Raw genomic sequence first — 115,835 nt, 5'->3', positions numbered from 1 at the left:
TTTTCGGCAGCTGGACATGTTGAGCCGCAACATGCCAACGACTTGGTAGAGTGGATGACCAAGCCCTCTTCATCCTCCTCATCCTCTCTCACCCAGTCTCAGGGTACTAGCAAAGCAGCTGCCAACGCATCGTCTTCCCTCCTCTCAATGTCATCATCAGTGACTCCTTCCCTAGACCCACCACGTCCTCCTGAGGAGTCTCCTGAACTCTTTGAGCACAGTGTTGGGTACATGCTCCAGGAGGATGCCCAGGGTTTTGTGGGCTCTGATGATGACACTCAGCTAGAGGAAGGCAGTAGCGTGAGCACAGAGAGGGGATGCTCAAGAAGGACAGCAATCTGGCAGTCATGTTCCACAAGCTGCAGCATACTGCCAGGTTTGCTACAGCGATGAAGAGGGAAGGGGATGATGAGGGCACTGACTCCACGTGGGTGCCTGGAAGGAGAGAGGAGGAGGAGGAGGAGGAGGAGGCACATGTCCAACGAGGCAGGATGCCCTCCAGGGGCCAGCTTAGGGGCAGCACACCGACTGAATCACACCGCAGAGCTCCGCCTGTGCAGGGCGCTGCCTCTGCGCGTTATTCTAAAAGTTCTTTGGTGTGGGCCTTTTTTGAGACGAGTGCATCAGATTGCACCGCTGCTATTTGCAACATATGTCTCAAGGGTATCTCGCGTGGCCAAAACATCAGCTGCTTGGGCACCACATGCTTGACCAGACATATGTTGACCTGTCATGCAGCTCGTTGGCAAGCTTACCTCAAAGACCCACACCAAAGAACAAAGCGGACCTCTCCTTGCTCCTCATCAGCTGGCATCTCCAACCCCACTAGACCTTCAGTCCTCTCTGAAACCTGCTCTGAGAGGAATGAAGGTGTAGAATTAGGTGTGTCACAGCCAAGTGCTTCCGGGAACTCTGCTAGTGGTACACCCACGTCCGATTATAGCAGGCAAATGTCCCTGCCCCAGCTGCTGGACCAGCGAAAGAAGTTCACTCCCAGCCATCCACATGCCCAGCGGTTGAATGCTAGCTTGGCTAAATTGCTAGCACTTCAACTGCTGCCTTTTCAGTTGGTAGACTCGGCCCCCTTCCGTGAGTTTGTACAATGTGCGGTTCCTCAGTGGCAGGTCCCCAAACACCACTTTTTCTCACGGAAGGCGATTCCGGCTCTCTACCGGCATGTGGAAGGCAATGTCCTTGCCTCGCTGGACAGGGCGGTCAGCGGTAAGGTGCATATTACCGCTGACTCATGGTCCAGCAGGCATGGACAGGGACGTTACCTGTCTTTCACGGCCCATTGGGTCACTCTTCTGGCAGCTGGGAAGGATGCAGGACAAGGTGCAGTAGTGTTGGAGGTTGTTCCGCCACCACGCCTCCAAAATGCTACTATTGGTTGTGACACACCTCTCTCCTCCACCCCCTCCTCTTCTTCTTCCTCCATGGCCTCTTCCAGTGCTCTGTCCTCAGAACCAGCGGTGCTTCGTAGGCGTTCCAGGGGCTACGCAAGTACGCAGGCAAAACGATGCCATGCCGTGCTTGCGCTGGTTTGTTTGGGGGACAGGAGCCACACTGGGGCGAACCTGCCCAAGAACCGCCTTATATGTGACATGCCCACCAGATGAAACTCAACGTTGGCCATGCTGCAGCAGCTGCACACGCAGCAGAGGGCCATCAATGAGTACCTGTGCGACTACGGCACCAGGACAGGGTCAGGGGAGCTCGGTTTTTTCTCACCATGCCAGTGGGGCATGATCAGGGATGCATGCACTGTCCTGTCACCATTTGAGGAGGCCACAAGGATGGTGAGCAGTGACAGTGCATGCATCAGTGACACTGTACCTCTTGTCCACCTCTTGGAGCATACGCTGCGTGGAATAATGGACAGGGCACTTGAGGCAGAACAGAGGCAGGAAGAGGAGGACTTCCTTGCCTCTCAAGGCCCCCTTTATCCAGACAGTGTTCCTGCTGTGCCACCCTTCACACAGGAAGAGGATGAGAAGCAGGAAGAGGAGGAGGAGGATGATTGTGTCAGCATGGAGGTGGAGGCTGGCACTCAGCATCAGCAGCAGCAGCAGCAGTCTTGTAGGGATGATTTACAGTCCCAAGAAACACGTGGACTTGTACGTGGCTGGGAGGAGGTAGCTGCGGATCATGTTGTCCTTAGTGACCCAGAGGACTCTGGACCGAATGCCTCAGCTAACCTACGCTGCATGGCCTCCCTGATCCTGCAAAGCCTGCGGAAGGATCCTCGTATTCTTCAGATCAAGGAGAGGGACCATTACTGGCTGGCCACTCTCCTTGATCCACGGTACAAGGGTAAGGTTGCCGACCTTATCTTGCCATCGCAGAGGGAGCAGAGGATGAGACATCTCCGGGAGGCCTTGCAGAAAGGTCTGTGCAACGCGTTCCCAGAGACTGGGAGGTTACAAACTCCTGGTCCTGGACAACGTGTTGCTGAGGCATCGGTCAGAAGGAGCGGTGGAGAAGGTGGCCGTCTGACTGATGCTTTCAGACAATTTTTTAGTCCGCAGCCCCAAGGTATGATCGGTTCCAGCACCCATCGCCAGCGTCTGATTTACATGGTGCAGGAATACCTAGGGGCAAGGTCAGACTTGGACACCTTTCCCACCGAAAATCCTCTGGCTTACTGGGTCTTGAGGATGGATCACTGGCCAGAGCTTGCACAGTATGCAATTGAGCTACTGGCCTGTCCTGCATCCAGCGTTCTTTCGGAACGCACCTTCAGTGCTGCTGGTGGCTTTGTTACCGATCACAGGGTGCGCCTGTCCACCGAATCAGTTGATCGACTGACCTTCATCAAGATGAATCAGTCTTGGATCACCCACAGCTACCAAGCACCTGAAGCTGATGTAACAGAATAATTTGTTTTGAAATATCACATCCCTTCAAGACTGCCTATGCTGATGCTGAGTGACTGTCCGGTTATGTTGATTGTCTATCCTCTTCCTCCTCCGCTGATATGTTGGAAGAACATTTCTGGTTCTGGGTGATGCCATCAGCCCAATTTTTCTGCCCCTGTTTAACATGGGCGTTTAAGTACAATTTTTGATGCAATGCTTTGCAGCAGGGCTAATTCCTGCAATCAAACAAGAGTATATGGGAGAGGTTGCAGTGTCGTGGCACCAGCACCAGTGCCTAAGGCCCAATTTTTCTGCCCCTGTTTAACAGGGGCGTTTAAGTACAATTTTTGATGCAATTCTTTGCAACAGGGCTAATTCCTGCAATAAAACAAGAGTATATGGCAGAGGTTGCAGTGTGGTGGCACCAGCACCAGTGCCTAAGGCCCAATTTTTCTGCCCCTGTTTAACGGGGGCGTTTAATTACAATTTTTGATGCAATGCTTTGCAGCAGGGCTAATTCCTGCAATAAAACTAGAGTATATGGCAGAGGTTGCAGTGTGGTGGCACCAGCACCAGTGCCTAAGGCCCAATTTTTCTGCCCCTGTTTAACAGGGGCGTTTAAGTACAATTTTTGATGCAATGCTTTGCAGCAGGGCTAATTCCTGCAATAAAATTAGAGTATATGGGAGAGGTTGCAGTGTGGTGGCACCAGCACCAGTGCCTAAGGCCAAATTTTTCTGCCCCTGTTTAACAGGGACATGTAATTACAATTCTTGATATAATATTTCACAGGAGGGCCCCTTCCTGTGCCCACCCAGAGTAACGGTGAGGACTTATAGTGTTGTGCCACCAGCACCACAACCACCAAAGGTCAATTTTTCTACCACTGTTCAACAATGGCATGTAATTACAATTCTTGATGTAATCGTTCACAGCAGGGCGCTCCAGCGCCCACCAAGAGTCACTTTGAGGGCTTACAATGTTGTGGCAAAACCAACACCTTGTTCCACCATTTCTGCAGAGCATATAGGGCAGGCCCCTACTTTCAAACATCCAACTTACAAACATCTCCTACAGCAAGTGAGATGAAAAAAGATGGACGACAAAACAAATTATGCAGGGGTGATAACCCTTCCCTATGTTTTCCAAAAAGCTTAAAAATAGTTTTTTTGACTGGAGCTACACTTTAAAAATGTACCAGTTGAAAATTACAAACAGATTCAACTTAACACAACAAACCTACACAGTCCCTGTCTTGTTTGCACCGCCTGTATACTGCTGTTCTGAGTATATAGGGCCTGGGGGCCACACGCATTTCCTTTTTTAAATATGGGTACAGGGTTCCCCTTAATATGCGTACAAGACCCAAATAGGCTGGTAATGGGCAGGGAGGGCTACCCATGCCATTTTTCTCAATGATTTTCAACCATATTGCAGGAACCAGATATAAGATTAAAACCGCAAGCAGTTTTAAATGGTGTTATTTCCGTTTAATGTCATTTTGTGCAGGGACTGTTCTAAACACGGGAAACACGTGGCACTTCACAGGCATCCTACAGACACCCCCCAGGCACCATATTTAAAGGAATATTTCACTTTTTTTTTCACTTTAATCATCATTAAAATCAGTGCTCCCGCCAAAACGGCCATTTTTAAAAACATTTTAGGCATTGACCCATGTCCCCTGGGGCAGGAGCCAGGTCCCCAAACCCTTTTAGGACAGTATCTTGCATATTAGCCGTTAAAATTAGCACTTTTAATTTCAAACGTTTGAGTCCCATAGACTTCAATGGGGTTCTAACATTCGTACGAATTTGGGGTCCGTTCGAAAGTTCTGATGCGAACCGAACCGGGGGGGTGTTCGGCGCATCCCTAATCACAAGGAATGTAAACATCCCATGTAATAGGAATATGGCATGATCGGACATATTTACAGTGAGATATGGGGTCAATAAGACCTCATATCTCACCTCTAGGCTGGGAAGAATAAAAATAAAAATTAAATAAAACCGATCCTGGCTTCCTAGCCAGATCGGCGCCGTTAATTTGAATACAGAGGCCGGGCGTGACGTCATAACATCGCGCCCGGCCTCCGAACGATCATAGAGACTCCGGGGACGATATAGTCCGCCGGAAATTTCTATGATAACTTGCTGGGGCCGGCGGATCCTGTGACCGACTCACCGATGGAAACGATGAGTCGGTACAAGCACAGGAGCCCGTAAGAACGATCAAGCGGCGGAACAGTCGCTATCATCGTTCTTATGGTGCAGGGAATCGCCGGCTGAAAACTGCAATATCTGAATGATGTCTGTGGCCTCAGGCATCATTCAGATATAACCACTGAAAGCCCATGACATCAATAGACGTAGTGTGGGCGCCAAGTGGTTAAAAATGGCCCTGCACAGAGCTCCAGTTTACATCAGAGTCTGCAGTGCTCCCCCTTACAGGCACATCCTGGAACCTGCACCTACATGACCCAACCCATCAGCAGATTTGTGCTATTTTATAAGGTGGGCTCACATATGATAGCTGTGACATCTAAAATGTCAAGATGTCTACAGCTATCATCAGGGCTGGTGCTACCACTAGGCTAACTAGGCAGCCACCTAGAGCGCAGCCCCTTGGTTTCAGGCTATCCTTTGTACAGTGTCTGTGTTAAACATTTAAAGAGATACAACATTTTTTTTAGAGCCCCCCCCTACAGACGCACACACATACAAACATGCATGCGCTTTGTCACCTGCGATTGTCCATATGTTATGTATTACTGCACTAGCCGGAGTGAGAGCAATAATTCTAGCACCTGAAACAGAGCTGGTGCTACCAATGGGCAGGTAAGGCAGCTGCCTAGGGCGTCAGGGTGGGGGGCGGCAAAATCCGGATCCCCAGCCACTCGCTAGGGATTCGGATTTTTAAAAGACCTGTCTGTCCCTTCAGCTAGCAAACTAAAACTTACACCCTGCGCTCCAAAGCAAAGAGGGTGCAGCATAAACCATTTTTTTTGCCTGTGGGGATTAGGATGCAGAGCTGGGCAAGGGCTTGGCAAGCGCGGCTCTCCTGCAGGGGATGCTCCCGGTACTGTGGCTGGACAGAGCTCTCTGCTCTGTCTGCTCTGCTGTCTCGGTCCTGTCCTCGGTTAAGGGGGGGGGGGTGTGCATGGGGACCAGGGGCGGACTGATCATTCGATAGGGGGGCACATGGGAGGCTCCTCAGAGGACAGGGTAATGGATGGAGTAAGCAGGCCAGTCCTGTGTGGAGAGAGAGAGCCAGAGAAAGCCTGGGGAGGAGGAGGACAATTTCTGAACCAGTTTTTTTTTTTTTTCAGCCAGTGGCGTGCAAAACACACTCCAAAAAACTTCACCCGGTGCATAAAAAATGTGCACACACATAAAGAGTGACACAAAAAAGTGCAATGGGTACACAAGTCCTCTAAAATCAGAGGACCTTGTCCTGAATCCCCCGGGGCGTTAGGCTCCTGACAGGGACAAGGACACTTAAAACTTGGTCTTCCTGGCCGAAACCAGTCAGACCCCGTTCTTTGGAAGGTCTGCCGAAACAGACCCACCCAAATACTAGGTAGGGCTCCCCCGAAGGAAGACCCCAACCCTAAGGCAGAGGGTGAACTAAGCCAGAAGGCCATGTCCACCCCCACACCAGACTTTCAGGACAGGCCCTAGAACCTGTGACCCTACTCATCACAGCAAACGTGAAGAAGTGACAAAACAAGACGTGACAAAACACACACTAAAAATAAATAAAAAGTGGGGAAGGGATAGTGGAGAGAAGTGTGAAAAAGGTGGTCGTTGTGTAAAACAACGACCAGGCCCTCTGGCCGGGAATAAAAAATTCCTCTGGTCCCAGCCAAAAGGCCCGGCCCAAGAGGCAGGTGCTAAAAAAGCGTGTTATAGTGCAGTGACCTTGGTGCCCAAAATCAAAGTGACCCTCACTCACAGTGATTGTTAGGCACCCCTGGACTGCCACTCCAGGGGCACATACTCCATAGGCTTTCAAGACCGCCCCTGACCCCCGGTCCAGACCACAGCAGCCCCCACCCCGGACAGGAAGGCATGAAGAGCAGGAAGCTTGGTGAGAGCCCTTTGCCATCAGGCTCCACCATCGCTCCCTTCACTCCTTCCTAATTATATTCGGATGTACTAACCGTTCCTCCCCCCCACCAAGGGAGCAGCCGGTTTTCCTTTCCGAAAAACTGCCCGGGGCTAGAACTACCCCAATCCAGACCAGAGGCCAGGTACCCGACCCTCTGGATCCGACCAGGCAGCACCCATCCTCACCAGGAGCATCCTTCCAGATGGCTCAGACTCGACCATGCATCGGCCCCCAGTTTACTGTCGGGCGGCACGACGTGGCCCCTACCGAAACCATCCTTCGGGATGCAAATTACACCATCGGAGAGTGCCGCCCAAACCCTCTCAAATAGGGATGGACCAGCGCCTCCTTTGGCAACTGATAAGAACAGATTTTTTTTTTTTTTTTTACCACTCAGACTGAATCACTCATAAACTCAGCTTAAACAACGAGCACACCGAGACCTACACTGAGCCGTGTTCATTACATCATATGTGGCTTTAATGTATCAAAAAAACAACAAGATAAAATCATGTATAAAATTCATATATACATTATTTACAGCAATCCCTTACCCCTCACCCACACGCCACATTTCAAAATTCCAATACATATCAGCCTCCTCCTCACCCATTCTTTTCCTGTCAATAGCCAAAGTATAGAACATCTTCGCCAAAACCCAATCAGCGCAATCTTTCTCAGTTAATAACAACTTCTTTTTTACCAGAGCACACCGCGCCTCCCACAACACCTCCCTTACCACTGCAGACAACACAAACATCTTGTGCTCCTTTTTTTTATCACCTCCCACCAAACCAAACACCCCTGCTTCAAAAGACACACCTTCCACCCCCACCACCCTTTCCACATAGCCACACAGTAATCTCCAAAACTTTTTAGCAAACAGGCACTCCCAAAAGACATGTCTTACAGTCTCATTTCCTGCGCAGCTTTCTCTGGGGCACACCTCCCTCCTCACCAAATCACGAGCTCTTAAAAAGGACATTGTTGGCAAACACTCATGCAATGACATCCAAGCCACCTCTCTCTGCTTATTTGTCACACCCTTCAGAAGTAAGTTCTTCCAACAGACCTCAGCACTCTTCAGCCTTAACCCAAAGACATTTGACGGTAATTCACCCCTCCTCAACCATAACCATAAGGACTCTTTCTTCCAAGCATTCTCTCCCAGTTCCTGTAACTGATTTTTACGAAAGAATTCTAACATTTTTAAATAATAGGCTGGAGATAGCATAGACATTGGTCTCGTGAGATCCCTTCCGCACCACCCCCACTTTAACAACGGCCACCCAATCAGATAGCGCATTAAAGCAGCCGCCTTTCCTCCTACCCAAAAAAGCCTTAAGGTGCACTAACCACCACTGAACTTCTAAAAAAAGGCCAACATTTGGGAAGTTATACCCACCCAACTGTACTTTCTTGGTAACCACCTCCCTTGAGACCCTCTCCATTTTGGAGCCCCAAAAGAAGACAAAAAGTGTTCTCGTGATCTTCTGAACCCACCTCTTATTTGGAGGGAATATCATAGAAAAATACAATAACAAAGGAAGTATCACTGCCTTTACAATTAATGTTTTCCCTGTAAGGGATAATCTTCTGGTCTTCCGTAGATTCACTTTCCTCTCCACTTTCTCCAACCCTTTAGCAGCATTCACCTGATTAACCAAGTTCCTCTCAAAGTGTACCCCCAACACCTCCACCTCCTGCACCGTCCTTAATTTACTCCCCGTTACATCACATGTGCCGCTTAAGACACAAACGCTGCTTTTACCCCAATTCACACTCAATCCTGACATGGCCCCAAAAATCTCAAGTTGGAGCTCAGCTCTATTCACATCCCTTAAGGAGTTACATAGCAAGCTCACATCATCCATGTAACATAAGGATTTGACTGGCACATTCCCACCCCCTGGTAAAAACATCCCTCTAAAACATTTGTCCTTAATCAAATGCCTCAAAAGGGGCTCCATCACGCAAATAAAGGCGACGGGTGACAGAGGGCACCCCTGTCTTACCCCTGACCTCACCTGTACCTCCCTTGATAATTTACCATTCACCAGAACTTGGCTACTGATCCCTTCATAGAGGCACTTCACTAGCTTCACGAAATCTCCAGGAATCCCCATCTGCCTCAACACTACAAAAAGAAACCTATGAGTCACCCGGTCATAAGCCTTTTCTAAATCTATACTTGCCAATGCCAAAGGCATGTTGTTACATTGGGCATAGTATACAAGATCCCTCAGAAGGATTAGGTTGTCGGAGATCCTCCGTCCAGGCACAGCACAGGTCTGTCCTTCACCGATGATCTTATCTACAATCTTACTCATCCGGTCAGCCAGCAATTTCGCAAAGATCTTATAATCGCAATTTAACAATGAAATTGGACGCCAATTTTTAACCTCCCTCTGATCGCCTTTCTTGAATAATAGAGTGATTATTCCCTTTTTCATCGAAGCCGATGTTCTTTTCTCTTTCATGCAGGTCTTCATCACCAGGCAGAAGTCGTCCTTCAACACCGGCCAGTACTCAACATAGAAATCAGCAGGTAAGCCATCTCCGCCAGGGGTCTTATTTTTCTTCATTCGCTTCATCACTCTCTCAATCTCATCATCCTCCACTGGGTCCAACAGCGTCTCTGCATCCTCTGAACACAAATTTCCTCTCACCACTTCACAATATTCCTGCATCTCCTCTTCTGTAGCACCACCGTTGCCACTATACAAGTTCGCATAAAAGGAACGGATGACATCCACCATTCGGTCCCCGCTCACCTCCTCTTCCCCCTCCAAGACCGTCTGAAACATCTTCCTAGGCCCAAAGGACTTCTTAAAAAAATATGCCGAGCACTGCTCGTCCTCCTCCATCTCCTGGACCTTCGCTCTAAAAACAATACCCTTCCCTTTCTCCTTAATCAGCGTATTCCGAGCCTCACGTGCCTCCTTTAAATCCTCCTCCACATCCACCCCCATCCTTTTGCACTGAAATAGGAAATGCAATTTATCCACCACCCTCCTTTCGGCTTCACGCTTCCTCCTGGCTGCCTCCATTCCAACCTTCTTGAAAAAGCCTGCAATCATCCCTTTCGCCCAATCCCACCACTCAAGAATATCCTTAAAGTTACTCTTTTTAAGGGAAATAAGCTCAAAAAAGGCTTTAAACTTAGTAAAGACCCCTTCTTCCTTCAAAAAAGAGCAATTGAGCTTCCATACACCACCCCCAAACATGCTAGCGCTATCCAGCTGTACCAAGCCTGTGATCATAGTATGATCGGAAAACGCCACCGGATCACTCTGGTAACTTGTAATCTTAAAAGTGGGTGATACAAAAATAAAATCGAGCCTGGATCTAACAGACCCTTTATCAGAAAAAAAGTAAAAGACAAATTCTCTTTCTGTACTTCCATAGCCACATCCTGCAAATGAAAAGTATTAACCAAATCATTTAGTGCTTTGGAAGTTACGTCAACTCCACTATCCGTGCTCACCCCCTGCCTCTCCTCACTCCTCCTCACACAGTTGAAATCGCCCACAAGAATGGTGGGGACCCTCCCAGGTAACCATAACTTTAATAAATTCAAGAACACCACCCGTTCCTTTTTCTCCGCAGGTGCATAACAGTTGATAATTCTTACCCGACTCCCACCCACCTCCAAGATAAGAATCTGTAATCTTCCCGGCACCACTATTTCATGTGATACAAATTGAATACGTGAATTCTTAATCAAGACACCCACACCTTCATTCCGCGATTCACACATAGGAGACCAAAAGGATGCTCCACACCTCCACTCCTCACACACAGCTCTTTCCACCCCACATTCCTGAACACAGATAACATCAGAACGCACCCCCTCCAACCAATCAAACACAGCAGCTCTCCTCCACTTAGAGCATATGCTCCTAACATTAATAGAACTAATAGTCAGAGCCATCAAAAAATATAACAAAAAGGTTGTGTTAGCCATAACAAAAAAACTTATAAGAAGTGCGTAGCGTCTTCCAAACCCTTGCTAGCAACATTCGCATAGGTCAACCTCTTCCTCGTAAACGGGGAACTGGCAGACTCAGACCCTGAGCCTCCATCATCTTGAAGGGACACGCCTCCCCCCCTCCATCCGGCCCTTCCTCCCGAGCCCTTTTTGTGGAGGACTGTGCTGTCTCGTCCATTGAGATCACAAGTTGCTGTCCACATGGCAGACTATCATCGCTGTCCATCTCTTCCTCAATCCCTTCCTCCCCCTCCTCAGCACTTGATGACAATCCACTTATTAAGTCTGCAAGCACACCCGGGCTTGCAACAGCCACACTCCTCTGATCCAGATCCGCCCCTCCATCCTCTGGAGATTCTTCCTCCTCCTCTCGTTCCACCACACCACCTTCCGCCTGAGGATTTTCACCTACGGCATCTGTAGAGCTCCCAGGATCAGCACCAGCATCCACCACCACATCAGCAGTAGTAGGGTCAGTACTAGGAACCCTGTTCACAGCGTCCACCTGCCCTGTAAGCCCAGCGTCATTGGCCTTAGATCTAGCGGGCGCAGTAGGCCGATCCGCATCAGCGGGTTCAGCACTATCGCGATCTCCCCGAGACCCAGCTTGCCTCTGCTGCTTTCTTCTAGCTTGCGTCTTAGCGAGTACATCATGGAACTGCGCTTCCCTTTTGGTGTTGAAGTATTCCTCGCATTGCCTAGCAAAATGACCAGTCTTTTTACAGATGTCACAAAGTCTAGTCTGTTTACATTCCTTAGACGGATGATTTTCGCTTCCACAAAATCTGCACCTAACTTTACGATCGCAGTCCCCACTTGCATGCCCATAAACACAGCACTTCCTGCAATATACTGGTTGTCCAGGGTAAAAAAGAAACCCCCTCTCCCCGCCAATGTTAAACACCGCCGGGGGCCTCCTCACGCCACCAACACATCCTACATCGTTCCGAAATCTTCCATAAAATCTGTATTTACCATTCCAAATACCAAACTTGTTAAGGACTTTATCACCTCCCCGCAAGTTCTCGCAGTAATTGTTCAAAAATGCTTTAACCAAGTTCACATCTGCAAAAGGGTTGTACATATGAACAACTATGGCCTTTTATTCCTGCATGAACAAGGGAATAATCTCCATCTTCTGTAACAATTCAACATCCGCATTCCTCATCTTCTCGTATATTTCCCAACATATCTCAACAGAAAGAAACGTAATATCAAACAATCTTTGTTGCGGAAAATCCTGCAAACAAACAATATCCCTTACCCTCAGGCCAAGGAATCCCATCAAAACGTCCAACACGATGGTCCTCAAATCGATCTCCGCCTTGAACTCCGGCTTCACAACGAACCGTATAGAATCCCGCAGGCCTCGGACCGCCATCCTGGTACCTCCGAGTACCACGCCTCTCCAACGAACCAAGGGGTACCCCAAAAAGGGGCCCCTAACGCTGCCTCCGAAACCCTTTAAAAGGGGGTGATCGCTTCCCGTTGCCCGGGGACTAAGCCTAGAGCCAATAGCAACAAGGGGGGGCCCTCCGAAAAGGGACGCTCCCCCCAAGGCCGACTTTCGGGTACCCCGGGCACCTCTCGGCTAAGTCACTCACAGTCAGACTGCACTGGATCTTAGCCAAAAGGCCGAGAAGAATTTCTGAACCAGTGAGAGAACTCAGGGCAGGGGTCGGCATCAGTTCACAGCAGTGCCGGCAAATAGGCTGCATGTGTGACTTGTTTTATGCATCTCCCTCATGTCAGTGAGAACAGAGATGTTAAAGCCCCTCCCACACTGCTATCTGCATAGTTCCCACCAGGAGATCTGGCTGCTGTTTTACACAAATGCAGCTGGACGACGATTGGTGTGCTGCCCTGTCACTCAGCTCTGCACCTGCCTGCAGAGCTGAGTGACAGGGCAGCACACCAATGTTAAACATGAGTGCAGAGGGGGTGAAGCAAAGCAACATGTATGATGGAACATGGGGGGTAGCAGACCCTGTATGTATGTGTGTGGGTGTGTGTGGGGGCACTGTACCTCATATAATGGGGGTCCCCTGTTTGTCCTGAACAGGAACAGTGTACTAACAATGGGGGAACCCCTATCATGTGGATTAAGGGGACTGCACTCATATTGAGACCCCTGTGTGTACTGAGGATGGGGGCACTGTACTTATAATGGGGGACCCCCTGTGTGACCTCAGGATGGGGACCTCAGTACATATTATAATGGGGACCCCTGTATGACCTGAGGATGGAGGCTTTGTACACCTTGTTATGATGGGCACAATTTGTGACCTGACAATTAGGACTTATTGTACTTTATAATTGGGGATCCCTTTTCTGCTCTAAGTGGGGGCTCTGTGTGCCTTATAATGAGGGGTCTAATCTGTGGCCTGAGGATGAGCATAGACTCTGCACTCTATAATGGGGAAGCCCCTGCGTGCCCTGAGGAGGGGGACACTATTTTTCTTATAATGGGGTCTCCTCTGTGTAACCCTCTGTATGGGGGACTCTGTATGTCTTATAATGAGGGACCCAATGCATGACATGAAGATTGGGGCACTGTACATGTTATGATGGAAATTTCTTGTGTGACCTGAGTGTCACTCTCTCTCTCTCTCACCCCTCTCTTTTTATTGCTAACTCACCTCTCTTCTCTCTCTCATCCACATAATACCATAGCCTGTCCATATACGTGCAAGCTGGTGCCACCACTATTTGTCTTCAGGCCAAGTCCAGAGGCACACGTGTGGGCGGAGAGGTATCGCAAAAAACTCCAAACCCACACCACCTCCACCGTATACATGGTTAGGGCGGAGGGGGTGGAGTCAGGGGCGGAGCCATGTAGATGCGGAAAAATTTGGTTTCTCCTAGGGTGTCAAAAATCCTTGCACTAGCCCTGCTTGTTAATACAAGCTAGAAGTGCATAATAATATGTCCAGGATGCGCCTGCATTCCACTGACCTAAAAGCAAGCAAACTGGATGTGACATAGAAGGCTTCACCCAACACGTTTCATCGTCAATAACATCATCAGGAGTGGCCCCATCTTGCTTCCACTTATTGTATATATACACATTGGTTGCCAAGATACATGGATTAACTCTTCAAAGGAAGGGTTGTGACTCTACTTCTAGGTTAGCACATTTTCATTGTTTAAGTCACTTCAAGTATATATTGCCAGCAAGAAGGGTCAACAAATCAGCTTGTCTCCTCCCATTGACCATGTATTAATAAAAGGAACTTTCAGGAGGAGTTTTTTATGTTTTATTTTATAACTAGTGTAAGAATGACTGTAGCAGGAGTAGGAATGACACAAACTTCTTTTAATGACAGTCTATGAGACTAGTACACTAGTAATTATGAAGTCTGTGACTCAAAATAACCGTATGTCTTTTTTCTTTTTCCCATGACATCATTTTGAGGTTCACATGGTTTATTAGGCAATGTACGAGAGATTAAAATTTACTTCACTTCAAAATGTATTTTGGGTCATTGAAAGTACTTTACCAGTTCTGACAGAAATGCTAATAATACATTGAAGTGCTTCCCTCTTTGTGAGCTATACAAGTTTGTACACTGTCACATTTGGAACGTCATTATCATATTTTTTTTGTGACGGTGACTTCTTTTACATTATTGGTGAATAGCTCACAGATGCTTACTTTATTTTTCCTTAGTACTATTTAAGTAACCAGATGTGTACATTTACGTTTTTCTCACAGGAATAGTTTCAGACACAAAGTTACAAAGTTTATGTTGTCTAATATGGGAATGTGTACATGACTGACTCATAAGTTCCTTCAAAACTCTGGAAAAGTACTGTAATGTGTTGACAGCTGAACTTGTATAGGTCAAAGTTCCTTTGACTACTTGCCCCCTTCCTGCCCAGGCTATTTTTCAGCTTTCAGCCCTGTTGCACTTTGAATGACAATTGCGCGGTCGTGCTACACTGGACCCAATTTTTTTTGATCATTTTCTTCACACAAATAGAGCTTTCTTTTCATGGTATTTAATCACTGCTGAGTTTTTTATTTTTTACAAAATTTTTCTCCTTCACTGATGTGCACTGATGAGGCGGCACTGATGGGCACTGATGAGTCAAAACAAGGGTACTAGTGCGCACAACCCCTGATTAATCCCTAACGCTCAAAGATACTAAGGGAAGCTGCCAACATATATAGTGATCTCAACACCATCAAAAAAATGTGAAAAAAAGTAGTATGTGGTGCTACCTAACCCAAAATTAATTACAATAAACTAAAAAATAAAAAATAAAATATAATATACTACATAAATAAATACGTGCAAAATAAGCAATGTGCAAACAGTAAAATCAATGTGCAAAATGCTATTGTGCAAAGAACACATACAGTGCAATAATCAACACACTTATAGAATATAATGTGCAATATTCTCTTGGTGCAATCAACAAATAAAGTGCAAGGTATAAACAATATGTCCATACATCACAGCAATATAGTGATCTTAAAGAGGAGGGCCAGCTTTAAAAAAATTTTTTTAAAAGTCAGCAGCTGCAAACACTGTAGCTGCTGACTTTTAATAAGCACACTTACCTGTCCAGGGTGCCCGCGATGTCAGCCGCCCGAGGCTGACCCGTCCCTCGGCTCTCGGGTCCCGGCGCCGCTATTCTATCTAAGGGAAACAGGCAGTGGAGCCTTGCGGCTTCACTGCCCGTTTCCTACTGCGCATGTGCGAGTCGCGCAGCGCTTTGTGAATGGGGCGCGCTGTGTTCTGGGACACACAGTTCCCAGAACACAGCTCAACCCTTTACCCAGAAGACACCGCATGGAGGAGAGAAGACAGAACATCACCGCGGAGGAGGAAGAGGCAGATTAGGATGATATGCCTAACACTGCCCGTTTCCTACTGCGCATTTGCGAGTCACGCAGCGCTTTGTGAATGGGGCGCGCTGTGTTCTGGGACACACAGTTCCCAGAACACAGCGCAACCCTTTACCCAGAAGACACCGCATGGAGGAGAGAAGACAGAACATCACCGCGGAGGAGGAAGAGGCAGATTAGGATGATATGCCTAACAACAGGCATTTCTGGTAAGTTTAAGTAAAAAAATGTTTTCATTTTTTTTTCCAGATTTTTTGCTTATTTTTAATGTACTTTTGTTTTCCACTTTAATAAAAGAAGTGCTGTTCAGAATATAAAATCCCAAACAATGAGAATCCAAAGCGTCCATGCAGTGACAAAGGGTGTGACCATCCACCGACAATTGACACTTCAGTGCTCCACGTGTGCACCCCTCGTTTCCCCCAGCCTCTTACCTCTATAAAAGGCCACTATGGGCCATATGACACTGTATGGACACTGGTAGCAATCCCAATTCTCCTTTGCTCCTCGTATGTACGGCCCATCAGTAATATAAGTATCGTCAGTGATGAGAGATAAGAAAAAAGGGGGGCTCCTATGTGTAGTAAATTAAAATAAACTTTAATAAAGTATATCCACACTTACATTTAAGTTGTATAAATCGCGAGTGAACAAACAGAAAAACTTCCGATCTCGGCCGTGACCGGAAGTGACGACGGTAACACCTGTCTCACGCAACGCGTCAGGGAGGAGCCAGGTGTTACTGTCGTCACTTCCAGTTGCGGCCAGGACCGGAAGTTTTTCTGCTAGCAGAGTGCCCGCAAGCACTTGGCTGTGACACACCTAATTCTACACCTTCATTCCTCTCAGCGCAGGCTTCAGAGAGGACTGAAGGTCTAGTGGGGTTGGAGATGCCAGCTGATGAGGAGCAAGGAGAGGTCCGCTTTGTTCTTTGGTGTGGGTCTTTGAGGTAAGCTTGCCAACGAACTGCTTGGCAGGTCAACATATGTCTGGTCAAGCATATGGTGCCCAAGCGGCTGATGATTTGGCCACGCGAGATATGCTTGAGACATATGTTGCAAATAGCAGCGGCGCGATCTGATGCACTCGTCTCAAAAAAGGCCCACACCAAAGAACTTTTAGAATAATGCGCAGAGGCAGCTCCCTGCACAGGCGGAGCTCTGCGGTGTGATTCAGTCGGTGTGCTGCCCCTAAGCTGGTCCCCAGAGGGCATCCTGCCTCTTTGGAGATGTGCCTCCTACTCCTCCTCTCTCCTACCAGGTACCCACTAGGAGTCAGTGCCCTCATCATCCCCTACCTCTTCATCGCTGGAGCAAACCTGGCAGTATGCTGCAGCTTGTGGAACATGACTGCTAGATTGCTGTCTTTCTTGAGCATCCCCTCTCTCTGTGCTCACGCTACTGCCTTCCTCTAGCTGAGTATCATCATCAGAGCCTACAAAACACTGGGCATCCTCCTGGAGCATGTACCCAACACTGTGCTCAAAGAGTTCAGGGGACTCCTCAGGAGGACATGGTGGGTCTAGGGAAGGAGTCATGATGATGACATTGAGATGAGGGAAGAGGATGCGTTGGCAGCTGCTTTGCTAGTACCCTGAGCCTGGGTGAGAGAGGATGAGGAGGATGAAGAGGGCTTGGTCATCCACTATACCAAGTCTTTAGCATCATGCGGCCCAATACGTCCAGCTGCCAAAAATAAGGACAAGCGTGTCCCATGGCCACATGCTGATATCCACCGCATCCACGACCAGCACTGTTGTCTCTAGACACAGAGCCTGCTTGCCCTCTTTTATTGGCTCGTGCCTGTCTGCCTCTCCTTGTTGGCCTTCCAGACATGGTAATGGCCTGAAGGGAGATGGGAAAACCAGCAATTGGGTAGTGTATATTGTGCTGGAGGCACAAAACACCCACTAACTCCTGCAGATGCCTTTATTATAGAACACCAGCAATAAAGGGTAGATACAGGTGCATATTATGCTGTGCTGAAGGCACACAACACCCACTAACTCCTGCAGATGCCTTTATTATAGAACAACAGGTATTAAAGGGTAGATACCGGTGTATACTGTGCTGTGCTGGAGGCACACAACACCCACTAACTCCTGCAGATGCCTTTATTATAGAACAACAGAAATTAAAGGGTAGATACCGGTGTATACTGTGCTGTGCTGGAGGCACACAACACCCACTAACTCCTGCAGATGCCTTTATTATAGAACAACAGGTATTAAAGGGTAGATACCGGTGTATACTGTGCTGTGCTGGAGGCACACAACACCCACTAACTCCTGCAGATGCCTTTATTATAGAACAACAGGAATTAAAGGGTAGATACCGGTTTATACTGTGCTGTGCTGGAGGCACACAACACCAACTAACTCGTGCAGATGGCTCAATTAGAGAAGAGCAATATAGGTAGATACAGGTGTATACTGCGCTCAGGGCACACAGACAACCCCCAGAAACTCCTTCAGATGGCTAATAGCTAGATTACAGAAGAGCAATATAGCTATATAGGTAGATACAGGTGTATACTGCGCTCAGGGCACACAGACAACACCCAGAAACTCCTGCAGATGGCTGATAGCTCAATTACAGAAGAGCAATAAAGCAAAATAGGTAGATACAGGTGTATACTGCACTCAGGGCACACAGACAACACCCAGAAACTCCTGCAAATGGCTGATAGCTCAATTACAGAAGAGCAATATAGCTATATAGGTAAATACAGGTGTATACTGCGCTCAGGGCACACAGACAACACCCACAAACTCCTGCAGATGGCTGATAGCTCAATTACAGAAGAGCAATATAGCTATATAGGTAGATACAGGTGTATACTGCGCTCAGAGCACACCGACAACACCTAGAAACTCTTGCAGATGGCTGATAGCTCAATTACAGAAGAGCAATATAGCTATATAGGTAGATACAGATGTATACTGCGCTCAGGGCACACAGACAACACCCACAAACTCCAGCAGATGGCTGATAGCTCAATTACAGAAGGGCAATAACACTAAATAGGTAGATACAGGTGTATACTGCGCTGAAGGTACACAGACAACACCCACTAACTCCTGCAGGCGCCGGAACACTACACAAGGCCGTTGCGCTGGCGGCCTTATATAGTGTGGGGCATGTACTACACAGCCTGAGCTATGATTGGCCGCAGGCATCCTGCCTGCGGCCAATCATGGCTCTCCTCGCTGCCCGCACTGTGATTGGCCAAGCATGCGGGGTCACAGTGCATGCTTGGCCAATCATGAGCCAGCAATGCACTGCGATGGCGCAGTGCATTGTGGGCCGTGAGCGCCACACGAATGGCCCACAGAGTTCTGGCTTCACCGAATGGGTGAACAGCCGGTGTTCGAGGCCTTGAAACATGATCCAAACTGTATGAACTTTACAGGACCATATGTCAAGCAAAGCTAAGAATCAGCTGCTCTTTACGATGGCAGGGACAGGACAGATCCAAAAGGGCTCTCTTTGTCACTTCCCTTAGAAGCAGGAAGATCTGTTCACTGGCAGAATCATGATAACAGTATCACATTACAAAACAGAGACAAGAGAGGCACCACCAGATTAAAAACAGTTGCATTTATTTCACACAGGTGCATACATCCACATATAGTTTAGGGGATTTTCAGCACAAAGAGTCCTCAGTGGCGTCAACCAGCATTAGAGAGCCTGTAGATGCTATTCCTATCAGATGAATGGTCCCGATGTGCAGGTTCAAGGTACGGAAATGGGAACGAATTTCGCTCCGTCGTATGCAAACCTCGCAATGGGATTATGGGAACATAAATACATATGGAGCAATAATCCCTATTATAAACATCTAATTTATTATGGCAGATATATAGACGACATTGTCATCATTTGGGATGGCTCCCCTCAGGACACAGAAGATTTTGTTAACCATTGTAACAATAACGCATATGGTCTAAGTTTTACATATGTTTCAGGCGCTGAAAGATTGGCATTTTTAGACCTAGAGTTATATCACATTGAGGATGTTATACATGCCAAGAACTATTTAAAACCGACCACGGGTAACTCATACGGGTACATAATAGAAGTTGCCATTTCCACAACATCCCTAGAGGACAATTTTGTCATCTTAAATGCAACTGTACCAATCCAATTGATTTTGTGGAAGAAAGCAAGGTACTTAGTAAAAAACTCAGGGAAAAGGGGTATCAGGAATCTCTTATTCTTGAAGCCCAAATGCAGTACACACAAGACAGATTACCAACCAAAAAAACAGAACATTTGATAAATTCCATCCATTTTACCACTAGGTTTCATCATGAACACAAAAAAATTGAATCTATCCTAAAAAAAACATTGGCATATCCATTTAGAGGATCTAAATTTAAAGACCGTGTTACCAAAATGCCCCAAAGTTACGTACAGAAGAGCCCCTAATATAAAAAACAAAATCGCTCCTAGCAAGCTTAAGTCACGATCCATCAAGTCCCTACCACGGATTCGCTTAGTGCCACTATATGGCATGTTTCAGTGCAAAAAATCTCTGTGCAAAACATGTAGTTTTGTACAGCATGGACAAAAACAGTTTACAACCAAAGGCAAGACCTACGAGATTGATGAGTTCTATAATTGCTCATCAGACTTTGTAGTGTATTGCCTACATTGTTCATGGCATTTACTCTATGTGGGCCGCACTATTCGCACACTTAAGGAGAACACCGTAGGAAAATTGAGGCAAGTAAGGACAAGCACAGTGTCCCTCGCCATTTTGCACAGTGTCACAAAGGTTCTACGGATGGCCTAAAAGTTTGGGTATTGGAACAAATGCCCAAAAATATGTTAGACACAGAAAGATATTTTAAGCTTTGCAAACGCGAAACCTTTTGGATATATTCCCTTGATGCCTTGTCACCGGGTGGATTAAACGAAGCATTGGAATTGTCCACGATTTTATAAAATCATTTTTCATACTTGGTTTGTTTGTTTACCCTTATATATATATATTTTTTTTTATAATATTAGAAGAATAAACCACATAATTCACCATAGAAACCATCATATTATCTGTCAATAATTTTTGGGTTTATGGAAATTTATATAATATGATACTAATTGGTACTAAATATTAATTTTTCATCTTTATTTTTACTATATTTTATTCCATCAATGTATTTTTGTATTACATATACTCTTAGTTTGATAATTAGTTTAGATATTCAAATAACAAAATATTTATCTATAATGAATTTAAACCATGCACTGGTGACACCTATAGAATATAATATATATCATTTATTTTTAAATAAATTTGCTTAGTTCTTAACTTATCTGTAGTACACCTAAGGGTGTTGTAATATTGGATTCAATATTTTTAACTAATTCTAAATACATGACTGCATTTTTATGTATACATTAATGTGTGCAGTAAGAAAGCAACAAAATACATGGATATTTATTTATATTGAATAATTTTCCCCACTCTTCTGCCCTTCTCCTTATTTCCCCTATTCCTTCCTTCCAGTATTTTTTTTATTTTTAGTATTCTATCAATATATATAGGCCTAAACTAGTGAACCACCTCACCTTGCATTTGCAGTAATCAAAAGTTTGCAGCCGTGTTTTGACTTGATAGTAATTGTGTTTTTTTACTGCAGTCACTAGATGGCATCAAAGTGGCCAGCACATTTAAGGCTGAATACAGCTTGAGTTCCCCTAAGCTTGAGGAAGGAGCACGCCTGTCGTTCTACACACAAAGCGCATGCTCTGAAACGTCGTTGCTATTGGCAGTGACGTCTCCACGTTCGACGCCTGCGTTCCACTGTGGACCAGAGCCAAGCCTCAATCTCAGTGTGCACCGTTAGACAAGGAAGTTCTGTGGGTCGGGACCGTCCATCTGATAGGAATAACATCTACAGGCTCTCTAATGCTGGTTGACGCCACTGAGGACTCTTTGTGCTGAAAATCCCCTAAACTATATGTAAGTGGATGTATGCACCTGTGTGTTTGAAATAAATGCAACTGTTTTTAATCTGGTGGCGCCTCTCTAGTCTCTCTTTTTGCATGTAAATTGGAGTCTGCTCTCAACTCCCCTCTGAAGGCTTGCCCTGGAATGTGGACTTGTTGCTAATACCGCGTACACAAACTCAAGTCCGCCGGACAATCCCCACATGTGTAGCCTCTGGCGTACTTTTTTGACCCGAAAGTACGGCGGACTTAGAAAGTAGTTTTGCACTCCAATCTTCCTGCCGGACTTGCATTTCGGCGGACAATCCGGCCGTGCGTATGCCAGTCCGCCATACTTTTGAAATGAACAGACTTTTCCCGCCCGGAGAAAAGTCTGCTCATTTTGAGCGGGTCTCCAGGTAGGCAGGGCCCGCGAAGGAGACGTCGCTGACCCCGCCACCTGGTATGGACTTAAAGGGGAACCCCAACACCGAAAAAAATTGGCGTGGGGGTCCCCCCAGGTCCACATCAGACCCTTGTCCGAGCACGCTACCCGGCTGGCCAGGAAAGGGGGGGACGAGCGAGCGCCCCCCCCCCTCCTGAGCCGTACCAGGCCGCGTGCCCTCAACATGGGGGGTGCCTTGGGGAAGGGGCATGGCGCTGCCACCCCCACTTTAAAGCACCTTGTCCCCATGTTGATGAGTACAAGGGCCTCTTCCCGACAACCCTGGCCATTGGTTGTCGGGGTCTGCGGGCGGGGGGCTTATCGGAATCCGTGAGCCCCCTTTAATAAGGGGGCCCTCGGATACCGGCTCCCCACCCTATGTGAATGAGTATGGGGTACAATGTACCCCTACCCATTCACCTGTGAAAAAAAGTACAAAAAAAAAACCACAACACAGGGTAAAAATAGTTTATTGCACAGCTCCGGGGGTCTTCCGTCTTCGGGGGTCTTCTCGATGGACTCCTCCGCTATCTTCTTCTACCTCTTTTACTAGCGGAGGAGCTCGGCTTTCTTCCTCGCCGCCGGCCTCTTCTTCCGACTTCGGGGGTCTTGTCCCCCACTCCAGTTCTTCTGCCGGGCCACCGCGCCTTCTTATAGCTCTTTTACAGGCAGTGGCCCGGTCTTCTGTTGCCGCTGTTGTCGTCATCGCTGCCTTCTGTTCTTCTCTTCAGATGTTGACTCGTCACTCCCTCCGCTCACAATGATGGGGACCGGACACGCGGTGACTTATATAGGGACATCACCGGATGATGTCCCCGCCCATTATGGTGTCACAGTCCCAGAGGATGCTGGGACTGTGACATCTGCTGGGATGCTGGGAGCGACGAGTCAACATCTGAAGAGAAGAACAGAAGAACAGAAGGTGGCAATGACCGGGCCACCGCCTGTAAAAGAGCTATAAGAACTCGCGGTGGCCCGGCAGAAGAACCGAAGAGGGGGACAAGACCCCCGAAGTCGGAAGAAGAGGCCGGCGGTGAGGAAGAAAGCCGGGCTCCTCTGCTAGTAAAAGAGCTAGCAGAAGATAGCGGAGGAGTCCGGCGAGAAGACCCCCAAAGACGGAAGACCCCCGGAGCTGTGCAATAAACTATTTTTACCCTGTGTTGTGTTTTTTTTGCAATTTTTTTCACAGGTGAATGGGTAGGGATAGGGGTACATTCCTTTCTCCTTCAGGTTGGGGGCCTGTAACATAACTCCACTATTAATTTCCCACTTATTTCTTCTCTTTGAAGTTCCACCCACATGGATTCTACCTCCTCCCTTGCTTCATTTAGAATGTCTTTTCTCTCTTCTACCCTTAACTCATTCTTGATATATAGACACACCCCTCCCCCTCTTCTACCTTCCTTGTCCTTCTGATACAAGGAATAACCCTGGATATTTGCCAGCCAGCCGTGTGAGCTGTCAAACCAAGTTTCTGTTATTCCCACAAAGTCTAAAACCCTCCTTGTGTAATAACAAATTCAGTTTCTCCATTTTGTTAGCTAGGCTCCTGGCATTTGTGTATACGCCACTCAGTGTTGTATGAGTGCATATTATTATCTCCTTATGTTTTCTCAGGCTTTGTTTTTGATTTGTCAACTCATTCACCCCAGGATTAGATGTTATGGATATATTATCACTAGTGCCTACACTATTACCGTCTATCCTTTGCTCACTACCGGCTATCGCAACATGGTACGCCAGGCACTTTAAGAGATGTAGGGGGAGCACCTGCGCCGCCGGAGCCAATGCACGTTAGCCAGGGGGCACGATGTTCGCTGGCCACCCGTGATCGCTCCTGACAGTGACAGAATGGAGATACTGTATGTAAATGGACAGATATCCTTTCTGTCAGGGGAGGAAAGACAGATCTGCTGTTCCTACTGATTAGGAACAGCGATCGGGCCTTCTCCTTCAGGCAGTCCACACGCCCACAGTTAGGAACACTCCCTAGGTAACACATTTAACCGCTTGATTGCCCCCTAGTGTTAACCCCTTCCCTTCCAATGAAATTTACTGTGCCATGAAAAAGTATTCATACCCCTTGAAATTTTCCATATTTTGTCATGTTAAGACCAAAAACGTAAATGCATTTTATTGTGATTTTATCTGATAGACCAACACAAAGTGGCAGATAATTGTGAAGTGGAAGGAAAATGATAAATGGTTTTCAAATCTTTTTACAAATAAATATGTGAAAAATTTGGCATGCATTTTTTCAGACCCCCCCCCCCCCCAGTCAATACTTTGTAGAACCACCTTTTGCTGCAATTACAGCTGCAAGACTTTTTTCAGTCTCTACCAGCTTTGCACATCTAAAGAGTGACATTTTTGCCAATTCTCCTTTGCAAAATATCTCAAGCTCTGTCAGATTGGATAGAGAGCATCTGTGAACAGCAATTTCCAAGTCTTGCCACAGATTCTCAATTGGATTTAGGTCTGGACTTTGACTGGTCCATTCTAACATACACTTTGATATAAACCATTCCATTGTAGCTCTGGCTGTATGTTTAGGGTCGTTGTCCTGCTGGAAGGTGAACCTCTGCCCCAGCCTCAAGTCTTTTGCAGACTCTAACAGATTTTCTTCTAAGATTGCCCTGTATTTGGCTCTATCCATCTTTCTATCAACTCTGGCCAGTTTTCCCTGTCCCTGTTGAAGAAAAGCATCCCCACAACATGATGCTGCTACCACCATGTTTAACGATAGGCATAGTGTGTTCAGGGTGATGGGCAGTGTTAGTTTATCCACCACACATAGAGTTTTGCTTTTAGACCAAAACATTTAATTTTGGTCCCATCTGACCAGAGCACCTTCTTCCACATGTTTGCTGTGTCCCCCATATGGCTTTTTACAAACTGCAAATGGGATATCTTATGGCTTTCTCTTAACAATGGCTTTCTTCTTGTTACTCTTCCATAAAGGCCAGATTTGTGGAGTGCACGACTAATAGTTGTCTCGTGTACAGATTTTCACACCTGAGCTGTAGCTCTCTGCAGCTCCTCCAGAGTTTAACCTGGGCCTCTTGGTTGCTTCTCTGATTAATGCTCTCCTTGCCTGGCCTGTCAGGTTAGGTGGACAGCCATGTCTTGGTAGGTTTGCAGTTGTGCCATACTCTTTCCAGTTTTGGGTGATGGATTGAACAGTGCACCTCACATTTTTTTGGGTAGGGATGAAAAAAAAGGGGGGGGGGGATTTATGGAGACATTAACAGTAACACTATGTTTACTTACTATTGGGATGAACCTCCCACCAACCCAAGACAGAAAAGTATTTTATATGAAAACCATCATGATAAGGAAGAGATACCTAGGAGGAGGTAAAAAAAAGGCTAATTATTGTGGGAAAATGTTATAATATAGTAGACACCTCTAGTTCCTTGTTTAGTCCTCCTGGCAAATGAGTATCGAGAGAATAAATCCAATATGTTTTGCGTTCGCAGTGCCTATGGAATTGTCCAGCCTCTGAAGTTCTTAGGCATCTGTTCCAGGATCCATACGTTTCGGCCTTCAGTAGATCTCTTTGATATTGGGAGAAGTGTCGAGGAACGCTGTGTTTATCTTTGCCTTTCTCAACCTTCCTCCAGTGCTCACCAAATCTCTGTCGGAGGGGGCGGATAGTACAACCTATATAAAGTTGATGACAGGGACAGCTGAGGCAATACACCACATAATCGGATGAACAGTTAGAAAATGCACTGATATTGTAGGCTTTGCCCTTGGTAGTAAATTGTTTCTTGCCATGTTGTACAAAACTACAGGTCTTGCATAGGGTTTTTTTACATTGAAACATACCCTGTAATGGTATGAGGCATATTTGGGGTGTCAAATTTGACGATTTGAGCTTGCTGGGTATGATTTTATTTTTGATATTTGATGCTTTTCTGTATGTGATTCTGGGGAGGTTGGGGAGGATAGTTTTGAGATGTACGGTATATCCTCAAGAAATATCGGCCAATGTTTTTTAAGAATTGTTTCCATTTTTTTGTTATCAGAATGGAATCTGGTGATAAAATGAACAGATTGCTCAAATGTACATTTATCTATTTTAGTGGGAACATCTTGTGAATACTGAGTGTAAGCTTGTTTGATCAATGATTCGGGATAACCCTTATCCTTGAGTTTGTTAGTAAGTCACTTTGTTCTGTATAGTCTGTCATATTGGTACAGTTACACCTCAGAATTGTACTTTTGGTATATTATTTTTCCACTTGTGGTAGCGACAGCTTTTGTAATGTAGTAGAGAGTTTCCAGCTGTCGGTTTACAATCCTTTTTATAGCTTTTCAGCTAACAGCCGCGGGAGGGAGAGGAGTTGAAGCGGCTGTCAACTGAAAAGCTATACAGGGAGATCGGTGTTTGCAACTGTCCCCCTGCCACACTGATCATCCCTATTGTCAAAGGACAATCATCCATGAATACAGGGTATGTCACAGTGGGCCCCCCCTCGGGGGACCATGTGCAGTCAACCCCCTGCACATATGGATGATAAGCCACTGGCTCAGGGGGATGTAGACTCCTGGCAAGAAGACATCGAAGTAGACCCTTGGTGCCCACGGAATGCTCACTAAAAGAACAAGGAGAGGTTCCCCAGGTGGAATCCACAGAAATCTACAGCCAAGAGGAATGTGCACTGATTCATCAGAAGGATCCAGACCTTATGCAGGTGCAGCGTTTCCTCTCCCGGTGCTCCTCCCATGAGTGCCAGAAACTGTAACACAGCTAGAGCGATTCTTAGGCAATTGGATCGACTTGAGATGCTGGACAATTTGCTGTATCACCAGTCGCACATTCCTAACGAGCAGCGGGACATCCTAAAAAACATCCTCCAAGTCTGCTGAGTACTACACACCGTGATTAGACATTTTTGGGACTGACAGGACTGATTCCTTGGTCAGAAGATACTTCTTCTTCTGTCAGTGACTGTTAGAATGGGTCCAGCAGGTCTGCCGGCAGTGACTTGTTCTGTATTTAAGTCCTTGCCTGAAAGAACCACGCCAATGACCATTACCACCGTGAGCTGCTCACCATGGACTTTTTAACAATCTCCACTTTCAGTGCACTTTCAAGTGCACTTGCAGTGCAAAGTGGATTTTCCTTTAGTAAATAACCCCCTATGTGTTTATTGCCTTCGCACCACGCTGCACCTCCCCACAGGGGGCTTTAAAATAAGTATTTGCCATTTTGTTAGCTTTAGTCATTTGTAGTTCATTTTAACCGCTTGCCAACCGCTGCATACAGATGTACATTGGCAGAATGGCACAGGCAGACAAATGGGCATACCTGTATGTCCCTTTGAATTTGCCACCTACCCGGCGCACCCGCCATTGCCGCGGGAGCATGCCCAGGAGTCCCGGGAACTCAATGTTTGCTGGCGGCCCACGATTGCAGTGAGGAGAAGCAGAACAGGGAGATGGAAATAAGGCATTTCCCCGTTCTGCCTAGCAACATGACAGAGATCCATGCTGTAATGAGACGATCTTACAGTTAGAACACCTCCCTAAGACACATTTAACACCTTGATCGCCCCCTAGTGTTTAACCACTTCCCTGCCAGTGTCATTTATACAGTAATCAGTGGCTATTTGTAGCTCTGATCGCTGTATAAATTACAATGGTTCCAAAATAGTGTCACAAGTGTCCAATGTTTCTGCCATAATGTTGCAGTCCTGATAAAAATCCCAGATCGCCGCGATTACTAGTAAAAAAAAATAATAATAATAAAAATGCCATAAATCTATCCCCAATTTTGTAGACGCTATAACTTTTGCACAAACCTATCAATATACACTTATTATGATTTTTTTATTTTTTTTTACCAAAAATATGTAGGAGAATAGATATCGGCCTAAACTGAGAAAGAAATGAGCTTGTTTATATATTTTTGGGGGATATTTATTATAGAAAAAGTAAAAAATATTGCTTTTTTTCACAATTGACAGCCTTTTTTTGTTTATAGCGCAAAAAATAAAAACCGCTGAGGTGATCAATTACCACCAAAAGAAAGCTTTATTTATGGGGAAAAAGGGATGTCAATTTTGTTTGGGTACAACATTGCATGGCCACGTCAATTGTCAGCTAAAGCGAAGCAGTGCCGAATCGCAAAAAATGCTCTGGTTAGGAAAGATGTAAAATCTTCCGGGGCTGAAGTGGTTAAAATAAGTGGACATTTGGAAAATGCTAACAATATCAGATGCTTAGGCATCACAACTATATATATTGTATACAGTATGTGTGGTTAATAAACAATAAAAATCAATGATCAAATATATTCATATTTACACTAAACATCTTTATTGTCACTTTCTTTCTTTATCAATAGATTTTACATCATTATTGAACTGCAAATGAAAACCTTGCCTAGTTAAAAATTAATGAATAGTATGAATGAAACTTTACATTCCTCGTTGACTTTATGGCATTTGGCCCCACTGGTAAGTTACTTATTATGCATTGTTTAAGACATAATTGACAATGTATTTGACAGCAAGCATAGTTTCCTCGCAAGTGGGTTTGATCTGACTTTCGGGTAGAGCAAACCCATATTCTTGTTCGTCACGCAATTCAAATGTGTAGGAATATTTCACACCAGCATCATAAGCCCAGTCATCGGAGCCTCCTGCAGCAAGATCTGTTGTAAAGAATACATTGTTTTTTAAAGGATATTTATAATAGATACAGTAAAAGAATTGGTTCACCCAAAAGTCATATTTTAGCTATAGCTTGATTCTAATAAAACCAAATGAGCTGATTTAGAAACTCCAGGAGAAAGCTATAGTCCTTGTCACTTTATCGGGCCCTTTATCTATTTTATGGCCTCCTTCATGTAAAATAGTATAGAGTAGTCCTCACTTCCCTTAGGCCAGCCATAGACTGTTTGAATCACGGCCGGCTCCTGCTGAAACCAGCTGAGATGTGAACCACGTGTGGGCAGGCTGAATGTACCAAGTTGATAGATTTTTGGGTACAGCCAGCCTACCGGATTCACTTGCGATTATCGATAGTGGCTGCTATATATAATCACTGTGTTCTCCCAGACCGAACAGACAATGGCTTGGCAGGAGGTATTCCCCTATCAGCACTGGTTGCAGGAAAGAAATTTGCACCATCTATTGCTTTTAACAGGTGTCCAAAGTCCACAAAAATAAATACAAACCCCATGGTAGGATTGGAGAATACATACAGGGCCTTGAAAAAGTATTCGCACCCCTTGAAATTTTCCACATTTTATCATGTTACAACCAAAAACTTAAATGTATTTTATTGGGATTTTTATGTGATAGACCAACACAAAGTGGCACATAATTGTGAAGTAAAAGGTATAAATGATGATAAATGTTTTTCAATATTTTTTACAATAAATATCTGAAAAGTGTGATATGCATTTTCATTCAGTCCCCTTTATCTGATACCCCTAACTAAAGCTCTAACTAAATCTAGTGGAACCAATTGCTTTAATAAGTCTCCTAATTAATAAATAGAGTCCACCTGTGTGTAATTAAATATCTGTATAAATACAGCTGTTCTGTGAAGCCCTCAGATATTTGTTAGAGAACCGTAGTGAACAAACCTCACAATGAAGGCCAAGGAAAACAACAGACAGTTCAGGGATAAAGTTGTGGAGAGGTTTAAACCGGGGTTAGGTTATAAAAAAAATATCCCAAGCTTTGAACATCTTACAGATTAATGTTCAATCCATCATCCGAAAATGGAAAGAGTATGGCACAACTGCAAGCCTGCCAAGACATGGCTGTCCAATTAAAACAGACAGGCCGGGCAAGAGCATTAATCAGAGAAGCAGCCAAAAGGCCCATGGCAACTTTGGAGGAGCTGCAGAGATCCACAGCTTAGGTGGGAGAATCTGTCCACAGGACAACTATTATGCCTTGTACATACGGTCGGAAATTCAGACGGAAAAGGTCCGCTTGGATTATATTGTCGGAAAATCCGATTGTGTGTGGGCTCTATCGGACTTTTTCTGTCGGAAATTCCGCGGGGAAAAAAATTGAGAGCAGGATCTCAAATTTTCAGACAAAAAAAATCAGAACGGACTTTTTCCGATCGTTTGTAGAGAATTCCGATCGGACAAAGTGCCATGCATGCTCAGATCAAATTACGAGACCAAAGCTATTGGCTACTAGCCTCAACGTAGTCCTGTCCTAATGAACGAACGTCATCACGTTCCGAACAATCGGATTTTCCAACAACTTTGTCCAACCGTGTGTATACAACACCAGTTTAGGACAAAATCCGTCTGAAAAAATCAGATGGATTTTGTTATCGGAATATTCGACCATGTGTACAAGGCATTAGTCCTGCACTCCACAAATCTGGCCTTTATGGAAGAGTAAGCAAAAAGAAAGCCATTGTTGAAAGAAAGCCATAAGATGTTCTGTTTTCAGTTTGTGAGAAGCTATGTGGGGGAGACAGCAAAGGTGCTCTGTTCAGATAAGACCAAAATTTAACTTTTAGGCCTGAAAGCAAAACGCTATATGTGTGGCTGAAATCTAACACTGCACATCACCCTGAACACATGATGCCCACAATGGAGGTAGCATCATGTTGTTGGATGTTTTTCTTCAGCAGGGACAGGGAAGCTGGTCAAAGATGAATGTAGCCAAATACAGGGAAATCATAGAAGAAAATCTGTTATGCCCTGTACACACGGTCGGATTTTCTGACGGAAAATGTGCAATTGGATTGCGTTGTCGGACTTTTTCTGTTGGAATTTCCAACACACAATGTTTGAGAGCAGGATCTAAAATTTTCCGACAATTAAATCAGATTGTTTAAATTGTGTAGGTAATTCTGATGGACAAAGGGCCACGCATGCTCAGAATAAATTAAGAGACCACAGCTATTGGCTACTGGCCCCTTTATAGTCCAGACGTACGTGTTGTACGTCACCTCGTTAAGAACGATCAGATTTTCCGACAACTTTGTCTGACCGTGTATATGCAAGACAAGTTTGGCACAAAATCCGTCAGAAAAATTCCAATGGATTTTGTTGTCGGAATGTCCAACCGTGTGTACAAGGCAGTAGAGTTTGCCGAAGACTTAACCCTGGCGAAAAGCTTCACCTTTCAGAAGGGCAATGGTCCTAAACATACAGCCAGAGCTATAATGGAATGGTTTAGATCAAAGCATATTCATGTGTTAGAATGGCCCAGTCAAAGTCCAGACCTAAATTCAATTGATAATCTGTGGCAAGACTTAAAAAATTGCTGTTCACAGATGCTCTCCATCCAATCTGACAGAGCTTGAGCCATTTTGCAAGGAAGAATGGGCAAAAATGTCACTCTTTAGATGTGCAAAGCTGGTAGAGACATACCCAAAAAGAATTGCAGCTGTAATTGCAGCAAAAGGTGGTTCTACAAAGTATTGACTCAGGGGGGCTGAATACAAAGGCACGCCACACTTTTCACATATTTATTTGTAAAAAGGTTTGAAAACCATTTATCATTTTCCTTTCACTTTACAATTATGTGGGACTTTGTGTTGGTCTATCACATAAAATCCCAATAAAATATATTTATGTTTTTGGCTGTATCATGACAAAATGTGGAAACGTTCAAGGGTATGAATACTTTTTCAAGGTACTGTAGATGTCTGTTTGCAGCCATTAGCAAAAACATCCCTTCGCTTTTAAAAGATAGCTAAGATGTTATTACACAATTGAGGGATTTGCCATTGCATGAGAGGTGTATTCTGGTGGCAGTAGACAATGAATCATTATATTCTAACATAAAATAGATAGATGCCCTGGAAGCAATACAATTGGCCTTAAGAGATCAAATAATCTGAAAAGAGAACTTAGAAATTTTATTATGGAAGCTTTGCAAATAGCAAATATTTCTGGTATCAAAATCAAGTTTACATCCAGATTAACCACTTAAAGGGGAGTTCCAACGACATATGGACATTTTTTTTAATGCATATATTAACATCACAATATACACTAATGGCACTCATTATTCTTATACATTGTGCCGCTGTGACTGTTTTTGAACAAAAATCACCTTATATTTTTCTTTGTTGGCAGTTTCCATCTTGCTTGTGGGCATGTGAAGCCCACAAGTATAATCTTCTGGGATACGGTGATGCTGAATAACCAGCATGCACCGCCCCTTCTCACACATGCGCAGTATAGACAGCTTGCAGCGTCTCGGGTTGCCATCACAGTGGGTGGCATCCTCAGAAGTGCCCACCCCTTTGTGATGGCAACATCTCATAATGATGAGCGGCAGCGATCAACACTGACTCCTGGGAATTATGACACATAGCTCCCAGGAGACATTGCGCCGCCAGATATGATGGAGATATCTGGGGGTGGGAGAAGGCGGAAGCTATATGGAAAAGCTTACAATCATGGTAAGCTACCTGAAAAAATGAAAAAAGTGCCCATTGCTGAAAATATGGGCAGTAATATATAGATTGAGAATGAGTTTATAAAGTGGGTGGAACTCTGCTTTAAGGTTTGCCCTATAGCAGTTTTACAGGGAGACACCTCTGTCTGAAGAGACAAAATTTGTGTCCTTACAAAGCAGGGAATAAATGTAATCTTTTCCCCTAATGTAGTAAAAAGCTAGTTAGGTACCCTCTTTGTTAAGTGCTCCCACGGAAAGCATGCTCACTCCCGAGCCCCAATGCTGTGTCCATTGACACAGACAGTAGGACTCTGCCTCGCCCCTCCCCTCCACTCCTATGTCACAGGATTTAATTGACAGCAGCAGGAGCCAATGACTCCCATTGCTATCAATCTGTCCAATGAGGAGAGAGACAGTGGCAGGAGCCACTGTGCTCGTGCACATCGCTGGATTGGATTGGGCTCAGGTAAGAAAAAGGGGGGGGGGGCTGGGTGGGAGGAGCAGCAGCACACAAGGTTTTTCACCCCAATTCATGGAATGCATTAAGGTGAAAAAACGTAAGGCTTAAGAACTATTTTAACTGACCATGATACTAGATAAAAAAAATGCTTTCTCTGTACCTCAATTGGTATGGATATCTCCTACTCTATCTGCCTTTAGAGGATCCATGAAAAGAGAATCCATGAAAACTCATACTGTATGTCAGGGAAGCCTATCCCACCTCTATCTACCAATTGGAATTTTACTATCCTTATAACTCATCCCCACATAGTTATTACCTTTGTTTCACATGCCATTCCCTTTTAGATTTGAATCTCTTGTGAGTAGGGCAATCCTAACATCCTAACCCTCTTGTATTCAATTCTATTGTAACTCTACTGTCTCCCTTTATTTTGTAAATCACTATGCAAACTGTAAGCTCCGTATAAATCGTGTATAATATAATACTTGAATATTAACTTACAAATTGTAGATGCACCAGGACCATACGTGTATTTAGTTCCATAGAGGGAAGTCAAAGCAGAAACGGCATCCTTGGCAACAGTATTCTGAAAGAACATGGAGGCACAAATGTATTAGAGAAGAATAAACATCTCTGTGAACTTTCCAGACTGGTATATATGCAGGCATACCCCACTTTTAAGTATGCATTGGGGTTTATTTACTAAAGCTGGAAAGTGCAAAATCAGGCTCACTTCTGCATAGAAACCAATGAGCTTCCTGGTTTTATTAAAAGCTTAATTGAACAAGCTGGGGTTAGAAGCTCATTTGTTTCTATGCATAAGTGAGTCTGATTTTACACTTTCCAGCTTTAGTAAATAAACCCCATTGTGTACTTAAAGGTAGGGTATGCATGTGATTTCCTGGTGCTAAGTATGATTTAAACGGGGTGTGATTTGCTATATTTGTATCATTGCTCAAAGAACGCTCCAACAAAGGAAAGCCTATGTCCATATATTTATAATGCCTAGGGCCCAACTACACAAGCCCTATTATTCATGTGCAGCCAGTGTTTGGCATTGTCAGCATCCACTATGTAATACTCCTGAGCTGGATTTATATTTTATGCCTCTTGGCCAATTAAAATGTGCCACATCTTCCTTGCCTTTGTGGGTTGGTGGAGGAGAGGATGACTACTCACCCAATCTGCAACAGTTCAACCAGAACCAATCCACTAGAAGAGTAGTGAAAACTATTTGATTGGGAGTTCCATCAGAGCTTACGTTATGGAGAGGCAATAGGATGGATTGATATTTTTATACATACATTTTGATGTCATATGATAATGTAATATTTGTTTAAATATTTGCTTTACATATAAGGTATGTTTTATGATTTGGCTACTCTTCTGTTACTTCATGCCCATATATTTATTTTACACTTTGTTATCGGTTATGTTGAAATGTTAATTCTACAATGTCTCTGCAGTTGTGCTCTTGTTATTTCTACTTTTCTATGTAAACCAAACTTATAAGGAAAAAGTTAAAAGATAAGACACCTATACTAACAGTGGTGATCTGTAATGTGCTTTCTACCGGGTTGATCTACTAAAAACTGTTTTTTCACTTTGCATGTAAATTTGCACTTTGCAAGGGAATTTACCCCAGACCTTAGTGAATGTGGTGAAATTCGACTTTATGAAAAATACCCAATCATGTCCAAGGAAATTTAAAAAAATTACATATTTACATAGTTAGTCAGGTTGAAAATAGACACAATTCCATCCAGTTTGACCAATAGAAAAAAATAAACAGAATAAATAAATAGAAGACCTCCATATACAGAATACTGCACCTACTGTTGATCCAGAGGAATATGTAAAGCAAATAAAGCGTTGCCCAATTTGCTCCAGCAGGGGAAAATGTATTTCCTTCCTGATCCCCCAGAAGGTAATTGGATATTTCCTGGATCAACAATCCCTAGTCTTTTTTACCAATAAACTAAGCAAATGCAACTTCCTTTGCTATGTGAATGATCTATTTGTCTTTAGCAGATCAATCCCAGTGTGTTTCCAAAGATATTCCCCTAGGGGGCAAGCAAAACCATTGCTTGTTTACAAGCCAGGTAGAATAGGAAAAGGTACGGCAAGATTGTTTTATGGTTTCCAATATGAAATATTTCCCCCAGGAACTCAGACAGCTTTTGAAAGCTAACTTCTTAGAATCATGAGTTATCAGTAATTGGTGGACTTGCCCTTTACACACTTTAAAATATAATTTAACACAGTGCATTGGTAATGCATTGGCAACGATTTACTAAAGGAGTAGAGTATGTTCAGTTTGCAAAGTGATTTTTCACTTAGCTTAGGGAATGAGGTGAAGCTAAGCGAAAAAATTCCCTTTGCAAAGAATACCCAATCATGTGCATGGAAAATAATAATAATAATAATAATGGTGTTTAAATAAATAAATAAATAAATAAAAATAGGATTTTTGCTTGCACAACTTCACTTCATTCTCTAAGGTAATTACTTTGCTAAGTAAAAAGATCCACTGCACTAGAAGCAATAAGGCCCAAAACACAACTACATAAAAACAGTCACATAGGGGAGAGTCCAAAGTGCTGGCTTAGTGGCTGCCACTGCAAAGGAGCTAGAAGTAAGGGATGAGCCGAACACCGCTACCTCCCAGTTCGGTTCGCACCAGAACCTACGAACGGACCGAAACTTCGCGCAAACTTTAGAACCCCATTAAAGTCTATGGAACTCAAACGTTCAATATCAAAAGTGCTAATTTTAAAGGCTAATATGCAAGTTATTGTCCTAAAAAGGGTTTGGGGACCCGGATCCTGCCCCAGGGGACATGTATCAATGCAAAAAAAGTTTTAAAAATGGCAGTTTTTTCGGGAGCAGTGATTTTAATGATGCTTAAAGTGAAAAAAAGTTAAATATTCCTTTAAATATCATACCTGGGGGGTGTCTATAGTATGCCTGTAAAGTGGCGCGTGTTTCCCGTGCTTAGAACAGTCCCTGCACAAAATGACATTTGTAAAGGAATAAAAGTCATTTAAAACTGCTTGCGGCTTTAATGTAATGTCTGATTTTCGGCATTCGGTACCCCCCCCCCCCCCCCCGGTCATTACCAAGCCCTGTGGGTCTTGTGTGGATATTAAGGGGAACCCTGCACCCAAACTTAAAAAAAGGAAAGGCATGGGACCCCCAGGCCCTATTTACTCTGAACAGCAGTATACAGGCATTGCAAACAAGACAGGGACTGTAGGTTTGTTGTTAAGTAGAATCTGTTTGTAATTTTGAACTGGTACATTTTTAAAGTGTAGCTCCAGCCAAAAAATCTATTTTTAAGCTTTTTGGAAAACATAGGGAAGGGTTATCATCCCTGTAACATTTGTTTTGCTGTCTGTGCACCTCTTCAGTAGATTTCACCTCACTTTTTCTCCCAATGACAAATGCATTTTGAACATTTGGGGTTTTTAGTGAAACAAGGATTGGTGATAAAGCATCAGTGGAGAGGAGACATATTTTTCCCATATCAGCTCTTACAGGAGAGAATTTCCCTTCCTAGAGGTAGATTTCATCTCACTTCCTGTTGTCTCCTTCCGTTTGCAAGTAGGAGTCGTTTGTAAGTTGGATGTTTGAAAGTAGGGGCCTGCCTTATATGCTCTGCAGAAATTTGGGCCTTAGGTGTTGGTGTTGCCACAACACTGTAAGCCCTCACAGTTACTCTTGGTGGGCGCTGGAATGCCCTGCTGTGAACTATTATATCAAGATTTGTAATTACATGCCATTGTTGAACAGTGGAAAAAAATTGGTCCTTTGGTGGTGGTGGTGGTGGTGCTGGTGCTACAACACTGTAAGTCCTCACAGTTACTCTTGGTGGTTGCTGGAACAGGCCCTGCTGTGAAATATTATATCAATAATTGTAATTACATGCACCTGTTGAACAGGGGAAGAAAAATTGGGCCTTTGATGGTGGTGTTGCCACAACACTGTAAGCCCTCACAGTTACTCTTGGTGGGCGCAGGAATGGGCCCTGCTGTGAAATATTAGATCAAGAATTGTAATTACATGTCCCTGTTGAACAGGGGCAGAAAAATCAGGCCTTAGGCACTGGTGCCACAACACTGCAACACCTCACAGAAACTCTAGTTGGAGTGCAGGAATGAGCCCTGCTGCAAAGTTTTGCAACAAAAATTGTAATTACACGTCCTTGTTAAACAGGGGCTGAAAAATTGGGCCTTAGTCACTGTTGGCAATGCCCAGAACCAAAAATGTTCTTACAAGCTATCAGCATGGTCATTGAGGAGGAAGAGGATAGTCACCCAGCATAACAGTCAATCAGCATCAGCATCAGCATAGGCAGTCATGAAGGGATCTGACATTTCAAAAATAATTATTCAGTTACATCAGCATCAGGTGCTTGGTAGCTGGTGGTGATCCAAGAATGATTCATTTTTATGAAGGTCAGTCGATTAACTGAGTCGGTGAATAGGCGCACCCTGTGATTGGTTACAAAGCCTTCAGCAGCACTGAATGTGCGTTATAAAAGAACTCTGGATGCAGGACAGGCCAGTAGCTCAATTGCATACTGTACAAGTTCTGGCCAGTGATCCATCCTCAAGACCCAGTAACCCAGCAGATTTTCAGTGGGAAAGGTCTCCAAGTCTGAGCTTGCCCCTAGGTATTCCTGCACCATGTAAATCAGATGCAACCGCATCTTGTAATGTGGATCAAGGAGGGTTGCCAGCCAGTAATGATCCCTCTCCTTGATCCGTTAGGTTAGCTGAGGCATTTGGTCCGGAGTCCTCTGGGTCACTAAGGACGACATGACCTGCAGCCACCTTCTCCCAGCCACGTACAAGTCCATGGGATTCTTGGGACTGTAAATGATCCTTTAAAGACGGCTGCTGATGCTGATTGCTAGGCTCCACCTCCATGCTGACACAATCCTCCTCCTCATCCTCTTCCTGTGTGATTGGTGGCCCAGCAGGAACACTGTCTGGATAAAGGGGGCCTTGAGAGGTAAGGAAGTCCTCCTCTTCCTGCCTCTGTTCTGCCTCAACTGCCCTGTCCATTATTCCATGCAGCGTGTGCTCCAACAGGTGGACAAGAGGAACAGGGTCACTGATGTGATGCATGCACTGTCACTGCTCACCATCCTCGTGGCCTCCTCAAATGGTGAGAGGACAGTGCATGCATCCATGATCATGACCCACTGACGTGGGGGAAAAAACAAGCTCCCCTGACCCTGTCCTGGTGCCATAGTCACACAGGTACTCATTGATGGCCCTCTGCTGCAGCATGGCCAACGTTGAGTTACACCTGGTGGGCATGTCACAGATTAGGCAGTTCTTGGGCAAGTTAAATTCCTTTTGGAGGTCAGCCAGCCGAGCACTGGCATTATATGACTGGCGGACATGCACAGGACTTTCCTGGCCTGCCTCGGGACATCCTGTAAGCCCGGGTACCTGCCCAAGAACCGCTGCACCACCAAGTTAAGGACGTGAGCCAAACAGACACATGGGTCAGTTGTCCCTGTCGGAGGGTTGGTGACATTGTCGCAAACCACCATTCCTGGCTTAAGCTGGCATGGCATCAACCACCTCTCAGCCTGCCCCTGCAGAGCTGACAGAATCTCTGCCCCAGTGTGGCTCCTGTCCCCCAAGCACACTAGCGCAAGCAGCGCAATCGTTTATGGGACTATTACATATATACTTATTTTCTAATTTTAGTAACTACGAGATTTTCAGCCACTACCAGCATTTTGGGTTTCATGAGCCGACAATTCTTGGACAAGCTCTCTTGGGGTCTGGGACTCTTTTTTTGCAGACCTGCATGTACCATACTCTGCCACCGCTCCCGGACAAGATACCCCTAGGGGAGCTTCCAGCCCTCAGTTTAGCACCTCCATATGGTAGCGGTGAGCAATGCTGTCAGACTATAATCTTTCCTAGTATATCCCTTCTCCTTTGTAGTGACCCAGATACCTGGTATTGTTCCTTTTTAGATCAAGACATTGCTGCTCCTGATGAGTGGATTAACATACTTCACGAAACGCGTAGAGCCTTAGTATATGCAATGTACAAATTGATGAATTGTTATCATCTATCTCTATTTATATGGACAGAGGGAGGGATTCATAACGCCTATGCAATTCTTGGACAACCTCTCTTGGGGTCTGGGACTCTTTTTTTTGTGTACCTGCATGCACCATACTCTGCCACAACTCCCGGACAAGATACCCCTATCTCTATTTATATGGACAGAGCCTCAGTATATGCTATTATGCTTAAGCCGGTTAATTATTGTCATTATCATTCATATGGATATTTGGAATGTTGCCAGCACTTTCAAGCAAATATGAAGTTTCTCAGTCAATGTAGTATAAGGGCTATATACTGTCATGTAAACCCATGTTCCGATTTGTGTATATATATGAAATTCGCTGTCTTATCATTTAACTTATTGTATGAATTGTAATTATGATGTATATTAAATATGCTGCTTCTTACATTCACCACGGTCGACTGCACAGCTCATTTAAAGTTCCACCTTGTTCTCTTTTTTCTCTTGAACACCTACGAAGTACTTCTGGTTCCAAAGACAAAGCACAGGAAGAGGCCAAGGAGGAAGAAGAAGAGGAGGGGGTGGAGGAGAGAGGTGTGTTAGAATCACCAGTAGTAGCATTTTGGAGGCGTGGTGGCAGAACAACCTCCAACACTACTGCACCTTGTTCTGCATCCTTCCCAGCTGCCAGCAGAGTCACCCAATGCGCCATGAAAGATAGGTAATGTCCCTGTCCATGCCTGCTGGACCATTAGTCAGCGGTAATATGCATCTTACTGCTGACTACCCTGTCCAGCGAGGCCAAGACATTGCCTTCCACACACTGGTAGAGAGCCGGAATCGCCTTCCGTGAGAAAAAGTGGCGTTTGGGAACCTGCCACTGAGGAACCGAAACATTCCACAAACTCACGGAAGGGGGCAGAGTCTACAAACTGAAAAGGCAGCAGTTGAAGTGCTAGCAATTTAGCCAAGCTAGCATTCAACTGCTGGGCATGTGGATGGCTGGGAGTGAACTTCTTTCGGCGGTGCAGCAGCTGGGGCAGGGAAATTTGCCTGGTACAATCTGACGTCGGTGTACCGATAGCAGATTGCCTGCAAGTGCTTGACTGTGACACACCTAATTCTACATCTTCATTCCTCTCAGTGCAGGTTTCAGAGAGGACTGAAGGTATAGTGGGGTTGGAGATCCCAGCTGATGAGGAGCAAGGAGAGGTCTGCTTGGTTCTTTGGTGTGGGTCTTTTAGGTACGCTTGCCAACGAACTGCATGGCAGGTCAACATATGTCTGGTCAAGCATGTGGTGCCCAATCAGTTGACATTTTGGCCACGCGAGATACGCTTGAGACATATGTTGCAAATAGCAGCGGTGTGATCTGATGCACTCGTCTCATAAAAAGCCCACACTAAAGAACTTTTGGAATAACATGCAGAGACAGCAGCGCCCTGCACATGCGGAGCTCTGTGGTGTGATGCAGTCAGTGTGGTGAACTTAAGCTGGCCCCTGGAGGGCATCCTGCCTCCTTGGAGATGTGCCTCCTCCTCCTCTCTCCTATCAGGCACCCACGTGGAGTCAGTGACCTCATCATCCCCTCCCTCCTCATCACTGGAGCAAACCTGGCAGTATGCTGCAGCTGGGGGAACATGACTGCCAGATTGCTGTCCTTCTTGGGCACTCCCTCTCTCTTGGCTCATGTTACTGCCTTCCTCTAGCCGGGTACCATCATCAGAGCCTTCAAAACGCTGGGCATCCTGGAGCATATACCCAACACTGTGGTCAAACTGTTGGAGGACATGGTGGGGCTAGGGAAGGAGTGACTGATGCCATTGAGCAGAGGGAAGAGGCAGCGCTGGCAGCTGCTTTGTCAGACAATGTACCCTGAGCCTGGGCGAAAGAGGATGAGGAGGATGAGGGTGGAGTGGTCATCCACTCTACAAAGTCTTTGGCATGTTGTGGCTCAACACGGCCAGCTGCTGTAAAAAAGGACAAGCGTGTCCCACGGGCACGTACTGATGAGGATGCATTGTGTCCATGACCAGCACTGTTGCCTCTAGACACAAAGCCTGCTTGCCCTCTTTTATTGGCTCGTGACTGTCTGCCTCTCCTTGTTGGCCTTCCAGACATACTAATGGCCTGGAGGGAGATGTAACTGCCTGCCTCTATTATTATTAGTATGAGAACACCGGAAATTGTATTCAGGTAAGCTTTAGGTGCACACTGTGCAAAGCACACTAAAACAAAATACTGCAGCTCCCTGCTTGTGTTTGTATGAAAACACCAGCAATTGTATTCAGGTAAGCTTTGGGACACTAAAACAAAATACTGCAGCTCCCTGCCTGTATTTGTATGAGAACACCGGCAATTGTATTCAGGTAAGCTTTAGGTGCACACTGTGCAAAGGACACTAAAACAAAATACTGCAGCTCCCTGCCTGTATTTGTCTGAGAATGCCGGCAATTGTATTCAGGTAAGCTATGGGTGCACACTGTGCAAAGGACACTAAAACAAAATACAGCAGCTCCCTGCCTGTATTTGTATGAGAACACCGGCAATTGTATTCAGGTAAGCTTTAGATGCATACTGTGCAAAGGACACTAAAACAAAATACTGCAGCTCCCTGCCTGTATTTGTATGAGAACACCGGCAATTGTATTCAGGTAAGCTTTAGGTGCACACTGTGCAAAGGACACTAAAACAAAATACTGCAGCTCCCTGCCTGTATTTGTATGAGAACACCGGCAATTGTATTCAGGTAAGCTTTAGGTGCACACTGTGCAAAGGACACAGTACACTAAGTGAAAATACTGCAGCTCTCTGCCTGTCAGTATATTATGAAGAGAATAACAGGAACGGATCTAGCTAAACTGAATACAGTGTATAAATATATATACAACACCTGGGATGCATATATATCCTCTACATACAGTAACTGAAGCTAACTGACTCGCACTCGTATCTAACTCAAATTAAATGACACTGTTTCTCTCTCTCTGTCTTTAACCACCTCTGCAACACACTACACAAGGCCGTAACGCAGGTGGCCTTATATAGTGTGGGGCGTGTACTAAACCCCCTGAGACATAATTGGCCAAAGCCACCCTGGCTTTGGCCAATTATGGCTCTCCATTTTTTCTGTACTGTGATTGGCCAAAGCATGCGGATCATAGTGCATGCTTGGCAAACCAGCAGCCAGCAATGCACTGTGATGCTGAAGTGAATTATGAGCCATGACGCACCACTTGAATTTGGCACGAACAGCCCATAACGTTTGGAATTCGGGGAACGGCCGAACAGACGGTGTTCGAGTCGAACATGGGTTCAACTCGAACTCAAAGGTCATTCCTAGCTAGAAGTAACTCTGCAGGGAAGACAAGAAAAGAAGCAGCGCCATCTAAGTGAAACAGTATAGGAGCTTTAATGACCACAATAAGTAACCCACTCACAGGATGGGATGCTTGTCAATTAAAATCCCTGTTGTAGGATGGCCGGATAGGCAGCGTTCCTCAAAGGGAAACCAAATGAATCCCTTGGCAGTGTGAGTAAAGAACAACACTTCCTGGAAGGCCGGTACGAGGATCCTGAGTGGACAGAGGTTGAGCCGGCGTCACGGACATCACTGGCAGTGGGTGTGGCACGCAATCAGAGCATGCATGCTCCTTCTTTAGTGAAGGAGCCATGTTTGTGCGCTTATGAACTAAGCCATTGGGGTGGAAGAATAGTGGCGCCCTCTGACAGAGGAAGGGGAAAAGAATCAGACAACCAGTTGGTAATTATTATTCATTTGCTAGAGGACCGATATAGGTAAATAGAAGTGGAGATACATATGAATGTAATCTCGTGTATATATTCTTGCACTGGTGGGATTGGGTGGGTTCGGGGATAGGCAGAGATCATAAAACACTGTGAATCTCCAGATCTTCATTAATGCCTCCTGGGGACAAGGTGTATATATCTCTTTGGCGTACAAACAATTGAATCTTTTGGCTGTGGGCAAATTCTGCGGGATGGCTTCCACAACCCATAGTGTGAGACCCTCTGAAGATTCATTGTGGAACTTGGAGAAGTGTCTGGGTACACTTAACTTATCCTTTCCCTCCTCCACAAACCTTCAGTGTTCCCCAAACCTTTTACTGAGTGTACAGACAGTCCAGCTGATGTAAAGCATGTTGCATGGATATGACAAGCAATCTATTTGTATCCCACTACAACAACACAACAACAACAATATGGCCCTTTCCTTAACATCTGTACATGACGCTGACAAATTGGCCTTCCTCGACTTGGAATTGTGTCACAAGGGCAATACCATCCATGCCTAGAACTACAACAAGCCCACTGCGGGCAACTCTTATTTACACTGCCAAAGCTGTCACCATCAAAAATGGAAGGATAAGATCCTGAAAAGCCAATTTAACCTCCTCAGGCATAACTGTACTCAGGATGTGGACTATTTTGAACATGGCCAATTGATGACACAGAAATTCCTAGAAAAGGGCTACCCTAGTCCACTGGTTAAAGATGCCTACAAGTTCTATCTTACAGGGACCCCACACAACAATGCCAAGTCCCAATCCGAAAAATCCACACAACCCATGATATTTGCACTCAATTCCATTCCCAGTTTAGAAATATGGAACGCATTATGCAGAAACACTGGTCCATATTGATGGAGGATCCTCGTCTGCAGAATTCCACCTGGATTCAACCCAAGGTTTCATATAGAAGGTCCTGTAACATAAAAAATAAGATTGCTCCCAGCAAATACAAGTCTACCTCCACTAAGATCAGCCCCAACTAAAGTTCTTCAACATCATAGGCATGTTCCAATGTAGAAAACCTCACTGCCTTACTTGAAAATATGTCCCACATGGTAAAAAAGAATTCACAACTAAGGGCAAAACTTTCCAAATCCCTGATTTCTACACTTGTTCCTCTGAATATGTCATATACTGCTTGTCATGTCCATGCAACTTGCTTTATGTCGGACAGACCATCTATACCAGCCTTTCTCAACCTTTTCAACATAGAGGAACCCTTGAAATAGTTCTCTGGTCTTGGGGAACCCCGACTAAAAATGTGAAATCTACAACTCATGATACATTAGTGTGATGGTCAGTGGGAAGAATGGTCCTTACACTTGTGGTCATTGGAAAGAATTACCTCCTTACAGATAGCTAAAAAGATCAATGGTGTGAGTGGGAACTTATCTGAGAGGCAGAAATTGCTCAATGCTGAAGGAACACCTAGCAACCTCTGGAGGAACCCTGGTTGAGAATCACTGATCTATACCCTTAGGAAAAGGTTCGGGGGAACACTGAAGGTTTGTGGAGGAGAGAAAAGATAAATTCAATATACCCAGACACTTCTCACTACCACAGTGAATCTTCGGAGGGTCTGACAGTATGGGTTGTGGAAGCCATCCCTCAGAATTTGCCCATGGCCGAAATATTCGTGTGTTTGTGCTCCAGAAAGACTTACTGGATATATACGCTTGATACCTTGTCGCCAGGAGACATGAATGAAGATCTGGAGATTCACAGTGTTTTATGATCTCTGCTCATCCCACGGACCCACCCAGCCCCACCATTGCAATAGTATGCACAAGATTACATTCATATGTATCTTCACTTCTATTTACCTATATCGGTCCTCTAGAAAACTAATAATAAATACCCCCTGGTTGCCTGATTCTATTCCCCTTGCTCTGCCAGAGGGCACCACCATTCCTCCACCCCAATGGCTTAGTTCATAAGCACACACAGCAAAATATATTTTGAATCTATTTGAATTGTTCTTGTTTCAATTTAAATTTTGATTTCTTATTTTTATTTATATATATATATATATATATATATATACTTTTACATTTAAATGTATCTTGTTACTAATGCATTACACATTTATCCATGTATACAGGACCCATAAGGTCTTTTTATTTCATCTTAATATGGAAATATTCGTCTGTTTGTAAGTATGCTGGTAATTATTAATATTTTATTATTTTTGCAAAGTCTACTGTTCATGCTCACCTATCAATATTAGTGTGAGGGGTGCTTCTTTTTGAGCGTCACCTGGTGCATCATGCAGTGGCAGCAGCCTGGGTTTGTGATTCTGCTGCACATCAATTCCAACTGCTAACAAGGCTCCCTCATGGCCTGAAGAAATAGCACGCATGCTCCGAATGCATGCCATGCCCACCGTCAGTGACGCCAGCTCAACCTCCGTCCACCCAGGAACCTCGGACCAGCTTTCTGAGAAGTGTTGCTTTCTACCTACACTGCCGAGGGCTTCATCCAGTTTCCCTTTGAGGAGGAATGCCAGCCATCCAACCACCTTGACGAGCATTACCTGCCATGATCCTGCGAGTTGTTTACATATTGTGGTCGTGAAACTCCTATACCACCCCCACCATTTGGAAAACAATAGGTGTTGTCAAACTCACCAGTTCATTGTGATCTTTGGAAAGAGCACTGGTATAAGAGTAAGGGAACAGAAGCATCTGGCCATAAGAGTGGATAGTCAGGTAAGCCTTGATGGAATCAATGTTGGCACGTATAAAGTCAGCTACAGCTTTAGCTTCCTTTTCAGATTCAGGAGCAGTACCGCAATATGATTCATCGCAAGCTCTAGTAGAAGCTCCGGCAGCTTTAAAGGAAAATTAAATTAAATTAATTAAACATAAAATCAGATTACAGCAAATAGACTAAAGAGTATGTAAAATGCAGCAGTGGATTAATATATAACAACTGTGAGCTGTGAGGGACATTGATAGGTCTTCTTTCAGAAAAATTCTTGATTCAATTTCAAATGCATGAAGCCCACATTTGGATAGTGTGTCATCCAGATTTGATGTCTGACTAAATATATCATCTTACTTCTTTAAATGAATAGCACACACATTTTTTGCACAGTATTTGTAGTTACTGAATTTAAGCACATTTTATGGAAGCAACAATACAGTAGTGTAACTTCACCAAAATGTTATTAGACAACTTGCATATTTGAATGTTAGACAATTAGCACATGTGGAGGAACTGCAACCCATAATCTCAAAGCTTGTTGAGACTTGTGAACATCTAAACACTGGAACATTCTTTATTTCCTACAGATGGTCTATACACTTTACATGAGTTTAAGGAATAATGCCTTTAGTATTTTTAGGTTTTGGAAAAACATGAAGCCACTTACTGCACCATCCAGCGTCGAAGTTTCTGTTTAAATCGGTTCCCAGGCAGGAAGAATTCTTGTTAACAGAGAGAGTCTTTCTCCACATGCGGTACTACAGTGAACATTACCATGGTTAGAGAGTTTAGCTACACTAAATAACAGCTGTCTTTGTTATTGGCTGTCACAGGCTACTTACTGTGGTCCAAGAATATACATAACCATCAACGTTCATAACAGGGAGAACGTAGAAGTCCAGGTTGTTCAAGAGGTTGGTAAACTCAGCATCACTGCCATAGTTGTTAACTGCCTGAGATATATAAAAAGCATTATTAATATAAGTTAACCATATGGTCTCTCCTATCCCTATCGAGGTTCAATATCACATCACATGACTTAATGTCTTGAATGTGTAAGGCCGCGTACACACGGGCGGACTGTTCGCCCAACTTTGTCCGCTGAACAGTGTTTCAGCGGACAGTCCGCTCGTGTGTGGGCTTCAGCGGACAGTTTCAGCGGACAGTCTGACGAACAAAGTTTTTCGGAAATCCCGTAAAACTGTCCGCTGAAACTTGGTTTGAGCGGACAGTCCGCTCGTGTGTAGGCTTGTTCGTCAAACTAAGTTCCGCGCATACTCAGAAAGGATTTACACGCCGAAGGTTGCATTGCAGTGTATAGGACGTCGTTTTTCTAGTCCTGTCGTACGTGCCGTTCACGTCATCGCGCACGGTTTCAGCGGACTGTTCGTTCATCGTGTGTAGTCAAGTCCGCTCATGCAAATTTTGAGCGGACTGTTTGTCAAACTGTTTGATGAACAAAGTTGGGCGGTGTGTACGCGGCCTAAACATTTTGAAAAAAAAACAGGAGACTTTTGCCTACAATTCAAATAGACATAATTTGTATACCGCAAGACTCTAACACAGAAAAGAGATGCTTTTATTAATGTACTTAAAGTGGAACTTCTCCAAAAAGGGGAAGTTCCACTCTTCCTTCCCCCCCCCCCCCCCCTTTTCCTCTCTCATATTTGGAACTTTTTTTTTTTGGGTGGCATGTACCTAATTTTGACACTTCCACTCAGATCACGTAAGCGACCCGAGCAGATATTCTTCTCCCCCTCCCCCCACCCAAAACCTTCTGGGACATGTCACAGGGACATGTCATAATAAAAATGTAGGTAGCAGCTGAAAGAGGAGAGAAGGGGAATAGTATAGGATATAACTTGAGTGACAGCTCTGGGTCTGCTAAGGCTGCTGAAATCACATCCATTATGGTGGCTCCCACTAGCTGTCTAAGGGTATTTGGATATCTACACAAGGGAGGCTTTTTCAGCTAAATAACATGCAGAAAATACACTTTTGTTGTCTTTTGACAGGGTTTCTTTAACTGGCAACAACTTAAAATGAGATGGATCAACTCTTACTTTTAAAGCAGTTTTAAACCACTGCACTTTTTTTTTCTTACCTGCAAGGCAAAGGCATAATGTGCTAGTATGCATTGCATACTAGCACATTATGGGAAACTTGCCTCAAAACGAAACCTTCAGGCATTACGATGTCATTGCTGGAGACGACGTCCATCTTCACCCGGTCTTCCTCCTGGGTTCTGGTTCTGTGACTGGCTGGAGCCGCAATGATGTCACTCCCGCGCACAGGAGCCGCTGGTCACAGTACAGGGCTCTGAAGAAACGGCACAGGCTGCCGTTCGTTCAGAGTGCATGCGCCAGTGATTTCACTGGCTGCATGTACAGTAAATATCTCCTAAACGGTGCATGTTTAGGAGATATTTACACTATTAAAGGCTTCCCTACTGTATAGGTAAAACGTAAAATGTAAAGACAGAAGTTTACTTCCTCTTTAAAGGCACTCTATAAATGCTTAAAATAAAATATAACTGCGCTACCAGAAATTCAAAACACAATACAAGCAGCCAACATTGACAATAATACAATTGCATAAAACATAAAAACCAAAAAATGTAGCGCTTAAAATATAAAACACCTCGTGGAGAAAAGTGTTATTGTAACACACAAAAAATATAAATGTAATAGATAGCGTAGCCAAGCTACACTAAATAAAGGCAAGTGCACTTAGTATAACTACACAAGTGTGAAAAAGTCTTTGTGACTCGTGACATGAAAAAAACAAAAAAGTTCAAATAATGGATGTACCAAGTGGCCTGGGACTATACCAAGACCCTACATAAGAAAAGACAATAGTCTTTATAATCCTAGATGATCACTTCACGGTAGAGAGTAGCCAGGATCTGTTGCAATGCCACACGTCAAATACCCCAGAGGTGAAGACAATGAAGAAACCAGCAGCTGGATGTCACCCTTCATACAGATACCACGTTATAAACAGGAAAGGTAATGGATACGCTTACCCGAAGGTGTGGACCCACACACCTTGGTGGTGAGTCATTCAGACATCAAATTGTGATAGACAGCAATTCCTCCATCCAGGTGATGTAAACCTCAGCTATGCCAATACACCATCCAATCTCAGGGTATCCAATCCGGGACGTTTTTTCGGCTCCAAGGTGGTAAAAAGGACAATCACACCCCAAATAGGTGAGTAAAAAATGCAAACAGAAAAAGAGGGAAAAAACAAAAAGCCTCTTCATAGAGCAGATTATTCCGATAGGAAATGTTTTATTAAAACAAATTTAAAAAAACAAGATACATGTATAAATAAACCCTCAATGAAGAAGGGTACAAAAATACAGATATCAATAAAAAAAGCGTAGAAAGTCTGCAGGCTATGTACCCGACATGTTTCGCAATAAACTTGCTTCAACTTTTGTTTTTTCATGTCACGAGTCACAAAGACTTTTTCACACTTGTGTAGTTATACTAAGTGCACTTGCCTTTATTTAGTGTAGCTTGGCTACGCTATCTATTACATTTATATTTTTTGTGTGTTATAATAACACTTCTCTTCACAAGGTGTTTTTTATTTTAAGCGCTACATTTTTTGGTTTTTATACTCTATAAATGCTGTTTACAAATTTTCTGTCAATATTCTAAAATGTTTATATTTATTGAAAAAGTATTTATATATAACCACAATCAATCATGTCTACATTAAACCCTCCAGATCTGCGCTATAGCTGAATGACGGCCGCAGCGCGGACCTGAATTTCCGGGAGGCCATCATAGGATGTCCTCCCTGTGCACCCCCTGCAGGGCGCGTTGCGCATGCTGTGATCACGAGTTACCGAGACTGGGGTGATCACCGATCCGATCCTGGCCCCTTACCATGTGATCAGCTGTCAGCCAGTGACAGCTAATCATGTGTGTAAAGAAAAGCTGACAGCATGAGGAGAAAAAAAAGCCAATCACCGTTCATGTTCAAGGGACATGGGTCCCAAAGAGGTAAGAAGGCACATCTGCCTCCTACTTTGCCTCCTCTGTGCCAATCAGTACCCCCTGCCAGTGCCATCTGCCAGTGCCCACAGTGCCCACCAGTGCCACCTGTGAATGCCGATGAGTGCCACCTATAAATGCCCACAAGTGCCACCTATCATTGCCCACCAGTGGTGCCAATCAGTGCCTCATTAGTGCAACCTAGCAGTGCTACCTTTCAGTATAATCTACCAGTGCCGATCAGTGCCCATCACTGCCACCTATCAGTGCCCATCACTGCCATCCATCAGTGCCCATCACTGCCACCTATCAGTGCCACTTCTCAGTGCCCACCAATGCCACCTATCAATACCCTTCAGTGCCACCTCTCAGTGTCACCTATCAGTGCCCACCAGTGCTGCTTATCAGTGCCCACCAGTGGTGCCAATCAGTGCCTCATCAGTGAAACCTAGCAGTGCTGCCTTTCAGTGTAACCTACCAGTGCCGATCAGTGCCCATCACTGCCACCTATCAGTGCCCATCACTGCCATACATCAGTGCCCATCACTGCCACCTATCAGTGCCACTTCTCAGTGCCCACCAATGCCACCTATCAATACCCTTCAGTGCCACCTCTCAGTGTCACCTATCAGTGCCTACCAGTGCAGCCTATCAGTGCCCACCAGTGCCACCCTATAGGTGCCCATCAGTGCAGCCCACCGGTGCCCATCAGTACAGCCCATTGGTGCCCATCAATTCAGCCTCATCAGCATACATCAATGAAGGAGAAAAATTACCTGTTTGCAAAATTGTATAACAAAATATAAAAAAAATATAATTTTTTTTTTATTTGGTCTTTTTAATTTTTTTGAACAAAAAATAAAAAACACAGAGGTGATCAAATAACACCAAAAGAAAGCTCTATTTGTGGGAAAAAAAATTATAAAAATATAATTTGGGTACAGTGTTGTATGACCGAGCAATTGTCATTCAAAGTGCGTCAGCGTTAGAAGCTGAAAATTGGTCTGGACAGGAGGGGAGTTTAAGTGCCCAGTAAGCAAGTAGTTAAAGACCCGTATGGCATATTTATGTTTATATTTATACAGTAAAAGTGACATTCACTTAATGTAGCTTAATCCTCTCTGTGAATGTATTTTAATACTAAGTAAATGACTCACCACCAGTGAATGTTTTCTAAATGTCACTGCATTATAGATTTGCCCCCCAAAAATTACCATCAGTTTGAATCATAATGATATACTCAGTATTTCCATTATAGCTTATCCTAACTTGTGCACAGCAATGTGTACTCACTTCCTCTACAAACCACTGGCAGAAAGCAGGGGAGATCCATTCTCTAGCGTGGACCCCACAGTCAATGAAGACAGCCTTCTTGTTTACTCCCCTTTTTCCAACCTTAAATATAAAGCATCACTGTAAAAAAAAAATTACCAAATAAACCACATAGAGCAGGGTAATTCAATTGTAGACATACCTGTTCTTGATAGAAAAATATGTAAAATTTGAACAGTCCACGAAGCAATAAAATTCAGTATTGGCACATCATGGGCAGATCATAAGGAAATATGGTAAATAAATGCCCATTGTGTTGGCATACTAAAGCTGGGAGTTCTACCCCAAACTGAACGATTCTCCTATATTTCACTTTTAGCACATAAACCACACAAATATTGCAAACTACCTTTGACACACATTGCTTGGGAAAATTGTATAGTGCATAGCCATGGACATACATTATCTCTTTCCATAGGGAAAAGATTATGCTAGTGAAATAACACTTCTGTGAAAAGTGTGAAAGGTATTACCATGGTGGACTAAAAGGCAATGCCCACAGTGCAAACAAAACGCGGGCTTTCTAAACTGGCCCTCTCTACTTAATAAATTTTGAAAAGAAACTTCAAAAGGTGTAATCCAGCCCCACTCTACTCCACCCCAGAAGATATTATAATTTTTCTCTGAAACTACATGAAATACCACCATCTATAAATGTGCACTGTTAATAATGCTGACAGTAAAATTACCTTAAGTAAATAAAGAGGACGTCCCTCATATGAGGTTCCAATCTCAGAGCGTGAAACCAGAGATGGGTTCTGAGCAGCGATGTTAGCAGACCAGGCATTGATCTTTGGGATACACATATTTTTTATTCAGTATGAATATTTACATAAAGTACATTGCTTAGAGAGCTACAGTAAACATACGTACAGTATCAAGATTATTGTACTTTTCATAGCTGTGTACTACACGAATGTTGCTATCACGCTGCTTGTCCAGTGCAACCTGCAGGTCATCGATTAGAATTCTGAAGAAAAATCAGATGATCATGTTATACATTTTAGAAAAGGGTAGCTGTAGAAATCAGATGGTTAGTTAGGCCGCGTACACACGGGCGGACTGTTCGCCCAACCTTGTCCGCTGAACAGTGTTTCAGCGGACAGTCCGCTCGTGTGTGGGCTTTCAGTGGACAGTTTCAGCGGACAGTTTGACGGACAAAGTCTTTCGGAAATTCCGAAAAACTGTCCGCTGAAACTGTGTTTGAGCGAACAGTCCGCCCGTGTGTAGGCTACTTTCGAAATGAGCAAACTGTTCCCGCTCGGAGGAAAGTCTGCTCATTTCGAGCGCGTGTGAAGGTAGGCGGGGCCCGCGACGGAGACGTCGCGGGCTCCGCCGCCTGGAATGGGCTTAAAGGGGAACCCCAACGCCGAAAAAAAAATCGGCGTGGGGGTTCCCCCAAAGTCCACAACAGACCCTTGTCCGAGCACGCTACCCGGCCGGCCAGGAAAGGGGGGCGAGCGAGCGCGCCCCCCCTCCTGAGCCGTACCAGGCCGCGTGCCCTCAACATGGGGGGTGCCTTGGGGAAGGGGGGGCCGCGCGGCCCCCCCACCCCAAAGCACCTTGTCCCCATGTTGATGAGGACAAGGGCCTCTTCCCGACAACCCTGGCCGTTGGTTGTCGGGGTCTGCGGGCGGGGGGCTTATCGCAATCCGGGAGCCCCCTTTAAGAAGGGGGCCCCCGGATACCGGCCCCCCACCCTATGTGAATGAGTATGGGGTACAATGTACCCCTACCCATTCACCTGTGAAATAAAGTACAAAAAAAAACACAACACAGAGAAAAAATATTTTATTGCACAGCTCCGGGGGTCTTCCGTCTTCGGGGGTCTTCTCGCCGGACTCATCCGCTATCTTCGTGTAGCTCTTTTACTAGCGGAGGAGCCCGGCTTTCTTCCTCCCCGCCGCCGGCCTCTTCTCCCGACTTCGGGGGTCTTGTCCCCCTCTTCGGTTCTTCTGCCGGTGACATATACCATGTGACACCGCCCCATTGTCACTATATAAGTGACCGCACAGCGCGGCTCTGGCATTCCGGCCGGAGAGAGCGACGTGTCAACATCTCCTGGGGAAGAAGAAGAAGAACAAGAAGAAGAAGAAGAATGGAAGGCGGCGACGGCGACAGCGACAGCGGCGACAGAAGACCGGGCCACCGCCTGTAAAAGAGCTACAAGAAGGCGCGGTGGCCCGGCAGAAGAACCGAAGGCGGCGACAGAAGAACGGAAGGCAGCGGCGACAGAAGACCGGGCCACCGCCTGCAAAAGAGCTACAAGAAGGCGCGGTGGCCCGGCAGAAGAACCGAAGAGGGGGACAAGACCCCCGAAGTCGGGAGAAGAGGCCGGCGGCAGGGAGGAAGAAAGCCGGGCTCCTCCGCTAGTAAAAGAGCTACACGAAGATAGCGGAGGAGTCCGGCGAGAAGACCCCCGAAGACGGAAGACCCCCGGAGCTGTGCAATAAAATATTTTTTCTCTGTGTTGTGTTTTTTTTGTACTTTATTTCACAGGTGAATGGGTAGGGGTACATTGTACCCCATACTCATTCACATAGGGTGGGGGGCCGGTATCCGGGGGCCCCCTTCTTAAAGGGGGCTCCCGGATTCCGATAAGCCCCCCGCCCGCAGACCCCGACAACCAACGGCCAGGGTTGTCGGGAAGAGGCCCTTGTCCTCATCAACATGGGGACAAGGTGCTTTGGGGTGGGGGGGCCGCGCGGCCCCCCCTTCCCCAAGGCACCCCCCATGTTGAGGGCACGCGGCCTGGTACGGCTCAGGAGGGGGGGCGCGCTCGCCCCCCTTTCCTGGCCGGCCGGGTAGCGTGCTCGGACAAGGGTCTGTTGTGGACTTTGGGGGGACCCCACGCCGATTTTTTTCGGCGTTGGGGTTCCCCTTTAAGTCCATTCCAGGCGGCGGAGCCCGCGACGTCTCCTTCGCGGGCCCCGCCTACCTGTACACGCGCTCGAAATGGGCGGATTTGCCTCCGCCTTACGTGGGCGAGTCCGTTCATTTCAAAAGTTGAGCGAACTGTTTGGCAAACAGTTCGCTGAAACAGTCCGCTCAAAAAGTGCCGTGTGTGGCCATGTCCGTCCATGCTAATTTTGAGCGGACTGTTTGCCGAAACTGTTTGACAAACAAAGTTGGGCGAACAGTCCGCCCGTGTGTACGCGGCCTTAGTTGTCTGATTTTTTATTTTTTTTTGCTCCATTATTTCATTTATAGTGGTCTAATCATCGACTATACCCTGCCTATGTATGAATAATTTCATGATTTTAGTCCTAGTGCTTTTTTAAACCAACCTTTGCCTCAGCACTGCAGTGGCTGAGATGGAATCCCTAATAATTTAAAATTACAGTACTGTCCCAAATACTCTGTGATAAAAAATGTGATTAGTGACAAATTGATATATAAAAACAGCTGCAACTTTTCTGCAAGATACGCACATCAATCAACAATTTCCAATGTCAAGTCGCACTATAAAGTGAGTATGTGCTGTGAAATAAAATACTTCAACCTTTCTAAACTAATTATTATAAATAAAATTAATCAAATTGCACATTGTAAACAGTACACTCAATTTGCTAGTAGATCTCCACTTTGAATAACAACAGACAATGCACCCAGGAATGGTGATGAGAGAAAAAGATCTGCCTTCCACCTCCACACACACTGTCGCTTACCAACTCCTATTGATCTCTTTTTAAAGGAGATAACAAGCGCTTGTGGTTTAATACCCAGCCTGGGCCTTTTATTGCATACAGCAAAGCATCCCAGCATCTTCACAGGAGTTGTAACTCTTAAAGGCATGTTTGTATGCTGGATGTCTCCCATTAAAAAGTAATAAAAGCTTCCATAGCGTAAAAACCATTGGATGTTTATTTAATTAAAAATAGAAAGTATTGCACTTACATTGATAAAAAGCATCACATGCAATATAAGAACAGCGAGCTGCTCGCCTATCTATTGCAAGCCTTGGTTTCGGGACTTGCATGTATTGCGGTGATGTCAGCATGTCTATGCAAGTGTTTCCTTTCTTTGTTCCAGATCGCCGTGACCACTAAACAGTAGTCTCAACAAGCTCAGGAAAAAACTTTTTTCAGCGTTTTTTGTCATACATCTTTGATGTTTTCCTTGACCTTCTTTAAATCCCGATTGCACACCATTATCTCCCCAATTAGGTCTTGTGCACTTGCACTGGTGAAATGAGTTTCTTTTTCCACAACATTCACATCACCTAAAATTAAAAAACACACCATGTATTATAAATATGCAGGCATACATCTATTACCTGAAGTTGTGGTCTCAGACACCGACCTGTTGTGGTCACTATTTCTACCACTTCACCCACCACTTCCTGAACCTCTCCTTCCACATCTTCTTCATGGTGTGTGGGGATTTCCCCTTCTTCAGGAATAGTGGTGTCCTCATATGTCCCAATTCTTTTCTCCCCTATGTGAATACAAAAAAGGTATACTTAGCACACAGATATTTGAGGCAAGAAACAGGAATATGAAACATTGCTTGGAAGTCTCATACAATTGTCTGTTTTGGCAGAGTTTGAAGCTTAAGACATGATTTTTTTTCCCTTTCTTTAAGCTGGAACACTTACTTTTTTTTGTAAAGTTTCACACATGGAGAGACCCCTAGTATCCACTGGAGCACCTGTGTGTCCCACACTAGTGCTCCTGTGTCCAGATGTGTAAACAGCTGCTGAGTGTCCTCTTCTTACACTGAATCAAGTTTGCATTTCATTATAGTTACAAACCCATCCAGACAACAATGTACTAAACTTCTTTTAATACAAATATGCCTGAACAAATGTAGTTAACCTGCATCTGCCAAAAACATCATATTAGTAGGCAAAAAAACAATGTTTACTACGAATGATTACTGTGCCCATGAACCTGAAACTTGCCATTTTAAACTGTACAACAGTAAAGAAAAGCACATGGAGCAGCATGCAAATAATAATAATAATAGGAACACACGACAAATACTTTTTAGAAGCACTTTCCTGATCCTTCTATACTGATCATACTGCCTCAATTTCAGGTCTGACCAGCATTTCCTCAATTGCTCCTTGGATCGTCGTACTCCAAAGTTCCTGTGCAGACTTCTCACAACTTTAGTCATGATCTTGGCCTTTCTCACATTTGGGTTGCTGTACAGTGCATACATCCCATCATAGTCAGCCCTCTTCAAGATGTCCACCATCTCCACAAAGGACATATTTTAGGCCTTATATCTCCTATGGGATTGGGACGTTTCTGGCTCCGGGCTTTCCTCGTCATTGCTGCTGTTATTACGTAGCTGCTGTCTCTCAGCCATGTGCTCTTCCATTGCGCCAAAAGAGAAGGGGCGGGGAAAATACTAGAAAGAAAGTCAGGGATGGAGATTCACGCATGAGCAGTGTATATAAAGCATAACACGCGTGCATCATACGTACTATCTGTGAGTGCAGGAAGGAGTTGCATAAGCGCTGATCGTGGTAACAAAGGTACAATTTTAACTTGAGGCATCAGTGGTTAGTGGCCTATACTGCTTATAGATTGAGACCTATATTGGGACAAGATTAGGAGAGTTTAGCCTGACAATAGGGTTTGTCTTGTGTTGTGTCTTGCAGATAAAATGGATAAATTCAATGACCATGACTTCCTCCCCAACTTCATTGATAAGTACAGGGAGCTGCCCTGTCTGTGGCAATAGAAACACCATTTTTATAATAACAAAATAAAGAGGTATTTGAAGTGCAAAATTGGTGGCCTGAGGAGCACATATAATCGGGAGCGCAAAAAGGTCCAGGATTCCATAAAATCAGAAGCAGCAGATGACATTTATGTCCCCAGGCTGTGGTACTATGACAGACTGCGGTTTTTGTCAGACCAGAGTGAACCCAGGTAATCACTCTCAACCCTTCCTTCCACTCTTCCTTCCACCTCAGTTGAGGCTTCCGATGTACAACCTGGGCCTTCCACCCAGGAAGAAGATGTGGAGGAGCCCAGCTTGAGCCAGGTATAGCATTGTTCAACATATTTCTTGTCAAAAAATTTAATGATGTTAACTAGATGCTATTATTGATCACTAATTTCTGATTTAACAAAGTGGTTTACATATCAATAGACAGTAGTAGCCACAAATGATTGGGACAAGAATGAAAAATGCTGGGGTCAGAATGATAGTCTTTTCTCTTTGTGAACATTCAATTTGCAACAGTCATGAGTTCAACATTGTGTGTGATTGATGACCAAAAAACTAAGACTATGTCCCATTTCATAAACAGGAAATTCTCAACCAGCCGGAGGCCGTGGAAAGTAGCAGCCAGGAGGTGGCGGAAGAAAATTGGTAGCCAGGAGGTGGCTGGGCCCAGTATCCTGACCGAACTGCAGGTTCCTCCCCTCCGCCTTCCAACAAAAAAGGGCCAGGAAGGGCAGGAACGTGAAGGAGTCAGCAGTTGCTTTGATTAGGCAGGCTACACAGAACCTCAGAAACACCCCCAGTGTTCAAGAGGCCTTTGGCTGTATGACGGTCAGTAAGATGCAAGAAATGGAGGAGAGCTAATGTCTCCTTTGTGAGGAGGTCATATTTCAGGCCCTGAATAAGGGGGTGAGGGGCCAACTCACCAATAAAAGTCATGTATGTGAGTTGGACCATACTCCTCCTCCACGTCCTGCAACAACTCCAACAAAACAGCCACAGCCTGGAAAGAAGTGTGGAAGGAAGTCAAGAGATTGATGGCTTGGGTTCGGTCTGGTCTGGCAAAAGATGTAGGTTGTTGCAAGACCACAGCTTCTGGACATATATGTCATCTGCTGCTGCTCCCGATCTCTTGGAGTTCTGGACCAGATTGTGCTCCCTATTAAATGGACTCCTCAAGCTACCAATTTTGCCTGTCAAATAGTTGATGTCTGCCCTGGGGTACAAAAATTTGCCAGTTTCAAAATTTTATCCAGCGTTGCCTTCCTCTTTAGTTTGTTATGATCCCTAATAAATTTCTATTTTTTTTTGACAAATACTTGGCACTATGTGTTTTACTTCAAAGGGACAGTTTGTTTGTGAGTAGGCAGGTACATTTCAAAAATACAATGTCAAATTAACAAGGGACACCAACACCAACCAACCTCTTTGAGGTTAAAAAATACAAGACAATAATGGTGTTGTGGTAACTTGACAAACAAAGCGACAAAAAATATTATGGAGATCACTATAAAAAAAACAAAAAAAAAATAAGAAGATCTTGATTAAAAAAAAAGTAGTAATAATAATAAACATTATTCTGGAGATCTGGCGAAAAAAAAAAAGATTATTCAGGAGATCACGAGAAATAATAAAGAAATCAGTTTGTCAGAACTCTGTGTGAATATCAGCAGCAAAACAACTTAATTATTCTAGCATTATAAAGATTGAAAGATTTAAAAATTTTCAGCGTGATGAATGTGCTATCTCCATTATGAACGTTAGTTTTACAAGACCGATCACTTCCGTCTCGTACTTGATTCAGAGCATGTGCGGAATTTTGTGCCTCAAACTTGTGTACACACACTCGGAATTTCCGCCAAGAAAGTTTTTAGTCGGAAAATTTGAGAGCTTGCTCTCCAACATTTGTTGCTGGAAATTCCAATAGGAAAAGTCCGATGGAGCATACACACGGTCGGACTTTCTGACAACAAACTCACATCGAACATTTGTTGTCAGAAATTCTGACCGTGTGTACGTGACATAAGAGTTACAACTCCTGTGAAGGTGCTGGGATCTTGGCTATATGCAATAAAAGGCCAGCCTGGGTATTAAGCCACAAGTGCTTGTGATCTCCTTTAAAAAGAGATCAATAGGAGTCTGTAAGTGGCAGTGTGTGTGGAAGTGGAAGGCAGATCTTTTTCTCTCATCACCATTCCTGGGTGCATTGTGTGTTATTCACAGTGGAGATCTACTAGCAATTTGAGTGGACTGTTTACAATGTGCAATTTGATTAATTTTATTTATAATAATTACTTTAGAAAGGTTGAAGTATTTTATTTCACAGCACATACTCACTTTATAGCGCGACTTGACATTGGAAATTGTTGAGAGATGGAATCCTTGGCTGTTTATGGTCCAGCTCAATGTAGCTAAATCAGCTTCTGGGCTTCTGATCATGCTACAGACGCTAAAAGTGCACTGCAGCATGGTATAACAACAACGAGTCTGCATGAGAAAATGCATTAGCCCCCGCTTAAACTGGTGCAACTTGTCAAACAATTTGACAGTTCCAAATGTCATGACATTGTTGGCAATGGAACTGTTCAAACCGGGGCAACACCGACTTTGCCATACTGCACCGGTTTGAAAAAGGTTCCTGCACTATTTTTTGTGTGTCAGGTGTGACTTGCATAGACATCTGTGCATGAAGTTGCACAGATGTCAGACAAATCGCACCTGAAATCGCACTGACCTGCAGCTTTGAAATTGTGACTAGTGAAGTAGCACAATTTCAAAGTTTAATTCAGTGTGAATGGAGGCTTAAAGCGGGATTCCGCTGCGTTTTTTTTTTTTTACCTGTGTCACTGGTGGGCGATTCCTACGGTGTCTTTGCAGTCACGATCCGCGTCTTTTTAACCCCCGGCGTGACGATTTCATTGCTAAGGAAAACTTTTAAAAAGCAGTCCGGCGGTTTCCATTTTCACTGTGGGCATTTGAAGCCCACAGGCATTTACTTCCTGGATGCGATGACGCTGAGCTCCCAGCATCCACCGCTCCATCTCGCGCATGCTCATTGAGTGTCCTCTTGCCTCTTGTGCTATAGTGGTAATGGCAGATAGAGCTGCCTGCCCACTTTCAAAATGGCAATTTCGGACATGCCCTTGTCACGTGACCGGCGTCCTCCTTCCGAAATCTCATGAGATTTCGGCATGACTGTGTCCCCCACGGATTCCTGGGAAATAGCTAAAAAAGTTCCCAGGGACCATTGCGAAGCCGATAAACACGCCTACTCCCACGGGAGGAGAGCCCCGAAGTCGGCATAAACATTAAAAATAAAAGGTAAATACTGCATATTATTTTATTTCAATGGTCATAACTGCATCTATGTTCCAAAGCCATTTGAATAAGATGAACTTGCAATTTTCTGTACAAAACCGCTTTAATGTATATCTGATGTCACTGAGTGTGCAATAAACTCTTAAGGTCATCTTAGAAGAGACTCTTAGATCAATATTTTACATAATCTGAAAAAATAAAATAAAAGTGTATGTCAAGTCAAAACTTTTAATTTTCTTTTTGGGCAGAGAAAAAATTAGGAACCCTGTTTTTTCTCCTTTCTGGGTCTCCATTAGAACAATTTCCCTTCACTAACTATAACAGTGGCAATGATTAAAAGGAAGTAAAATAGAATCTCCAACAGCACAACACAATGAAGAGAAAATCTTTTACTTAGCATATAGGAAAGGCTAGAACCCCTGACCGTTTTTTTTATGTATGTGTGTGTTGCTTTTGCATATTTTTCTTCATTTCCCTTTTGGTGAAACCTTTGTCACCGGGAGAAAAAGATATACATTTCTCTCGCTGATACTCTTTCTATCCCCTTCTAACCAAAACCAACCAAAAATGTTTGGCCAGAGTTACACTTAATAAACACATTAATATTAAAGTGGATGTAAACCCACTCCCATCCTTTCTAAACTAGTGCCATAGTGGTTATCTATAAGGGTATACATGCCTCCTACATGTATCCTTATCTGTCAAATGTCTCCCCTCTGTCTCTAACTGCAAATTCTGTGGGTGGGTCTGTTGTCCGGAGCTCCGAGGGTGGAGTCGTGATGTCAGTAGACTCCCCGCCCACCTCTACACTCCCCTTGTCAACATGCATTTTCTCCTGTGTAGTTCTTACACTGAACTTCTGCTTTGATCTCTAACATCCAGTCAAAACCCAGAAAAGTCACCACATGACTTCAGCCTGCCCAATCATGCTGAGGTGTGAAGCAGCCAATCCTGTGAGAGTTGGAGAAGAAAGGAGGAGGGGTTCTGAAGTATACAGAATGCCTCTCTCAGACTCCTGCATGAGATATATAAATCACCTGTCAGTCGCAGCAAGGGGGAAGAACGGACTCCTATTTCTCTGTATGTCAGTTTTTATCTCACTGAAAAAAGATAAGAGGACTGCTCAGAGCTGGATTAACTGTTTGTGGCAAGACTGGGCACAGATGACATTAAATCCTATACTGTACAAGGTGCAAGCCTTAATTTTTTTTGGGGTGTACATCCACTTTAAAGAAAACAAAATCCCATATTACAGCAGGCATTTCAGATGTTGTAAAACGCCTTTTATTCTTACTGCATAAGTGTCAGTCATTCGTGCAAGCATGTTCAGTGTAATTCAGCATAGTACAAACCTGTATAAATGGTACCATTGCACATCTACATTCTGCATGATTTACATTCCCCCAATTAAAAAAAAGAATTTACACAAAAAACTTTTTGCATTGTGGTGCACTGTTGAAAGGGTAAACTCCAACTTAGAGCATTACAACTCAACTTCATTATCTATAAATTACACATTTGTGGCATCCTTATAGAAAATATTGTAATTTAGTTTTTTTGTATCTGAAAGATAACAAGGCCATTGACCATCTCTATCTAATTTCCATACAGCATATTGTTTTCTCCAGATCCATAGGCTGCCATATAACTTTAAAGTTCAACTTACTTATAGGACATTCCACTCTGCTCAAGCATGGCCTGAACATCATAGACAAAATGGCTCTCAGCACGGAAGTCAACACTTCTGCCTGGTTCTACAAGATCCACGGAGTCAGGAACCCAAAAGTCAAGCTGTTATGTACAATTAAAATAATAATTAGTAAGTAAAGATTAATAAAGATTAATAATAAGTAAAGATTGCTAATTTCATAAAAAGTATTATAAAAATACATTGATTACTGAATTAATGAAATAGAGAACAAAGTAATTTTGGTATAAACAAGATGAGGCTTGTTTATTAATCTGAACCTGCTATTGTTAAATGTAAGGGCAGGCTGCCATAAAACCCCCACGTTTGCATTACATTTTTTTAAGGCTTCTACTAGTATGAGCTCATTTATACTTCAGAAAATGTCCAACACAGACAATCTCTGCCACATGCTGCAGTTATAGTCCTCAAAAAGCAATATTTTAAACATAATTTGTCTGTTTTATTCAGGTTATTAAATCCTTTAAATAAATATAATTATCCAGACCTAGCTTTGTTAAGTGAGTTTAGTTTTGGATTGGGAAGGAAAGGTTGTAACAAAGGTAGGGAACCTTGGAACTCCAGCTGCTGTGGAACAGCAAATCTCATGAGACATTGCAAGACTGACAGCCACAGACATGACTCCCAGCGGCAGAGCCATGATGGTATTTGTAGTTTCATCACAGCCAGGGTGCTGAAATTGCCTTTCCTTGTGTTAGAATGTATTTTAGGTTTATTTTTCTCTGTGTCTACATTGGGAGGTTTTACCCTCTCTACCCCCTCTACTTCTATAATGAGACTTCCTTAATGTAAATTAAGCAGTGACTTAGCTCATTCATAAAAAGAAAACAATGTAGTGGTAGGAAGATGAATGTATGAAGGTGTTAGATGGAGTGAAAAAAATGGTGTGGTCACTAGAAAAATAGCAGAACGAATATTATGCCAAGTAGTGGATAGGAATGTTTCATAATATGCATGTAATGTACTGAATATGTTATTTTGAAACGTGACCACTGGCCAATTCTAATCCTAAGATATAACTTTATATTTCTTTAGCCAAAACAGATGTTGTACACAATGCAGGGGCAATTTTGGCATGTCCCTTAGGCCTCACTCACACCATGTGCAGAGACATGAGTTTTTCTGCATGTGTTCTGCAAGGGCACAAAAAACTATTTTCCTCTATATGCCCTGTTCACACCATAACACTGATATAATGTGTGGATTTTTAGTGCGCAGGAATCTGCAACATCTATGCAGTTTTCCGCGTAGAAAAAAAAACTGACGTGATATCAACATTGTGGTGAGAACAGGGCACTTAGAGAACAGTTGTTTTCTTTGTGTCCTTGCAGAGATGTAAATAATAAATATGCGCATCTCTGCACAAGATTTGAACAAGCTTATGGAAGTTAAAACTGTGTGTTTTTTTCCATCAGTTTTTATGTACGTATTGTGTGATAGAGGCCTTATTGATGTTAATCTCCTAACTGCAATACAAGGGACTCCTTTCTGTTTCATATTTGCTCTGTAAATGTTAAAGATCTGTTCCATATAAAGCATTCATCTTTGGTTTTACTTTTATTTTTTCCAACAATGTAATTTTTACAGAGTTTCATTAAAGACAATCATGTACAAATACTAAGTGATAAAAAGACAAGGGATCAATCTCTTGTGAAAATATAGGCAATAAACCCTATGGATAGGGAAATAGTACAGCTCGACTTAACTAAAATGAGAACATTGTCCTAAGGAAAAATGGGGAAGGTTATAACAATAACCAGAACATTGAATAGTAAACATATGTCAACAGCCATTGGTTTATATCAGTTACAGTCTAGCAAGTAGGGTATAGGTACTTCCATGCCTTATCAAACTTTGTTAGATCATTGGCCCTAATAGCAAGCATTCTTTCATATGTGTAGTGAAGGTTGATTATAGCCATGAGTTCTGATATGTTGGGTGTTAGATTCTTACGGCACATTTTGATGATTAGTAGACATGTGCACACTGAAATATGGAATTCTGGAATTTTGTTTTCGTCTGAAAAATACATTTATTTAGTTACTCCTGAAATTCGTTTTTATTTATTTTGTTTCGTTAAAAAATGCATTCGTCCGAAAATCCAAAATAACTAAGGTCGAATCTGTCATTGAAGGCTTATGGTGTCTGTCGAATGTTCTAAGAAGATTCAACAGAGCAGCTAAACTGTACGATGCCGGAATCATACATTTCTGATCGAATATTCTGCCCTACAAGCTATGGTAGAATTGTAATGCTGTATAACACTAGTTATAATTATATTTATTAATTATTATTACTAGTCAACCAACATTAGAATTCTTCTATAGCCTATGGGCAGAGCATTTGACCATAAATATTCGTTCGCTCTGACTGTTTCGTCAAATATTCATGTTGAATCTTTTCTATGTCAAATAATCTTGGACTAATAGTGTTAGGTTAGGCACATTCAACCTTTTTTGCTATTGTCTCTATTATGCCAAATCTTTTGTCTCTATGTCAAATCTTTTGTCTCTATGTCAAATCTTTTCTCTTTATGTAGATTCATCTTGGACTCATAGAGCTAAGGTTAGGCACATTCGACCACAGGTTCAATGGACACAGATCGCTATTATTCGCGTCATGTCAAATCTCCTATCTATATCAAACTGTTGTCGAAGCGAAAACGAAAATAAACCATTTGTTTAAGTCGGATCTTTCGGTTTTCAGATTCTGCGCGTTCGTTATCGTTTGTTAAAATTATAACGAAAATACCCGAAATTTGGAAAAAAATGCATTCGGATGAAGCAATTGCACATGTCTAGTGATTAGTGAATTTGGTCTTAATAATACCTGAAGTACAACATTATGGTTTAAAGTGGGAAAGTTTTCAAACTTATCAAAAATTTACTAACACTAAACTCTGGTTAAAAAGTATGAAAAATATCTATTCTTAAAGTGATTGTAAAGTTAGAATGTTTTTTATCTTAATGCATGGCCGCACCTACCCTCCCCTAACACCAAACTTATAATACCTATTTAAATAAAACACAAACTACTTTTTGGCAAAGATTGGCCGCTGCACGTTTATTGGTGTATTCAGATCAATAAATAATAATAATAACAATATTCTTGATAATTGTATTAATTCATAAAATCCATAAATTTCAACAATAAATTTAAAACAGCTCAGTCTTAAAGGACTTGAGCATACATAATATTTTAAAACCAAAGTCCCCACACACCAGGTTTGAAATTTCAAACTCGGCCTATCCCACAACAATGGCCAATTTAATGTAATTTTGCAATCCTATTTTAAAGATGTATAATCCTATTTCTGACAGATAAACACCATCTGATCTATATACACCATTGAAACCACCCTCTAACTCTTTATGTCTATATGAAAAGCCTCCAAGGGATGGCATAACTTTCTCCATATATCTGTTCAAACGTTTCCTAATCATCTCAAAATTCCTTGACTTAATGAAGCCAAATTAGACTAGGAACTAACTCTTCAAATATAATTCTGGTATTCGGGAATGCTAACTTTAATCTATGTAAATCCCATCTCATCATAAATATGAGATCCAGAGTTCTTATTTTACCAACATCGTTTCCCCCTAGGTGGACAATTAACACATCAGGAGCTGGCCATAACTCAATCAACCTGGAAAGATAGAAAAACAAATGAGACCATTGTAGAACTCTAATTCCTTTCCATAATATTTGACATTTTTCTGGATCAATAGACAAATTGGATGAATAGCAATGCTTCTTGGCTCTTTTATTGGCCAAGTAAACAAAAGAATGTCCCAGGATCCAAACATATCTTCTATTGCCTGGAATTAAAGAAAAAGATCAGGTCTGACATAAATCTGGAAACATTGAGACTCCCATCTACCCAACCTTTTGATAATTGAATCATCCAATCCCATCCTAGCATCCTCTGTAGCTGCCCTGATCCTGAAACAATGAAATGTAAACTTAAAATGATTTAATTTCAACTTTTTCATGCACGCCTTCAATATGAAATTAAACGGATACTGAATCATAGGGGACCCATCCGCGTATATCAAAAAATTACCCTCCCTTAATTGCCTGATTTCTAGATAATCTACCACAGCTCTAATTGGACATATCCCCCCACCCCCACATTTGCTTAGAGATACCCAACTCATTTACCTAACCTATCTGTCTTGGAAACCGGGATGAACAATCTTATCCCTGCTGCATAGACAATCACATGCCTCTTCATCAAACCTGAAACTCCCTCTTTGTTTTGGTAACAGTTCTGATATTCTGAGAGCACCAAAGAAAGCCAGAACAAACACAATGTTAAATAGCACAGCCTCAAAACTTGATGAACACACTGACTGTCTTGTGACACACAACTTTTTTTAATAACTGAATTGAAATAGGTCTCATATCATCTGGAAAGGAATGACTCTTCTTGTATCCTTTAAGCCGGTGATTGGCTTTTTCTGACAGCGTGAGGAGAAAAAAAATGATTACCAAGCTTTTTGTTTACACACATGATCAGCTGTCATTGGCTGACAGCTGAACACATGTTATGGGGCCGGGATCAGCCCCTTACTTGGATCGGCGATCACCCAAGTCTCTATGACTCAGTGATCACAGCATGTGCCACACATGAGGAGCGCGCAAAGGGGAGGGCGCCCTATGACGGCCTCCCTGAAATTCAGGTGCGTGCTGTAGCCGTCATTCGGCTATAGCGCAGACGTCAAGTGGTTAAACTACAAAGAAACATCTGAATATCTGTTTAGGAAGGAGAATCAAATTGTATCTCAAGTTCGCTAGCAAAGTTGAACCACCTGTGCCATGCGGCTGAATACTCAAATCATGTACTTTCTGCCACAGAATGTAAGAACTTCTAAATCAGGCTCCACAGATGTTCCGGACATTTGTAACCTTCCTTGTCTGCATTTGGCATGAGTTGACAAAATCTGTATACCTGAGATTGAGACAATTCGTCCGCAATTTGATTCTCCTGGCACAATTTGATTTTCCTTCCCTCCTTGTCTGGCTTTAAGCTAAATATAAAATTTAAGACATAGAAAAACAAGGTATCTTAGCAATTTGATCACCGAATGGATTTAGCTGACGAACAATTCACTGCATATATTACTCCTTTATTGTCTGAGTTAATTAAGATTCTTTTATTGGCAAATTGCTCACCCCGTATTTCTATCGCTACCACTAACAGGAATAGTTCCAACATTATTACACTCCTGGTGACTTTATTGGCCTCCCGCCTCTCTGACCACTTACCACAACACCAGTGTGTCTTCCAAATAGCAGAGAAACCACAAGAACCTGCACCATCAGTGCATAATTCAAGGTCAGGGGATGACACAAACTGATCCTGAAAAAATTATCGACCATTATATACTGTATCTCAAAATTTTTTTGCCAAACTAAAAGATCAGCTGTCAATCTTATGTGAGAAAATGGGGATTTCATACCTGACATGGCTAAATATAAGCGCCGCGCATGATCCTTTTTGCAAATGCCAAAAGACCTTATAAAGATTGGAGATCTTTTAATACAAACTTTTTTTCTCCTAACCAATACAGCAATAGAGTTTTTAATTTTAATGATTTTTGATTCAGGTAACTGAAATTAAAGCTTTTCCGTGTCTATCTTGATACCTAGAAATTCTATTACCTGGGCTGACAATACAGTTTTTTCACTAGCTAAAGGGATTCCAAAGTGAAGGGCAACAGCACTAAACAACTGTAGCATGAAATAACAAATAGGGGACTAAGCTGGGCCAATAAACAATAAGTTGTCAAGAAAATGAAGTATACCTTGATAACCAGACTCAAACTCAATCACCCATTGTAAAAAGGTTGAACATTTTTCAAAATATGCACAGGATATTGCACATCCCATAGGGAGGCACTTAAAAGGTAGCAGCCTGAAAGCAGCCTTTATATCTGCTTTTGCTAGCAGCGCACTTCTGCCAAATTTCCTAATCTGCTGAAAAGCATCTTCAAACGTGCAGTAGGATACTGGCGACATTCCAGAATCTATTTCATCATTTAAAGAACCACCTTTGGGGAATGACAGATGGTGTATTAAACAAAATGAGTTTGGCTCCTTCTTGGGTATGATGCCTAAACCCTAAAATGTGTAAAAGAAGGGAAAGCAAATGGACCCACTATCCTACCTTCCTTAATCTCTTTATTTATTTTTTCCTTAACTATATGTGCCTAACTAGAAACTGACTTAAAATTTTCAACCAGTTCACATCCTTCTCCTTGAAATGCTGGCAAAGGAAAACCTATTGAGAAACCTTCAGTTAAGAACTTGGCTGTCTCCTGGTCTGGATATATTTCCAACCATTGTTGCATGATTGTTATCTTCACTGGAGTGTAAGATTTTTGTGTAATTATCTCTCTGTGAGCTTTGAAAATTGGCATTCCTTTTGAAACACCGGCGTAAAGGGTGGGGTCCTGAACAGTGTGAACACTCATGCTTAAATTTAAAAGACTCCCCCCCCCCATTTACACTGGTTCTCCTTATAAGCGAAGCAGTACCGCCTTTTATAAGGGGACAATGTAGCTTGTGGCATTGACTGCCTATTGTAACCTGCTTTCTGTGGCACCATTAGGTTAAGCCACAACCCCACATTTTTATACCCCACTTCAATGATGGGTAAATAGATAACTTCTGCCTAAATGTTTCATCATACTGGAACCATCCCAGACCTCCAAAACTTGTATAAGCTTCTAGTACATGTTCTATATGTTGAAAGAGCCCACTGCAATATTCCCGGATGTTTTTCACCCAATACACTGGCTTATATAGCAAATGACTGAAGCCAAATATTAAAAGACCTCGCCACTAGCCTTCTCCTGTCATCCTCAGATTTATCATTCAAATTTTTGTCAGTTCTGTTGATTAACTCTTTTGTAGATGGCGGAAGTGACAAAATATCAACAATTGGACCTTTCCAAATTTTTTCTTTGGTCTGAGGAGAAAGATGATATCCTAACGGCGAGATCTTGCATGGTAATGTCTCTTTAAAACATACTTCTGGGACTAATGTGTTTGCCACATTAATCTCAGCTGGTAACAAATTTTGAAGCTCAACATTATTTGACTGAGCAATATTGCTATTACACATATTGCTGACACTGACAGAATTTCTACTATCAGTGGACCAAAACACTTTCATAATTACTTCTATCCTTCACTGTCAGCTAATCTATTAATGGATTCCATAATGTTATACAATGTGTATGCTAACTCACCTATATCACCAGGTGGCGCTTGGACATTAGGAATAGCTGAATCAACATTAGGCTGCTCTCTGTTGTCTCCAGTGGCCGTCAGGCATCAGCAATATGTCCACAACACTCACACTGCTTGACGCTGCACTGTGTGATAGTGATGTACCAGACAGGGCTTGTCTCTCCAAACCTCCTACCTCAGACACTGCCCCTATCCTCTTCATGGCTGATGCCCCTCCCAGCCGCCCACCATGATTACTAGGCGGCGATGGGGACTGAACCTTCCTCTTCTTCTTCTCCCTCAGGCTGACACGCCACTGCATATTAGAAGCAGTCTCTCCTTGCTGCGCTGTACTGCTCTCTCCCCCCACCTGTGTCACAGGCAACTGAGGCAAATAGCCGTGCTAAACTGTCCGGCGGTGTTGCAGGCTGCTTATCGCTGTGCCTCTGCTACCCTGTGGAATGGAGGGCACTTCCACTGTTCCATGTGCCAGTTGTTCTTCATCCTCCCTCCGCTCATTAGCTTCTTCAGTGAGGCATCTCCCGAGCCATTTTTCACTGCCATTTTCACCAGCTCTTTCCAGCACTTGCCTCATGAGGGATTTCATATCTCAGGTATACAGCCCTTCCCAGGAGCTCGATGCACCTACACTGACTAGGTGGGCACTGATGGGAATACGTGCGAGAAGGGCCCTATACATAATAAGCCCCTTTTCCAGAACATTCCACAGGGGTCACTTGACTATCTGGGAATTGCCAAATCAGCCTGTTCACCTTAATCCCACCCCCATACCTATTTGAAAACCTCTTAAAGGGGCCCTGTCTCTAATACATTAACCTGTGCATAACTTCCTAACAGTATCTTATTATTTAAATCTATCCTATGTTTTATGAAGGGAGGGGCGACCACATGCCCTTGCTTGTCAGGCTCAAAGCTTTAAGCCTTCCTAGTCCATTCTATTCTAATAATAAAAAAAGATAAACAAACCTTCTGTGTGTAGCATCCCCCCCCCCCTGCTCCCCTAATACTTACCTGAGCCCCATGTCTATCCAGCAATTTGGACAAATGTCTCAGCTGTCCGGAACTCCCATCCTGATTGGCTAAGACACAACAGCGGCACCATTGGCTCCCGCTGCTCTCAAAGTCAGTCAGCCAATTAGGAGAGAGAGGGGTGGGGCCGAACCACAGCTCCATTTCTGAATGGACACACGGAATTGCTGCTCGGCTGGGGCGGGGGGCAGGAGTGCTGGCGAGGGACCCGAGAAGTGGAGGATCCGGGCTGCTCTGTGCAAAACCACTGCGCAGGCAGGTAAGCATAGCATGTTTGTTATTTTTAAACCAAAAAAAACCTAGATTTTACAATTACTTTAACTCAAAAAAGGTACTTTCTATTGCTCTCAGCCTCCTTCAAATCTCCAAATTCATTACTTATTTTCGTTGCTGTGATAAAACTGTTAGAGGGTGACTTTGTTCATTTTCGATGGCTCCACTGTATGTAGGAACATCGCCACCTCTCTTGCTTACTCTCGAGATAGACTATAAGCTATGGAATGTGAGGTTTGCATAGAGCAGTGCTCATGACTGCAACTGAGCGATGAAATGTCATAGTCCCCCTTCACATCCTCATAACCCTAATGTTTCATAAGATCACAAGAAGCAGCAGCTCTTTGTCATTAATTATTTGTTTACCACTGAAAAAAATGCCATATAGGAAAGTGGTAATGGAACAGTAAGCATTTGAAACAATTACATGGGAAATTACAAGCACAATGTCTTTCTACTGTATTGCCAGATGATTTGAATTTTGTTTTCCGCTATACAAGGACATAGGCGCTTGAAGTGTGTTTATAATTCAGATAAAAAAGAACATTTTATAGTCATGCACATGAAAAAGAGAAGGTTAGATCAATAAAACTTATCTCTACAATGCAGTAAGTCTGGCAGAAATAACATTCTATGCCTGAAAATGAATCCTTAGAACAAATTTGAAATGCATTTGCAACAAAGCACTCATAATTTTTTATTAACATCTGAAAGTGTTTTACTAAAATTAACATTAAACCCTCAATGTAATTGTGCTCTTTCCATTAATCTCTACCGAGCTAGTAGGAATGGGCGAACGGTTAAGTTCGGACCGAACTTTCGTTGCCCAGCTGTTCAGTGAACAGCCGAATAAACAGATCACCGTTTGTTCAGCTACCCGAACTGACCACAATGCATTGCGGCACTGAACAGTGCATTGAAAGCCCTGATTGGCTAAGGCAGTGAAAGTTTCAGCCAATCAGGACACAGAGCACTTTCAGAGTCATGATTGGACACTGTCATCATGACTTTATCCAATCATGGCTCATTCCCGCCCCACAGTAAAAAAGTATTATTTCAATGGCAGAGAGATAGAACAGGGCTCTGCTATTAGTTAGTTAGTGTGCTATACTGTGCTATTTTGCTTCGTCAGTGTAGAATATTAGTTTAGTGTCAGTTTTTGGATACTGTGAGTGTAGTGAGGAGGATCATCATTCAGCTTTGCATAGTGTGCAGCTAGAGTAGGGACAGCTCAGATAGTTTAATTGTAGTGTAGTGAGACCATGTCATTCATACATACATTAGTGTAGAGTAGGGACAGCTCATATAGTTTCAGTGTAGTTTAGTGAGACCGTGTCAGTAATCTTGACATTAGTGTATAGCTAGCGAGTAGTGATGGTGGAACACCATCTATTTGATTGCGTTACTGCCAGCTTAACGCCATTTATTTCTGTGTGTGTTACCGCCAGTTTAACGCCATATAGTTTTCTGTACGTTACTGCCAGTTTAACGCCATATAGTTTTGTGTGTGTTACTGCCATTTTAACGCCATATAGTTCTGTTTACATTACTGCCAGTTTAACGCCAATATCGTTTTTCACACGTTACTGCCAGTTTAACGTCATATAGTTCTGTGTGCGTTACTGCCAGTTTAACGCCATATAGTTCTGCATGCGTTACTGTCAATTTAATGCCATATAGTTTTGCATGCGTTACTTCCAGTTTAGCGCCATATAGTTTTGCATGTGTTACTGCCAGTTTAATACCATATAGTTCTGTTTGTGTTACTGCCAGTTTAACGCCATATAGTTTTATGCGTTACTGTCAGTTTAACACCATTTACTTCTGTGTGCATTACTGCCAGTTTAACGCTATATCGTTTTGCATGCGTTACTGCCAGTTTAACGCTATATAATTCTGTGTAGATTACTGCCAGTTTAATGCCATATGGTCTTGTGTACGTGACTGCCAGTTTAATACCATATGGTCTTGTGTGTGTTACTGCCAGTTTAACGCCATATAGTTCTGTGTGTCACTGTACGTTTGGCGCATTATATTGCAGTTTATTATAGTGTATCCATGGAGTGTGTCTGTGTAATGTGAGTACTCAAATGAAAGTGCACCAAACACCTCTTTGCATTAATTAAAGTGCATCTATATACAGAGTTCAACTTCTTCTTTACATTTTCTTATAAGCATCACCCCCTTCCTCCCAATAATGTCTTGGAGGACAACAAGTAGAGGCAGACATTCCCTTGGCACTGTAAGGGGGCCAGCAACAAATGTATCCACAGGCAAAGGTGGACATAGTAGTCAGTCCTCAGGAAGGGTATCATTTCCTCTGTTTAATGAGTTTGCCCATGCTATCCAGCCACAGCATGCAGAGGAGGTGGTGGACTGGCTTCCTAAACCTTCCTCATCCTCCTCATCCTCTGTCATGCAGGCAGAGACAAGTGTGCAGTCCCCTGCAGTTGCCAGAGTGGATAAACCTGCCTCCTTGTCCACATCTATTCCTGCCATAGCCCCAACATGAGCCATTAAGGAGTCAGCTGAGTTATTTGACCACAGCGTTAGCCACTTGCACCTTGATGATGCCCAGCCATTACTGGATTCAGATGTTGGTTCTGAGGTTGAGGATGACAGGAACATGAGCCTAGAGAGAGGGGAGAACACTGGTAGACAAATTGGCATGCATGTTTCCCAAGCTGCAGCGTATTGCCAAGTTGTCTTCAGTGATAATGATGAAGATGGAGGAGATGGAGATGATGATGATGAGGTCACTGATGCGACTTGGGTGCCAGATAGAGCAGAGGAGGAAACTGAAGGTGAGGTGGCACAACTCCAAGGAGGCTGACGTCAAGAAAGTGTAGAGAGCTGCCACCCTATTCCATCACATTCTGCAGCTGTTATAAAATGAGCACGTTTGATTATTCATGTTCGTGTCCCATAGACTTTAACGGTGTTCCGTGTTCGAACAAATTTTTTGCCTGTTCGCATGTTGTGGATGTGAACTGAACAGGGGGGTGTTCGGCTCATCCCTAATGGTGGATGTTATATTTTTGAACATGTGTCTTTTTTAGAATTATGTTAGAATGCTTTGTAAGAATGACTGTTAAGTATGTTTCCATAATCTTGCAGATAAAAATGTGATGTGTTGCCTGTTATACACTGAGAGTAAAGCTGTGTCCACTCTAAGGTTTAGACACATTTTAGATTGTAAACTCCTATGAGCAGGGCCCTTAAAACCAACTGCTAACTGTTTTGTTAAAGAGGAAGTAAACCCTGATGAGTTTACTTCCTCTTTCATTCCCTGCAAAGGCAAAGCATAATGGCCTACTATGCATCGCATAGTAGCCCATTATGTGTCACTTACCTGACACAGAAGCCAGCGAAGTCACCGCTGTCCCCTGTAGTCCAGCGCATCCATCTTCTTGGTGGGTCTCGCAGCGCCGCCGCTGTCATTCGGCGACACGTGCGGCAGCTCCATTGTTGGAAATGCCGCGCTCAGTGCGCCTTGCGCGCCGCTGTCTACGGCGCATGTGCCGTAGACAGCGGTGCCTGTCTTATGGCAAATATCTCCTAAACCATATAGGTTTAGGAGATATTTCTTGGACCTACAGGTAAGCCTTAATCTAGGCTTACCTGTAGGTCAAAGTGGTTTGTAAGGGTTTACAACCACTTTAAATGTAGCATCATACATCCTGTAGAATTTTTTTTGAAGCTAGTAAATTAATATACACAATTTTGTTTTTGCTGACAAAATAAAAGTACATTATTGAGCTTGTTTGTTGTTGTGTGTTTTTTTTCTTTTCTTTCTTCTTTTTAATTAGTTTTGGGGGTGGTGGTTTTGGGGAAGTGCAAGATCTTTTATATCTTAGGCTGCTTTCACACTGGAGGTGCTTTACAGGCGCTGTAGCACTAAAAATAGCGCCTGTAAAGAACTTCTCACTCCAGTGTGAACTGGCCCTAACCCGAAGGTTCACACCTATGCATTTTTTAGTGCGTTTTGCAGTTTTCAGAAATGCTCTACAATTCATTTAACATGGTTTCCTATGGTACTAGTTCACATCTATGCATTTTTGGAAACGGTCGGGGACTTTTTTCACGCAATTTGCGGGTAATAGATTATAATGGAACCACACCAGAAATGCAACTGTTGTATTTGTGATGTGATTATTGATGTGTTTTGCAGTTATTATTTTAACACTGTATATAGCTGGTTGCAAACTGGGGGGCGTGAAGCCAGTTGCCGTGTCCTTAAAGGGGTTGTAAAGGTTTGCGTTTTTTCACCTTAATGCATCCTATGCATTAAGGTGAAAAAACACCTCGCTGTCATGGGCCCCCAGCCTCCCCGTTTTACTTACCTGAGCCTGTTCACCTGCTGTGGGAGTCCTCTTCTCCACTGAGCCTGGCCGTTGATTGGATAGATTGATAGCAGTGCAGCCATTAGCTTGCACTGCGTTCAATCACATCCAATGACACCGCTGGGAGGGATGAGACCGAGTCATACACTTGGTGTCTATGAACATCAACTATATGACACAGGAGCGCACCCGCAAGCTAACCCCCTCGGGAAAGACCTTCCCAGAGGGGGTTAGCTTTAGTGGAGAGGAGCCGAGACAGCTGCCGTGGGACCCCAGAACAGCAGGATCGGGCCACTCTGTGCAAAACGAACTGCACAGTGGAGGTAAGTATAACATGTTTGTTATTTAAAAAAAAAAAATTTAACCTATACAACCCCTTTAACAACCAATGAATCTTCAGCTGTCAGCGGCTTCCCCACTGAAAGTAAAATAAAATGGCAGCCAAAAAAAAAAAAAACACAAAAAAACTGCATGGGGTCCCCCCAGGTCTATACCAGGTCCTTCAGCTCTAGTATGGATTTAGTGGGGACCCCCCCCCCCACACCAAAATTTTACAAAAATGGTGTGGGATCCCTCCCAGTCCATTACCAGGCCCTTCAGGTCTGGTATGGATATTAAAGGGAACTCTGCATCAAAATAAAAAAATTGCGTGGAGGTCCCACCAAAAGCCATACCAGACCCTTATCTGAGCACACAACCTGGTAGGTCGCAGAAAAAGAGGGGGGATGAGAGAGCGACCCCTGAACTGTACCAGACCACATGCCCTCAACATGGGGAGAGTGCTTTGGGGTTCCCCCCAAAACACCTTGTCCCCATGTTGATGGGGACAAGGGCCTCAGTCCCACAACCCTTACCCGGTGGTTGTGGGGGTCTGTGGGTGGGGGGCTTATCGGAATCTGGAAGCCTCTTTTAATAAGGGGGCCCTCAGATACTCCCCCCTGTGTGAATGGGTATCGGGTACATTGTTCCCCTAACCATTCACCAAAAAAATCCGTGAAATGTGACAAACGACAATAGATGGTTTTTGACAATTCCTTTATTAAAAAGGTCTTCTTCTTTCCCTGCATTCTTCCTCCTGTCTTCCCCATCTTCCTCCAGCTTCTTTCTCCATCTTCTTCCAGTCTGCTCCATCTTCCTCCGGTCTTTCTCCTCCACTGCTCACACTGAACATTCAAAAAACAAACCTCCTCTGATGGGGCAGATGATGTGACTCTGACACCTTGTCCCTTGTGACTTTACCGCATGGGGTATGATGTGAAGTGATGTTACAAGGGGGCGGGGTCTCCTGATGCCATGCCCCATAGTTATATATAAAATGTGTGCTATGGAAGCGGACAGATCGGCTGGCCGCAGCGTCGGAGGTGGGTCGTTTTCATAGCAGGTCAGTGGTGGGAGTGGTGGATGAGAAATACCGGAGCCAGAGGAAGATGGAGAAGACCAGAGGAAGAAGCGGAGGAAGATGGAGGACGAAGCAGGGGAAGAAAAAGCTAGCGGAAGAAGGAGAAAACCGAAGGAAGACTGTAGGAAGAAGCGGGAAAGAAGAAGACATTTTAAATAAAGGAATTGTCAAAACCCGGCTATTGTGTTTTGTCACATTTCACTGCCTTTTGTTGGTGAATGTGTAGGGGTACAATGTACCCGATACCCACTCACATAGGGGGGGCTGCGATCTGGGGACCCTCTTGTTAAAGGGGGGTTCCAGATTCTGATAAGCCCCCACCCGCAGACCCCCACAACCACTGGTCAAGGGTTGTGGGGATGAGACCCTTGTCCCCATCAATATGGGGACAAGTTATTTTGTGAGGACCCCAAAGCACCCTCTCCCTGTTGAGGGCATGTGGCCTGGTATGGTTCAGGAGGAGAGGGGGTGCTCTCTCGTCCTCCTCCTATTTTCCTGCGGCCTGCCAGGTTGCATATTCGGATAAGGATCTGGTATGGATTTTGGGGGGACCCCCACGCAATTTTTTTTATTTTTATGTGGGGTTCCCCTTAATTTCCATACCAGACCTGAAGGGTCTGGCATGAATTTTGGGGGAACCCCCACACAATTTGTTTTTATTTTGATGCAGGGTTCCCCTTAAAGTGGTTCTAAAACCTAACAGACCACTTTTACCTACAGGTAAGCCTAGATTAAGGCTTACCTGTAGGTGCAAGAAATATCTCCTAAACCTACAAGGTTTAGGAGATATTTGCAAAAGACAGGCACCGCTGTCTATGTCGCATTCGCTGTAGACCATGGCGCGCAGGCGCACTGAGCATGCCGCTGCTTACGGCGATCATTCCGTTACTGGCGGCTCCCACGTGCATGCGTGGGAGTGACGTAATCGCGGCTCCGGCCAGTCACAGCGGCAGACTCGCGATACCCGAAAGTAATTCCAGGATAGATGGCGGCGTCAGAGGAGGACAACGGGTATTCCATGTATCATGTTTTATTGTGGTCTTATACTCTAGAGCCCTCCATATCATGATCTATAGATTTATCTGCATGAATTGTGCAATATATTGTTTTTAATGTGTTTATTTGTATAATATTCTAATAAAATGTATTATTTTTGTACTACCGTTGTACTTGCTGCACATATTCAGACCCACACCTGTATAGTCCCTGGGAAATGTTCTCTTTTTTGAGGAGGACAACGAGGGTCGCACACATTTGAAGAGTTAAAATGATGAAATAAACCAAACTGATGTGCATTTGCTAAATATACTGCTAAGTTCAATGTATCTTTTCAGGAGATGATACCATTGGTGGGATTCAAACCCATGGCAAGGTAGCAGGGTATACACTATGCTATGGAACTGAAGACAATCATACATAGAAAATAATATTACTAATGTTTGATTATTTTCATTGTATACAATAATGTTTTGCATTTGAGACATTAATATTATGGTACCAACCATGCTCTTGTGTGATTGGGTAGGGATGAGTCGAACGCCCCCAGTTCGGTGCACCAGAACTTGCGCAGGGGCCAAAAATTTTTGCGAACATCATTAAAGTCTATGGTACACGAACATGAAAAAAGTGCTCATCTTAAAGGCTTATATGCAAGTTATTGCCATAAAAAGTGTATGAGGACCCGGGTCCTGCCATAGGGGACATGTATTAATGCAAAAAAAAGTTTTAAAAATGACATTTTTTTTTCAAGAGCACTGATTTGAATAATGCTTAAAGTAAACCAATAAAAATGAAATATTCCTTTTAATATCGTGCCTGGGGGGTGTCCTTAGTATCCCTGTAAAGCAGTGCATCTTTCCCATGTTTACAACAGTACCACAGCAAAATGAAATTTCTAAAGGAAATTTTTTTTAATTTAACCACTTCAATACCGGGCACTTATACACCTTCTTGCCCAGATGAATTTTGAGCTTTCAGAGCTGTCGCACTTTGAATGACAATTGCTGCGATCATGCTACACTGTACCCAAACTAAATTTTTACCATTTTGTTCCCACAAATAGAGCTTTCTTTTGGTGGTATTTGATTGCCTCTGGGATTTTTATTTTCTGCTAAACAAATAAAAAAACGCAAATTTTGAAAAAAACATGTTTTTTTTTTGTTTCAGTTACAAAACTTTGTAAATAAGTAAGTTTTCTCCTTCACTGATGGGCACTGACAGGGCTGCAGTGACGGGCACTGAAAAGGCAGCACTAATGGGCACCGATGATGTGGCACCAATGAAGTGGCACTGATAGGCGGCACTGATAGGTGGCACTGATATGCGGCACTGATAGGTGGCACTGATATGCGACACAGATAGACACTGATAGGTGGCACAAATAGGCACTGATAGGTGGCACGGATTGGCATCTATGGGCGGCATGGATAGGTGGCATGAATGGGCATGGGTAGGCAGCATGGATGGGCACTGATAGGCGGCACGGATGGGCACTGATAGGCAACACGGATGGGCACTGATAGGCAGCATTGTAGTGTACAGTATTGTAAGGATGGATGGATGGTCTAGGGGGGCATACCTGGTGCTGGGCATCCCTGTTGGTCTGGTGGCGTCCGTGGTGGTCCAGTGTGGGCATCCTCAGGGGGGGGGGGGGGAGGCTGTGCTGATAATCGGGTCTGGTATGAATATCAAGGGGAACCCCGCATAAAAAAAAAAACGATTGCGTTGGGTCCCCACTAAAATCCATACCAGGTCCTTCAGGTCTGGTATGGATATTAAGGGGAACCCTGCATCTAAATAAAAAAAATTGCGTGGGGGTCCCCCCAAAATACATACTAGACCCTTATCCAAGGACTCAAACTGGCAGGCCACAGGAAAAGAGGAGGAGGATGAGAGAGCGCCCCCCCCTCCTGAACCATACCAGGCCACATGCCCTCAACATGGAAAGGGTGCTTTCGGGTTCCCCCAAAACATCTTGTTCCCATATTGATGGGGACAAGGGCCTCATCCCCAAAACCCTTGCCCGGTGGTGTGGGGGTCTGCAGGTGGGGGGCTTATCGGAATCTGGAAGCCCCCTTTAATAAGGCGTACATTGTTCCCCTACCCATTCACCAAAAAAAGCAGTGAAATGTGACAAAAGATAATAACAATAGAGGACAACGTGTTTTTGGGGGACACCAACGCACCCTCCCATGTTGAGGGCATGTGGCCTGCTATGGTTCAGGAGGGGGGAAATCTCTCGCCCCCCTCTTTTCCTGCAGCCTGCCAGGTTTCATGCTCAGATAAGGGTCCGGTAGGGATTTTGGGGGGACCCCATGCCATTTTTTTTTTAATTTTGGCGCAGGGTTCCCCTTAATATCCATACCAGACCTGAAGAGTCTGGTATGGATTCGGGGGGGGGGGGGGCTATGCCATTTTTATAAAAAAATGAATTGGCGTTGAGTTCCACTTAATATCCATACCAGACCTGAAGGACCTGGTATGGACTGGTGGATGGAACCTATACAATTTTTTTCTTTGATTTTAACTCTATATTGCCAGGAACCGGCAATTCATTACAGTCGCAAGCAATTTTAAATTAAAAGTTTTTCTTTAGAAATGTCATTTCTGTGTGGTACAGTAATAAACACAGGAAAGGTGCACTACTTTACAGGCATACTATAGACATCCCCCAGGCATGATATTTAAAAGAATTTTTAATTTTTATTGTTACACTTTTAGCATTATTAAAATCACTGCTCCCAAAAAAACGGCCGTTTTAAAAACATTTTCTTCAAATTGATACATGTCCCCTGGGTCAGAACCCAGGTCCCTATATACTTTTTTATGGCAAAAAACTTGCATATAAGCCTTCAGTGAGAACTTTGTATTTTGCAGGTTCGAGCCCCATTAAATTCCACTATTCCCACGTATGTGATCTGACAGGCATTTTTGCTGCAATAGCGCTGCTTTATATTTGCATTAGCGCTCAGTTTCTGAGAGTTTAAAATGAATGACGCAACAAAGTACTGCAGTAAAATATGTGATAGGTCAGGTAGGTTTTATTATTTTAAACAATACTCTTTATTTTTGAGATATGGAATATACTTTTATATACTCTATTGCCGTGTACACACGATCGGATTATCCGGCGGACAATCCACCCGTCTGTGTGCTAGTTCGGACTTGCCCACACATGGAGAAAATTCCTTCATTTTGAACGTGGCTCCAGGTAGGCGGAACTAGCGAAGGAAGTGAATTTCGCCTCCTCCATCGGCGAGATTGACAGCTCGCTAGCCCCGTCACCTGGTATGGATTTAAAGGGGAACCCCTATGCCGAAAAAATGGCATGGGGTCCCCCCAAAGTCCATAGCAGACCCTTATCCGAGCACGCAGCCTGGCCGGTCAGGAAAGGTGGTGAGGACGAGCGAGTGCCCCCCCACCCCTGAGCTGTACCAGGCCGTGTTCCCTCAACATGGGGGGTGCTCCTTGTCCCCATGTTGATGAGGACAAAGGCCTCTTACCGACAACCCTGACCGTTGGTTGTCGGGGTCTGCGGGCGTGGGGCTTATCAGAATCTGGGAGCCCCCTTTAATAAGGGGGTCCCCTACCCTATGTGAATGAGTATGGGGTACGTTGTACCCCTACCCATTCATCTGGGGAAAAAAGTATACATAAAAAAAAACACAACACAGGTTTTTAAAATACTTTATTAGACAACTCCAGGGGTCTTCTCTTCTTCCGTCTTCGGGGGTCTTCTTGCCAGACTCCTCCGCTATCTTCTGCTAGCTCTTTTACTAGCGGAGGAGCTCGGCTTTCTCCTTTGTTGTCGCCGCCGATGACTGGGGGTCTTCTTCCAACTTCGGGGGTCTTGTCCTGCTCTTTGGGGGTCTTGTCCCGCTCTTCAGGGGCCTTGACCTCCGCTTTCTCTTTCCACTTCTTTTACTAGCGTTGGCCTGGTCTTCTGTCACTGTCGCCGTTAGAGATGGCCTTGCGGTTTGCCCGGCGGTCGGTTCGCGGTGAACTTTGCTTGTTCGCGATTCGCCAAACCAGCAGACTTCTGGCGCTGTTTGCGGTGGACATATTTGTTTACATTGTGAAGAACTTTGACCCATGACACATACATCATGGGGTACAGGACAGCCAATTGAGACATTTCAGCACATGGACATACCCCCTACCTTATAAATAGACCTGATGTGGCGGCCATTTTACATTCTGTCTTTTGTCAGTGTAGGGAAAGGACGCTGTGTGGAGCAGGGACAGTCAGTGTAATCACTAGCTATTACTATTAGGTCTACAAAAGTCCTTTTAAGGACTGGTATAGGTGTACAGTATATAGGATTGTAATACACTTATAATATACTTTCTTTCAAATATAGAAAGCATATTATAGTGCACTGCTGTGCTGCTGAGTGCTGACTGATTTTGCAGCTCTCAGTGTAGGGAGGGACAGTTTGGTGTTTGGAGCAGGGACAGTCTGCAATTCACTAGCTACTAGGTCCACAAAGGTCCTTTTAAGGACTGGTATAGGTGTACTATTTGGTGTGAAGTATATAGGGGTGTAATACACGTATAAAATACTTTCAAATATAGAAAGCATAGTATAGTGCATTTCCACTGTGCCGCATTGTGACTGCTGAGCGGTTCTGCAGCGATACTACAAAGAGTAACGCAATTAGAAAAAAGTATTATAACTGGTGTGATAGACCAGTGGCCCCCCCAAAACGACAGATTGAAGTGGGGTGTTATATACCAGACTTGGTTGAGTGGCTCACTCAGACTTACTCTTCTGCACCCTCCTCATCCTCTTGATCTGCACCCTCTTCACTCTCTGCTGTGTGCACCCCCAAAGACACTACCACCAACACCACCACCACCATATACCCTCCCCTTGAGTCACAGGAATTATTTTCCGATCCATCACAAGACATTGCCAATGCGCAGCCATTATTGGCATTGGATCAGGAAGAGGAGGTAGCAACAACCGCCACTCAGCAGTCTGACGACAGTGCCCAGATCAGCCCAAGGAGGTTGGTCTCCAGTGTTGCTGCCTACTCCAAGATCTCTAATTATAGCGGTGGGGAAGGTGACATCGATGATGACGTGTCTAGTGATGTCACGTGGGTGCCCACAAGAGAGGAAGAGAAGGGGAGTTCAGAGGGAGATATGGACCAGCAGATAGGGAGGAGAAGCAGGGGAAACTTACATTGCACAGGAGGGACAAACCAGACTGCTAATTTATCAGGAGCCAGGCATCAACCATGTACGGTCACATCTGGCGCTCCCAGGACGCCGGCACATGGCTCCGCAGTGTGGGATTTTTTTCAGCGTGTCCACTGCTGATCGTAGTGTTGCCATCTGTAGCCTTTGCAGTCAACGCATAAGTCGCGGTAAGCCCAACACTCACCTAGGGACGACTGCCTTAAGAAGGCACATGAGCTGCCATCACCGAGCCCAGTGGGAGAAACCTCCAGCCTCTTCTACTTCTCCTTCTCCTCTCTCCTCAGAATTGTCCTCCACTCCACCTTCCATCATGCCGTCCTCATGTTTTTCTGGAAAAAGGCAGGCTTCCGTGGGCCAAATGTTCAAGCATTTTTTTTTTTTTAAATAATAAAAACGGTGTAGCGCTTCAAAAATAATAAATGTGATAAACATAAATTATAAAGGTAATAATAAAAATCGCAAAGATATAAATGCCTAGAGATAAAAGTCCAACATTAGGCGCTCATTCCACTATGTTGCTGGCATAGAAGTAACCAAACCGTCACGGAGAAGGAAAATGGTGCACTAGGCGAAATGTATCCATGTGGGTCTACTCGATTGAAAACATCAGAGAAAAGTAGATAAATACTTCTTACCGGAACAGTTGGACCCACACAGTCATATGACGGTTGGATCTAAAAGGCTTGAGGTCACAGTCTGGTACCAAGGAGTATGAGGAGAGAGGTCTGTTGAGCTGATAGAAGAGCTCCAGGTGGTTGAAGGCTCAATGCTGGATCCTTTCAGGTGGAACGTCAAAGTAATCAAGCTCAAACGCAGCCCGTTGTACCAATACTCCAACCTCCCCCGGATGGGGAGGGGGGTGTTGTGAAGTATTAAACCAAAAAAATGGAGAAAAAGAAAGAAAAGCTCCACATGGTGCGGGTCAAACGATATAAAAAAATATTGGTTTATTGAAGTCAAAAGGTAATTAATGACTTAGTGATCACATAAAAAACAAAATAAAATTAAAAGCAATGTGGGGTGCCAACAGCTCGCCCGACGCGTTTCGACATATGTGTCTTGCCCCAGTTGAAGACACATATGTCGAAACGCGTCGGGCGAGCTGTTGGCACCCCACATTGCTTTTAATTTTATTTTGTTTTTTATGTGATCACTAAGTCATTAATTACCTTTTGACTTCAATAAACCAATATTTTTTTATATCGTTTGACCCGCACCATGTGGAGCTTTTCTTTCTTTTTCTCCATTTTTTTGGTTTAATACTTCACAACACCCCCCTCCCCATCCGGGGGAGGTTGGAGTATTGGTACAACGGGCTGCGTTTGAGCTTGATTACTTTGACGTTCCACCTGAAAGGATCCAGCATTGAGCCTTCAACCACCTGGAGCTCTTCTATCAGCTCAACAGACCTCTCTCCTCATACTCCTTGGTCCCAGACTGTGACCTCAAGCCTTTTAGATCCAACCGTCATATGACTGTGTGGGTCCAACTGTTCCGGTAAGAAGTATTTATCTACTTTTCTCTGATGTTTTCAATCGAGTAGACCCACATGGATACATTTCGCCTAGTGCACCATTTTCCTTCTCCGTGACGGTTTGGTTACTTCTATGCCAGCAACATAGTGGAATGAGCGCCTAATGTTGGACTTTTATCTCTAGGCATTTATATCTTTGCGATTTTTATTATTACCTTTATAATTTATGTTTATCACATTTATTATTTTTGAAGCGCTACACCGTTTTTATTATTTTACCTGTTGAACTTTGTTTGTTTTTGGTGTTGGCTGCTGTTGTGGCCGTTGTGGCCATTTCTTCACAAACTATAGCGCAGTGTTTTTCCCCCTTTTTGTATTTTTTTTTTTTAGTAGCCCGCCAACTACTTCCATATAAACTGGTGGACTCGGAGGCCTTTCGAAAATTTGTGGCCTTTGGAACACCACAATGGAAGCTCCCAGGAAGGAAATATTTCTCACAGAAGGGCATCCCAGAGCTATATGGCTATGTTCAGCGGCAAGTGAATGTATCTCTGGCACACAGTGTCAGTGCCAAGATACATCTGACCACAGACACGTGGTCTAGCAAACACGGGCAGGGAAGGTATATAACTTTTAATGCCCACTGGGTGAACCTTCTGACGGCCGTCAAGCCCTGGACTCCTTTCAGCTTTGCGTTCACAGGCAGATCAGTGGCTAACACCGCTCAATTTGACAGTTGGTAAAGTGGTGTGTGACAACGGTGCCAATCTGCTTAGCGCATTGAAACAGGGCAAAATTACACACGTGGCATGCATGGCACACGTCTTAAACTTGGTCATGCAGTGATTCGTTGTCAAATACCCTGGGGTCCAGGACATCTTGGCAAGGAAAATCTCGGCCCATTTCAGAAGATCTTACACGGCCATGGCTCACCTTGCTGACATTTAGCGGCGACACAATCTGCCGGTCAGACGTTTTATTTGCGATTGCCCGATGCAATGGAACTCAACCTTCTATATGCTTGATAGGCTGTTCCAGCAGAAACGTGCAGTTAGCAACTACCTGTATGAACTCTGCGGCAGAACAGGTTCTGGGAGCTTGGTTTTTTTCACCGCGCCAGTAGCTGCTCATGCGCGACCCATGCAGACTTCTGTGGCCATTTGATGAGATCACCAAACTGGTCAGTCGCAGCCATGGCGCCATCAGTGACATCGTACCTTATGCCTTCTTTATGGAGCATGCATTGCGTCGTGTCATTGATCAAGCAGGAGCGGGAAGATGACAAAGTCACAATGCTGGATTAATTCCCAGGGGGGGCTACTCTATCTGACACAAGTCAACAACAGGAGTCTGAAGAGGAGTCAGAGGAGGATGGTGCCGGGGCGGATGAGGAGGAGCAAGAAGAGCTTTAAACCTTTTTGGGATCCCTGTTGTTGTCCGTGGATGGGTAGAGGAGAACGAGGAGGACGACATTATCCTGGATGATGAGCAGGAGCCAGGCCACCACACCACTTCCAGTTTAGTGCAAATGGGGGCCTTCATGCTCCAGTGTTTTAACAGGGACACCCTGTAAAAAGCATAAGGGTCAATGGCCAGTACTGGGTGGCAACGTACTTAGACCCCGGTACAAACACAAAATGGTGGAAATGTTACCACCATCACAGAGGGCTGTCAGAATGGAGCACTTACAGGGCTTGCTTAGAGAAATGCTGCATTCTGCTTTTGTGTTTGCTGGCAGAGGAGGAATTCCCACTCCCAGAGAAAGAGCTGCGGGCACCAATCCAACAGCACCAGCAAGAAGAGGGCGGTTTGAAGATGTGTTCGTCACTTCTGATATGAGATCATTCTTTCAGCCGACCCATCGACAGGTGTCATCCGGATCCAGCATCAGGGAATGCCTAGACCGACAGGTGTCCGACTACATCGGGTTAACGGTCGATGTGGACGCTCTGAGAAGTGATGAACCCATGGACTACTGGGTGGGCAGGCTTGACCTCTGGCCAGAGCTTGCCCAATTTGCAATGGAACTGTTGGCTTTCCCCTCGTCCAGTGTCCTGTCCGAAAGGATGTTCAGCGCAGCAGGGGGATTGTGACCGATAAGCGCACTCGCCTAGTTTACGACAGTGTTGACTACCTCACATTTATAAAAATGAATGAGGCATGGATCTCGGAGGAATTCAACACATGTGACCAGTAGACCATATATATGCATAACTCTATAAATGATTTATATAATCTAGCACACAGACCTTTTTTCTACCTTTGGCTCACTTCCTTGTACAAAAAAAGCACACCGTACTATATGCCCGTACCCTCCTGTTTGAAGAGGTTGAGCGGTGTCATATTTTTGGGTCCCGCAGCCAGTTGCTGGTATCAGTGCTTGTGTCAGTGCTCTCTATCTCGGTGCTGGTGTGGTGTCAGTGCTCTCTATCACAGTGCTGGTGTGGTGTCAGTGCTCTCTATCACAGTGCTGGTGTGGTGCCAGTGCTCTCTATCACAGTGCTGGTGTGGTGTCAGTGCTCTCTATCACAAGGCTTGTGTGGTGTCAGTGCTCTCTATCTGGGTGCTGGTGTCAGTGCTCTCTATAACGTTGCTGGTGTGGTGTCAGTGCTCTCTATCACAGTGCTGGTGCCAGTGCTCTCTCTCTATCTCGGTGCTGGTGTCAGTGCTCTCTCTCTATCTCGGTGCTGGTGTGGTGTCAGTGCTCTCTATCTCAGTGCTGGTGTGGTCTCAGTGCTCTCTATCACAATGCTGGTGTCAGTGCTCTCTATCTCGGTGCTGGTGCCAGTGCTCTCTATCTTGGTGCTGGTGTCAGTGCTCTCTATCTCGGTGCTGGTGTCAGTGCTCTCCATCACTGTGCTGGTGTCAGTGCTCTCTATCTCGGTGCTGGTGTCAGTGCTCTCTATCATGGTGCTAGTGTCAGTGCTCTCTCTCTATCTTGGTGCTGGTGTCAGTGCTCTCTATCACTGTTCTGGTGCCAGTGCTCTCTATCTCGGTGCTGGTGTCAGTGCTCTCTATCTCGGTGCTGGTGTCAGTGCTCTCTATCTCAGTGCTGTGTCAGTGCTCTCTATCACTGTGCTGGTGTCAGTGCTCTCTATCTCGGTGCTGGTGTCAGTGCTCTCTATCACGGTGCTGGTGTCAGTGCTCTCTAGCTCGGTACTGGTGTCAGTGCTTTCTATCTCGGTGCTGGTGTCAGTGCTCTCTATCACGGTTCTGGTGTCAGTGCTCTCTATCATGGTGCTGGTGTCAGTGCTCTTTATCTCGGTGCTGGTGTCCTTGCCTTTCCTCCATGGCCTTCATGCACTCCCCAAATTGTCAAAATTTCACAGATAAAAAAGAATGCTTGTCGTTGTCGATCCCAGATTCACTTAATACTTTTGTTATTTCAGTGTCCATGTTGTGGGACTATGTATGCACAGCTAGTAAGTATTTTGTGGCTGAAAATATGACGTGGAGGTTTTTAAGGTTTGCCTGCCATTAAAGTCAATGGTGTCCGCCTCGAACTCTGCGGTTCGCAAACTTTTGGCCGCATTCGCAGTTCGCGTAACGTCCCGTCAGAAGTTCATCCATCACTAGTCGCCGTCACCGCTGCTGCCTTCTGCTTCTTCTTCTTCTTCCTTTTTCTGATGTTGACACGACACTCTCTCCAGCCTTAATGGCAGGGACGTGTTGTGCGGCGACTTATATAGGGACAAGGGGCGGGGTCACTGGGTGATGTCACATGGTGACTCTGCCCCTATGATGTCACAGTCCCAGAGAATGCTGGGACTGTGACACCATAAGGGGTTGGGTCACAGTGTGACATCACCCGGTGACCCCACCCCTTGTCCCTATATAAGTCACTGCACAACGCGTCCCTGCCATTAAGGCTGGATAGAGCGTTGTGTCAACATCAGAAGAAGCAGAAGAAATAGAAGGCAGCAGTGGCGGCAGCAGTGGCGGCAGTGACTGTGACGACGACAGCGACAGAAGACCGGGCCAATGCTAGAAAAAGAGCTGGAAGAAGAAAGCGGAAGCCCGGCAAGAAGAACCGAAGAGCGGGACAAGACCCCCGAAGATGTGGACAAGACCCCTGAAGTCAGAAGAAGACCCCCAGACTGCAGCAGCGACGACAAAGGAGAAAGCCGGGCTCCTCCACTAGTAAAAGAGCTAGCAGAAGATAGTGGAGGAGTCCGGCGAGAAGGCCTCTGAAGACGGAAGAAGAGAAGACCCCGGGAGTTGTCTAATACAGTATTTTAAAAACCTGTGTTGTTTTTTTTATGTACACTTTTTTTCCCCAGGTGAATGGGTAGGGGTACAACGTACCCCATACTCATTCACATAGGGTAGGGGGCCAGAGTCTGGGGGCCCCCTTATTAAAGGGGGTCCCTGATTCCGATAAGCCCCCCGCACACAGACCCCTATAACCACCGGCCAGGGTTGTCGGGAAGAGGCCCTTGTCCTCATCAACATGGGGACAAGGTGCTTTGGGGTGGGGGGCCGCAGGGCGTAGGGGTTCCCCTTTAAATCCATACCAGGTGACGGGGCTAGCGAGGTGTCAATCTCGCCGATGGAGGCAGCGACATTCACTTCCTTCACTAGTTCCGTTTACCTGGAGCCACGTTCAAAATGAACAGACTTTTCTCTGTGTGTGGGCAAGTCCGTTCATTTCAAAAGTCCTAGTCTGCCGGAAAAGTCCAGGTGTGTGTGGGCAAGTCCGCTCATTTGGAAAGTCCGGCGGACCTCCGCTGCAAAGTACGGTGGGTTGTCCACCTGACTAATTCCGATCGTGTGTACGCAGCATAAAGCCGCGTACACACGTAGCCGTCTGTCCGACGTACTCAGTCTGGCGGACGTCCGCCAAACTGTCCGTCGGAATTTTCGAACGGGCTACTTGCCCACACGGCACTTTTTCAGTGGACTAATACGGTGTACTAAGTCCGCCGTACCATAGAAATGAACAGACTCGCCCACACACGTGGAGAAAAGTCCGCTCATTTCGAGCGTCTCCAGGTAGGCGGGGCCCGCGAAGGAGACGTCGCTGGCCCCGCCGCCTGGTATGGACTTAAAGGGGAACCCCAACGCCGAAAAAAATTGGAGTGGGGGTTCCCCCCAAGTCCACAACAGACCCTTGTCCGAGCACGCTACCCGGCCGGCCAGGAAAGGGGGGCGAGCGAGCACCCCCCCCCTCCTGAGCCGTACCAGGCCGCGTGCCCTCAACATGGGGGGTGCCTTGGGGAAGGGGGGGCCGCGCGGCCCCCCCACCCCAAAGCACCTTGTCCCCATGTTGATGAGGACAAGGGCCTCTTCCCGACAACCCTGGCCGTTGGTTGTCGGGGTCTGCGGGCGGGGGGCTTATCGGAATCCGGGAGCCCCCTTTAATAAGGGGGCCCCCGGATACCGGCCCCCCACCCTATGTGAATGAGTATGGGGTACAATGTACCCCTACCCATTCACCTGTAAAATAAAAGTACAAAAAAAAACACAACACACGAGATAAAATACTTTATTGCACAGCTCCGGGGGTCTTCCGTCTTCGGGGGTCTTCTCGCCGGACTCCTCCGCTATCTTCTTGTAGCTCTTTTGCTAGCGGAGGAGTCCGGCTTTCTTCCTCGCCGCCGGCCTCTTCTCCCGACTTCGGGGGTCTTGTCCCCCTCTTCGGTTCTTCTGCCGGGCCACCGCGCCTTCTTATAGCTCTTTTACAGGCGGTGGCCCGGTCTTCTGTCGCCGCTGCCACCTTCCGTTCTTCTTCTTCTTCTTCTTCTCCTTCTTCTCCTGGAGATGTTGACTCGACGCTCTCTCCGGCCACAATGCCAGGGACGCGCTGCGTGGCCACTTATATAGGGACAAGGGGCGGTGTCACATGGCTTTATGTCACATGGGTTGGTGTCACATGGTGACCCCGCCCCCTTACGATGTCATAGTCCCCATGTGACATCAACCCATGTGACCAACCCATGTGACATAAAGCCATGTGACACCGCCCCTTGTCCCTATATAAGTGGCCGCGCAGCGCGTCCCTGGCATTGTGGCCGGAGAGAGCGTCGTGTCAACATCTCCAGGAGAAGAAGGAGAAGAAGAAGAAGAAGAAGAACGGAAGGCGGCAGCGGCGACAGAAGACCGGGCCACCGCCTGTAAAAGAGCTATAAGAAGGTGCGGTGGCCCGGCAGAAGAACCGAAGAGGGGGACAAGACCCCCGAAGTCGGGAGAAGAGGCCGGCGGCGAGGAAGAAAGCCGGACTCCTCCGCTAGCAAAAGAGCTACAAGAAGCGGAGGAGTCCGGCGAGAAGACCCCCGAAGACGGAAGACCCCCGGAGCTGTGCCATAAAGTATTTTATCTCATGTGTTGTGTTTTTTTTGTACTTTTATTTTACAGGTGAATGGGTAGGGGTACATTGTACCCCATACTCATTCACATAGGGTGGGGGGCCGGTATCCGGGGGCCCCCTTATTAAAGGGGGCTCCCGGATTCCGATAAGCCCCCCGCCCGCAGACCCCGACAACCAACGGCCAGGGTTGTCGGGAAGAGGCCCTTGTCCTCATCAACATGGGGACAAGGTGCTTTGGGGTGGCGGGGGCGCGCGGCCCCCCCTTCCCCAAGGCACCCCCCATGTTGAGGGCACGCGGCCTGGTACGGCTAAGGAGGGGGGGGGGGCGCTCGCTCGCCCCCCTTTCCTGGCCGGCCGGGTAGCGTGCTCGGACAAGGGTCTGTTGTGGACTTGGGGGGGACCCCCACGCTGATTTTTTTCGGGGTTGGGGTTCCCCTTTAAGTCCATACCAGGCGGCGGGGCCAGCGACGTCTCCTTCGTGGGCCCCGCCTACCTGGAGACCCGCTCGAAATGAGCGGACTTTACTCCGGGCGGGAAAAGTCCGCTCATTTCAAAAGTACGGCGGACTGGCATACACACGGCCGGATTGTCCGACGAAATGCGAGTACGGCGGGCAGATTGTTGTGCAAACCGAAATTCTAAGTCCGCCGTACTGTCGGGTCAAAAAAGTATGCCAGGGTTACACACGGGGGGATTGTTTGGCGGACTTGAGTTTGCCGGACTTTTCCACCGGATTGTTTGATCGTGTGTACGCGGCATAAGAAGCACAAACACATTTACCAATATATCTAATAATATATTTACTGGGTGGAGTACTAGCTTTTAGGAGCAAGACACAAGTAGAGTAAAAATCTTTATAGAATAGTCTGCGGTTTTGATTCATGCTTCCTAGGCTATACAAAACATGTTGGCTTCTTAGAAATACACAATATGAAGAATACAGAAAACATTATTGATATTCATGTGACTCACATTTACCTTCACTAGCAATGACAGAAGTGAAAGAAAAACAGGCAAGAAATAGTTTTATTCTAAGATGAACAATGAGCCTTTGAGACTACTTACTACTCTCTGCAAAGTTTAGCTTAATGGAAAACTAAAGCCATTTTATAAAATAATTTGCTCTTTGTATAATCAGGCATGTATATATGAATTGTTGATGATCCATTTTCGTCCATAGCTGGACTCTATGTCATCAGTTAGCAGAAAGTGCAATCACTGGCAGGAGCAATTTGCAACTTGAAAAAAAAAATCTTATAGTATAACTATATATTCTTATAAATATAACCACGTTTGTTCAAAGTGGTTACATTTGAATAAAATGTTAATTGAAGCTCGAAGGTATTATATTGGCATTTTCAAATTATATACAAAAATAGTGCAACATGACCTCCAGTAGGCTTCACTAACCATTTTCGCCCAATTATTCTTCATCTACTATAACACCAGGAGAATGCCAAGTGTGATCCTTTGCTTAAATATTTTGTACTAAATATTGCCCCTTATGTTCATCTCAGAAATTTTGGATGCATAAGTTAATGTTGATTTGGCTGAGGAAGAGGAAAATTATTTGTTCAGTACTAAATTTCTAAATTGACAACATACCTTTGCATGTTCGGCCAGGGATTTAATAAGCTGTACTTGTGCATACGTTTCTGGAAACACACGGAATACTTTTTCCCTGAAACATACACAAATTAATAAAAAACACATAAATACAACTAATAAGAGTATTTTAATTTACTTGTTATTTCCTATATACCCATATATCATGTAATCATACCATGTAACATATCATACAATATGTGTTATTTTCTTCTTACCCATTAAAGCTTCGTGGCTCAGCTGACGCTCCTGCTATACTTGCAAGTATAAGTATGGTCCACATGATGATAAAAAAGGAAAGAGAGTGAATTGCGCCTGCCGTTTATATATGTTGGTCAGGTTGTTTTTTTTTATTATATGATTTACTGAAAGAAACTGTACACCTGTTTGTATGTATGATTAATTACAGCTTTGGCTTTGCTCTGTTTACCAATGACTTCTATTTAATACATCTGTGTTTTAATATATCATGTTCAATGAAATGTTAAGTTACCCAGAAAGGAAGGCTGAATAACTCATTCATACACTTAGTTTTCCCATTGTTTTTAATAATTAATGTTGTACCCGTGTACTGTTTTACTAATAAAACTTTGAGGTTGATTTACTAAATACAAATAGGCTGTTCAATTTGCAAGATAATATGCCCCAGATCTTGATGAATATACTGAAATTTCACTATACAAATAATACACAATTATGTGCTAGGAAAAAAAAAAAGGAAAAAAACTGAATTTTTGTTTTCACGTGATTGGATACTGGAAGTCACCAGAGTTTTGCCTTACTCACTAAGCTCTGGGGAAAATTTCCTTGCAAAGTGCAACTTAAAGCGAAATTTCAGTCATTTTCTCATCTTTCCATCTATTAAATCCTCTGCCCTTGTTGTTTTAACTTTGGATAGTAAAACATTTTTTTTTTCTGCTAGTAAATACCTTTGTAGCACTAACCTCCGAGGGAGCTGCTGGCTTTATTTGGGCTTACCGTTACCTCACCTGCTTGCTTCTCCATCTTGGGGATCCCATGGTAAATGTCCCAAATAATTTTGAAACTGACCCTGAATCCTCTTTTTGGTTATTTATTTAGAAAAACAGAGTCTCTTAATGGAGGGTAGAGGGTTAGGGGTGAGTTCAGGCACTTAAATTGCAAGGTGAAAGTATTAAGAGAATCCAGAGAATAAAACTGTTTTACAACTGGATTCAACAACCCCCGGATAAACCTCTTTCACTAGGCCTAGCAGCCGGTGGGATGCTCGGTAAAGTTTCTGCCACAGACTTGTGAGATACATGTTACTGAGGGATGTGGATACATTTAAAGAACTGACATACGGTACCAGTTTCTCTCCGTATACCGTATGAGTGTTGATGATTCAGGTTGCATCTTTCAACTAAGCCTCCAAGCTCCTTCAGAGAAACCAGCCTTGCACATGGTCTTCTCCTCAAAGAGTCCTCCCCTGGGGTTCTTCAGTTGCTGGGCCTCTCCCTTCTGATGAGACAGCACTGGACCATCCTTGGATCCGTAGGCTCCAAAATTTGCTCAGGCCTATCTCTTCAGTTGCGTCGCCTCAAGCCAGCCAGCCCAGAGACACAGGATGCATAGTTACGCACCCCAGGCCAGGAAGGCCATGGGGCTGGGTCAGGAGGGCGACCAGAACCAAAGAGACAGAAAGTAATCCCTCGCCAATATGGCGTCAGTACCTTAAATACCACCCCCAGAATGCACAGTAGGAAAACACTCCCACTGGGCTGGTTTCGAGAGATAAGTGGCATTCAAAGCATCCAGCTAGACTGCATTTCTACTCTTGCCGGCGGTAACAGCGACACATGCGGTCAAGAAGAACCCAGCTGGACTGGTACTGAAACCAGAAATTTAGAGAAATAATCCCGAAGCCCAACTGTGGCTTCAGGCAACTTAACTTTACAAAAACAATAGCGCCTGCTCGTCAGGAGCCAGCGCTACACCTTATACAGCCCACTTTCTGTTTCTTGTCTGGTAAAAAGCCTAGGTTTATGACATCATACACAGCTCTTTCTCTCACTCTCGTGAGTGTTTGCCAGGAAGGGAGGGGGGTGAGTCATAAGAGGGCCAATGAGGGCTGCAGAGCTGGAGGTGTGCCTCCTGTGTGTCTGTGTAAATCCAGGAAGTGAACAGGCAGCAGCTTCATCTGCCCACAGTTAAAACGGATGCAGCCAGACTCAGTGGAAGAAGATTTATGCAGCATATTTGTCAAGTACAGAATCACAGTATATATAAAATGATATGCAAAGTGGTTGGAGGAAAGCTTCAGAATGGCAAAGATGTTTTTATTACAAATTATGTGAGCAGACTGTAGTTCCTCTTTAATATGCAAAACGAACATCCTATTTGCCTTTGGCAAAGCAACCCCTACAAATGAAATGTATAAGCCTCCCAGCCAACAATGTTACCACATTTACCAATTACCAATACCAATTACCACATAAAAATAACCTCTTTAGGTTCTTCTATTTTAAAGAGAGCTAACACCACAATATAGACATAAGCACATTTTGCAAAAATTCTCTAAACAGTTGTTTTGACCCTGTGCTTAGGTTTGCCATCTGATTATTTTCTTTAAATCACACTTTTTCCCACGGAGAGATTTTAGACAGAAAATTTGAGTTTTCAAAAAAGAATGAAAACACTTCATCTTGCATTCCCACACAGGTATCATGAGTGCTTTGTTAGAAACGAGATAAGATCCCAGTACAGGGGTAAGATGGAAGAGAAGGAGTTGCTAAATAAAACAGACACACATGTATTTAAAGTCATGACAAAAAGTAAGTGGACACCTAACCACCACTACTACACTATGACCAAAAATGAGTGGGAACCCCTCCAAATTATTGGGTTCAGGTGTTTTCAGGGAAGGGTTCTGTTAATGCTACAGTGTACAGAGGCATTTAAGACAAGTGTGTGCTTTCCCCATTTTGGCAAAAGTTTAGGGGAGGCACTTTTCTGTTCCAGTCCCTGTGCAGAAAGTCTAGTCCATAAAAAAAAGTTTGAGGAGTTTGGTCTGGAGGAGCCTCAAAAGAACATATTTGGGATAAGTTTCAATGTGGATTCCAAGCCTGGTCTTCTCATGCAACTATAGTATCTGCTCATTTGCCTGAATGGACACACATTCCCACAAACACACAACAAATTATTTTGGCAAGCCTTCCCAGAACAATGCATGTCACAAAGGGACAATAGTAATGTTCCTGGTTTTGTAATGGGATGTTGAACAAGCTCAAATGGGTCTGATGGTCAGGTTTCATAAACTTTTGGCTATATAGTGCCAGGGTTGTTAACCTCCGAAGAGAAGTTTACTGATATGACACAAAAAAATTACTGACAGAGCCATTGTTTTAACTGACTCAACACAAAAAATGTGCTGACAGAACCAAATTTTTACTGACAGTATCCAAAATGACTATTTTCAGTGCTAATATCAATAGTTACACTACAAACACATAGCTAGTTTGATTAGCAATGTGTTGAAGGTATAGCAAAAAGCAAAAACCATATTGCTCCTTTTACATGAAGGTCAGGTTAACAAAACACATCACAGTGTTCCCCCTTACATGAGAGTCTGCAGGGTTCCCCTTTACAGTGCAAGGAGGAACTCAGCAGACCTTAACTTAAAAGGGAACACTGTGGACTCTGATATAAAGGAGAAATCTGTGGAGTCTGATGTAAAGGAGAACACTGAGGACTCTGATGTAAGGGGGAATGCTACGGACTGTGGTGTAAAGGGAAACTCTGATGTAAGAGGGTCTCTGGTCATCAGAGCCCCCCCTTACACAAGAGTCCACAGAGCCCCCTTTACATTATAGTTCACAGAGTTTTCCCTTACATCAGACTCCAGTGTTCCCCTTAACATCACAATCCACAAAATTCTCCCTTATAGCAGAGTCCACAGAGCTCCCCTTTACATCCGAGTCCGAAGAGTTCCTCCTTACAGGCTCATCCTGGAACCTGCACCTACATGATCCAACCAGCTGACTGCTCTGTCATCAGCAGATTTGTTATTTATCAGATGGGCTCACTTATAACAGCCGTGACATCTAAAATGTTAAGATGGTTAAAGCTATCATGTTAGAGCTCAGCTGAAGCTGGCACTCACTAATCCATTCTGGGGGTGGACAATTGGCAGGCAGATTTTCAAAGCCATCAATGCCTAGACCCAGGGAAATGGTATCTGCACTCAGAGATTTTTTTAAATCTCTGTCAAAGATATGGAAAGCCAGATGTGGACTTCCTAGCCTCCAGGTGCAACAAAATGATGAGCAAATCTGAAGTCAAGAGCAAGGATCCTCTAGCCTTCACAATAGATACTTTGGTGAATCATTGGACTCATTTCCAACTGGTTTATGCCTTCCCTTTGATCCTTTCTAAACTTCTGAACAAGTTGGAGGAGGAAACTTGATTATTATTGCACCAAGTTGGACCAAAAGCATGTGATACACAGACATACTCAGACTTTTGGCAGGAATGTATCTTGGGCTCTTCCAAACAGACCAGACTAACTAGCCCAAAGCACCCAGTTCCATCCTATTTCTCAGTCACTGGCTTTAATGGCATGGCTGTTGAAAACCAAGTCCTAAAGGATAGGGCTATCTCTGACTTGGGCATTTTCAGTTTGCTTAGTATTAGGAAACTGAACCCCTGCACAATTTACCATCGCACATGGAAGGCCTTCTTTGCATGGTGTAAGGAGAGAAGGCATAAAGCATATGTAGTGATTACTCTATCAATTGTATTCTGGCTTTTCTTTGGTCTGGTCTAATTACTCCTTCCAACACTGACCTCCCCACAGGTTGAAATTTTTGCTGTTCAAGGGTGAATCTGGTGCTCCTCCATAGTTAGAGGAGGAGTGAGTGTAGCCATCCTAATCCAGGAAGTGTGTTACTGGATGGATTACGAAGTGAGGTTAATGAAAAAAGACAGTAGGAAAAAGAAAACACTTGCAGCTACCACAAAAAAATAGTAAGCTGTAATACATACATTTTTTCTTTTTGGGTTTAGATATGCATTAAAGCTCCAGCCAAACCATTACATTTAAAAATAAGATACATACATGGGTGCTCTTTTAGCTGCAAGTGGATTTTTATTTTTGTCTATCCAGTAAAGGGAATTTATACAGCTCAGCCAACATGGTAATGACTTGGCTTTCCTCTACTGAGGTTAAGCAACATAGCTTGGTCACCTTCCCATCCTAACCTGTGCCTGGATAGTGAAGGGTAGGAAACACAATGATAAGGTTCCTCTTTTTACACTGCTGTCTCTTCCTGTCAGCGTGCCTCCTTTTCCACATTTTTCACTTCCTTCCTCAAGTATTTCTCATTCTGAAGTTCAAAATTTGGGAAGTATGCTGCCCCAGCAGAAAATATTTAAGCCAGTGTAAACATTCATCAAAAAGGAAAAAGAAGGATATCGGACTCTACAGGCCAAATAAGGAGCATACACCAAAATATATAAAAATCACGTTGGTGTAAGATGGGGCACAACATGTGCCAATACCCACCCCCTGCACCTAGAAGAGACAGGAGCCATCAAAGGTGAAGACAGTATATTTCAAAATGTGGGCTAATAGATCAAGAATACATTTATTGTATATATCATGATCCGATCCTCTTTCTTGAAAGAATTTGACAACTGTGCTGATCCGCATTTCATGTGGGATCGAGTAATAGAGTGCCTCAAAGTCTAGCACTAGGGATCGGCTTTATGTTCGATTCGAACATGAGTTTGACTCGAACATTGGCTGTACGCCAGTTCGCCGAACAGCGAACAATTTTGTGTGTTTGCGGAAAATTCGAAAGCTGAGGAACACCCTTTAAAAGTCTATGGGAGAAATCAAAAGTGCTAATTTTAAAGGCTTATATGCATTGTATTGTCATGAAAAGTGTTTGGGGACCTGGGTCCTGCCCCAGGGGATATGTATCCATTCAAAGTTCAAAAAAGTTTAATAAATGGCAGTTTTTTCGGGGGCAGTGATTTTAATAGTGCTGAAAGTGAAACATTCCTTTAAATTTTGTACCTGGGGGGTGTCTATAGTATGCCTGTAAAGGGGCGAATGTTTCCCGGGTTTAGAACAGTCTGACAGCAAAATTACATTTCTAAAGGAAAAAAAGTAATTTAAACTTACTCTCGGCTATAAAGAATTGTCAGTCCAACAATACACATAAAGGTTCATTGATAAAAACGTCATGGAATTTCCCCACAGGGGAACCCCAAACCAAAATTTAAAAAGAAACATGCGTGGGGGTCCCCCTGAATTCCATACCAGGCCCTTCAGGTCTGGTATGGATTTTAAGGGGAACCCCGTGCCAAAATGTAAAAGAAAAATTGGTGTGGGGCCCCCCAAAAATCCATACCAGACATTCCATATGAGAATTTAAACGAGTGACCCCGTCCCCCTCTGACAACACGGGGAAAGTCAAAGGGAAGTCCCCTTGCATCAGAGGGTGCAGGGGTCACCGGGTGGCCCCGGGCTCCATTATATAAGAAGTGTCAGAAGAACCGAAGCATCACACTGACGCGGATCGTGCGGACGGATCGAAGAAGAAGCCGGAGCAAGATGCGGGATGAGAAGAGTGGAGGAAGACGAAGATGAAGAAGAAGATGGAGGAAGAAGAAGAACACCGAAGGAAGACCAGAAGAAAGAAGATGGAAGAAGAAGCGGAAAGAAGAAGAAATGAATAAAGGACTTGTCAAAAATCGTCTCTTGTGTTTTTTAACCCTTTTGACACTTTTTTGTGAAATGGTAGGGGTACATTTGTACCCCATTACCAATTCACATGGGGGGGCGGGATCTGGGGGTCCCCTTGTTAAAGGGGGCTTCCAGATTCTGATAAACCCCGCGTCCGCAGACCCCCACAACCACCGGGCATGGTTGTGGGGATGAGGCCCTTCTCCCCATCAACATGGAGACAAGGTGCTTTGGGGGGCGCTACCCCAAAGCACCCTCCTAATGTTGAGGGCATGTGGCCTGGTACGGTTCAGGAGGGGGGGGCTCTCTCATCCCCCCTCTTTTCCTGCGGCCTGCCAGGTTGCGTGCTCGGATAAGGGTCTGGTATGGATTTTTGGGGGGACCCCACGTGATTTAAAAAAAATAAGGTTCCCCTTAATATCCATACCAGACCTGAAGGGCCTGGTATGGAATTTAGGGGGACCCCCACACATTTTTTAAAAATGTATTTTTGTTCGGGGTTCCCCTGTGGGGAAATTCCATGCCAATTTTATTAATGAACTTTTATGTGTATTATTGGACCAACAATTCATTATAGCCGCGAGCAGTTTTAAATGACTTTTGTCCTTTAGAAATGTAATTTTGCTGCCAGACTGTTCTAAACACAGAAAACATGTGTCCCTTTACAGACATACTATAGACACCCCTCAGGTACAAAATTTAAAGGAATATTACACTTTTATTGTTTCACTTTAAGCATTATTAACCACTTAAGGACCAAGCCTCTTTTTCAGACTCTGTGTTTACATGTTTAAAATGTTTTTTTTTGCTAGAAAATTACTTAGAACCCCCAAACATTATATATTTTGTTTATAACACCCTAGAGAATAAAATGGTGGTCATTGCATTACTTTTTTTCACACCGTATTTGCGCAGCGGTCTTACAAGCGCACTTTTTTTGGACAAAATTCACTTTTTTGAATAAAAAAATAAGACAACAGTAAAATTACTCCATTTTATTTTTATATTGTGAAAGATAATGTTACGGCAAGTAAATTGATACCCAACATGTCACGTTTCAAAACCCTTTTACCCTCAAAAACCTCCATAAGCGACATTTAAAAAATTCTACAGGTTGCATGTTTTGTGTTACAGAGAAAGTCTAGGGCTAGAATTATTGCTCCCGCTCTACCGATCACAGTGATACCTCACATGTGTGGTTTGAATACCGTTTCAATATGCGGGCGCTACTCACATATGCGTCCGCTTCTGCACGGAAGCTCGTCTGGACAGGGTGTTTTAAAAAAAAAAATTCTTATTTAAAACACTGTTTTAAAAAAAAAAATAATTGGATCACTTTTATTCCTATTACAAGGAATGTAAACATGGGGTGCAATAGTAAAAAAAAAAAAAAAATGTCATTTGAAAAAATTACATTGAAAAAATGTGCCTTTAATAGGTATGGGCGGAAGTGATGTTTTGACGTCGCTTTCACCCTGCTATGTTATAGAGACGGGTGGGGGCCATCTTAGCCTCACTCGTCTCCATACCACAGAGAAGGCAGGTCCTGATCACCTCCGCCGATAACAGTGGTCTTGCGGCGATCCCGCTGCAGAGACCACCATTATCATACACACGTCCGACGCCCAAAGATATGGATATCTCGGTTGTGGCTGCCGTTACCGAGATGTCCCTCTTCAAAAAATGGACGTACATCGGCATGCACCGGTCGTAAAGTGGTTAAAATCACTGCTCCTGAGAAAAAGGGTCAATTTTTAAAACTTTTTTTTGCATTGATACATGTCCCCTGGGGCAGGACCCGGGTCCCAAAACACTTTTTATGACAATACCATGCACATAAGCCTTAAAATTAGCACTTTTGATTATTCATGTTTGTGTCCCATAGACTTTAACGGTGTTCGCGTGTTCAAACAAATTTTTTGCCTGTTCGCATCTTCTGGATGTGAATCGAACAGGGGGGTGTTTGGCTCATCCCTATCTAGCACTATTAATAGATAGTTTGAGGGAACTATGATGCCCTCCAATGATCTTAAAAGATCAGGGGTGTCCTGTGTATAGGATGGCAGACTTGTCACATGAGGGTGCAAGTGCTGGTCCTTGACCGGGGGATTAGTGGAATTTTTGTGGGTCTTCAGGAGGGCAGAGAATGTTGGGCTACGTGGGTGTTATATTTTCATGTATTTGTATGTATCTTTTTTAATAACCCCATTTCTGTATGCATTATTAATTAAATTAAACATTTATTTTGAAAACTTTGCATTTTGTCCTTATAGGTCTATAGCATTGTTAATTTTTTTAGGATATTCCAAGACATATTTATGTATTTTAGGTTGTACATAATCACCACATTTCCACCTTTATCAGATGGCTTGATGATTATGTGGGCGTTGTTGCTAAGGCTAGTCAATGCCTGTCTGTGTTTGAGATTAAGGTTATCTTTGACCGAAGGTCTTCTAGATATCTTTCGTTTTTCAATATCAGCACTTGTTTTGGTGGGAAAAGCCTAAATATTGGGGTTAGATTGAAGTGGTGAAAATGTATTAGATTTCTTTTTAAGAGGACCAGGAGCCGGCCAAATTTTACTGGACATTGGGGGCATTTGCAGGCCGATCGGTAGTAGAGGACGATAAGGGCATAGAGCTCTCATCATCCTCCAATTCCAAATCTGTGTGCATGCATGGCTTTGCGTTGAGGTGGGTTACGCACACCGGTTATATGACTAAAAGTATAGATTGTTGTTTCTAACGTATGTACACATTTGAATATTTTGTAAATGATTATTTCTCACAATATGACGAAACGTGTCAGAACATAAAGACTTACTTTATTAGTACTCTATTTTTTGTCTGTCAACTATACGCAGCAAACTGCCACATCTATACCTTGATATTTTAATATTTACATATATGCGTTATGCATTATATCTGTTATTTTAAAATTGTGATACTTTAATAAAATACGTGATTTTAATATATTTTGGTGTATGCTTCTTCTCTGGCCTGTAGTGTCCGATATCCTTTTTTTTTTCTTTTTGTTGTATATTACATTTGCGGATGTTGGCCATGAGTGGCACAATAAATGTATTTATTCATCATTTATTGTATGCAATATCTCACTCAAAATAATCAGAGTGAAAACTGATTGTTGCTGCTGGGAAAGTGGAGAGAAGAATGGCACTGGATTGAACAAAAGGGGAAAAAAAAGGAAAAATCGAACATACTTTTATTTTGGTGTCAATTGCGGATACTGAGAGCCACCCTCAGTATTCTTGTTGTAAGTAAACAAACAAGAACTATATGTAATGTAAATGTAAAATATGTAAAATATATGTATGTCGCTGCCAATATCCTGTGTCAGCAAAGGATGTAAGTTTACATTTAGGAAAAATGCCAAACGGGACAGTGATAACAATAACATCACCATAGAGCTAAAGGAACATATGTAATATTAGTAGGTCAAACCTATATAAATAAATAGTCTCCATAGAGCGTTCCTATTTATTTTATTCACTTTGTGGAGCCACTCCTAACTAAAAAAAAGCTATTTAGGGAGATTCAGGCAAATTATATATAATACTTTTTTTTATTGCGTTTGTCACTCTTTGCAGTATCACTGCGGAACCGCTCAGCAGTCACAATGCTGCACAGTGGAAATGCATTATACTATGCTTTCTATATGTGCAAGTATTTTATACGTGTATTACACACCTATATACTGCACACCAAATAGTACACCTATACCAGTCCTTAAAAGGACCTTTGTGGACCTAGTAGCTAGTGATTTGCAGACTGTCCCTCAGTCCCTACACTGATAAAAGACTGCTGCAGAAACTAGCAGTAATCTGCAGCACAGCCCTGCACCAGCACCCTATATATTGTACACCTATACCAGTCCTTAAAAGGACCTTTGTGGACCTAGTAGCTAGTGATTTGCAGACTGTCCCTCAGTCCCTAAACTGATAAAAGACTGCTGCAGAATAGGGCAGCAGTCAGCAGCAGTGCACCACAACCCTATATATTGTACACCTATACCAGTCCTTACAAGGACCTTTGTGGACCTAGTAGCTAGTGATATGCAGACTGTCCCTCAGTCCCTACACTGATAAAAGACTGCTGCAGAAACTAGCAGTAATCTGCAGCACAGCCCTGCACCAGCACCCTATATATTGTACACCTATACCAGTCCTTAAAAGGACCTTTGTGGACCTAGTAGCTAGTGATTTGCAGACTGTCCCTCAGTCCCTACACCGATAAAAGACTGCTGCAGAAATCAGCAGTAATCTGCAGCACAGCCCTGCACCAGCACCCTATATATTGTACACCTATACCAGTCCTTAAAATGACCCTTTTGGACCTAGTAGCTAGTCATTTGCAGACTGTCCCTCAGTCCCTACACTGATAAAAGACTGCTGCAGAAATCAGCAGTAATCTGCAGCACAGCCCTGCATCAGCACCCTACATATTGTACACCTATACCAATACTTAAAAGGACCTTTGTGGACCTAGTAGCTAGTGATTTGCAGACTGTCCCTCAGTCCCTACACTGATAAAAGACAGCTTCAGAAACAAGCATTAATCTGCAGCACAGCAATGCACCAGCACCCTATATATTGTACACCTATACCAGTTCTTAAAAGGACCTTTGTGGACCTAATAGTAATAGATAGCTAGTGATTAAACTGACTGTCCCTGCTGCACACAGCGTCCTGACCCTACACTGACAAAAGACAGCTGCAATCACTAGCACAGCAGTGCACTGAACCCTATATACTGTATTACACCTATACCAGTCCTTAAAAGGACTTTTGTGGACCTAATAGCTAGTGATTTGTGTCACTACAGTCTCTCCCTGCTGCATACAGCGTACTGTCCCTACACTGACAAAAGACAGATGCAATCACCAGCACAGCAGTGCACTGAACCCTATATACTGTACTACAACTATACCAGTCCTTAAAAGGACTTTTGTGGACATAATAGCTAGCAATTTGTGTCACTACAGTCTGTCCCTGCTCCACACAGCAACCTCTATTTATAAGGTAGGGGGTATGTCCAATTGTCCATGTGCTGAAATGTCTCAATTGGCTGTCCTGTACCCCATGATGGATGTGTCATCATGGGTCAAAGTTCTTTCACACTGTAAACACATTTGTCCGCAGGGTGAACAGCGGCAATAGTCCGCCGGTTTGGCGAATCGCGAACACGCAAAATTTGCCACGGACCGACCGCCGGGCGAACAGTTCCGCCATCCCTATCCCTCAATCTAATAAAATATTCTGACAAGGTTATAAATCATTGATGAAGCAATTAAGATCAAATTCTATGTTAAGTCCCCTCGGGGAAAATGTGTCCAAAATAAAAATCCATTTAGATCCAATTTGGCTGAAGGTCCTCACTTTATGGCTTCCCCTCCAGTGTTTCTTATATGGTACAATCCCTCAGAATTTCAGATGTGAAGGGTCTTTTCCATGATGTGTGGCAAAATGATTAGACACACTGTGCTTGTCATACCCTTTTATGATATTTTGCACGTGTTCTTTAATTCTCACCCTTAGAGGTCTTTTAGTGCAGCCTACATATGCAGGCCACAGCTACATTCAAGTACATAAACTGCACCCTCAGTGTTGCAGAAAACAAAGTTGCTGACTTCGCAGCTGTTTCCAGTGCTATTAGAGGTAAAATTAAAAACTTTTTATACTGGATTTTTTGTTCTGGTGCATGCAAAGCATCGTTTGCATGGGTAAAAACCTTTTCCAGTGAAAAAAGTATACCCGTTAGTTGGAGGGTCTGGGATACCTTTTAACTATTATATCTCTAAGAGTAGGAGCCCGTTTGTAAACGAATTTTCGGTATGGGTGGAAGGATAGTTTTCAAATGTATATCATTCAGCAGGATGTGCCAGTGTTTTCTGAGGATTTCTTGGGCGTTATACTCCACCCGCCGCACCCGCCGCAAATTCGCACGGGACCCTTTTTTTGGTCCGCAGCAGAATCGGATCGCATGGGTGTTCACACCATGCGATCCGAGTTTGCAGATCGCACTGCGATATGCAAACTGATCTGGGGGTGTCATTAACATTTCACTGACACTCCCAGCAGTTCGCATAGGGCAGTGTGAACTGCCGCCGGGAGGCATGCGATGCGGGAACCCGCCGCGGATTCGTGGCGTTCCTGCATCGCTCCAGTGTGAACCCAGCCTAATAAGCGATCATTTTTCTGATCGCTGTATTAGTGTCACAGGTGACGCTAGTTAGGCAGGTAGGTATTTAGGTTCGCCGCAGCTTTTTATAGCGCCAGGGACCCCCATATACTACCGCATAAAGCCCCCTGATTGCCCCCTAGTTAACCCTTTCACCAGTGATCACCATATAACTGTTACAGGTGACGCTGGTTGGTTAGTTATTTTTTTATAGTTTCAGGGCACCCGCCATTTATTACCTAATAAAGGTTTAACCCCCTGATCACCCGGCGGGTGTCATTTGTGACTGTAATAACTGTTAGGGCAGTTAGGGTTAGCCCCCTTTAGTTCTAAGGTACCCCCCTAACCCCCCCAATAAAGGTTTAACCCTGTGATCACCCCCCGTCGCCAGTGTCACTAAGGCTGGGTTCACATTGCAGCGGTTTATGAGAACGGATGTGATTCGCACCGCACTGCAGTGCAAATCACATCTGATCTCTGTGCGATTCGAGTTCAGCCATACAGATAGTATGGCTGAATTCGCGCCGCACCCGCCTCAAATTCGCACGGGACCCTTTTTTTGGTCCGCAGCAGAATCGGATCGCATGGGTGTTCACACCATGCGATCCGAGTTTGCAGATCGCACTGCGATATGCAAACTGATCTGGGGGTGTCATTAACATTTCACTGACACTCCCAGCAGTTCGCATAGGGCAGTGTGAACTGCCGCCGGGAGGCATGCGATGCGGGAACCCGCCGAGGATTTGTGGCGTTCCCGCATCGCTCCAGTGTGAACCCAGCCTAATAAGCGATCGTTTTTCTGATCGCTGTATTAGTGTCACAGGTGACGCTAGTTAGGCAGGTAGGTATTTAGGTTCGCCGCAGCTTTTTATAGCGCCAGGGACCCCCATATACTACCGCATAAAGCCCCCTGATTGCCCCCTAGTTAACCCTTTCACCAGTGATCACCATATAACTGTTACAGGTGACGCTGGTTGGTTAGTTATTTTTTTATAGTTTCAGGGCACCCGCCATTTATTACCTAGTCTCACTAGTGTACCCCTAAATTTAGGGGTGTCTACTTTCCAAAATGGGGTCATTTGGGGGGGGGTTTGTGCCATCTTGGCATTTTATGGCCTTCAAAACTGTAACGCCCTTAGAAAGCCTGAAGGCGGTGCTTGGTTTTCGGGGCCCCGTACGCGGCTAGGCTCCCAAAAAGTCCCACATATGTGGTATCCCCGTACTCAGGAGAAGCAGCAGAATTTATTTTGGGGTGTCATTTCACATATGCCCATGGCATGCGTGAGCAATATATAATTTAGTGACAACTTTGTGAAAAAAAAAAAAAAAAAAAGTTTGTAATTTTCCCGCAACTTGTGGCAAAATATAAAATATTCCATGGACTCAACATGCCTCTCAGCAAATAGCTTGGGGTGTCTACTTTCTAAAATGGGGTCATTTGTGGGGGTTTTGTGCCATCTTGGCATTTTATGGCCTTCAAAACTGTAATAGGTAGTGAGGAGTGAAGTCAAATATTTACGCCCTTAGAAAACCTGAAGGCGGTTCTTGGCTTTCGGGGCCCCGTACGCGGCTAGGCTCCCAAAAAATCCCACATATGTGGTATCCTTGTACTCAGGAGAAGCAGCAGAATTTATTTTGGGGTATCATTTTACATATGCCCATGGCATGTGTGAGCAATATATCATTTAGTGACAACTTTGTGAAAAAAAAATAAAAAAAAATTAAAGTTTGTTATTTTCCCGCAACTTGTGGCAAAATATAAAATATTCCATGGACTCAACATGCCTCTCAGCAAATAGCTTGGGGTGTCTACTTTCTAAAATGGGGTCATTTGTGGGGGTTTTGTGCCATCTTGGCATTTTATGGCCTTCAAAACTGTAATAGGTAGTGAGAAGTGAAATCAAAAATTTACGCCCTTAGAAAGCCTGAAGGCGGTGCTTGGTTTTCGGGGCCCCGTACGCGACTAGGCTCCCAAAAAGTCCCACATATGTGGTATCCCCGTACTCAGGAGAAGCAGCAGAATTTATTTTGGGGTGTCATTTCACATATGCCCATAGCATGTGTGAGCAATATATCATTTAGTGACAACTTTGTGTAAAAAAAAAAAAAATTTTTTTTTTGTCATTATTCAATCGCTTGAGGCAAAAAAATAAAATATTCAATGGGCTCAACATGCCACTTATCAATTTCCTTAGGGGGTCTACTTTCCAAAATGGGGTCATTTGGGGGGGTTTTGTACTGCCCTGCCATTTTAGCACCTCAAGAAATGAGATAGGCAGTCGTAAACTAAAAGCTGCGTAAATTCCAGAAAACGTACCTTAGTTTGTAGATGTGACAACTTTTGCGCAAACCAATAAATATACAGTTATTGACTTTTTTTTTACCAAAGACATGTGGCTGAATAAATTTTGGCCTAAATGTATGACTAAAATTGAGTTTATTGGATCTTTCTAATAACAAAAAGTAGAAAATATCATTTTTTTTCAAAATTTGCGGTCTTTTTACGTTTATATCGCAAAAAATAAAAATCGCAGAGGCAATCAAATACCATCAAAAGAAAGCTCTATTTGTGGGAAGAAAAGGACGCAAATTTTGTTTGGGTACAACATTGCATGACCGCGCAATTACCAGTTAAAGCAGCGCAGTGCCAAATTGTAAAAAGACCTCTGGTCATTGACCAACAAAATGGTCCGGTCTGAAAGTGGTTAATTTGGCTGCCACCGTATCCTTTTTCAATAAACCTCTGGTCTATTGTATTGGCTTGGCTTAAAAAAAATCTTCTCGCTTGCTGCAATTCCTTCCTCTCCTTTCCATAGTATAACAATATCGTCAATATATTGTTTATATACTACCAACTCTGTGGGTGTATTAGTGAAGATAACTTCTTCATCCCACTTAGCCATGAACAGGCCCGCCACACTGGGTGCAAATTTAGCACCTATTGCTACCCCTGTCTTTTGATGGTAGTAATCTCGATTAAACCAGAAATAGCTATTTTTTAAACAAAAATCTAAGCATTTAACCTGGTACTTTTTTTGTGGACAGGATAAATTTGAATATATTCTCAGACCCCATTTTGTAGCTTTCACACGCTTGGTGGTGGAAAATGATGGTATATAGCGAGGATACATCTGGGGTGGCTAAAATCCATGGTCCTCCATCTCTCGGGAGTTCTTCTATAATTTGTAAAATCTGGTGTCACGCAGATATGCCTTCGTACTTTTCACCGCAGATTGTAAAAAATTATTGATATATGCACTCATCCTGGAAGTCAGTGTGTCGATTCCATTTACAATTGGTCTCGGTGGTGCATTTACTTTATCTTTGTGCAGTTTAGGGGGATAAATTATAGGGATGCGGCATGCCTCTGGGATTAAAAATTTAGCTTCTTTTCTATTTAAAATATTCTTTTTAAGACCTAGATGTAGCAATATAATGAAAATGCCTTTGACGGCGGGGCGCATCACAATATCCTTAACATAGAATTTGATCTTAAATGCTTAAATGCTTCATCAATGATTTTTAACTTTGTCAGAATATTTTATTAGATTGATGGGAATATAAATGCACTTTATACTGTACTTTGATGTTGTTTGCACATGTTTTTATGTGGGACAATCAGACGTCATTTCCAGAGTCTGTTGTCAATTGTGTTCATATATCGGGATATTTTAGAGTTTTATCCTATAATGAAACCTATGGGAACATGGCCGCTTACACTACTTCTATACGGTTTAGGATATGTTTACAAAAAGACAGCCGCCGCTGTCTACGGCGCATGCGCCGTAGACAGCGGCGGGCAGGCCGCAGATCGCGGCGATATGACGCTCACCTACTTAAATTGGTTGTAAACCCATGGGGAAAAAAAAAGCAACCTGCAAGGCAAAGGCATAATGAGCTAGTATGCATAGCATACTAGCTCATTATGACTAACTTACCTGAGAACGAAGCCCCCGAAGCGGTCCTCCATCTTTATGTCCGCCGTTGCCATGGATCCGGGAGGGACTTCCGGGTCTCGCTGCTCCAGCAAATCACAGCGTAATCGCATGCGCGTACTCGCATGCGCACAGGAGCTGACACTCGCGTCATATCGCCGTGATCTGCGGCCTGCCCGCCGCTGTCTACGGCGCATGCGCCGTAGACAGCGGCGGCTGTCTTTTTGTAAACATATCCTAAACTGTATAGGACTAGGAGATATTTCTTGGACCTACAGGTAAGCCTTAATCTAGGCTTACCTGTAGGTCAAACTGGTTTGTAAGGGTTTACAACCACTTTAAGCACACTTCCACCATCCATAGCCTATGCCCGTTGAAGTCACGTGACAGTGACATAACGCGTAGGAGAGAGGCATACGGACACCGGAAGTGATGTCTGGACACCAGCGCAATTTTACACTGCGCTGTTGATTTTAATCAAATGTGAGTAAATTTAATGTTAAATAAATTCAGCAAATGGTTTTAAAATACTACACCATAGTAGGCTCTCTTTCTCTCTAATTACTCACACCGACTACCTATACGGGTCGTAGGGACCCACCCCTGGGAAAGGAATAGAGTGACCACCACTGCCTAAATGATTCATGATACTGGTATATAGGGGGAACGCACTGGATCCATCTCCTTTCATTTTCCAAATGCTGTTTACCTTACAGCAGTCAGGTAATTACCCAGTATATGTCACGGGTGTTATTAACACAGAAGGATCACTCTTCACAATATCACCAGATGTGGTTTATTCTAGGAAACTTTCACCTGTTGTTCCCAAAAGAACTTTTTACTTACTTGCACTTTGCACTTTGGACCCAGATTCGTGTCCATACACTCACCTATTTTGGACTGCTATATTATTACTTTGTTTTTTCTTGTGATTTCTGTTTTTTATAACAATAATTTTTATGGATCGAGTCATTAATTAATCACAATAGTCACCTTTGCTCTGATATCGTTTGTATGCATTCACAGTTGCATGGAAATTTTTTATTAGCACGTTAGCACTTTATATACTTATTGCTTATGAATTTTATTTAGTATATGTTTTTGTTCATATTTATCTGTTATTTTGATTGCCACGTAGGCGTTATGGAGATAGATATATATTTATTTATCTTTTTTCCACATAGCAATTTATTGTCCAGGCTCTTGCTGAGAAGCCAACCTTTGCGTGGCCTTCTCCCGAAGAGTCCTCCCCTGGATACCTTCACAGTTGCAGGGCCTCTCCACAAACTGAAACGGCACCGGACCACCTCTGAATCCTTCTTTAAGTTTCTTTGCCTTGGGCTAGCCAGCCCTGAGACTTGTAGTCGGGTGGATCCGCACCCCAGGCCATGAGAGCCCTGGGGGCTGGTCAGGAGGACCAGGACCAACAGTCAGAAAGCACTTCTGGACCGGAACCCGAAACACGTGACATCCGCACCTCTCCCCCACCTCTCCCAGAAGGCACAGCAAGAGTGACACTCCCACTGAGCTGGTTCTGAGAGAAAGTAAACACTTAATGCGCCCAACTAGACTGCGTTCTTGACCCTGCCAGGGATGACAGCGCCACCTATGGTCAGGCAAAACACCATGCAGTCCAGCCAGACTGGTACTGAGGTCAAAATTTAACGTAATTAAACCCAAAACCAAACTGCGGTTCAAGGGACCAGTTAAATGAAAAAAATACATAGCACATGCTCTTCAGGAGCTGGGGCTACATATATATATATATATATATATATATATATATATATATATATATATATATATATATATATATATATGTATATATATATATGTATATATATATATATATATATATATATATATATATATATATATATATATATATATATATACTAGGCTGCCTGCACTGTATATAGTATATATAATCTACACTGAATGCACTGTATATATACTAACCTGCCTAATATAGCTCAAGTAATCTCAATCTCCTCCACGTATTACACTACATACTGCCACTGTGTAAGCAGCCTTAGCCCCCTGAGCCATGATTGGCCAAAGGCATCCTGGCCGCTAGTACCTAGAGCCCACTTTTGATCTTGCACACGGGCCCACTGATTTCATGATACGCCCCTTTGTGTATTATATTCTATTTTATGCACAAGCTAAGAAAGGATGTGATGGGAAATGTTAATAAAAATCAGCAAATAGGATATTGTCATATTTCACGGTCCGCAGCTATCTTTAAAAGTCGCAAAACAAAATACTTAAGAGGGGAGGGATGAAACTATTCTTGCTCAAAGTTCAGTCTATATACAAAATGCATCTAAGTTCAGAGCACTGTGTATTGTACCTCAAGGAATGGCCATGTTCTCTGTTCACATTGTTTGATTTTTATTTGATTCAGGGCCTATTCCCACTCATCCAGTCCACTGCATTTCATGAATGCATGCACATATTGAACATTGTGTTAAGGTAGATCATTCATGACAAATCAATCAACACAAGGGCAATAGACTGGAAATGCATATGAACCCTTTTTTTTAATCTCTCCAGTAATCCACAATGCACATTGAGCTCTAGGAGTTCTATTCAGCAATGAACAGTGCTGCACATCGATATACATTATGTGAATATGCATTAATACAGTAGTCTTAATTGCACATACCCCATTCATATATTTGTTAAATGTGTAATATATTAGTTAAATGGCACCAGATGTTGTAAAAAAAATTGGTTGGTAGATAAAAATGTTGTGTAGTTTAGGTTTGGTTTATATTCTGGTAAATGTGGAGGACTGTCTCCCCCTAGTGTTAAACATGCTCATTGCTCACTATAGCTGATCAGCTTTCTTTTTACTGCCATTGCCCCAGTAAATAGCAGATATTTCTAAAGTGTAATAATGAAATGCGAAACAAGTTTATTTTCAGGTATAAGACCCACACATTAATATTGATGATTTCCTGTTTAATAGTCACATTTTCATTGTTTTAAATGGTGTGCTTTAAATGCTTTAACCACTTCAGACCCGGGAAGGTTTGGCTGCTCAATGACCAGGCAATTTTTTGCGATACGGCACTGCTTTGCTTTAACTGACAATTGCACAGTCGTGCGACGCTGTACACAAACACAAATAGAGCTTTCTTTTAGTGGTATTTGATCATCTCTGCGTTTTTATTTTTTGCTCTATAAACAAAAAAAGAGCGACAATTTTGAAAAAAACACAATATTTTGTACTTTTTGCTATAATAAATATCCCCAATTAAAAAAAAAAAAAAGATATTTTTTTCTTCAGTTTAGGTCAATATGTATTCTTCTACATATTTTTGTAATAAAAACAGCAATACGTGAATATTGATTGGTTTGCGCAAAAGTTATAGTGTCTACAAAATAGGGGAAAGATTTATGACATTTTTATTATTATTATTTTTTTTTTACTAGTAATGGCGATGATCAGCGATTTTTATCAGGACTGCGACATTATGACTGACAGATTGGACACTTCTTACACATTTTTGGGACCATTGACAATTATACAGCGATCAGTGCTGTAAAAATGCACTGATTACTGTGTGAATGTCACTGGCAGGGAAGGGGTTAACACTAGGGGGCGATAAAGGGGTTAACTGTGTTCCCTCATGTGTGTTCTAACTGTAGGGGGATGGGAATGACTAGAGGAGATGACAGATCGTTTTTCCTAGCTAGTAGGGACACACACACAATCTCTCTCTCCTCTCCTAATTTGTGTGTTTACACACACACGTCCCTGTTCTGGCTCTCTTGCCCGTGATCGCGCATTGCCAGCAGTCATGGCGACCGCCAGCCACGTGCATCGGCACCCCCGCAGTGCGCGCCTGCTATTCCAATTAAAGGAGCCGACGTACAGCTACGACGGTTCTTGGGAACGTGCCAACCTGCTACATTATAATGGCGGCGGCTGGTCAGCAAGTGGTTAAAGAGCATAATACACTATATGAGGATAATCTTACAATGATTCTTACAGAATATACATAGTTACATAGTAGATGAGGTTGAAAAAAGACACATGTCCATCAAGTCCAAACTATGTGTGTGATGCTATACATAGCTAGTACATATTCTATCCATAGCTAGTATTAGTGCTATCAGGATCCTTTGTCATTGGTGCACCCTTTTTGATGTTTATTTTTTTTAAGTGTATATACAGTATCTGACAAAAGCCCACAAGTGGCTTCAAAATCTCCCTGAGTAATCAGTTGAGAGTGGAAAACAGGCCCCCACCATAAATCCCAGGAATAACGTCACAGGTGCAGCGTGATGCATGCCGCTGATGCACAGTGTACAGTCCGCCCAATCTCACAATCCCACCCACTTTGTAAGGCAAAGTAAAGTACAATTAAAATTCCACCCATCCCATCCACCCTGATCAGTACCAGAGCCACTGCCATAATCTTTGTGAAGATCTTTGGAGAAGGGGACAGTCCAAAAGGAAGGGCTCTGAACTGAAAATGCAACACTATTCCCCCCATTAGGACCGCCAAATTATGTTGATGCTATGGGGATGTGTAGATACACATCCCTGAAGTCTATGGATGCTAGGAAGCATCCTGTGGTCAGAAGTTTCCTCACTGAAAAAATCGTATTCATTCACTCATTCTGAACTTCTTGTACTGAATGGATTTGTTCAATACTTTTAAATTCAGAGATGAATAAAAACTCCCTGATGGCTTTTTGACTAGAAATATGTGTGAATAAAACCCTAGTCATACCTCTTCCCGAGGAACTGGGATGATAAGTTCCTGCTGTAGAAGTTCCTGCAGAAGAGCCGGCATTGCCAGACATTTCTCCTGACCTCGGAGAACCTGAGTTAGATACCCCCTACCTACCCTTTTTGAACACTTATGTGCTCAGGGTCCACACCAACTACATTAAATTTCTTCCATATATCATATACTTCATGACTCTGTCAATGTACTAGATGACACCCATTTATATATGCGTAAATGGAACATACTTTTGGGACATCCTATTCCATTGCAAATATGGGCAAAAATCTGATCATCATCTTTTAAATCCTCCAAAAGTGTGGTGCAGAGAGAGACAGCTGTGAAGATCCTAATGTTTTGGTACAGAACCCCAGAGCTTATCCATCATATAGATCCTACCCTTTCAGCTAAGTGTCTGAGGTGTGGGATGGACACAGGCTCTGACTCTTTGGACTTATTCTCTTCTTCAAGCATTCTGGTTAGAGGTAATGCAAACACTTCAGTGTGGGACAGGCTTGCCTCTCCCCTTAGACCAGGGGTACCCATCCAGTGGCCCGGGGGCCACATGTGGCCCACGGAGCCCTCTGATGTGGCCCGCGACCTCCTGCTTTGTGATGGAATAGAATAGAATAGAATAATGTTATTAATAGTTTATTACTAAAATCACAGTGTATATATGGGCATATCTGTTCTGCAGTGGTTACTGGGCTGCTTTCAAACTGATCCGCAGGTGCAGAGCAGTGCACCTGAGGTTTACCTGCACTGAGCCATAGGCCCCTCTCACTCAGTCAGTCCGACCCAATTGGACCCTCCATTCACCTATAAAGAGTAGCAGATGTAAATGGACTTGTGTCCATTTACAAACGCCTACCTCCAATCCAATCCACGGAAAAAAAAAAAAAGGAAGTAAAGTGGGCTGGCATGCACCCACCCTGCTCATTGCAGCCCGCGGCCGATTACCAAATCGCTTAGGTAGCCCTCGCTCTTCAAAAGGTTGGGCACCCCTGCCTTAGACCCTATTCATTATTTACTAGGGCTCCCTTTTCCAGGTGTTTCTAAACAAACTATACATCTTATCTCATATATCCTTCTAGCTAAAAGGGCAATATTGTTGTGTTGGCTGTCAACTACTCCTCCTTCCCAGTTACAATTTTTGCAGCTTGTAATGGAGATCAGAAGGATGGGCTACCTTACAGCCACTGTTTATGATGCGGTTCCACAGTTTAACAAAATATGGGAGCCCTGGGATCAATCTGACTATGGGGATCACACAGATTGATCACATTATTGGAGTCTACTGTCTTGTTGTGGATCGCATATGTTTTTCTTTATTATGCTCTCCTGTAGGCCCCTCTATAATAAGACGACATTGTAATATATATGCCCTATATTGTGTACTGCTGCCTTTATTAATCTTTAATGCCATTACTTTCATAATAATTTTTTTATGTTTTGATAATGTTTGATGGCTATTTGTTCTCATGCTCTGATATTTTATGACAATTATAAAGCTTACTATAAAAGTCTCCGAAAACCTTAATCATAGTTTGAAGACAATGGGTAGGTGTGCCATCATTCTGAACAAGTAATTCAGGAAAGGAATAAAAAGGATGTGGGCATAGCTTATTAACCAACTTTCTGTGGGGCTTATTAGAAAATCCATTTATCTGCTTTGCTGAATGCTAAGATTTCAACTGGTTATGTAATGATACTACCTTATGAAGGCTTTTAACCGTTGGGGTACCCACAAGTCCACGCTCCGCAAGCTTCAAATCTGCCAATAAAGATACGCAATGGCCCTCGCTGTCTCTCTTTAGTTGAGAGCCCCCTGCAATGCATAAGCAGGCCCTGTGAGCCTCCCGAAGGGTAGATACGTTTTGTACCGAACCTACATTCAGCTGAAAAAACCCACCCAGATCCCTGGTTAGTCTTTCCATGATGACTGTGTTCATTAAGCCACCAATGACAAGTCTTATGTGACAGAAAATGTTCGATGCAAGCTTTTTGTCAGAAATTACGACCGTATGTAGGCTCCATCAGACATTTTCCATTAGAATTTCCATTGCACAAAATTTGAGATCTGGTTCTCAAAGTTTCTGATGACAAAATCTGCTGTGTGTACATAATTTTGATGCACAAAGTTCTGCGCATTCTCGGAATCAAGCAGAAGAGCCGCACTGGCTATTGAACTTCATTTTTCTTGGCTCTTCGTACGTGTTGTGTGTCACCGCGTTCTTGACGTTTCCGTCCAACTTTGTCTGACCGTGTGTATGCAAGAAAAGTTTGAGCCAACATCCGTTGGAAAAAATCCATGGATTTTGTTGTCAGAATGTCCGATCAATGTCCAATTGTGTGTACAGGGCATAAGAGGTAGAGTGTTGTAGAGAAAGATCTAAGCCCTTGTACACCCGGTCGGACATTCCGACAACAAAATCGCAATGACGTTTGTTTCTTACGACGGGACTACGTTGACGCTAGTAGCCAATAGCTTTGGTCTAGGAATTTGATCTGAGCATGCGTGGCACTTTGTCTGATTGGAATTCTCTACAAACGATCGGACAAAGTCCAATCGGATCACGTTGTCGGAAATTTTTTATATCCAGCTCTCAAACTTTGTTGGTCAGACATTCAGACGGAAATAGTCTGATGAAGCCCACACACAGTCGGATTATCCA

At 43.9% G+C, this 115,835-nt stretch overlaps 1 protein-coding gene across 1 annotated transcript; it reads right to left on the bottom strand.

Moving 5' to 3' along the window:
* Positions 1-28,499: 28,499 nt before the first annotated feature.
* Positions 28,500-91,857, bottom strand: LOC143988578 (carboxypeptidase B-like). Its single transcript, XM_077488253.1, has 11 exons — positions 91,793-91,857; positions 91,575-91,650; positions 61,642-61,766; positions 51,849-51,945; positions 51,665-51,766; positions 50,937-51,038; positions 46,479-46,589; positions 46,304-46,394; positions 45,558-45,760; positions 33,560-33,644; positions 28,500-28,859 (listed from the first exon to the last, which is right to left on the bottom strand). Exons 1-11 carry the CDS (start codon positions 91,855-91,857, stop codon positions 28,675-28,677), a joined length of 1,242 nt encoding a protein of 413 aa, XP_077344379.1. The 3' UTR covers positions 28,500-28,674.
* Positions 91,858-115,835: the final 23,978 nt, after the last annotated feature.

This window comes from Lithobates pipiens, unplaced genomic scaffold, assembly GCF_037356315.1.
Source record: "Lithobates pipiens isolate NorthernLeopardFrog02 unplaced genomic scaffold, aLitPip1_a1.2 Scaffold_18, whole genome shotgun sequence".
In the NCBI taxonomy this organism is placed as follows: domain Eukaryota; kingdom Metazoa; phylum Chordata; class Amphibia; order Anura; family Ranidae; genus Lithobates; species Lithobates pipiens.
Note: the sequence above shows the minus strand (reverse complement) of the source record. Positions and strands in the feature narration are given on the sequence as shown.

Coding starts and splice junctions, on each gene's coding strand:
- LOC143988578 (XM_077488253.1), bottom strand. CDS start 91,857: ATGTGGACCATACTTATACTTGCAAGTATAGCAGGAGCGTCAGCTGAG. Junction 91,651..91,792: donor GAGCCACGAAGCTTTAATGG/GTAAGAAGAAAA, acceptor TGTATGTTTCAG/GGAAAAAGTATTCCGTGTGT. Junction 51,039..51,664: donor GTCCTCTTTATTTACTTAAG/GTAATTTTACTG, acceptor TTTATATTTAAG/GTTGGAAAAAGGGGAGTAAA.